Source organism: Lampris incognitus, chromosome 9 (genome assembly GCF_029633865.1).
Source record: "Lampris incognitus isolate fLamInc1 chromosome 9, fLamInc1.hap2, whole genome shotgun sequence".
Lineage (NCBI taxonomy): Eukaryota > Metazoa > Chordata > Actinopteri > Lampriformes > Lampridae > Lampris > Lampris incognitus.
The window spans coordinates 21636096-21780274 of NC_079219.1; the positions used below are offsets into that span (position 1 = coordinate 21636096).

At 42.2% G+C, this 144179-nt stretch overlaps 2 protein-coding genes across 2 annotated transcripts in view; both read left to right on the forward strand.

Annotated features, from left to right (window-relative positions):
• ttk (ttk protein kinase) overlaps positions 1-8305 on the forward strand; it is a 26499-nt gene extending 18194 nt beyond the window's left edge. The window contains exons 14-24 of the mRNA XM_056286947.1: positions 3498-3643; positions 4218-4338; positions 4535-4627; positions 4772-4929; positions 5143-5294; positions 5402-5526; positions 5612-5686; positions 5784-5960; positions 7767-7863; positions 7964-8049; positions 8162-8305. Coding sequence (XP_056142922.1) covers positions 3498-3643; positions 4218-4338; positions 4535-4627; positions 4772-4929; positions 5143-5294; positions 5402-5526; positions 5612-5686; positions 5784-5960; positions 7767-7863; positions 7964-8049; positions 8162-8248 — 1317 coding nt within the window. The 3' untranslated portion in view covers positions 8249-8305. The remainder of the gene's footprint in view (positions 1-3497; positions 3644-4217; positions 4339-4534; positions 4628-4771; positions 4930-5142; positions 5295-5401; positions 5527-5611; positions 5687-5783; positions 5961-7766; positions 7864-7963; positions 8050-8161) is intronic.
• A 16445-nt stretch (positions 8306-24750) lies between these two features.
• On the forward strand, positions 24751-110041 carry bckdhb (branched chain keto acid dehydrogenase E1 subunit beta). The gene is made up of 11 exons (XM_056285782.1): positions 24751-24964; positions 29166-29243; positions 29712-29780; positions 33543-33676; positions 35489-35644; positions 37397-37505; positions 46407-46504; positions 47865-47975; positions 92203-92289; positions 107603-107752; positions 109420-110041. The coding sequence occupies exons 1-10, from the start codon at positions 24769-24771 to the stop codon at positions 107741-107743; spliced, it is 1179 nt and encodes a 392-aa protein (XP_056141757.1). The 5' UTR covers positions 24751-24768; the 3' UTR covers positions 107744-107752; positions 109420-110041.
• Positions 110042-144179: the final 34138 nt, after the last annotated feature.

Consider the following 144179-nt stretch of genomic DNA (forward strand, 5'->3'; position numbering starts at 1 on the left):
GGAAGTCGGGTGCCATCACTTAAAGTTAATTTATTGAGGTAGCATTCACGATTTTTCGGATTAAGTAACTATAGATACGACCGTACTTCCGCCATTTTTTGCTGCCAAAATGCACGCACATACTTAATCACATGATCACTGTTTGCCAACTGTAAAAGGGTCTATATTCCGATCTGCTCTTGACCTTCACATCTGCTACAGAGATTGAGTTTACTGAGAGGGAACTGCTGACACGCTTTCTCCAGTCCCATAGCCCTCATATGGGTCTATCTCACTAAAAGGGCTGCAGTCCAGGCTGTGGGTAGAGCACAGGCTGTGGGTAGACTTATCCCCACCATCTGAGATTTGTTTAAAAAAATAGGTCTCATAGTTAAGTTATATGGAAAAAAATGAGAGGGAAAGACTGATTGACCATAGTTCTTGTAAATATGTAAATTGTTAATAAGGGCCCGAGCACCAGAGGGCAAGGGCCTTATTGTTTCTGTAAGAATTTTTTTTTTTTTTTCCAAGACTTGGCCAAGGATGATTGTTCTTATTTTTCTTCAAGACTTGGCCATTTTTGGGGTGGTTCCCATGGGCAAAAACTCATGAAATTTGGTACAAACATCAGTGCTTGTGACAGTTACTCAGGGACAGAGACTTGGCCCTAGGTGTGGCCCAGGGACTCCATAGCGCCCCCATATGTCATTGAGGCTTGTGCCCGGCATATAGTTTCACCTACACACACCAAATTTGATAGGCATGTGGGTCTCCCCAAGACAAACAAATTTGTGTGGTACATTGTGTTAGTTACACCAAATAGGAAGTGTTATTTTTGATTTTGTGTGTTTTGACACGTTACATTTTGAAATACTGTTCCTAGACAAAGAATGTTGAATCAGTTCATCTGGACACAAAGTTTATTGACAGATACGTTTCATCATTCATCTAAGTGACCTCTTCAGTCTAAACTGACTGCAGGTATCCCCGCCCTTATAAACGATACAGTTGCATAATGACCGAAACCAATGATCAGTTTCATAATTATGCAAATAGGGGTGACAATTAACTAGGGTTTCAATGGCCATGTGTACTATTCACAGAGAATTTGGGAATGTTTGCAATCACAGCATTGTAAGATGGTGACAGATGTACTCTTAACCCCCCCCCCCCCCCCCCTCAGTTCAGGGATGGTCATTTTCTCTTAACATAGCTGGCCTCTTTGACTCCCCGTTCAGACCGGTGTTCTTCTCTCAAGGATGTGCACATCCTCATCCTTGAAGGAGTGGCCACTGGCCTGTAGTTGGGTGTAGACCGTGGAGTTCTGGCCTGATGCGTTAGCTCTCCTGTGTTGTGCCATCTTCTTGCCCAGTGTCTATTTGGTTTCCCCCATATACATTACATTACAGTCATGTAGCCAACGCTTTTATCTCAAGCGACTTACAATACGTGCATTTAACGTAGGAAATCAGGAGAACTATTAGTCATCAGAGGTCATAAGTGCCTCTTCTCTCTAAACAACCATCTAAGAGCAAAACCAGTGCTAAAGTAAAAGCGCGAGAAAGAGATTTTTCTTTTTTTAATTGAGTGAATACAATAAGTGCTGCGAGCAAGTAACAGGGTAGTAGTTCTTGAAGAAGTGAGATTTCAACCTGCGCCAAAAGATGGGCAGGGACTCCGCTGTCCTGACATCAGTGGGGAGTTCATTCCACCACTGTGGGGCCAGGACAGAAAAGAGCCGTGACTGGGTCGATCGGCAGCAGGGGCCTCTGAGCGACGGGGCAAGTCACGGCAATCCTCCCGGCACTTAACAGCATACACTATATTGCTCTGTTTGTACTGGGGGACCCAATCCTTGGGGTGGACAAATTTCTGGCGCAGCATGTTTTGGGGTCTGAACGCAACTGAGATGCAGTGTTTGGAAAATATGTCTCTCAACTTTTCTGACACTCCCACCACATACGGAATCACCTCTGGTTTACGCTTAGACAGCTGTTGTCCTTCTCTCTTCCAGCTGATCAGAGTGAAAAGTCATGGCAATTTGCATATGAAACCGATTGTTGTTTTCGGTCATTATGCCACTGTATTGTTTATAAAGGTGGGGATACCTGCGGTCAGTTTGAGACTGAAGAGGTCACTTAGTTGAGTGATGAAATATTTCTCTCAATAAACATGTCCAGATGAACTGATTCAACTTTATATGACTGGCTGATCAGTTTCATACTTCATCTGGTTAATGCTGGACCACTCCTGATCACAGCTGTGTGACATTCAGGTAGAGTTATAGTGCCAGTTACATTAAAGAGGAGTAATGCACTTTAAACACCAATATTTCAGTTATTCCTTTGATGTGTTGGCCATGTAGAGGCTTCTCATAACAGTTTGTTTCAAAACAGATGGTGCTGTTGCCAAACAGGAAGTAAAGCTCTATCTCTGAACTATTTTGGTGTATTGGCATGGCACTTTGTTTGTAAACTGTTAACCCATTCACACAGTGTCTGATAATCCTGAAAATTCAGTCATGTCCACTGACGTCCAGTAGCGATACCATGGCTGCCACTCCCTCTGAGGCGCGCAAGGTGATAGGGCCCATTCAATACTGCTTGCAGCTTTAATTTATCATTGTGTCTTATATCTGTAAGCATATTGGCTATTTTGTCATCCACTCTTTATTTTTTTGCAGCTGAAGCTCTTTCTATCCCATTTAACATCAAACAAATATTAGAATTCTAGTTAGTTGATTGTGTCATCTAGTGAGATGTAGCAATTTTCGAGCCAGTCAGTTGCTACTCTCCTTACAGACAAGTTGGCAACATTGCTTGCAACTCTTCAGTGAAATATGCCATTTTAAGATTCATGCCTACTGAACACATAACATAAGGCTGTGGATCCAGTGGCGACCTTAAAAAAAAAAAACTACCTCTTAGTTAGAGGTTTTTTTTTATTGTTGATATTAAATACAGGTGCTGGGGGCATCGGTTCTATAAGCATGGTTATGCAATGAGATGAGTTCTACAACAAAAGAAAATTCCTCCTGCCTTCTCTTTATTCATATTATGATAATACACAAAATGTCAAATGGGTTTCTGTTGTCTATTTGATTCATTTTCATTTGTTTTTGATTCTCCCTTCTGCATTTAAAAAGAAGATCTAGCTCTCAACCCCTCTGGTCCCACCTCTTCTTCGTTCTTATTGGAAGGAAACGTAACATTGATGAGCTATGCGCTTCAGCAAAATTCTAGATTGTTTAAACTTTGTAAAGTGGTGATGCTCACAAGGCGCTAGGCACTAAAGATTGGTTGGGTCCATGCATTGGGTCGACAGCACCAAAACTGCAACCTTTCCATTCAACAAAAGTACAGGAGGCACTTTCTCACAGGTTTTCAGTGAACACACGGCCTACTTTGAGTCCTAATATGGACTCAATAATGGCAGTGCTTTGTATCTAGTAACTTATTTTATGCATTATCATGTCATAACCATTTTTTGCTGTCCACCAAAACAACTTTCATCTTTAGGAGAAGTACATGACACCCCCTGACCCTCGATCTGTGCCTCGTTTGCTGGACTGTATTCCTACCCCATCCCTTCCTCTCCCGTCCAGACCAAATCCATCTGTGGTCTGCCAGACACCCCAAAACTTCAAGACTCCCCAGGTTGACAGGTAACAGCTTGAATTGACTTCTTCTATGGTGTTACATGTCATTCAACAGGTACATTACAGCAGCAGCGCCACCACAGGCTAAGCCTATTTTCTACACATCACATCGCCCTCTTTCAAGCAGAACACCTAAATACGTAACCAAAGCAAATAAACCTCAATCATGTAATAATAAACTCAAATAACAATCTAAGCATTGTTAAAGCATTTATGTGCTTGATCTTAGAGATGTTTATCCTTAACGTAAAGCCATTAACTTTCTGTTCTTCTTTTTTTTTTCACTTGGCCTATTTTACTAATTAACAAAACATCTATGCAATGTTACTTTCAACTCAGTACAAACATTAAACAAGTATGTGACCTGTAATGTAACAACATGAATTCACCGTTGCATTCACTCTCTACTTTTTTTTTTTACTGTGTCAGTGATAATGGATATATGACTGTAGTAAATGCGCTTTAAAATTTGATATTAATTGGCGTTAAGAACGTGCAGCTTAAACAAATGGTCTTTTGTCAGAACTCAAACCTTACTCCTAAGTTATACAGCTCTGTATCTTTATCCTCCTCTACTCAGCTATGTCACTCCTGTTCTAAAGAGAGACCCTGAAGTTGCTGCTTCTGCAGTGCATAGAGCAGCCCAAGCCCAGAAACCCTGCACACATCCCAAACAGATGTCATATCCCCCAACCCCACAGGTATATCCATTTCATCTCTTTGAATCGTATTCAACTTTTTGACTGGGATGATACAATTTGTGTTGCTACCTTTTGCAGATGAGAGTTGCCCCTTTACAACATATAATCTTAAAGGTCACTGTTTAAGTGGTCTCGAATGTTTGTTTTTTGGTTTTTTTTTTAACTGTGATGAAACAATGAATTGGTTTTATCTTAGGATTCCCTCACCTCTTTGTCCCACGAATCCATCACTATCAATGGCAAACAATTCCTCATCCTAAAAATGATTGGACGAGGTGGATCGAGCAAGGTAATTTGTGTCCAGCGAATATATATAAATAAAAAAGGTCCAATTGTGCTAATACTCAAACTTTTTAATTATTGTACACATTTTGACCTTGTTTTTCTGAGGACCTGTAGTTTTCTTTTTTTTCTGTTTGGTTTTCTGTCTCAGGTTTATCAGGTCTTGGACCACAAAAAGCAGCTGTTTGCTGTTAAGTATGTAAACCTTGAGGAGGCTGATGCTCAGACTATAGAAAGTTACAAGAATGAGATTGAGCATCTGAATCACCTACAGCAATACAGTGACCAGATAATCAAGCTGTTTGACTAGTGAGTGCAAACTCATCAAACTATCATTGCAAAGATTTCACGTCTGCATATTAACCCACACTTTTTCCTCCATGTGCGCGCACACACACGCACGCACGCACACATACACACACATGCCAACTGGTTACTTAATTTTCACTGCTATAGATTTCCTTTTAATAGTGAATGCTGAAGTGTAGATTGTGCTAAGAATTGTGGCATGTTTAATTACAGTCAAATAACAAACAGTTACATCTACATGCTGATGGAGTGTGGTAACCTGGACCTTAACACCTGGTTGCGGAACCGCAAGGCTGTTAACCCGTTGGAGAGGAAATTTTACTGGAAGAATATGCTGGAGGCTGTCCATACCATCCACAAACATGGTTTTCTCTCTCTGTCTCAGTATCATTCAGTCCTTTCCACATAAAATTACTTCTGTTTATAACTATTGCATATTTTATTGTGTACGTGTGCTTTGTGTTTCATGCAGGAATTGTCCATAGCGACTTAAAGCCAGCCAATTTTGTCATTGTGAATGCTTCACTCAAGTTGATTGACTTTGGCATAGCTAACCGCATACAACCAGATGTAACAAGCATTATGAAGGACTCACAAGTAAGAGATTTTTCTGAATGAAGAACATCAATACATCTTGATGGTTATCATATGTAAGACACTGGTTTTTTTTTGCCAATCACAGGTAGGGACCCTTAACTATATGCCACCTGAAGCCATCAAAGACACATCATCCAAACCAGGAAAAGCGAGCTCGAAGGTACTTAAATTCAACAACCAACTGAACACTTGAATGCTGTCAAATTTATCAGTGTTTACAGTGGTAAAAAAAATATTTTTCTATTTTTGTATCTCAGATTAGTCCCAAGGGAGATGTGTGGTCCCTGGGATGCATCCTGTACTGCATGACCTATGGGAAGACTCCATTCCAAAGCATCGCCAATCAGATTACCAAATTGCATGCCATTGTCGATCCATCTCATAAAATTGAATTTCCCAACATTGCAGAGGGAGATCTGCTGGATGTGCTGAAGGTAAGAGATTTCATTGAATTCCAGTGTTAAGTATACAAGGATGGTAATGATTACCAAATGTGAAAAAAATACCTCTACATTTTTGAAAACAAGTTTTTTGGTATGTACAGTGGAAAGGCTGGAAACTATTTTACCCCCGTGTATCAAGGAATAAGCATCCTATGGCACTGCAAAACTCGATTTTGTTGTCCACTAAACATAATATATACTATTTCATTATATATACTATTTTGTATTTAGCAGAGCAAAGTAAAATGGATTTAACTATTCTTGCTCAATTGCAAAGTACATCAGACTGAATTTGACACTGTCATTAATGGCTTTAAATCTGTGGATTATGCTTTTTTTATATATATATTTTTTATTTTTCATTTTAGGGCCCATTTTAACAACCATACAGAACACAAAACACCAAAGAATCCCCAATTCCCTGTCCTTCATATAAATGGAAGACAGGGGGGAAAAAACATTGGCACAGAGAGTGAAATACATAGGCACTGCACTAACAGTCTTATATCCTTTAAAGAGACCTTCTGGCTAACCAGAAATGGTCACATTCCTATGGTGGCGTCAGTGATGTGCCTATGTACTCTAGATAAAACTGCCAAATTTTCGGAAAGGTGTTGTATCCTTTTAAGAGGAATACAACTGATAATTTCTTAAGACCATCTATCAATGAAGAGAGGGGAATCAGATTTCCATGTCACTGTTATGCATTTCCTGGCCACACATAAAGCGATTTCCATAAATTTGATTTGGGAATTGGTTGAGGATCTACTGACACTTGTGAAATTCCACAGTAAGCAAAGCTTAGGCTCTAATGAGAAGGTAACTCCTTTGATCTTGGTCAAGGTGTCACTGAAGTCGTACCAAAAGGGCCTCCTCACCTTTGTACAAAGCCAGGTACAGTGCAGGAAGGAGCCAACCTCGATACCACATCTGAAGCACATTTATGACAATTCAAATTTGGATTTATGTAGTTTCTGTGGGGTGAGGTACAGTTGTTGGAGGAAATTAGAGTGAACCAGTCTGTACTGGGCATTAATGGTAGCTGACAAACTGCATTGACATAAAACTTACCAAAGTTGTTCATCAGTTGCTATGTTCAGATCTGATTACCATCTCACTCTAGATTTGTGCAGACCTGGCTTTGGGTCCTCATTCAGCAGTAAGGAGTACATTTTAGAAATACATTTGTATACATTTCCCCCGTGAAGCAGTTTCTTCACATCAGTAAGTGCAAGTAAAATCATTCCAGGGCCCAGGTTGGTTCTAAGAAAAGATCTTAACTGAAGATAGCAGAAGAATATCTTGTTGGACAAGTCGTATTTCCTCTTCAGTCGTTCAAAGGACATGAGAAGTCCTTTTTCGTCACAGTCTTCCAAATGCTGGATCCCTTTATGATGCCAAGTCTCCAGAATCTTGTTGTTCAGAGTCAGGGGTATGAGTTCATTTTGTCTGGTGTTTTTGGTGACAGTCCCATTTTCAGTCCAAGACTTCAATGAGTCTCACACCATATTTTAATCAAATGCTTTAAAATAGGATTGTCTGTCCTGTTGGATATAATTCTGGAGTTCCACTTATAAATAAAATCACTGGATACCTTTTCTTTCGGGGAGTACAGTCCAATTTGTATCTAGGAGGGGACACGGTTGCCCTCAAAAAAGGATGAAATAATTCGCATTTGAGCTGCCAAATAATAATTTTTAAAACTGGGTAATCGAAGCCCCCCTTCAATTCGAAGGTTTCGAAGGATGAAAATTGGATTAAAAAAACAAACAAACATGTTTTTTATGTCTCTGGCAGAGATGTCTGGTAAGGAACCCCAAAGAGCGAATCTCTATCGCTGAGCTCCTGGAACATCCATACCTGCAGCTCCTGCCACAGACCCCTTCTGAACCAGGTACATGTGCACACATAATGACAATACTTTGCATGCTACACATTGACAAGTGTACTGATGATCATGAGACACTGAACTGTGATGGATTCACCTGTTTCAGAATATCCAAATAACAGTGATCTCAAGAGAATATTAACCGACCTTGCAGCCCTGCAGTCTCCCAACAGCATCATCAGAGCAGCTAATGTAAGTATAACCTGATAAAGCTTTCAGATGATTTGGAGTCGGTAAGAAAATATTACTTTTCCCCAGCCCCTTATTTTGGGATTTGCTGATTATTCTGCTTATCCCCCCACAGAACTTGGCAAGGATGTGTAACAGTGGCAGGAAGCTGGATGTTGCAGAATGTGCAAAGTTGTCAAGCAAACATTCTTGGAAAATGTGAATAGGAAGTAGTTTTGGTTTTTTTTGTCACCTTTGAACGTGTTATATTTTTTAACCACCGAGCTGTTGTAACAGTATTTTGTAATAAAAGTTGTATTATTGACAAAACTGTTGAACTGAAATCTTTATCGTTGTATTTCTGTCATACTTTTTCTTACCTGTCTCCAAACAACAAATGAAAGCAACCACCATAATCCAACTAATCTACATATCTTTTACGTGTACTTTGTTACTTGTATCAAGTAGATTTTTGAATAATTTCTAGAACTTTAATCTTTTTTTATGCAATTATTTTTTTGCTCTAAACATACTTAGGCCTCTACTCTGTTACATTAAAATATGCCAGTATTACATAATGTAAAGCAGATGTTCCTAGTTCTGGTCCTCTTTCTGACAAGCTGTTTCAGGTTTAAAAAGTATTGTTTTTGTTATTATTGAAAAAGCAATAAAAATATTGGTGCCTGATTGGAGGCTGGAATACCTGACAAAACAGTTGAACGTAATTAACTACCTGGTAGAGTAGAAAATCGGCTGCACTGGTTGTACCTTAGCACTGGAGTTGGAAAACTCTTTTCCTATTACACAAAGCTTTGCCTTGGTGGCTTGATCTCACGTTTTACGAAATATGACTGCAGGATGTTTGCGATTCCAAAATTAGAATGTAAAAAATGAGACAGAAATTTTTTGACTTGTTTGAGTTTTCTGATTGATTAGACAAAGGAACACACTGAGGACTGTTCTATAGCATTGGTTCTCAACTTGGGGGTCGCTGGATGGTCCCCCCCCCCCCTCCCGGTTCAGGGATGGTCATTCCCTCTTCACATAGGTGGCCTTTTTGACTTCAGTAATTCATGGGGGATGTTTGATTGTTGATGTTTACTGTAAACCAACACATACTGATCAGTACTTAGGGTTTGACTCTCATCATCCATTGGAGCACATACTAGGAGTCATCAGAACGCTGCATCACTGAACTGATAGCATCCCCACCAACACAGCGGCTGGGGGAAGGGGAGAAATCCCACATTAAACAGGCCCTGGTTAAGTGTAGTTATCCTAACTGGGCGTTTGTCAAAGCCAGGAAGACACTCAAACTACACCAGCCAATCGAAGAGATGAGAAGGAAAACAGCTGTCTCAGCATAAAGCCGTGGTGATTCCGTATGTGGCGGGAGTGGCGGGGCAGTTGAGACGCATATTTTGCAAACACCGCATCTCAGTTGCTTTCAAACCCCAAAATATCCTGCACCAGAAGTTGGTGCACCCAAAGGATCAGGTCTCCCGACACAAACAGCAATATAGTGTACACGGTTAAGTGCCAGTGTGCAAGAGCATACTGTGCACATTGACCACCTACTGTCATTGAGTGAGCTGCCAGACCGCGCCAGCACTGATAAGCACTTGCAGACCCACAAGCGTGAGCTCAAGTGAGGCTGCTGATGTTTTTGGGAGAAACCACAGCCGTGTGTGACACAATGCCAACTCCAACCAACCTGGAAGACAGACACACACACCTGTAAGGGCAACGCAGACAGTGCACAACTCACACAAACTCACTCAACTCAACTCACTCACCCATACACAAACACCTGCAACCATACAGCACAACACAAACCATACATACATTCTTAGGACACACACGAAAGCACCACAAAGACTGAATCTGCGAATGTGTTTTAATACAGTAGTTGGTACAGGGTGTAATGTTTTGAAAGGTATGCAAACCTTTAAAAAGGAGCAGTGAGTAATGTTACATTAAGAAAAGTTTTTTTTAAGTTAAAATGATGTTAGGAATGTGTTTGATTTATATATATATAAATTTGCTAGTAGCGAATTCGGGGGACAGCCCGGCTGGACCTTCACAGCCGGGACGCGAACTCGTATCTCCCGCACCGCGGATGACAACGTTAACCAGTCGACTGTGGTCCGACCCGTTAGCCAAGGGCTAAACGAGTGTATCCATCTGTGCACGCTACACTATCCCAGTCCTTCGGGAAACGCTTCCGATGGCCTCACGGTCCTTCACGATCTCACTTCTGACACCAATGTAGCGAATTCGGGGGGGCAGCCCGGCCGGACCGTCACAGCCGGGACGCGAACTGTCATCTCCCGCACCGCGGGCGTGCAACGTTAACCAGGCGACTAAAGGGTCTGGACCTGACTACTTATCTGTGCACGTTACACTACCCCCCCTCTTTCGGGGGGTAGCGACGTGCTTCAACATATCAGCTCCCTCACGCCTCTGGGCGCACGCGCTTCCGATGACCTCACTGTCCCACTATCTCACAACTACTGTAGCGAGCGAATTCGGGGGGCAACCGCAGGAACCGCCGCAGCCGGGACGCGAACCCGCATCTCCCGCACCGCGGGCGACATCGCTAACCGCTCGATTAAAGGTTCCGACCCGTTGGCCAAGGGCTAACATGTCTACTTATCCGTGCACGTTACAATTTTATAGCACTCGATATCAAAGAAACATGTTCCCTGATACTCAAGTGACCCGACAACAGCTCGGTCTTCAGTGTCCAAGGAGAATGATGTGATCAACTCAGCTCCCGCCCCATCCATCAGCTAGCAGGAAAACATGGCAGAGCGGTGATCTGACAATAAGAAAGGTGTTGAGATATGACACCAGTGTATTTGTATGACTATGTGTTACTGTGTACTATTATTTTGTTTACGACTTTGTCCACAAGTGGGCGGTGTTGCGCTTGCATGCGCGGATTGATTACGTCACTGAGACGCCGTTCATTTTCTTCTTCTCCCAAAACTACCGAATAAACGAAGGCTGCATTTTTTCCCTCCAGCAGAAGTTCGGTAGTCAGTACGATTCTTTATAACGGTTTAATAATCCACTTCATCTGCGCAGAGATACACATAAAGTATTAGTCTAGTCTTCTAACAGGTCATGGGCCCAGATAACGTTGGATTATTGAGTGGTTTGATAAAAGAAGTACACGAAGTGTGATAACCTCGGATGGCGGGATGCGCGCAGGTTAGCACGGAGTAGCAAATTAGCAAGTGTGAAGCTAGTTAGCATCGAGAGAGGCTATCGGGAAGCTAACGGAACGCTAAGCTAAGCTAACACTACCTAGGGAGATGGAGCGAAAGAAGAGCAGGTGGCCCACATTCAACGGACAGGCCGATGAGTATGAACTGTGGGAAGAGCGAATGCTCTGTTGCATGCATGGTGTGGGGCTGAAAACCACCATTCTTACCGAGCCCGTGGGACCTTTGACAGCGGAAGAGCAGGCCCTAGACGAGGAGCGGAACGCGGACGCCTACTGCGCATTGGCGCCTTTATTGGACAACACAAGCTTGGGACTGATCTTCAGAGAAACGAAGGACAACGGTAGAGAGAGTCTACGGGTGTGGCGGGAACATTACATTGGTAAGGGCAGACCCCGGATTGTCACTCTGTATGTAACATTGACTGGGCTAAAGAAAGCTGATAATGAGACGATAACCGAATACATTATCCGAGCTGAACAAATCATTACGGCTCTCAAAGGGGCGGGAGAAGCACCGAGTGAGGGACTAATGATGGCCATGGTGATGAGGGGGTTACCCGAGAGATATAAGCCATTCACTCTAATGGTGACACATGGCGACAGTGAGTTGACATTGGGACAATTTAAGGCCAAATTGAGAAACTTTGAGGCGGCTGAAGATGTAGCTAATGCTACAGCATCGGACGAGACGTCCGAGAGGGTGATGAAGGCCCACGCAGCGCCTAAGAAAAAGCCAGTGAAACGCTGTGAGGGAGATGATGAACAAACGGTGTGCTAGCGATGCGGTGACAAAGGCCATCGGAAAACGGACTGTTCACGCAGCGTGTGGTGCAGCTTCTGCCAGGTCAAGGGTCACATGGACAAAGTGTGCAAGAAGAAGGACCGCGCTGATGGAGCCAGGTGTGCACGCGAGCAAGGTGGCGGCGGCGGTGGTGGTCACGGAGCAGGTCAAGGTCAGGGACCGGGGAATACTGCAGAAGAAGAGAACTACATCTTCAGAGTGCAGGCTGGAGAGACCAGCTCAGCAGGACCAGGACGACGGCAACAGTTCAAACCAGGATTGATTGTGGACTGTGGGGCTTCTTCCCACATAGTCAATGATAAGAAGAAGTTCAAGAGCTTTGACAGCTCGTTCGAGCCAGAGAAACACTGCATGGAGCTGGCGGACGGTAAGCGCACCTTTGGTGTGGTGCAGGGCAGGGGAGATGCTACGGTATGTCTGCTCGTCAGTGAGGGGCGACGGTGTAGAGTGACACTGCGGAACGCACTATATATTCCATCGTACCCCCAAGAGCTCTTCTCTGTGACGGAGCCAGTGTGTTCTTCGAAGAGGGCAGAGATGCCCTGATGTCACCGGATGGTACCAGGTTTGACATTTTTGTACAGGGGAAAATGTACTATTTGCAAACTGAATGTGTTGTTGAAAAGTGCCATGTGAGCCATGATATAGAAACTTGGCATGAGATAATGGGCCACTGCAACTATGATGATATCATAAAGCTACAGGATATCACTGATGGTATGCATATAAAGGGTAAAGTGTGTAAACCTGACAAAGAGTGTGCAGTATGCATAGAAGGGAAGTTTACCCAAAACAGGAACAGGAAATCTACAGACAAAGCCAAGACACCACTGGAGTTGGTAAACACTGATTTAGCCGGTCCTGTGGCAAACGAGTCCATTAATGGTTTCAGGTACATGCAATCATTTACAGATGTGTGCACAGGGGCTGTGTGTGTTTATTCTTAAAAACAAAGAGTGACACAGTGCAAGCGACCGAGAAATTTCTGGCAGATGTAGCTCCCTATGGGACAGTGAAATGCATAAGGTCAGATAATGGAACTGAGTTTACAGGCAAGGAGTTTCAAACCCTGTTGAGACGGAACAAAATAAGACATGAGACGTCCTGCCCATACTCTCCCCATCAAAATGGCGTTGCAGAGAGAGAAGGACGCACACTATTCGAGATGGCAAGGTGTATGCTAATAGATAGTGGTCTACCAAAGAGCCTCTGGCATTATGCTGTACAGGAGGCAGCCCACACCAGAAACAGATGCTTCAACAAGCACACAGGCACTACGCCATACACGGCAATGACAGGAAAAAAGTGCAACATGGCTAGAATGCAAAAGTTCGGGACAGAATGCTATGCTTACCAGCAGGACAAGGGAAAGTTAGATTCTAGATGTGAGAGGGGGCGTTTTGTAGGACACGACAAGAACAGCCCGGCCTACCTAGTCTACTACCCTGACCAAGAGAAAGTACAGAAACACAGACTAGTTAAATTTGTACACAAGGCAACTAGTGAAAATGAGACTCAGACACCAGGTCTGCACCCAGAAGACTGGGTAAGAGAGAGAAAGTCTGTTGAGACAGCTGCAACTCAGCCTAGAGTACAGAAAAATGTACAGACTGACGGTACACAGTCAGCACCCGAGGATGATGACGAGGAGCACCCAAGGGTGACGTCACAAGCCTCAGCCAGTGGGAGGTACCCCCAAAGGGAACGCAACCCTCCGAGATACCTGATTGACTATAGTCAGGGAGACAGTGATGACAGCTCACTCACTACTATAGATTATGCATACAGGGCAGTGTGCGGTGTCCCTCTGACATTTAAAGAGGCCATGGAATCGCCAGAATCAGAAAAGTGGTCGAGGGCAATGGACGAGGAAATGGAGTCTCTAAGAGACAACAAAACATTCACCCTTACGAAATTGCCAGAGGGCAAGAAAACAGTGGGAGGAAGGTGGGTGTATGCGATAAAGACAGATATAGACGGACACGACAAGTACAAGGCTAGATTTGTAGCAAAGGGATATAGCCAGAGAGCTGGGGTGGATTATGGGGAGACATTTTCGCCGACAGCCAACCTAACAAGTGTTCGAGTGCTTCTACAGAAGGCGGCTCAATATGACTTGATTTTACACCAGATGGATGTAATGATGAAGCCCGCATCCAAGGTAAAACTGAAGACATTTGCTAAGGCAATGTTTGGTGCGTGAAATGTGAGTAGTATGGGTTATACCAAGTTTTTTTTGTTCTATGAATATGAAAAGGTGTACAGTAAGCTCATGATTCATAAGTGGGAGTGTTGAGATATGACCCCAGTGTATTTGTATGACTATGTGTTACTGTGTACTATTATTTTGTTTACGACTTTGTCCACAAGTGGGCGGTGTTGCGCTTGCATGCGCGGATTGATTACGTCACTGAGACGCCGTTCATTTTCTTCTTCTCCCAAAACTACCGAATAAACGAAGGCTGCATTTTTTTCCCTCCAGCAGAAGTTAGGTAGTCAGTACGATTCTTTATAACGGTTTAATAATCCACTTCATCTGCGCAGAGATAGACATAAAGTATTAGTCTAGTCTTCTAACAAAAGGCTAGACTTGGCTAAGTCTTCACTCTTCTTCTCTCATTTCGTCAAGTACAATAATTTAGAACTCCATATACGATGAGTAGATTATATTAAGCATTTAGAATGTCAGCTAGCGATTGTTTCTGATTTCTGAAGTACATCACAGAGGGAACAGGAGCCCAACACGGGACAGAAAAACTAAAATGGGAATGCTGGTTTGAACCCAGGCAACAATCAGCTATGGACTCTTCCAGATCCTGCCACGCAAGCTGAACACAACAGACCTTTAACACCTCCTCTAAGGCCTCTGTGGCAGAGGAACCCACCTGAAAAACTGAAGGACTATGTCCTTAAGCCAAATGTTTTGATTGTAGAAAATTTGAAGTAGAAGTAGATTATTAGTTTGGCTGTGTTTGTAATAGGAAATTTTATGCAGTTGAGAAAATTTGGTTATAAGAGAAGAGTTTATATCCAAGCAAAAGGGGGGTGTCGTGTACTGAATGGTGTACTGCACCTTTAAGAGGAACTTTGCGATAGAGATCGGTAACTAGGGGAAGACATATTTGCAGTTACATCAGTAGACGAGTTGGAGTTTAAACTAGGTATGTGATTTGATTCCGAAAAACATAATTTAAAGAATTAAGATAAAGGAATAAATTACAAAATATAACAATTGCTACAGACGCTTCGGACTACGCAGTCGGGGCGGTGCACGAGCAGTGGGTGAACGGCGCTTGGCAGCCGCTCGCTTTCTTCAGCCGACCGTTACGCCCCAGCGATCGGGAGCTCCTCGCTCTCTACCTCGCCGTCCGACACGTCCGTTCCCTGCTGGAGGTCCACCAGTTCACGGCGTTCGTGGACCACAAACCACTGACGTTCGCCATGGCCAAGGTGGCTGAGCCGTGGTCCGCCCGCCAGCAACGACAGCTCTCCTACATCTCGGAGTTCACCACGGACGTAAAGCATGTTGCTGGTTAAATCAACCTCGTCGTCGACTGCTTCTCCCGGGACATTGCGGGGGCCGTCCACTTGGGTCTTGACTATACCCGCATGGCAGCTGACCAGACCGCCGACCCGGACGTGCATGCTTTCGGGACGGCTGTCACAGGGCTGCAGTTAGAGGACGTGGCTTTCGACGACGCTGGCACCACGCTCCTGTGCGACGTCTCCACGGGTCGGCCCCAGTCCGTCATTCCCACTGGCTGGAGGCTGCGCGTTTTCGACGCTGTCCATGGCCTCTCCCACCCTGGCAAAAAGCCGCCTCAAAGACTAGTGGCGGCCAGTTTCGTCTGGCACGGGCTCAAAAAACACATGAGAGACTGGACTGACATCTTCGTGGAGTGTCAGCGCTCTAAAGTGCACCGCCACACCAGAGCCCCCCTAGCACAGTTCCCGGTGCCTGAAAGGACGGTCGACCACGTGGACCTAGTGAGCCCCCTGCCCCCCTAACTTAGCTCCTCACCATGGTGGTCAGGAACACTCGATGGCCAGAAGCCGTCCCACTGTCATCGACGACGTCCACCGACATAACCCGGGCGTTCATCGGGACCTGGGTCGCCCGGTTCGGCACCCCGTCTGATATCTCCTCGGATCGGGGCTCACAGTTTGCATCCGAGCTCTTAGTCTAGTCAGTTAAGGCAAAATGGCTGCAAAAAGTCATTCACATTTGAGCCTATGTTTTTCTGTTAATTTAGAGTCCAATAAAGAAAAAAATGCAAGGAGCCCAAAATTTTAGGTGGGGGAAGTCTCTGAAATGGCCACGCCCACTTTTTAGGCCTGGAAATCAGTATCTCGGCTCCTGAATGTCGCAGAGAGCTGATCATGGGCTCAAAAGAAGCAGAAGCACCACATTTATATAAGCATTATGAACAAACATATACCCCAAAACCTTTACTTTTTCAGATATTTTAAGAAAACTAATTTTTACTGGTCACGTTTCACGTATCAGCTCCTGAAGGTTGTAAAAAGCTATATTTGACATGAATCTCATTCGCTGCCTATGTTATAAAGCGTGAAGCACAATACACACACGAATCATGAGTTTAGAAAATATCTTAGTTGTCTTCAGCTCCATGTCATGAGAATAGCAGTATCATACACAAGATATCTTAACCCAGGCCAGGTTGCAGTGGGTGGATCCGATCAGCCCCTTTATGCCATCAAGAAGATGATACAGTGGGCCATGGGGGAAGAGTTTTCTCATTCATACTTCACGTTCATGGGTGGGCTGCACCTTGAGAAGGTTTCTCTTGTCTGTGTTGGGCAGTTGATAAAAGGAACTGGCCTTGATACCATCTTAACCTCAGCTAATCTGAATATCACAGGTCTGACAACTGCTGTCTGCGATGTGAATTCCATAAAGAAGGCTAGATACTGTATTCAACTCCTGGCTGTGGTGCTGGCCAAGAAGAGAGATGAAGCATTTCAGGCAAAACGTCTAGAGGACAACAGTTTGACTTGGAGTAACTGGGTGGCCAATGAAAACAGCCCCATGTTTCACTACTGGAACAATGTTGTTGACACAATCAAGAAGGTTCTTATCTTCATAAGATCCTTTCGAGAGGCAAACTTCATCATGATGATCAGTGCACTTGAGCAGCTCATTCCTCTTTTCTTTGCACTTGATCATACACACTATGCCAGATGGGCATCAGTGTTTCTTCAGGATCTCAAAGAGCTCAAATGGAGACACCCATACTTGTTCAAGGAATTTCTTTCAGGCTCTTTCACAGTAAACACCAGAGAGAACCCATTCTCAAAGATTGCATGTGATCAAAAGCAGGAACATAACATAAAGGTCATCAAGTCTGACACTGGATATGTCGATATCATCAATCGGGAAGATCAAGAGTTCTTCAGGAAACTCGAACTTGCGCTACCCGAAATCCAGCGCTACCTAGATGAGGTCGAAGGTCAAGATCCATCACACGGGCACAAAGAAATGCTGGATTCCTTCAAGGAAACATTTTCAAGCCACACACTCAAGGTGTACCAGGGTATCCTTACCAACCCGTTCGATGAAGCTCAGTTCATGAGGTTGAACTCATCCATTCCCTTCCCAGATGTCATAAGTAAAGACTCCAGTTTTGTCTTTACAGTCGGCAAAACTCAGCATGACCAGTTTGTGCAGGAGCGAATTGTATTAAGTAAGAAGGATGTCAATGCAACCATCTCACGAAATGCCCTGAAACTCCCAAGTTCATGTGCAAAAGTCCAACTCGCTAGCCCTGCAATCAAGCCACCCAAAGGAACCTTTGCAAAGCTGAAGGAGGCCTGCAGATCAAGAGAAGAAGAGACAAGGAAGTTATTTGGTGGTGAATTCACAGGTGAAACTAATTGATATAAAGTCAGTTATTCAAATATTTTAGATGTTACTTAAGTCTTACCAGATTTTTAATACAGTGATATTCATTGATTCAATTTCACATTCAAGTTAATTGATTTGACAGTAAGCCCAAGAGTTACACTTAGCTTAACTATTCATTTCAATTTCAGGTTTACCCGACGCCTTGTCAACAAAGGATGGAGATATTTATCATAGCCAAAAGTCTCAAATTCTTAAGGACATCAGTGTACAAGTTCAATCTACATCCTCAGAAGGACTTGTGATAGATTTGTCTGTGCAAGTACGAATCATGGCAAAGTCTCTCACCAAAGGCATGACATTCCAAGACTTTGTAATCAAAGTGTTGAACAGCATTGCCAGGATCGGTCATGAGAAGAAAGCCAATCGTATTGACATTGTGGCTGACCTCTACCAGAATATGAGTATCAAGACTGCGACTAGGAAGAACCGGGGATCAGCAGGTAGTTCACAGATGGCTTTCAGTGAGAATGACACCATGCCAGAATCTAAGCAATTCTTTGAAGCTTTTCTGTCTAATGTAGACAACAAAGTAGCCCTGAATCCAATGTTCGCCAGGATTGCTAAGGCACAAGCGTGGAACTGGGACAAGGAGTTCAGCATCACCTACGGCAGAAAGGTGCTTGCAAACTTCGGCGAAAGCTTCGAGATCCAGCTTTATGACAGCATAGATATGCTTGAGGAGGCTGACAACCGCATCGTTTGCCATGTGATGCACATGCTAAACAAGGGGATCAAGTCAGTTACAGTTAGAACAGTCGACTCCGATGTGGTAGTCATCCTACTAGGGTTCACTACACAGTTCCTATCAGTATGTAATGACTTGCAACTTATAGTTGACTTTGCAGTTCCTGGCAAACGCCAATTCTACTCAATCACAGAAGCACACAAGAAGCTTGGTGGAGATGTGGCCGATGCCATGCCTGTGTTCCATTCTTTTAGTGGCTGTGATTCTGTGAGCGCCTTCTTTGGCCACTCAAAGACTGCTCAATACAAAGCCTGGATAAACCACAGTAAGTCCACAGAACTCACTGCTGCTTTGAGAGGACTAAGTTGCTGCCCTAGTATCGAGACAGTTAAGGAAAGCATGGAAGTTATTGAGCCCTGGGTAATGAGCTGGTACAACAAGACTGGACTGTACAACTGTGTCAGTATAGATGAGCTCAGATTCCAGCTGTTCAAGCACTCAGTTAATGATGAGCTGAGAGACCTACCCCCAAGTCAGGATGCGCTTCTACAGCATCTGTTGAGAGCTACATTCCAGGCAGGATGGCTGTGGGGAAACAGCCTGCTACAACTCCCTTGTCCCCCTGTCATTGAATGGGGTTGGACTACCGAAGGAGAGGAACTCTTCGTCAAGTGGAGCACAGTTTCCACAAGAGATACATTGTCTCAAGTAACAGGGGTGTGTAGTTGCAGATCTAATAAGTGTACCTCATGTTCTTGTGCTGGCAGAGGGATGAAATGTCTCATTTATTGCAAGTGCCTCAGCAAGTGTTTGAATCCAGTCTGATGGGATGTGTGAGGTTAAAATAAAGATTTTTTTGGACCTCACATGGTTTGCTTTGTTTCTTTGGTGGTTACTGGGTTCCTCCTCTTATAACAAAGAGTCAACTTGAATACTAGCACTCCATGAGTAGATGTAACACTTTTACTCAAACAAACTGTATAGCCCTCTTGCACAGATTTGGCTAAAGTTGATTGCATGCTGCTGATCAATTCAATGGAAAAAAGAACATGTTCATGAATAGCTCAAAACGTGAAGGTTTTAGGGCATACAGTATATTTGTTCAGAGCACTAATATAAATAGTTATTTCCACATCTTTTGAGCCCAATATCAACTCGGGGCAACCTCCGAGAGCTGAGCCTGAGATATAGTCCCAGGGCTAAAAAGTGGGCGTGGCCATGTATGTGACCAGTGAAAATTAGTTTTTTGTAAATACCTGAAAAAGTAAAGGTTTTGGGGTATATGTTTGTTCATAATGCTTATATAAATGTGGTGCTTCTGCTTCTTTTGAGCCCATGATCAGCTCTCTGCGACATTCAGGAGCCGAGATACTGATTTCCAGGCCTAAAAAGTGGGCGTGGCCATTTCAGAGACTTCCCCCACCTAAAATTTTGGGCTCCTTGCATTTTTTTCTTTATTGGACCCTAAATTAACAGAAAAACATTGGCTCAAATGTGAATGACTTTTTGCAGCCTTGACCCCATATTTGCCCTTAACTGACCAGACTAACATGGGGGTGAAGCTCCGCGTACCACCCAATGGGTTGTGCGATGGTTTCATCCACAGATATAAAAGAGTAGACGCCGCATCGACCGCTACTGCCTATTGGCGCTGACGAGCCGTGGGGCCGCCATCTTGGACCGGTCACCCGCTCCACTCAGCATAATGTGTTTGGCAGGCGCAATGAACTGTCAGCGCAGTTAATCAATCACAACTCGCTGAATACCAAACTGATTTCCACGCCTTTTTTGTTGCTGAAAACGTCATACATGTAGCTATGATACAGGACACATGGTTTGACGTATTTTAATATTCATAGTTGGCTTAACAGTAATAGAATATTCTGATATATGATATATGTGATGTATGATAGGTAGCTACCGTATTGTTCTGAATATAAGACGGGGTTTTTACCCTGGAAATACGTATGAAAAAGTGGGGGTCGTCTTACATTCGAGGTCTAGACTTTTGAATGTCAATATACATTCTCACTAAGTCAGATTTGTTTCAAGACCGTTCTAAAATTAGACCACTTCGATGGTTAATGCAGTTATTGAAATGTTGAAATGGTTATTTTTTCACTATGAGATGGGTAGTCTCAATAGACTAGTTTATTTTCATTTGTATGCTATTTAAATACCATAAGTCATTCATTTACAAATGTATTTACATTTTTTTATTTAAATGTGACAATTTCATCTAAAATATATTGAAAACAATTTTATTTAAAAGCTGTTAAACAGACTACCTTGTTTTATTCAATGTGTTTTTATTATCATTATTTTCAAATATGTTTTTCTTTATAAAACCAATATTTGCTCTTCAAAAAGTATTTTTCCAAAAATGAGTCTTGAAAAAGGGGGGGGTCGTCTTATAATCAGGGTCGTCTTATATTCGGAACAATACGGTATTTAGCAAAACACTCACTATAAATATATATATATATACACACACACACACACACGCTAAAATATGATAGAGAGGCAGAAGCAGATAGTGGCAGTAAAGTCAGCTATTTTAATAAGTTGAAGAAACAATATATGATTAGGCTATATAAATATATAAAAATATATGAACACATTATATATCTACAGTATATATAACAACAATATATGTTATATATCAGAGAAAATTAAAATATATATAAATCCCCGCCCCAAACCATATTTACACATGTACAAAGTTGCTTACATAGGTGACCAGTACATTACACACAATGGACAAACGTAAACACTGACAACACAAAATATTTACATGTGAGGGTAGGAAGTATACAGTGTGTGTGTGTATAATAAAGTGGTATAATACTGTAATAATATCGTAATTATATCCAATAGTATGATGTAATAATACAAAATAAATACAGATCTACATATATTTTAAAGAGAGATAAATACATAAACAATGTAGCATAACAATGTAGGGGAAAAAATAAAAGTTGCTAATTAAAGTTTGACATGAAACCCCTAAAACCCTTGAAAGAGAACTGTTTTGCAGAGTTTCTTTCTCGTGCTCCCTTTCTGCAGGTCAAGAGAGGTGAGTTTTGCAATGTGGTGCAACCTTATCTTGAGAAACACAAACACAACCAAAGACAACAAGTTGTAGTGGTGGTTGTCGATGCCAAACTGTCTCCTCAATGTGTTCCCCAAGCAGAAAAACATCCTCCGTGCCAATCTCCTCTCGGACGATGTGGGTGACTGTAGACAGCTTTGGAGTTTGCTTTGTTGCAGCTTGGCGAATCACCCTCTCTGCAGCTCTCAGCACCTTATAATAATAATAATACATTATATTTATATAGCGCTTTACACAGTGCTCAAAGACACTTTACTGAACAGAGAAAATAAGAACAAAGAACAAAGCAACTTTAATATACAAAGATTAAAATATTTTTTAAAACAAGATAATGAAATCAAACCTTCACTGTGCCTTGTGATGGAATCACTAGGCCGCCCGCCGTTGTTTCAGGGCTAGAAGGTGGCAGGCAGCTCTTGTCACATGATGATGGCACAGCAGCATCTCTGACAAGGCTCGCACGGCACACATCACAGGACAGCTTTCGCACTATAACTTTTTTAAATAACTGCGTATCGCGCCAATTTTTTGGGAGAAGGGAGAGGTCTTATAAACACACATACACTGACTTAATTGCATCACGTCCTGTTTTGTTTCCTTGGAAAAAAGCTCTGTGCTAATTTCGCGGCGTGTTACTTTGGGCCCGGTTCTCCCCTATCTTACTGTTGTTAGGATGGATTACATGTGAATAATACAGTCTGTGCCACCTATGTAAAATTCGCTGGTCAATATAATACCAGTAACGTTAATATTGTTTTATTTGTACAATAGCATTCTTTTGTCAGTTGTAAAGTCAGTGTTATGGAATATGACTTATAAAGTCTCAGTTCATAGCCGGGTGAACACCGGCACTGAGCATAGCCTAGCTAGCTGGCTACGATTTCGCAGTTGGACATAAATACAGTACAGTAATATTATATTCACAAAATACAACCAATAGTGATGTTCAATCTTACTTGTGAAAAGTAATCCCCCGAGCCCTGTTTTCGACGGTCCGTCGATTGGAGCAGGAATATGCTGAACAGTGTTCTGGCATCTTTCTCAGTCGTGTATTCTGCTGCTAGGCAACTCGTAGGATGACCGGTCCAAGATGGCGGCCGTATTTCTCAGGCCCCAACAGCCAATGCGGCGTCTACTCGTTATATGTCTATGGTTTCATCGCTCTGTGAAGGCCGCTCTTCAGGCCAGCTTCAAGGATAGCAGCTGGGTCGACCGGCCATGCTGGGCCTCAGGACTGCCCCTAAGGAGGACCTCCAGTCCTCGTCCGCTGAACTGGTTTACGGACAGCTGCTGTGGGTCCCAGGGGATGTCATCCCCAACACCACAGCTGCCTGGTCTGCAGCCCATCAACGGACCACACTCCTGGATAACGCCAGAGCTTTCGCACCGGTCCTCACTTCGCAAAACAGCCTCCCGCAGTCTCATATCCCCACAAGTCTGCAGTTGGCAAAATACGTTTTCATCCGCCACGACGCCCACCGTGGACCCCTGCAGCCTCCCTACGACCGGCCGTTCCGCGTCCTGGACTGGAGACTGGGAACAAGCACTTTGTCGTGGAAGTCGGCAGCAAGCCGGAGCGCATTTCAGTGGATCGCCTCAAGCCGGCTCACCTGGACTTGGACCGACCTGTTGGACTTGCCCAGCTCCCACGGCGGGGGCGCCCTCCTACCCTGCCCCCTCCCCCCAACAAGGCCCCTAAGGTTCCTCCACCCCCCCCCCCGTCCTACCCCACTGCCGCCGCAGGGACCCTAAGGGCCCCTCCTGTAGGCACCCCGGCCTCCGCACCTATTCGGGGAAGCTGTTGCGGCCGGGCCGTCCGCCCCCCTCCACGTTGACTTTTTCTATTCTGGTGAATTCTGGGGGGACGTATGTAGCGGACTATATGGGCATAATTCACCATAATCGGTTGACGTTCCGTGTTAGGTAGACCCGGGCCCTTTAAGAATGTGTTTCTGGGTTGACAGGGTGGAGCTAGCTACGAGATTGTTGGAGCAGCGCCATGTTTCTCTCGTGATTTTGCACTGAAGAATAAATGACACGCCTTCGTGTAGTCAATGAGAGAAATTTCCGTCTCTACTTTCCTGCAATTTCCACACTTTACAGATAAGTATACGCACAGTGCAGCGTGTCAAATCTGCCAGTGTTCCTTATGATTATTGTTGAAACCGATGGTATTCATTTATGTGCCATCGAAGTCCGTGTTTGTGCAGGTTATCTTTCCTACACCTGCACAGACAGGGACCTCCACGCAAGGCCGGATTAACCCACCAGGGGGCCCTGGGCACGCACGTACATTGCCCCCCCCCCCACCCGCTCCGTCAGATAGGCTACGCAACGCAAACAATACTAAACATTGTTAAATTTAAATACCCAACACTAGCTTGGGCCCTGCATCGCGACGCAGGGTTGGAACAAACGTCCATTGTATGGTATGATTGGGGGATTCCTACTATACGCGAACACAATACCCCTGACCTTTTGGGGCCCCGGGGCACTTGCCCGGCATGTCCGGTCCGTCATCCAGCCTTGCCTCCACGGCACATACCCCTGCCTGAAACAACTTTATTAAGGCAGAGATGAATTGATAACAGGTACACCTACTTGATCAAATGATCCACTCCTGATTCTCCCTTTCTACACACTAACGCACAAACATGGATGGCACAGGCCACGTGAGATATATATATATAAAAAAGACAAGTCAACTTCCTTCTGGGATATCTGTTCTGTTCATTCATCGTGCATCATTTTGCCCGCATCTCGCCTCAATCACGAAACTACCATGAAAATTAGTTTTATTCTTTCAGTTTTTTCCCCTCTTTTATTCTATAGAAAAAAACATTCAAAATACAACACACTCTACAGAATCAAAGATGACAGGACGCCAATCTATGAAGGGAACGCCGCCCACCGTGCCGACCAATCACAGCAGGTTCACACTGACACGCCGGTCCTTGTTCTTCCTGGTCAGGGCACAACAACAGAAATGGCGGCCGCTACACGGTTTCTAATCCGAGGTGCAAACTCGAAAGTTGCAGTCGCCAGTGTAAGTAGTGGGGCCCGGAGCTCCTTCGGGGCCACTTTGTTGAAGTTATGGCCGAGCTGCAGCTCTCATTCACGGATACAGCGGAGACACGCAACTCACTTCACCTTCCATCCTGACCCCGTCCCGACCCAGTATGGTGAGTTGGCCCGGCTGGCCCGTTCAGCTAATGTTGGCTAACGTTAGCAAACTCCCTATACCGAACAGTGCCAGTCATCCAGGTTAGCCGAGATGTAAATCCCAGCAGATATCAACGCAGTTTCGTGTTAAATAATTTTTAGATCTTATCGAATTGTTAAAAGAGTTTTAACCATTGGTTCACGTTTAGGTGTCGAGCTTGGGGGGGGGGTAAAATTCACACCTTTTATCTAATTAGCTAATGTGCTTTGGGCTATATGGTCACAGTATACTAGCTACCATGTTGAAGTAGACAGCCTAGTAGAGAAACTGATAACTATATGTTGTTCTTCGTGATGACACATCTCACGTTTCGCATAATGACAAAACTGATTCATTGTCAGCTGGATCCAGTTGACAATGAATATTTTCTCTCATGTGAGACGTGGCTTGCTATAAATCGCCGCAATACGTTGGCCTGTTTTGTTTAATTGGCCAAATACGGAAAACTTTACCACAGATTAAATACACTGGTATTCAATTAAATTCAAAACGTTATTGCATACTCGGGGTCCATAACAGACAAAGACAAATAGGTAAACGACAAGCTCTAGACAATACACAGGGTAAACACAGTACAATAACATAAATAGAACAAATCAGTGTCTTATAAGAAGGCAGCTATTTTTCTGCGATTGGTAGCGCGTGGCATTGACTCTTATATTAGTTAAACCCTTGATGATTAAATTATCAGAGTCATTGAGCCAGCAAATAAGTTTATACATGAGATTTCTTAGAAGAGCCTGAAAGGTATTGACTACTACAGCCACAAACATTACGCTTGCAGTACACCATAAGCCACTTGAAGCCTCTGTAAGCTTGCTTTTTTTTGTAGTTTTATCACAGGTGTGCAGTATAAAGTGGTGTACAATATGCTCTGAACAGAGACATCTTCACACTAACTCAACACATACCAAACCTGCGTGAGAGCGTGTTTGCTTGTTCATACATCATGCGGCATTGCCTATAAACATCATCGTCTGTCATTTGTTCAGTAATATAATGTCCAAGATATTTCACCTTATTACATACCCCAAGATTATTACCAGACAATTTAAAATCATGAAATTTTAGATAATTGACCTCTTTGGTTCTGCATATAATGACAACACTCTTACTAGCATTGTATTTGATATCATGTGCCACACCATACACAGAGCATCTATTAAGGAGCTGCTGGAGCCCGCGCTACAGGGACTAAGGATGACAAGGTCATCTGCATACATAATATGGTTCACCAAGGTATTACCAATCATGCACCCAGTGTTACAGGCTTTCAGCTGCTTGGACAAATCATCAATATATAAATTGTAGAGAACTGGAGACAGAATTCCCCCTTGTCTGACACCATTGCTAACCCCAAATGGGGCAGAAACGCTATTACCCCAGTTTACTTGCATAGTCTGGTGGGCATACCAATAAGCCAGAATCCGCACAATGAATTTAGGCACCCCTCTTTGACTCAATTTAGCAACAACTTTCTATGATTAACACGATCAAAAGCTTTAGAAGCATCAATAAAACACACAAGAACCGATGAGTTTTGGCCTTTATATTTGTTAATAATTTACTTTAAGGCGTACGTACATAAGTCAGTGCCATGTATAGCTTTAAAACCAAACTGGTTATCCATGGAGTTGATAAATTCATGCGCTCTATCCAGCAGGATTCTTTCTAGGACTTTTGACAGTATGCTGGCTAGAGCTATAGGCCTGTAGTTACCTAGGCTGCATACTTTACCAGCTTTGTCCTTAATGACTGACACTAACAGTACAGACAACATTGAGTCTGGTAACAAACCATGGATCATAAAGCCAGTAAAACAAATAGCAGGGGGAGGAGCTATCCTCAGACTGGCATAATTAAGGTGTTCAGCAGTAATATGATCTAAACCACTTGTTTTGTTAACAGATAGCTTGTTTATAGCTTGGTACACTTCGTGTGACATGATCACCATTGAATCATCACTCTCAATATTGCCTACCTTATACAGTTCACTTTGGACACAGTTGAATAAGGTACTATAATTCTGTCGCCATAACTCAGCAATATTGTCTGTATTGGAGATACCATCAACAGTGCATGGTAGCGATGTTTTATGGTTGTTGAGAACTCTCACTTCTTTCCAAAAATTAGCAGGATTATGCCCTAGTAGCTTCTTAGCCATGGAACCTGCCCTCAGAGCTTGCTCATTTTTACAAATGAAGCGAATGGCTTACTTGTAACTTGCATTAGTGAGCTTCTTGTGTTCAAGCTCAGGCCCTTGTGTTGGTCTGCCTGCCATAGCCCATGATTTAAAGGCTTCATGGGCTTCTTCATGATACTCAGCTACATACTTGTTCCAACCAGGCCTGATGTTGTGTCTTATTTTTATACTTATAGTAGGGCTTACTACCTTCATACAGAGCACTAACAATATCATCATACATGCAGCAGAGATCTCTCCTATGCCCCGTATCCTTAGAATTAATGTTTCTGCATCTCTAAGTAGATGTATATTACCCAAGGTTTCATCTGTATGGGCATGATAGGCTAAGATGTCCTCCTTTGTAAGAGCTGACCAGTCCCAACTTTTCCTGCATTGTCACTATCTCCATTACTAGAAAGCACAGGCAGATGTTCAACATTATAGCCATAGCAAGAAGTATGTGATTAGTCATTGCTGCCCCATACATAATACTCATACTCCCCAACGAGGCGTGTACATCAGCAATGCAAATACAGCGGTCCAGCCATAATGTAGTGTGCCAGGCCTCGCTTATATATGTATTGTGGCGGACACTAGGGGCTATGCCTCTCACCCAGCAGGGCTGTGAGCTGGGGGCGTGGTTTACGTTCCGAGCTCTCTGGTGCAAGGTTGTTCCTGTTTCAGTTTGGTTTTGGAGCTGAGGAATAAAGTTCAAACTCGCCTTCATCTCCTGTGTTTTTCCTCATCCTGCCACAGTATCACTATTTGTAGTTAACAAGACTTTGCTTGACAATATAAGATTATTATCTTGACAGAAGTGAGCCATGTGATTGGCAAATAACTAATTCCTGTCTGAGGTATCCGCATTCAAATCCCCAATGACATACACACTGGAAGAAGTATTTTCTTGTATAAAGGAATTTATGAATGCAAGCCTATTTAAATATTCATCCTCATTCTGCTGGCATTCATAGGGTGTATACACACTTAGGATAAAGAATTCCCTGTCATTGTGAGTAAACTGTATTGCAATGCACCAGTCAACATCAAACCTAACCACATTTTATCAATGAGTTGAGCTTATTCCGTAGAATAGCCACACCCCCTGGTATCTTGCCTCTGACTATTCCCACACCAAGGTCAGTTGTAGACTCCCCAGCCCCATGAAAGTTCTCGTTGAAGTTTAGTTTTTCCAACTCTTGCTTTGTTAAAAATGTCTCTTGCATACATTGTATGTTGCAGTTCTCCAAAAGGTTTTCAACAACTGCGACGAGCTTTATCCTCTGTGCTCTGGCCCAGACACAGGCGACGACAGTTCTATGACAAAACCTGAATGATTTAGCAAGACTAGTGAGTGACCATATCGCCAGCAGGCATACTCATCCCCCCAGCAGGCATACTCATCCCCCCCGCAGCCAAAGCAATGTATGACCCGATAACGCCACCCCTGCGCGGCTCATAATAGCGCCGGACAAGCACCCCTTCAGGCCAGAGCTCCGGATTGTACATTTCATCGACCTTATTGCATTCGACAGATATTTTAAATGAGCCAAATCTACTGTGTACAGAGTCAATCTTTTGACAGATAACATCATGGCCAAGTTTATCTTTAAGATACCCAGATAGAGTGTCAGCGTCTAGGTCTGGTGTGAACTTGGTGGCAAAAACACTCCCCAGCTTCGTCTTTACAACCTTGATATTACTCCCAGCTCCGGTACCAATAACATTACTGGATTTCTTTTTCTGCCCGGGGTTAACAGTATGTGATCTTGAGTGAATAGCAACTTTCGCAGGGTGACGTTTCCTGACTTGATTCCACATCGTATTGTCGCTAAACACGTAAAAATGTTATGAAGTTGAAAAATCTGTGGTCATAAGCTACGCACTGTCAAACAGATTTCTTTGTACACATTTGCTTTTTGTTGTCACTGGTGTTACTACAATTACTTATCTTACGCACCCGATTGTATTTTAGGCTCAACTCAGAAGATGAACTTGTTCCAGTCCATAACCAGTGCCTTGGACAACACACTTGCCAATGACCCCACAGCAGGTAGTCATCTAGTAATGGATGAATGTTTGTCATTTATTGTTTAACAGATTTATGCTTCCAAAATGTCAACCCTGATCCGTGGTTGTAAATCATGTATTTTCCTGTAATTGTAAAATTAGTTTTGAATGGGTTTCAGAGATGTAAACAGATGTAACACACTACCAACTAAATGAACATTTTCATAATCTAATCATTCCATTTTCATCCCACAGCAGCTATGTTTACACAGGGCTATGAAGTATTGACTATTGTAGACTTGCATTTAGAGTGTTGTAGACTTTTGTAGACTTGCCTTTAGAGCATGCTGAGTGATATTTAGAGTGTTGTAGCATTTAGAGTGTTGTAGACTTTTGTAGACTTGCATTTAGAGCATGCTGAGTGATAGGGAATTGGAATTGCTGTCAAACCCATCATAAGCTGATATGCACTCATGTCACTGAAGGCCTATGTTGCTTTTCTGTCATGTAGTCATTTTCGGGGAGGATGTGGCCTTTGGAGGAGTATTCCGATGCACAGTGGGACTTAGAGACAAATATGGTAAGAGCTTGCTTTCCCTTGTCTCCTAAGACCAGTGGTTGGAAGTTGTGTGCCACCAAGGGGCATGTGTATACAAGTTTTAATTTCAGCCAAACCATAACAGTGGCTGACTTCACAGTTGCCACACCTTCAGCCCTGAAGGTTAGACTGAATTGTTGAGATCAGCTGTTGTAGTATTTGGTTGGAATGAAATGACTAGTTTTTTTGATACAATAGAACATATAATAGATTTTTTTTAGACTTTTTGGCAATCTACAAAGGGGCAATCTGTAGGGCTTTTTACACAGCTTTTTCAAGGCAAGAACATTGTGCTATAGACCCCTTATCGCGTGACATAAAATCTGCGTTGTAAACAAGATGCACGCGCAGAACGTGTGGCAAAACATGGCCGAGAAACAACGTGTGTACGTCTGAAACTCTCAGATGAAAGCGTATAAAACTTAAAATCAAATGGAGAAAAGTTAGAAATTTGAGAAAAAGGAAATCTCAGAATATGTTGAAGGTGTAAGCAAGGAAGACAGAAGGCATTATGAGTCGAAACTTACACTAAGCACTGGAGAAAAACTTCCTGATCCATTTATGCTTGCTGAAGCTCAGTGGACAGGTGATATCATGAAATTGGCAAACATCGGCTGGAGGGATGTGACTGAATACCTCATAGACACACCAAGTATATTCACAAAAGAATCAATGAAAGCACACAAGTCTTTAGAAGCATATGATTAACTTTGTTGGTGGACATGTCCAAGACTGCTTTTACCATCTGTTATCAAAGGAAAACAAGTTTTGCTTCATCAAATCAAAGATAACTCCTCGTAGTTTAATTGTTTGTACGGTTATGAGATCGAGGCTGCAGTCAAATTATGACCTCAAACATGACACAAGAAAGCTGATGGGATCGTTGTCAAACGATTCCATCAGCTAGGCTAGGCAATTGGTTCCATCAGCTAGGCTAGGTTAGTTGTTACAACTAAAACTTTGGTTTGGCATTTGCTCTTCGAGGACAGTATCACATTTAGAGCTGTTACTTAGGTATGTCCAATCACAATACTTAATTTGTGTAAGAAACAGATACATACCAGATATGAAATGTTCTCTGCAAATCTTCGCATTTGATATTTGCTCTTCTGACCACGCCTTCCAGCCCTCCCGATGGATCGCGTGAATCCACACCTGTCTTCTTCGTTTTGTGAACGGAGTTTTCCCTTTCAGCATGCGATAATAATGCAGTTGCTTGTTTTCACCATCTTTACGATTTGTAAAACTGACTGCGCAACAACTGAGAGGCATTTCCTCTGTGATGGTCTCTTCAAAATAAACGTAGTGGCATTTACAAACACAAGACTCGTGACCCCTTTTTGCCTCACAGTCTGCGCACGCACATTTGGCGCATGTAAGTAACGGAACATGTCTATTAATCTGCCTCACTGTTCTGTGTAAAACGTATGAACACAGAATGGGGGCATTGTTCTGGTTTAAGCCGGCAGCGGCGGTAGTCACAGAGCCAAATAGACGTCTGTGTAAAAGGAACAGCCGGCAGGACGGGACAACCAACGCTGTTGTGTTATAGGTCATAACGCCTCTGCTTCCGGAATGCCGGCAGGCTATGTAAAATCATACACTGGGACGCCTTTATGCTTCCTTTGTTTGGTTCAGTGTTAAAAAAAAACAAACAAATCCAGCGTAAAGACAGGTCTTCATTACGGCAGTATTACGCGATCCGTGTAAAACACCTTGTAAACCTGGATTGCAATTCACAAATGTGTCACCATCCACAAATGAAAACTTTTAATTTGTGTATCTGAAAGTAATTTACAATTGGTGGTCTATGCAGTTTGATAGCATTCTATATTACAAAAAGGATGACATTTATAAATGCAAATATTGTAAAAGTCACACACATGGAAATGTCGTTTAATTCACAAATGTGAAAACAGTCTTTGGTGTATGAAATGTTACATTTATTTGTATATTGGTAAATGTTTAAGGATCACAGTGCATATAAAGTCCCAAAAAATCTGGGAAGGGTCTTCCACAACGTTGTTTTCAAAATTTATATACCTGATTGTACCACTAGGTGGCAGTAGATCACTTTGACAAGCCTCACCCTTCTATCGCGCAAGCTTATATTAATGCTCACGGTTCACCGAAAGGTCCAAACGGAATCTTTGCGTTTACTTTGCCATTGTAGCTTGTGAAAATACATTTTAAAGAAAACATTGGAATTACTGGACATATTTGTTAAGTTTTGCATTCTTGTGTTTTCATTTACAAGAGAGGTGAATATCCATAAGTGGGCTCACATTCTATTATTTTAAAAGTTGAGTTCTGATTATTTGTTTTAAATGCATCTGAGCTGGACCTGTGTACCCCACTTGAGCACTGTGATTTTTGCCCTTTTTTCTTTTTTCTTTTTTTTTTTTAAATAAAGGCTTCACAAAGCCCCCTCGTTGGCTCTGCTTTTGTTTTCATTGACGTCAGAGGTGTTGACCTTCGGTGCCGGGTCATTATTTTCCATCTCATCCATGTAGATGGATGTGCGCACAAAGCTTGTTTTTATCCCTCTCACTACGGAAAGGACTGGTACACACCTCTGTACCCAACAGCCATTATTATACAACATGGAGGTTAATGCAGGTGGCCATCTTATGAATAAGTTTTTATGAGACTGATGCATTAACCTCAATGATATAGTTTTTCTGCTACATGCTAGTGGCTACTGCTGAGTGCTATTCTCCTGGAAATGAAAGTTCAGACTGACTTTAATCTCCCAACAATCTCTCACCCCCTCCCCATTGATGTTTAGCCTGTCTCACTGAAATGAACATCAGTGTGTGACAGCACCAAATAATAAAGGTCACCAAATGCAGTGTGTGTGAGTGTGAGAACCAGCAACTGTTTACCACTTGATTATCAGAAACTCATTGGAAATGTTTTTTTATAATTAACTTAGGCAAATGTTGTTATTTTAACATCACTTCTGGCTCCCTCACAGTCAGAGCCATGATTATGTGCAAGATGCAGCATACTCCTAGTTAGCCTACTGACATTCTGTGCATTTTTACAGCAGATTTAAGAAATGAGGTGATACATTTTGATTACCTGAGGGATTGTGGCAGTGGTGTTAATACAGCTTTGTGGTCACAGAATAGGGCACATAGATGTTTTCACTGACTTGGAGCAAAATTGGTTGCCATCTAAGCAAATAAAGAATGGCTTGGCAAATACACAAAGCAATAGAACAAAAATAACATCCCTAACCCAAATTTAGGATCCTGCCCCTGCTGCTCTTTGTCAGATTACAGGGTGGAGAATGGAAAAAAGTTTTTCTGCTGTTTTTTTCTTCTTCTTCTTCTTTCCACTCAGAGGGTTGAGTATGCATCACAGGCCTGGTTAGCTATAGCTGAAGACTCATAGGTCTGTCTACTTGTTTTGAGGACTATATGGCATTGTAAGCAAGGTTATCTTTTGTGCTCTCGTCAATATCAAATGTATATTGTAGGCAAGGGCGTCTGTGTGGAGGGGGCTGTTTTCCTTCTGTGTGATTGTTAATGAGCACAAATATTCTGAGGTGCCAATAAGCCTAGATAATACAATTCACCCCCCCCCCCGTGCAGGAAGTTTGCTATTCAAAAGCACTTTTCCGTTGGTCAACATTGTGAACGTTTGTCTCAGCCAGTGACACCCATTCACCTCTTTATTCTACTTGAGCCTCTGTTTTGTCTTTCCTAATATTGCACTTCGCATCCACTTGCCCATCAGGTAAAGACAGAGTCTTCAACACCCCTCTATGTGAGCAAGGTATTGTGGGATTTGGTATCGGTGCAGCTGTCGCTGGTGCCACAGCCATTGCCGAGATCCAGTTTGCTGACTATATCTACCCTGCATTTGACCAGGTAGGTTACCCTGTCTGCTGTTGCAGACCAGTGCACTGTTCTTTGTGGTTAACATAATATAAAAAGGCAACAAAGCAAAAGCAGTTGCCTGTTTTTTTTTTTATTGGCAAAGTTTTTAAAAAAGGGTTTAGTGTGCCCCCCTCAACTTTGTTTTCACGTTATAAAGTGACTTTGCGATATTAAAACTTTCTTTGTATGCCGTTTTAACTTTGAGCTTCCAACACAAGCTAATGTTTGTGCTGATTCCTGTATTGATGTATTGTTTGGCAAAGTAGCTTGTCTCCATGTGATCGGTGTAGAGCCGACACTGATGGACTGGCTGCAGCCACTGTATTGGACAGACTTTCTGTTCTCGGTCTCTGTACCAGTTCTGTTTAATTCTGCTCGTCTCAATAACACCTGCTTGATTTGCATCCATTTCACTCCTGTAATTGCTGGAAATGTAATCATCCCCCATGCAGGTTCAGTTGTCAGAAGTGAATAGGCCTCCACACAACGGATGCAAAATTAAACGTCATCAAAAACGCACAGCGGAGACGGAGGACAAAACACTGAAATGCGATTTAACTAGGTGCCAGCCAGGCAGCCACTATCGTTGGTAATCTTCTGAGTCATCGCATCTGTCTTTTGTTGCTTAGCTTGTGTAGCATGAAGATGTTTTGTTAAAGGGCCCTCAAACACCTACGGCGCCATATTCCACAAACTAGGGCTGGAAAAATCCGCCCAACAAAGAGAACCCCTTTTTCACATCCCCCTGTGCTGGTACTCACCCAAATATGATTAATGCGGCATCAATAGGCTGACCAGTAGAGTGGGCAGTGCGTGTGTTTCAACATGCATACACATTGGCACGGCTGTCACTCAGCCTGTCCTTGTCTTCAGCAAGATGAATGAGTTTCCCCTCTCTCGTCAAAGCAACTGAAAGTGCTAAATGTGATGAGGGGACAGGTTTCTCAGAAGGTCTCTGTGTTGCTACACAGCAACAATAGATTTTATCTTTTGTTAGGCTGTGTGTTAAGACTGTCTCCTCATGTGCTCCCACTCAAAATGACAGTGTAAAACTGTTGTCAGGGATATTGAAATAGCAGTGGATAAAAAGAATCCAAAGACGTAGTTTTGTCTGTTCAAAAAGAAAAGTGGATTTTGATAGATTTAAGATGAACCGTAGAAGCTATTGGTTGGTGCATAAAGCCTGGATTTTGTGTGTGTGTGTGTGTGTGTGTGTGTGTGTGTGTGTGTGTGTGTGTGTGTGTGTGTGTGTGTGTGTGTGTGCGTGCGTGCGTGCGTGCGTGCGTGCGTGCGTGCGTGCGTGCATGTGCGCTGCGCGTGCATTTCATATTTTGTAAAAATTGCAAGCGCTAATGTCTTTGTAATGCATTCTGCATTGACTTGATGGACACATTTTGTGTATTTAAAATAAAAATACCAGGATTTGGCTGCAGAGATCAAGTGAAAATACCACTTTTTAGTAATATAAGGACTGTTTTTAAAGGCTTTTCCTCCAACGCTGTAGTCAGAGGAGGAAAAACAAGCATGAAACCATCCAGACCCATGGTGTACCGGTGCTGCGTGTGTCCTACTAAATGTCGTTTGTTCATTCGTTCGTTCGAGAGTGAGCGAGTGAGTTGAGTGAGCGAGTGACCACAATTTGTGACCCATAGCCCATGGTGGCAGCTGCGTGCGCACTGTGGTAAAGACTGTATAAAGTTGTACTTTATTACTTATAGATCTTTTCACATGTAAGTTTCTGTGCTTTTAGTCCAATGTAGACCAGGCCATTAATAACTCCATTACTTTGATTTATTTTTTTAGATTGTAAATGAAGCAGCCAAGTACCGCTATCGCTCTGGCAACCTATTCGACTGCGGCAACCTCACCATTCGGGCACCGTGGGGGTGTGTTGGCCATGGATCACTTTATCACTCTCAGAGCCCTGAAGCCTTCTTTGCCCATTGTCCAGGCATCAAGGTCAGCCACACAGCTCATGTTGATGCTAACCTAACTTTCTCTCCATTTTCATTTGAGTGTTTTTACATTTCGGGTGGCGCAGTGGTTAGTGCGGTCACCTCACAGCAAGAAGGTCCTGGGTTCGAGCCCCGCGGTAGTCCAACTTTGGGGGTCGTCCCAGGTCATCCTCTGTGTGCAGTTTGCATGTTCTCCCCGTGTCTGCGTGGGTTTCCTCCGGGGGCTCTGGTTTCCTCCCACGGTCCAAAGACATGTAGGTCAGGTGAATCGGCCGTACTAAATTGTCCCTTGGTGTGTGTGTGTGTGTGTGTGTGTGTGTGTGTGTGTGTATGTGTGTGTGTGTGTGTGTGTGTGTGTGGAGGGGGGCTGTGATGGCCTGGCGGCCTGTCCAGGGTGTCTCCCTGCCTACCACCCAGTGACTGCTGGGATAGGCTCCAGCATACCCACGACCCTGAGAGCAGGACAAACGGTTTGGATAATGGATGGATGGATGGATGATGGATGTTTTTCATTTCTCACCCAGTTAAATCCACCCCTCAGCTTACTTCACACACTTTTGCAACTGCTTCTCACTGGCAGTAAAAGGTCGGGTTTATTTATTCTAAGTAATTGTTCCAATCGGATTGACAAACTGGGAAAGAGTTTTGAGAAAATTAATGGACGTCAAATATAAGTTTAGGAGAATATTCTAACATGGAGCCCCACCCAGTACAACAATAGTCGCAGCAACAACACAATACAGGAGCAATAACAACCACAACATGGGTGGTCTGGTGGTGGCACTGGTACGTGTGGCGAGGTTGAAGTCCATAATGGAAGGGTGTTCATGTGCTGCCAAGTATACAGATGAGCTGGTGAAGATAAAATGAGCAGGACATCTAGGAGTGGGGAAATTAGTTGGTAGGGTAGAAACAAAAACCAATGTGTTTTCACTCTTACTTGGAAAAATTGAATACCTTATTTTCCTCATACAGGAAAGCAGACAGATTCTAAGACACTCTGTCTCTATGAAAGAACCCTATCACCAGCAGTACTGCTAGAATGGGTTAGTTGGCTGATTTTTAGTCTGCTGCACTTAAGATCCTAGCTGAATATATATCAACTTGAGAATGGGTGCTTGGCTTTCGACTGAAATGTTTGAACCGTTGAACCACATTTTTAATGGGTGTAGAATGATGAAACGTTGAGATGACAAATTCTTGCTTTTGCTCTTGACCCGAGCATCCCTTCTGCATCCATCAAGTTCTTGCCATTTTGGAAGCATGTTGAACGTAGCCGTTTGCTTAAATGTTCAGGGAAAATGCAGCTCTGCGACTGCGAGATCAAGATGTGACTCTCGGGATGACCCTGGGTTCGATGGATGCTCTGCCCTGATTTGTGAGCGGGTCATTAAGACAGAGTATAATCGATATGCTCCAAGTAAGAAGGGAAGCATGTTAGAAATATAAAATGGAAACCAGAAACACCTCTGGTTCACAACTATAGTTAATTTGTCATGAGTATTCAAAGCTAATGCAGTAGACACCCCAGTTGTCAGGCTTGAAAGACAAATGTTATTTACCCACACTGTGTATTAGTTACCAGAACAGGGGTTCAGCTGTGGGCTGTGGTATTACAGATAGTACACTCAATGGAGATGATGCTGCATTGATACAGTTAATTATGATTGACGATTATTTAAACTGCATTGCCAATTTGATCTTACACCAACCTGTTGAATGTTTTGTATGGTGTGTGTTTTATTGTTTGTTTCAGATTGTAATACCCCGAGGACCAGTGCAGGCAAAGGGACTCCTCCTCTCTTGTATAGCTGATAGGAATCCCTGTATATTCTTTGAGCCCAAGATCCTTTACAGAGCAGCAGGTAAACCAGATTGTGGTTAGAAATATGGCGTCAATGTGTATTTTTGTATGCTTGTTTGTTTTATTTTTTCCCCCATGTTCAGCATCCCCAAGCATCCCCCTTTCTGGCCCCCTTATCTGTTTGCCTCCTTGTTTTATTGAAAACAAATGTCCGTCTTTTCAGAGATCTGAAACGAGATAAACAAATGGTGTGCCTGACAACTCTCATACTGCGAGTGAGATCAACAGAATCACAAGTGTTACTCAGCTAGTCCAAATGGGCTGTGAAATGTTGAGTCCTGGGCTGTGTCCCCCTCCTCTCCACCCTGGCTGGTGCTCTGCTGGAAAGCAGGAGGGGATTCAGAGTAGCATGGTTGAGCTTGAGGTCAGCAGCATGACTCTTGAGAGGCTCTGATGCCAAACGGTATCCTGTTTCATTCTTCATCCATTCTGAACATCTTTGGCCAAATGGATTGATGCATCTTTGGCCAAACCGGTGCCTAAATGGCTAGACATTAATTGAACACAGGAAAAAAAAAAAAGGAATTCATAAAATTGACCCTCTCTGTTGTCTGTGAATGTTCTCATTCATCCAGGTCATGGTTATCCAAAGGAGTTGAATCAAGTGCAACTTAGTATATATCCGGATATATACCAAGTCCAGTTGCACTTGATTCAACTCTTTTGGATGACCCTGTCTGTTGTTGGGGCTTTGCTTAGAAAGTTCTGGTTTTGCACCAACTTCTTAATAATTTTTTGTGTTGCTATATTTTTTTCAGATTGCCCATTCAAGGGAAAAAACATGACTTTCCAGCTATGGAGGTTGTTGATGTGCATCTCGGGTTTACATTAGTGTGATTAAAAAAAAAACCCCAACTTGTTTCAGATATTTTAAAAAGAATTTGTAAAGTCAAAACCGTCAAAAGGAAGCCGATCAGTGATGTTGTAGAAATCGGTAAAATGTATGATGTTAAATCGATGGCGTGTCATAATTTGACATGACTTGTATGTATATGTGATGCATATGTCTTAAATTTAGCTATAGATGATTGATTGTAAATCTGTTTGACCCACCTGACAGAGTTCCTCTCAGGTTGTGTTTGTCACAACACCACTCTCTAGTGTAGTGGTAGCAGGTAGTTTACAGCTCCCCATTGGCCAAGTCTGGCCAGTTAAGTTACAAGTGCAACTTAGATTAGACATAGTTGATGTGCGTCATTCATACCTGGATGTTGGGTCGCCTCAAAAGTTAGCTTACACCATATTCTGGATGCCAGACTTTTAAGACAGATACCTTTTTCCTATTCGAATTCATTTGTAGTCAACTTGTTATTCAAATTTCTTTTCTAAAAAGAATAAAATATACATTCACACTGAGATGGTGCCTGAATGTGGTGAAATCGATGGTGGATAAAATCTATTTATGCTAAAGAAACACCAGTAAAAGTGCCTCTTATTGAATTTTAGTGCGAATTAAGTGCGTCTTTCCAATCAACTTTTGTGTAAATTCATGGTCACAACCATCGCCGGTTTCAATCTAGCTGGTGACCTTTGTTGCATGTCTTACTGCCCTTTCTCTCTCCCCATTTCTTGTCTTCCTCCACTATCGCTATCTAACAACGGTATAAGTGCAAAAAAAAACAACTTTTGTGAGGATTAAAGTCACTGGAATCGGTCTTCAAGAAAAGGCAATGCACATCTGTAATTTTTACACATTCTGTTGTATTTCCTTCTTGATAAGTGCCACATGGAACTGCCAAATATTAAAGCAGACCGCTGAGCCTGTTATGCAGTAGATTATTGGTCATTGAGCGGAACATTTCTCATGTTACTGTGCTGTCTAATATTAAAACAACTCATTTGCTGAGAGAGTGAATCCATCCATTACATTCCCCTCATTTATTTCCTGAAACAAGCAATTCAACAAGATTCTTTCATCTTTCACACTATCAGTGAGGCAGCTGGTAATGTTGGCCTATACTATAGTATCTGTTTTGATTATGATGAGGTGAAAAGTTTTTTAAGCAGATACTTGATATACGGTCAGGTCCATAAATATTTGGACATTGACAAAGTTGTTGTTATTTTAGCTGTCTACCACAACATATTGGAGTTGAAATTAAATGATGAATATGAGCTCAAATTGCAGACATTCACTTTTAATTTGAGGGTATCTACATCCAAATCAGGTGAACAGTGTAGGAATTACAGCATTTTTTAGGTGCACCCCCCCCTTTTTTTTTTTAAGGGACTAAAAATAATTAGACAGTTGGCTGCTCGGCTGTTCCATGGCCAGGTGTGCATTATTCCCTCATTTCATTTACAAGTAAGCAGATAAAAGGTCTAGAGTCGGTTTCGAGTGTTGCAATTACATTTGGAATCTGTTGCTGTTAACTTTCAGTATGAAGTCCAAAGAGCTGTCACTGCCAGTGAAGCAAGCCATCATTAGGCTGAAAAATCCAAAACCCACCAGAGAGATAGCAAAAACATTAAATGTGGCCAAATCAACTATTTGGTAAATTCTTAAAAAGAAAGAACGCATTGGTTAGCTCAGGAATACCAAAATGCCCGGAAGACCGTGGAAAATAACTGTGGTGGATGACGGGGGAATTATTTCCCCCGGTGAAGAAAAACCCCAGTTGGCCAACAGTTGGCCAGATCAAGAACATCCTCTAGGTTTTATGCATATCCATGTCAAATAATAATAATAATAACTTCATTTATATAGCACTTTTTCCAAAACAACGTTACAAAGTGGTCAATGATCAAGAGAAGGCTTCAGAGTAACTACAGAGGGTTTACCACGAGATGTAAACCATTGGTAACCCTCAAAAATGAGGGTTTGCCAGAAACATCTAAAAAAGCCTGTACAGCTCTGGAACAACATCCTATGGACAGATGACATGAAGATCAACTTGTATCAGAATTATGGGAAAAGATGAGTATGGTGAAGGGAAGGAACTGCTCATGATCCAAAGCATACCACCTCATCTGTGAAGCATGGTGGAGGTAGTCTTGTGGGAGTGGGCATGTATTTCTGCCAATGGAACTAGTATTTAACAATGATGTGACTGCTGACAAATGCAGCAGTAGGAATTCTGAAGTGTATAGGGCTGTCTTATCTGCTCAAATTCCGCCAAATGCTTCAAAACCCATTGGATGGTGCTTCACAGTGCAGATGGACAGTGACCTGAAGCATACTGCGAAAGCAACCCAAGAATTTTTTAAGGCAAAGAAGTGGAATGTTTTCCAATGACCAAGTCAGTCACCTGATCTGAAGCCAATTGAGCATGGATTTGATTTGCTGAAGGCAAAACACCCCAAGAACAAACAGGAACTGAAGACGGCTGCTGTAAAGGCCTGGCAGGGCATAATCAGGGAAGAAACCCAGCGTCTGGTGATGTCTATGGGTTCCAGACTTCAGGCAGTCATTGACTGGAAAGGATTTGCAACCAAGTGCAATTTGACTTGTGATTATGTTAGTTTATCCAATTACTTTTGAACCCCTAAAATTGGTGTATGTGTGTGTGTGTATATATATATATATATATATATGTATGTATGTATGTATGTATGTACACTACCGTTCAAAAGTTTGGGATCACCCAAACAATTTCGTGTTTTCCATGAAAAGTCACACTTATTCACCACCATATGTTGTGAAATGAATAGAAAATAGAGTCAAGACATTGACAAGGTTAGAAATAATGATTTGTATTTGAAATAAGATTTTTTTTACATCAAACTTTGCTTTCGTCAAAGAATCCTCCATTTGCAGCAATTACAGCACTGCAGACCTTTGGCATTCTAGCTGTTAATTTGTTGAGGTAATCTGGAGAAATTGCACCCCACGCTTCCAGAAGCAGCTCCCACAAGTTGGATTGGTTGGATGGGCACTTCTTTGAGCAGATTGAGTTTCTGGAGCATCACATTTGTGGGGTCAATTAAACGCTCAAAATGGCCAGAAAAAGAGAACTTTCATCTGAAACTCGACAGTCTATTCTTGTTCTTAGAAATGAAGGCTATTCCATGCGAGAAATTGCTAAGAAATTGAAGATTTCCTACACCGGTGTGTACTACTCCCTTCAGAGGACAGCACAAACAGGCTCTAACAGGTACTATTTAATGAAGATGCCAGTTGGGGACCTGTGAGGCGTCTGTTTCTCAAACTAGAGACTCTAATGTACTTATCTTCTTGCTCAGTTGTGCAACGCGGCCTCCCACTTCTTTTTCTACTCTGGTTAGAGCCTGTTTGTGCTGTCCTCTGAAGGGAGTAGTACACACCGGTGTAGGAAATCTTCAATTTCTTAGCAATTTCTCGCATGGAATAGCCTTCATTTCTAAGAACAAGAATAGACTGTCGAGTTTCAGATGAAAGTTCTCTTTTTCTGGCCATTTTGAGCGTTTAATTGACCCCACAAATGTGATGCTCCAGAAACTCAATCTGCTCAAAGAAGTGCCCATCCAACCAATCCAACTTGTGGGAGCTGCTTCTGGAAGCGTGGGGTGCAATTTCTCCAGATTACCTCAACAAATTAACAGCTAGAATGCCAAAGGTCTGCAATGCTGTAATTGCTGCAAATGGAGGATTCTTTGACGAAAGCAAAGTTTGATGTAAAAAAAATCTTATTTCAAATACAAATCATTATTTCTAACCTTCTCAATGTCTTGACTCTATTTTCTATTCATTTCACAACATATGGTGGTGAATAAGTGTGACTTTTCATGGAAAACACAAAATTGTTTGGGTGATCCCAAACTTTTGAACGGTAGTGTATGTATGTATGTATGTATATATCAACACGGATAAAGGAAAAAAGATTTTAATACATTGCAGTTATTGCGTTATATATACGAACCGCTTATCCTGCTCTCGGGGTTGCAGGGATGCTGGAGCCTATCCCAGCAGTCACTGGGCGGCAGGCGGGGAGACACCCTGGAGCAGGATAAGCGGTTCGGATAATGGATGGATATATACACTCACCGGCCACTTTATTAGGCACACCTGTCCAACTGCTCGTTAATGCAAATTTCTAATCAGCCAATCACATGGCAGCAACTCAATGCATTTAGGCATGTAGACATGGTCAAGACGATCTGCTGCAGTTCAAACCGAGCATCAGAATGGGGAAGAAAGGTGATTTAAGTGACTTTGAACGTGGCATGGTTGTTGGTGCCAGACGGGCTGGTCTGAGTATTTCAGAAACTGCTGATCTACTGGGATTTTCACGCGCAACCATCTCTAGGGTTTACAGAGAATGGTCCGAAAAAGAGAAAATATCCAGTGAGCGGCAGTTCTGTGGGCGAAAATGCCTTGTTGATGCCAGAGATCAGAGGAGAATGGCCAGACTGGTTTGAGCTGATAGAAAGGCAACAGTAACTCAAATAACCACTCATTACAACCGAGGTATGCAGAAGAGCATCTCTGAACGCACAACACGTCGAACCTTGAGGCAGATGGGCTACAGCAGCAGAAGACCACACCGGGTGCCACTCCTGTCAGCTAAGAACAGGAAACTGAGGCTACAATTCGCACATGCTCACCAAAATTGGACAATAGAAGATTGGAAAAACGTTGCCTGGTCTGATGAGTCTCGATTTCTGCTGCGACATTCGGATGGTAGGGTCAGAATTTGGCGTCAACAACATGAAAGCATGGATCCATCCTGCCTTGTATCAACGGTTCAGGCTGGTGGTGGTGGTGTAACGGTGTGGGGGATATTTTCTTGGCACACTTTGGGTCCCTTAGTACCAATTGAGCATCGTGTCAACGCCACAGCCTACCTGAGTATTGTTGCTGACCATGTCCATCCCTTTATGACCACAGTGTTCCCATCTTCTGATGGCTACTTCCAGCAGGATAACGCGCCATGTCATAAAGCTCGAATCATCTCAGACTGGTTTCTTGAACATGACAATGAGTTCACTGTACTCAAATGGCCTCCACAGTCACCAGATCTCAATCCAATAGAGCCCCTTTGGGACGTGGTGGACCGGGAGATTCGCATCATGGATGTGCAGCCGACAAATCTGCAGCAACTGCGTGATGCTATCATGTCAATATGGACCAAACTCTCTGAGGAATGTTTCCAGTACCTTGTTGAATCTATGCCACGAAGGATTAAGGCAGTTCTGAAGGCAAAAGGGGGTCCAACCCAGTACTAGCAAGGTGTACCTAATAAAGTGGCCAGCGAGTGTATATATATATATATATATATATATATATATATATAATGTTGTAATTCCCTCCCCCCTTTTTTTTTGGCCTTCCCCCCTCTTTCTCCCCAATTGCACTTGGCCAATTACCCCACTCTTCTGAGCTGTCCTGGTTGCTGCTCCACCCCCTCCGCTGATTCGGGGAGGGCTGCAGACTATCACGTGCCGCCTCTGATACATGTGGAGTTGCCAGCCGCTTCTTTTCACCTGACAGTGAGGAGTTTTGCCAGGGGGAAGTAGCATGTGGGAGGCTCACACTATTCCCCCCAGCCCCCCCCCCCCGAACAGGTGCCCCAACCGACCAGAGGAGGCGCTAGTGCAGCAACCAGGACACATACCCACATTCGGCTTCCCACCCGCAGACACGGCCAATTGTGTCTGTAGGGATGCCTGACTAAGCCGGAGGTAACACGGGGATTCAAATCGGCGATCCCTGTGTTGGTAGGCAACAGAATAGACCGCTACGGTACTCGGACGCCCCAGTGTTGTAATTCCTACATGGTTCATACAATATTTTTGACAAAAGCCTTAAATGAAAGCTGAGTCTACACTTTAAGAACATCTTGATTGTTCCATTTCAAATCCATTATGGTGGTGTACAGAGCCAAAATAATGAAAATTGTGTTGCTCCAAATACTTATGTACCTGACTGTAGGTCCATTTTTACTATGATGAATGTTATCTTTAAATCTCATCCTATTGATTATTTGCACTTCCCTTAGATCATTAGCAAGCAATTGGGAAAGCATGTAATGTCACCTTCCGACTGATTGGTCCCTTTTATTGTAGCCACATGGTGAGAGAAAGTGTTGTATTTGTTCAGATTTGTATGAAGGCAAGATTAAAACGATAAATGTTTCTGGTTCAGTAAAATGTGGCAGTCATGAGCAGGTGAGTATTTCTGTTTTTTCTGCAGCTGAATTGATGTGGGTCTTGATAGGCTTGTTATTTTAGAATGATTAGACAATCAATCTGTAATGGGCTTAATAAGAAAAGTCTTGCTCTCTGTCCTTTTTGGCCACTTTTCAAAATACACTAACCCTAAATCAAACGAATCAATAAAGTCTTATGAGAAGATATGGCTGGATCAGGTTTACTGAATGTGAATAGTTGGAAACATTTTCCAAGAGGATCAATTCATTGTCATGGTTGTTATGTAAATTCAAATGAGAAATAAATTGACGATACCACCCACCTAGTGGCAATAGACAACTTTTTTTGCTTTAACTTATTGTTGTGAAGTAACTGTTGATTGCACAGTGCCACTTTAATGGGTACCCCCCTCTTTTTTTTATTGTTTGAAGGTTTTCCATTTTCTTTCAAATTTTCACTTGTGTTTCATACAGAGAACTCATAACTGGTAGTGTTTTTAATTAAAAGGCCAAGGTTACTGCCCCTCTTGATGGGTCCTAATGGCTCTGTTTTGGATTTTCAGGTCACATTTTTTTAATTGGAGTGATCTGTGCCTTCTCTTATGGGAGGGGAGGGGGGAAACGCACACGTTGGCTTAATTGAGGCCACGCTGTTGCGTGGGATGACAATTAACTTATTCCATAACCTAGTTTTCATGATTCAAATGTAACATTCTGCAAAAAGGATATTCTCTCAAGAGTGGCCTGGTTTCTGTCTGTCATGAAGCACAGGACTAGCAAAAGGTAGATCATCTGGATGTTTTAAACCAGTGAAAGAACACTGGTAGCCTCCGTTACTTTTTTTTAAGGGAAAGAAAGGGTGGAAGTCAACCAGGAAATGGAGCTCATCTTTTTCTTCATTGTAATTTCTGTGTCTAATTAACTATTAATAAGCTCCCACACTACACTCTGTACAAGATCCCACGCTACGTTCTGTACAGTTAAAGCTCCAAGGCTGAATGAGAGCCAAAGATCATTTTACAAATACAAGGTCTATATTACATTTTATGCCTTGTACTAGTGCACTTTTACTAATAGGATGCATGTTTGAAAATGACAGCAGTTTGACTTTTTGATGAGCTTTACTTTTTGCATTGTAATAGGTTCCATGACCATAGTAGACTGTTCCAAATGTTTAACTATTCAAACCATATACTTACATGCACTTTGTCTTGGACTTTGGTTCAAAGAGAGACTGGTTGTCTGCCCCCCCCCCCTATTTGGACTAGTGTCCTGTTTATGTGGGCCCTCTACTGAGTCATATCCCATCCCACCAATGTTTTATTGTCTGGACTGATCAGGATTATGGGCCTGTAGTTGGCTAAGGAAATCATTAGATCATACATTAGATTTTGCTGATAAAAGCACACTTGGGCTCTGGTTGGAGATGAGGTTCTGGAAAAAGCCCGAAAAGGCATCGGGATCGGGCCAGATAGTGTGTTGCTGACTGAGAGGCAATGTTTTTGACTGTGCCTGTCATTTCACCATTTGTCATCTACTCCATCATAGAGAGGTATAGCCATTTGGGTCATTGTTATTTTACATGGAGACTGCAGGCTGCAGTAGTGAAGTCATTAATGAATGTGTTCAGAATTGACCCCAACTTAATTTGTGCGTGAGCATGTATGTAATTTATCTGTGTGCAAGTGTATGTACTGCAGGCATACACACTGCCTGTGTACACCTGTGGTACACAGCATGTTATAAACCATTGCATTGCTGATGGAATATTACTTGTGGGTGTGTATGTGTGTGTGTGTTTGTTTGTTTGCTTTCTCTGCCTTGTGTTTTCTTAGTGGAGCAGGTTCCCGTGGAGCCCTACACCATCCCACTCTCGCAAGCAGATATCCTGCAGGAAGGAAGCGACGTCACTTTAGTGGCTTGGGGAACACAGGTAGGAAAGGCAATGTGGGTGACCTTACAGGTTAGTTGTTGTCTATCTCCAGCATGGCACCGGCAGATGAAGGGAGGGAGAGAGGTGTCACGTCTCATCACCATTTACTGACAAAGCCACAAAGGCAAACCGCGGATTAACTCCTAACAACCTTGCCAGTCCCTGTCTCTCATCCGGGCTTCCCAGCCAGCTGACTGTGACTGCATCTTTCCAGACGCTTTCAGAATATAAAGGCTGTTCTTGGTTTTGCAGTTTGTAAAAGGTACATGTCTTCAGTACAATCTCCATTCTCCTCTCTCTTCATCTTTGAGATGTTATTTTCAGAAGCTTAATATCCAGGTATCTATAGCTCTCCAGGAGTCATACCTCATTTACACTGTGCCCAACCTCTCAAACAGGCTTATCCTTGCCTGGAGGAGGAAATCTAATGTACCTGTAGCAGAAGGGGGTCCCAAAGGGTTTGGAGAAAAATGGCTCAGTATTGAAGGGTGGAGAGAAAAGAAAGATGACCCAGCAAAGTAGTGGAAACCATGGCTGTCCTCTTTGAAATGCCAGTCTTCTTCCCCACCCCATTTCTCCTCTCATCCAAAAGCATTGTGAGGATGGGAGTTAATGAAATAGACTGCAGTGGAGCAGAGATGTAGCAGTGTCCAACATAATCGGTGAAAGTTTCTAATGAGCCAAAAGGGGAGGTTTTTCCTCCCAACCACGGTAATCTTTTTATTACTGTATTCTCAAAAAGAGAGGCTTTATCATGGGGTATTAACATAATGATTGCATAATGAATGCCCACAATTGTTGAGTTAATTAGTCCAGGTTTGACCTGTATCTTTCAAACTAGTTCGGCTGCTGACAGTTCCTCCAGCTTTTAAGGTTTTGCATTAATCACAGCAATTGTTGTCTGGGAGCAGCCAATAGAATTTCGTAGTAACCGAGCACTCAATGAACCCAAGCACCTGGTTCATGCTGAACAGATGATTTGAAGCAATTAACATAAGCACCGTGTTTGGATGGTGAAATTGATGTTATTGGCTCTGCAGGTGTCTGTTCACTTAAGTGTCATTTTGATAAATGCTCCATCATTAATGATAAATATCAGCAGTCTGTGCCCTCAATATGTTATATGATGCCACTCGTGTTTATGACAGCATAAACACGGGTGGACACTTGGAATTCTAAGCTGTTCATAATGCTTGATGATCATCTTGTACTTATGGTACCATAATGCAGTGGTTTTCAATCCAGTCCTCAGGGACCCCCAGTACTTCTGGTTTTCTATTCGGTCAGGTAAAGTACGTTAAACTTTGTTTCAGGTGTTGCATCTTAACTGTAAACTGCATTGTGTCCTGGTGCTTTTCAGATCCATGTAATGCTGGAGGTTGCGAAGATGGTTCAGGAGAAACTAGGCGTGTCCTGTGAGGTTATCGATCTACAGACCATCCTGCCCTGGGATACTGAAACTGTTTGCAAGGTGACACCGAAGCTCCTATTTATTGAACCCTTCAAATTAAAGTATCCTGAGCAATATGGTTAAAAAAAATAACGATGGAAAACACAAGTAAGTTAATTATTTTAGTGCACAGAGCATTAAGAAAAACGGTCTCATTTTGGAAGTAGCTGTAAATTTCAAACAAGCAAGTTGTCTTTGCTTGTGTGCATATGTATTATCTCTCTTCTATCTCGTGTGTGTGTGTGCGTGTGCGTGTGTGTGTGATCTCATTAAGGGTAACAAACCAACTGAGAATAGAAGTACAAAAATGGTGACGAAAAGAAATGGGAAAATTAGGAAATTGGAAAGGAGCATGTTTTGGGGTTGTTGCTCAGCATTGGAATTGCTCACTTATTCTACTCACATTTAAGATGTATTGTGCTTTGTTGTGCTGCAGAAACACTGTTCTTCTTAATAGTGTGGTTCTCTATGGTGCAGTATTGTCAATCTTTCTACCCACGTGCAAAACCATCCATTTAAAACTGTGAGGAGTGTGGTTAGGAAAGCCAAAGCAGAGTTGAGCCAGCATGTCCCCTCATAAGCTGTAGGGTTGCATACATATAGCAACAAGGCCCTGGCAGACCTTTTTTCAAAATGTTTTTACGCTGTGGCTAGTTTGAATTATCAGTACTAATTATTGACTTTTAACTGTTCATAACTTATAAAATAACTTAAAATAAATATATAATATAAAATGACAGGCCACCAGACCTGTGATGGTCTGGCAGCCTTTCCAGGGTTTCTCCCCACCTGTTGTCCAATGACTGCTGGGATAGGCTCCAGCATCCCCGCAACCCTGAGTAAGGATAAGCGCTTTGGATAATGGATGAATGAACTTAATAAAATAGTCTGAATTCCAGTCTACATCCTTGTAACTTTGATTTGTCGTAACTCTTAAGTTATCAAATAAATCCTGACTTTTTATATTAATTCAGGACATCTATAATTGGGAATAGTGAAGGGGAATTTGAAATCTTTATGCCTACATGAATAATTATGACTTGTAAAAATGTTACTCTACTTATACGCATATAAGATATTCAGTCAAAATTAATGACTTGTCATACTGGACAACCTTGTCATTAAAGTGCATATTGCAGGTTAATTTTTTCACAAAATTTACCGTGAAAATGACCCGAAAATAGCAATTTGAAAAGTTAATGCAGGATTTAATGTTTTACAAGACATAAAGGCACAAATTTAGACAGAAAAAGCAGACATTTTGAGCAAAGCTCGTAAAAATGCCCTTTTTTTTCAACATCGTGTCATATTATGTAACGGGCGTCGGTGTCCTTGTAACTGCCTCAGTTCAATGTGTAGTAAGTAGTAGGGGGTTGTAAGTTTGAGTGGTCGTTATATAGTGAGTTGGTCTTTTTTTCCAGTAATTTAAATTGCATTTCACCATTTATTATAATTTATCATGGTAAATTATTTTTTGTGGAAACAGGAAAATGAATGGTGCTGCTAGCTTCTGTGTGTGTGTTTTGATGTAGAGTCAGATGCAAATTACAACATTTTATATAACTAAAATATCTAATTGAAGATTGAGACAGGTTTAGGTGGAAGTATGCACTCCGACTGCTTCCTAGTTTTAAGTTGGTCAATTGGTATATTTTTCTTTTGATCATAATTGTGCATTAGTTTCTCTATAATCAGTACTCCCAGCAGGTGTGGGCTCCTGGCCACTCCGAGGGTCGTAGAATCAAAAGTTAGAGGTCAAATTACTTCGACCCTGGTACCATTCAATTCAGCACAAAACGCTGAACATTTGTGATGTGCAGACATGCTCAAATTTGTTGGTACCCTTACAGCTCATTGAAGTATTGCTTCATTCCTCCTGAAAAGTGATGAAATTAAAAGCTATATTGTCATGTATACTTGCATGCCTTTGGTATGTCATACAATAAAGCAAAGAACCTATGAAAAGAGATGAATTATTGCTTGTTCTACAAAGATATTCTAAAATGGCCTGGATACATTTGTTGGTACCCCTTAGAAAAGATAATAAATGATTCGATTATAGTGATATTTCAAACTAATTACTTTCTTTAATTTGTATCACACATGTCTCCAACCTTGTAATCAGTTATTCAGCCTGTAGAAAATTAGTCACTGTGCTGTTTGCAGTGTCATTGTGTGCACCACACCAAACATGGACCAGAGAAAGCAAAGGAGAGAGTTGTCTGAGGAGATCAGAAAGAAAATAATAGACCAGCATGGTAAAGTAAAGGCTGCAAGACCATCTCCAAGCAGCTTGATGTTCCTGTGACAACAGTTGCAAATATTATTAAGACGTTTAAGGTCCATGGAATTGTAGCCAACCGTCCCGGGTGCGGCCGCAAAAGGAAAATCAACCCCAGATTGAACAGAAGGATAGTGCTAATGGTAGGAAAAGAACCAAGGATAACTGCCAAAGAGATACAAGCTGAACTCCCAAGTTGAAGGTATGTCAGTTTCTGATCACACCATCTGTCGCTTTTTGAGCCAAAGTGGGCTCCATGGACGAAGACCCAAGAGGACTCCACTTTTGAAAGAAAAACATAAAGTCAGACTGGAATTTGCTAAAATGCACATTGACAAGCCACAATCCTTCTGGGAGAATGTCCTTTGGGCAGATGAGTCAAAACTGGAGCTTTTTGACAATTTACATCAGCTCTATGCTCACAGACAAAAAAAATTTAAGCTTTCAGCGTAAAGAACACCATACCTGCAGTGAAACATGGAGGAGGTTCGGTTATGTTTTGGGGCTGCTTTGCTGCACCTGGCACAGGGTGCCTTGAATCTGTGCAGGGCACAGTGAAATCGCAAGACTATCAAGGCATTCTGGAGCGAAACATACTGACCGGTGTCTGAAAGCTCTGTCTCATTTGAAAGTCATGGGTCCTCCAACAGGATAATGACCCAAAACACAGCTAAAAGCACCCAAGAATGGATAAGAACAAAACATTGGACTATTCTGAAGTGGCCCTCTATGACTGCTGATCCGAATCCTATCAAACTTCTATGGAAAGAGCTGAAACTTGCAGTTTGTAGAAAGCACCCATCAAACTTGAGACCACTTCAGCAGTTTGCTCAGGAAGAGTGGGCCAAAATACCTGTTAACAGCTGCAGAAGTCTCACTGAGAGCTACAGAAAATATTTGGTTGCAGTGACTGACTCTAAAGGTTGTGCAACAAAATATTAGGTTAAGAGTCCCATCGTTTTTGTCCATGCCATTTTCATTTGTTTTATTGTTTACAATATTATCTACTACTACTACTACTTTCGGCTGCTCCCGTTAGGGGTCGCCACAGCAGATCATCCCTTTCCATTTCTTCCTGTCTTCTGTGTCTTCCTCTGTCACACCAGCCACCTGCATGTCTTCCCTCACTACATCCATAAACCTCCTCTTTGGCCTTCTTCTTCTCCTCTTCCCTGGCAGCTCCATATTCAGTATCCTTCTCCCAATATACTCAGCATCTCTCCTCCACACATGTCCAAGCCATCTCAATCTTGCCTCTCTTGCTTATTGTTTACAATATTATGTTGAATAAAAAAAAAAGCAAAAGCAAAATCTGATTTCTATGAAATGTGGAATAAACAATGGCGGATACCAATTACTTTTTTCAGTTTCAAGTTATTTCAGAGAAAATTGCGTATTCTTTGTTTTTTGTGGAGGGGTACCAACAAATTGGAGCATGTCTGTATACCATGTGTATGTGTGTATGTGTGCTTCAAATTGTGGGATGAACATAAAAACAAAGCCATTTAAAGCAAGTTTCCTCTTGAAAAGACTGTTTTTGACATGGCAGAGCCGCCCTTACGAAGTTTGTTATTGGAATAGAGGTGCAATTGCTTTGACTCTGACATTATTCAATTCAGCAGAAAACGCTGAACATTGTTGATGTACATGTCTGATTAAAAATGTGGGTACGAAGACATCCATATAATGCTTATAGAATAAGATATTTCCGTGGGGATCTGCTAGCAAATGGCTCTATATTTCTGTGTTTGATCCCACAATTTGAAACAAACACATTATATATCAAAAGTGTTCAGCGTTTTCTGCTGAATCAAGTGGTACCAGAATCAAAGCAATCTGACCTCTAACTTTTGATGCTACGACCCTCGGAACGGCCAGGGGCACACTTCCTATATCAGAGGGTAAGTACCTTGGCACGACACCTGTCTTGAACAATGTTGTGTGTTGTGTGTTAGATATAAAAAAACTAACCTGTTCAGAGCAGTGCCTCTTCTGACAGGTGTATGCACTTCTGCTGCTAGGCGAAAAAAAGTTATGCCACCCTCTATTTGCAACATACCATACCAGCAACAACACACAAAGGCCAACATGCCATAGACAGAAAGCAGAAACCAGCAACAACACACAAATGCCAATATGCCATACACATAATGCAAATAGTCTAGTGCAACGCTAGTATGCTCAAAGTTTCAACAATATAATATGCATGACGCCATATGCGGGCATTTTGTGGATCCATAGAGAAATTATACCACAAACAGGCCTGAATAATAACTCCAATAACCTGGTTCAGTCGTTTAGACATGCCACAGTATTTCGCTGTCCAATTCTTTACATTGCACATTTTTTTTTCTGGAAGAAAAACTAAATTGGTGTCAGTGGGAATAGTTGGCCCACATTTCACCGCCCTTGCCAAAGTGACTCCCTAGGCAATTGTCTAGTTCGCCTGTTATTCTCATATTATGTCACATATCACGTGACGGCAACGCATCCGCCATGTTGGAGGACAACGGCTCCAATCCATAGGATACTGTGTTGCTCTCACTGCGCGATGCTAAACGTTTTCTAAACAGTCAGAGTGGACAGAATTTGTTTCAAGGTTTGATTCATACAGAATGCTATCGTGGTTTGATATTTTACAATGGTTCATTTCTGTGCTGTTTTTCGTTGTTCCAATCGAGCTGACAGAGAGCAGAAAAAGTCCTACTTTCTCTTTCCAAACAAGGTTGTCAGAGGAAAGAAAAAGAAAATGGATATTGAGGATAAGTTGGGAAGATCTTACAGATGAAAAATTAGTATCATGCAGAAGTTAAGATACCTGCTTTTACGAAGGGGGAAAAGCCGCATAGTCCTTTAGAAATTGAAGCAACAACAAAAATTGCTTCTGTCCGCATCCATGTGGAGCGTGTCATTGGGCTAGTATGGAGAACATTTACAATTTTACAAGGAATTTTACCAACAGACTACCTCAGTAATAAGGATAGTGCTGGTATGACAACAGTGGATAAAATTGCCTTGATTTCTTGTGCATTGACAAATGTGTGTGACTCAGTAGTTCCTTCAGACTGATACAACTTTCAAGTTAGATATTGTAATGTGCACGGATAAATAGACTCGCTAGCCCTTGGCTAACGGGTCAGACCCTTTAGTCGACTGGTTAACGTAGTTGCCCGTGGTACGGGAGACATGGGTTTGCGTCCCGGCTGTGGCGGCTCCCAGGCTGTCCTCCCCAAATTCGCTACATTGGTGTCAGAATTGGGATGGTGAGGCCATCGGAGGTGCATGCGCCCAGAGGCGTGAGGGAGCTGATATGCTGAAGCGTGGGGACGCACTTCCCGAAGGAGGGGGGGCGGGGGTAGTGTAACATGCAAAGATAAATTAGACTCGCTAGCCCTTGGCTAACGGGTCGGACCCTTTAGTCGACTGGTTAGTGTAGTCGCCCATGGTGCGGGAGACCCAAGTTCGCGTTCCAGCTGCAGCAGTTCCCGGGCTGTCCCCGAATTCACTACAGTATTATTCATTGTATAAAACTGTTATAATATACTTTTTTAAGACACAAAGCATTTAAAAATAAAGACACTTCAATTTTATTAAACATTTTTCAATTGTGTGTCAATCATCAGCAGTTATAAGCTAAATCTTAAAATTGCATGGTTTGAATATAATTAGTACAAGAGGGAGAGAAACTGCTTTGTTTTGTAAATTTAACATATCTGTCTAACATATTGATAAGTGCCAATTTTTCCATATACAGCGGTGCTTGAAAGTTTGTGAACCCTTTAGAATTTTCTATATTTCTGCATAAATGACCGAAAACATCATCAGAGTTTCACACAAGTCCTAAAAGTAGATAAAGAGAACCCAATTAAACAAATGAGACACAAATATTTTACCCACATCAGGATTCTAGAATTGACACTATTTTGTTAATGGATTACATAAAATGAAGGGAACAAACTACTTGTTTCGCATGTTGCGTCATCAGATTCACTATTTTATTAATGGATTACATTAAAACGAAAGGAGCAATGTGAAACTCAGTTTGCTCCTTTCATTTTAATGTAATCCATTACTGTCAATCCTAATAGTCTGGCGTTCACTGGAATACAGGTAGTCCCCGGGTTACAAACAAGTTCCGTTTTTAAGTCTGTTATGTCGAATTTGTATGTAAGTTGGAACAGTTACGTACACTTCACATCTAGCGTCAAATGTTTCTCATGGTATATAGTATATATTTCACCTAAAATTACATCACAGTCACATCTCTTCTTTCAGTGCTCTCCAACTAGGAAAAGTTACACCAATGGTTATCCATGTTTGTCCTAGCCTTCGATCGCTTTCTTTTTTTCGACTGTAATCTTTCCTCTGAACGGCGAGTTTCTTTTTTCTCTAAAGAAAAAAAAACCTACTCGGTCGCTGCTTAAGCTTTGGCAAAGCAATTGCGTCTATAGTTTTTCCCTAACAACTTTAGATCCAACTTCCGTGTGATGAAGGCGTTCACATGCCTCTGATTGGCTAACCCTAACCCCACTCTTCTCCCAATCTTAACCAATCAGAGGCAGAGTTTTTTCTCAAAGATATTTTTATTGGATTTTAAACAACAAGCAATACTTTCAAAGATTTTAAAACAAGTGCATGATACGTCAGATTTACATGATATAAAAATGATATAGGAACATGCCAATCTTATCCCCAATCACCCCCCCCCCACCCCACTAGCCCCATCTACAAGCTGGGATGCGCTATGTAAGAAGGTATATCTCATCCCTGGAGTGAAAACAGGAAAGTGCTGAAAGTCGGGTTTAGGATTTAGAAAAGAAGAAAAATAGGTAAGTCAGAAAATGAAAGATGGGGGGGGGGGTTAAGAAACTGTTAGATCTTCACAGGTTATATTACTGACATGAATCAACAAAAACAAAAAGCAGAAGACAATGGGGCAAGGATTCTTTAGTTTGGCTGGAAAGTATTCCAGGAAAGTTCCCAAAACCTTTTGGAACTTGTCCTTGGAGTTACAGACTGAGTAGCAGATCTTTTCGAGGTTTAAACAGGACGTAATATCGTTCAGCCATTGAGCATGGGTGGGCGGGCAGCATCCTTTCATCACAGCAATATTGCACGCCTGGCCAATAGAGACGCGAAGGACAATATGCGGTGTTTGGATGGGGTCAGGTGTATGTCATCCTTGCCAGTGGTGCCAAACAGGGCGACCAGAGGGTTAGGCTTTAGTTTGAAATTGAGGGTTAGGGATAAGGTTCGGAAGATATCTTCCCAGTATTTTTCAAATCTAGGACATGCCCAGAACATGTGGATAAGAGAAGCCTCATACCCCTACATTTGTCACTGATAGGACTCACATCAGGGTACATATGGGATAGTTTGACTTTGGACACATGGGCTCTGTGCACCACCTTAAATTGTAACAGACAATGATGGGCACAAAGGGATGCTGAATTAACCAGCCTAAAGATTGAATTCCATATATAATCCGACCGTGAGAGGCTTAAGGCAGGCAGTTTTAATCTTGTCAAGAGGGGCATGTCTTATACCTGCGAGCTTGTCATATATTGCGGATATTAAACCTCTACATGATGGGTGTAGACTAAGGAATGCATCAGCGATGGTCGTGTCAGGTGCCTCAAGGAAATTTGGTATCTCAGAGCAGACAAAGTGTCTAATTTGTAGATATCTGAAAAAAATCTTTATTTGGTAAATTGGACTTTCCAGAGAGTTGTTCAGATGATGCAAAGATATTGTCTATAAAAAGATCTTTGAAGCTCTCAATACCCCTTCTGTGCCAGTCCTGAAATGCAGAATCAAGTAAGGACGGTTGAAAGAGGTGGTTGGATGAAATAGGACTAGAGAGATGAAAAACATGAAAACCAAAATGTTTTCTGAACTGAGCCCATACTCTCACGGTGTGTCTGGTGACTGGATTATCAATTAACTTATTTGGGGGAAGAGGGAGTGAGGACCCAAGCAGCGCTGGGATGGATAGGTTTTTGCCAAAATTCAACTCCATTGCTACCCACGATGGACAGTCAGCTCGGTTATGAAAGTGTGACCAAAACGCAAGACAGCGCATATTAGCTGCCCAGTAATAGGAATGGAAATTGGGCAGTGCCAAGCCTCAATTTCTTTGATTTTTGAAGATGGACTTTGTTTAGCTGAGGGTGCTTACCCTTCCATATATAGGATGATATAACTGAATCTAATGAGTCAAAAAAGGATTTAGGGATGAAGGTTGGTATAGACTGAAAAAGATATAAAAATTTAGGGAGAATATTAATTTTGACTGAGTTAATTCGGCCCACCAGGGATGTCGATAGGGGTGACCACTTCGTTAGGTACTGTTTCACATGTTTTAACAGGGTAAGGAAAATTTCTTTAAAAAGACACTTATGTTTTCTTGTGACTGTAATACCAAGGTAAGTAAACTGATTTTCCACAATCTTAACAGGGAGGTTGGTTTACTCTGATGTAGGTGTCTCCCCATTCACGGGAAAAAGTGAACTTTTGTGTAAATTTAGTTTGTATCCTGAGAACTGGCTAAATTGAGTGAGTAATGACAGCATGTGGGGTAGGGAGGTGTCTGGGCTTGATATGAAAACCAAAAGATTGTCTGCATAAAGGGACACTTTGTGTTCAACTCCCTTCCTCCAAATCCCTGAAATATCCTCGCAGCTACGCAGTGCAATCGCTAGAGGCTCTATGGCCAAATCGAAAAGTAGTGGACTTAAGGGGCACCCTTGGCGAGTTCCCCATTGGAGGTTAAAAGGTTGTGACTGCTGAGAGTTGGTGAGGATTGAAGCAGTGGGGCACAAATATAGTAATTTTGTCCACGTAACAAAACCGGGTCCAAAGTCGAATTTTTCTAAGATTGCAAATAGATACGTCCACTCCACGCGGTCAAATGCTTTTTCCGCATCTAAAGAAAGGACACATTCAGGAATCACTTCTGAGGGGAGATACAAAATATCAAATAGACGGCGTGTATTAAAATAAGCGTGGCGGTTTTTCACAAAGCCGGTTTGATCATCGGATATTATTGATGGTAGGATGTTCTCCAATCTACTGGCCAAAACTTTAGCTAAAATTTTGGCATCAACATTTAATAAGGAGATTGGCCTATAGGAGGAGCCCTCTGTTGGGTCTTTGCCCTTCTTTGGAATTAGGGTTATATATGCTTCATAGAATGATGTTGGAAGTTTACCTTGCTTAAACAAATCAGATAGCACTGAGCTTGATTGAGATGAAAGCAATTAAGAGAATGATTTTAAAAATTCCACGGGGAACCCACCGGGTCCCGGGAATTTTCCTGACTGCAAAGAAGAGATAGCTGCAGCGATTTCCTCCTCTAGTCTTCATTTGTTGCTGGGAGAAAGTGTAGGGATGTTTAAACGATTTACAAAATTTTCCACCAAAGTGTCATCATTTTGGAATTCAGAGGTGTAAAGTCGGGAATAGTAATTCCTGCATGTGTCATTTATCTTGGAGTAATCCGAGGTGATGTTGCCATCAGCCATTTGAATTTTTGTAATGAGCTGTTTTGCTTTAAGTTCTCTCAGCTGATTGGCTAATAACTTACCAGATTTGTCACCGTAGATATAAAATCAACTTTTGCTCTTCAAAAGTTGACATTCAGTTGGATGTGTCAAAAGGAGGTCACACTTAGTTTGGAGTTCCACTCGCTTTTTATAAAGTTCTGGGTTTTTAACTTGAGCGTATTGCTGGTCTGTTTCTTTAATTTGATCGACTAGTTCTAATCATTCTTTGTGGGCTCTCTTTTTCATATTCACAGAGAAAGAAATTATTTGCCCCCTTAGGTAAGCCTTCAGACTGTCAAACTCCAGGCCTCGAGGGCCGCAGTGTCTGCAGGTATTTGTTGCAACCATGCGCTACACCACCTGATTAAACTAGTTCCTTTCCCTCCTTGATCCAGGAGGTGAGCTAATTAGTTAAATCAGGTGGTGTAGCGCACGGTTGCAAAAAATACCTACAGACACTGTGGCCCTCGAGGTCTGGAGTTTGACACCCCTGCTTCAGAGCATCCCAAACAATCAGGCTGGAGGTTTCAGGTAAGGTATTAGTATGAAAAAAGAAAGTTATCTGCTCCTCCATAAATTTCATGAAATCCTTATTTGGCAGTAGGGTCGAATTAAAAATTGCCAGTGTCTTTTTATTTCAGGAAGACTAGGAAGAGTCACAGATAGTACAACAGGGGAGTGGTCTGATGTGACTATGTTCTGATAATCACAAGAATGGGCCAATGGGATCAGTTGGTTATCAATAAGAAAAAATCAATCCTAGAGACGGTATGGTGAACATGTGAGAAGGAGGAGTACTCTCTCCTGTTTGGATGGAGAAAGTGCCACACATCAGAGACACCGTAGTTGGATAAAAAGGATTGAATAAGTGAAGCAGACTTATGCATTATACCAAGGTTGGTGGAAGACCGATCCAGCACAGGATTCAACCGGCAGTTGAAATCCCCACCGGGTATGAGAGAGTATGAACTCAGATCCAGTAAAGAAGAAAGAAAAACATTCAAAAAACTCCACATCGTCTGTGTTGGGGGTATACACATTGGCCAACACTACCATTGTACTGTATAATTTCCCTGAGACAATGATATAATGACCGTTTGTGTACGACACTACATTGTGATGCTCAAAGGGAATATTCTGGTTAATAAGAATTGAGACCCCTCTGGCTTTGGCTTGGAAAGTGGAATGAAAGTGCTGCCCCACCTACCGTGACATGAGGCGAGAGTTATCAGAGCCATGAATGTGTGTTTCCTGTGAAAAGGCAATTGCTGTTTTAAATTGTTTAATGTTTGTAAACACTTTCCTTCTTTTAACAGGGTGATTTAAACCCTTGACGTTCCATCTCAAGAAATTTAGAACACGATCCATTTTCCTTAGCTGAGAGCATAGGTTTGTAAGGACAAATGATATTAACATTCCAGGTCTTAGAATGAGGATGTAAAGCAGATAATAGAACAGCGATAAACCATACATGACCAGGGCTATAGGCTCCTAAAACAACACCGGCATTGAAAGAGCCACCCCCCACCCTCCCATCCCACAACAACAAATACCCAGAGAACCCTTAACCCCATTGTCAGCATCTCCCCAAACGATAGGCTGCACCCACCCTCAGCCACTCTCCCATCAAAATCTCGAGCTGGTCTCTCCCCAATTGAGAGACTGCATCCCACCCCCAAAAATACTTGCACCGCAAAGTGAACAGATTATAAACCATAAGGAGAGAAAAATCACCTTCTTCTTAAACTTACTAGAAAAACCCTGCTGAAAAAGAACAAATCACTAAGAAATAACCTGTCTCTCCCCACTCTTGCCTGCTAAAACTGAAAAGGTACAAGTTAAATGTTCTAATCCCCCCAACCGGAATAAGAAAGGGAAACAAATGTGGTAATATTATGATAATATTAATAATAATGTTTTACTTCAAAAACAAAACTAAAAAAAGAAAAAAACTACAACTAAACAGGAATTATGCAAAGATGACAACAAAGTAGGATAGATTTGAAACTATTACGGTGTGACATAATTAAAACATACAGTTATGATACAAGAATGAACTGAAAGGCTACATAAACAAAAGTATGATAAGTAAATAACCAACAAAAAAGAAAAGTGAACTGTCCGACCTAGACGAAATTAGAAGAGGGGACAAAGCATGTGTACGTTAGTGGTACTGACTCACCAACCGCCCAGCGTCCGGGTGTGCAGCAGTGAAATAGTACAAATCAAACGCTCCCCTCCAAAAATGCCTTGGCATCTTTCAGGTTTATAAAAGACTTCTGCACGCCATTAAGCTTGAAAGATAGCACTGCAGTGAAGTTCATCTGGAAATGAATGCCTTTCTTGATAAGTTCAGCGCAGACTGGGTTGAAAGCTCTCCGTGCGGACTGGACCACCGGGGGGATGTCAGGAGTGATACTGAGGGGCTGGCCCTCATACTGGAGATTCCCTTTATGTCTGGCTGCGGACAATATCATGGCGACATCTCTGGAGCAATGGATCTTGATGATAACAGGGCTGGGGCGACCATCCGCAGGGGCACTGGGTCCTCTATGTGCGTAATCAATTGTGACGCTTGTGACTGGCAACTCAAGCACTTTAGGGGTAAACTCTTCAAAAAAAAATTAGGGGGCTCGCTTCCCTCAACTGACTCCTTGAGGTTTAAGATCCTAATATTGTCCTGCCTGGAGCATCCCTCCAAGTCTGTAACCTTTGCCGACAGCCGACAGAGGCAGTGTTTGCTGGCTGACATAAAAGCATCCCCACCGGTGCTCCAGTGCAGGAAAGTCACCCCAGACACCAGATATAAAACTCTGGTATACTGCAAAATACAGAGAGATTTACCCGGCGGTGATAGGCTTAATCAGCGTTGTGTAAACTCGTTTGGCAAGGGCTTGAAGATAATGGATGTTCATTTATATGTAAAAGTCCTGCACTCCAGCTTTATCTTTGTAATTTTTTAAATATTCAATTTTGAGAAAGCTAGAGTAAATAATTTTTTTTCTTTTTTACCAAAAAGAAGAAAATATATCAAAATGTTTATCAAGGTATGTGACTGACTGATATATATTTATGTATCCTTTCCACTGGTGAGATTGTTTTTTGTTTTTGTTTTTGTTTTTAAGAAAATTAAGAAAAAATCCCCCTGAATATCAAACATGAGTTTTTGTAGTTTTAGTTTTTACAAGCATCCCCTGGCTAAAGCACCAGATTAATTTTCATATTGCATGTTTATTGTCCAATTTAAAGTCTGTCTATGAGAAGACATGACACAGCTAGTGAGCACTGTTGGACTGTTCCTGCCAAGCAGATCTCATCACTGGCAATTGAGGCGCAGGATGAAATTGCGGTGAGGGCACATCATTTAACAGGGAGTCTGTTGGAAACAATAGCATAGACTGGAGCATTCTGTTGACACTAATAGACTTGTGCCGCAAAGTGAGAATTAGTCTGTTCAAAATTGTTTGCTTCAAGAAGTGTTTGCAAATTAATGCAGTTATCTTTCTTTTTTTGTGCCACAACATTTAAATGACTGCTATAAAATTTAATTGTGTGTTTATTTGATGCTTAGTGGTCCTATGGGCAGGCCTGCCACTTCAGCCTTGTCAACAACATATCCTTGTTCTCACCCTCCCCCCACCCAAATGCCCCTTTGGATAGCCATCTTCATAACACCTTTCACACCTACTTATCATTGCCCTGCCTCCTCTTAACACACACACACACACACACACACACACACACACACACACACACTTGCTTGCTGGTTGTCCATCGTATCCGATGATGACCATCTTCTCCTATTTGTGAGTCCTTTGGCGGCTGAATAGTCCGATCCTGGATGCACAGTTGTGGTTGCAGACTGGGCATATAAAAGTGGTGCTGGAGGAGGAGGGCAGGGGTAGCTTTGCGAGCATGCCTCTTCGCATGCTTTGCTAAATGGTATTGTGTGCGCTGGTTTTCCATATACTTCACTCCCTGTGAGATGTGAGTGCCAGACGCAGGCAGACACACACACACACACACACACACACACACACACACACACACACACACACACACACACAAAACCCCTCACAACTGGTATTCTGATGATGCCACATCCATTTACTTGGTTTATATCTGGCAGTTCGGGCGCTTTGGTTTTGTGTGAATGGACTGCCATCAACACGCTGAGTGTGACCCCTTGAGACCTTTTCTTGTGGAATGTCATGCTTGCTGAGCACAGAGAGGCTTTAATCAGCCTGTTAGTAATGAAGGGAATGAATCGATTCAAGGCTGAATCATGGCTTTTATCACGAGACTAATGCATAAACAGCTTTTATTTGATCTTGTAATCAATCTGAAGGACTCAGCCACACTTTCTGTCCAGATGTGATTTAGTCAGAATGAAAACAAGTGGCTTCTTTAGTTTTTCAGTTCAGATGTGATGAACAAAGGACATCAGGATCAAACATTAAGGCCTGTTCATTTTATGCATATAGGGTACTGTCAATCAGGATTAAATAGTCTTGGTATTCCAAAAACTGAAATAGCCATGTAAATCTTAGCGGTGGATATGAAGTTAATGCTGGTGCTACCAATTAACAAATGATGAAAAATAGTATACATCAATGTTTGTTTTGAAGTGGCTGTTGGGAGTTACTTGGATATTAATTAGTGTGTTCTCAGACTAGAACAACTAATTTTAATGTTTAGTTAGTTTTTGATGCCATAAAATACAAAACCTGATATTAAATTACTGAAAATTGATATCAACACTTCTGAAATATTAGATGCTAAATATAACATTTTGATATCAGAAGGCCCCTCCCTGCCTGCTGGGTGGCCTCATGCCAAGAGTTCAACCAAGTGGAGCTTTTGAACTGAGCGCTATCACATATGGTATGTCCAGTTGAGATGAAGGGAAGACGACCAAAAATAAGGCAAAATTAGGAATGCTTGCTATTTAGCGGCCTCCAAATATCCTGAAATATGTCATTTTATTGTATCGTCTACATTTATGCAAGTAGTAGGAAGATACCTTGACCTCCTTTGTAATTCAGTGTTACAGTTTTGTTATTTAAGAATTTAAGGCAGTATTATCTTTAATATAGTGTATTTTAGTTGAACAAAATTAAAAATAACATTCCCGTTTATTTAAAGGATGAGTGCCGAAAACGATGGAAGAATCTCGTGAACAGATGTATGAAGCAGAAAAAGATCATGAGAGAGAAAAAGACTGGCTCTGGTGCGAAGCACAAGAGTAGATGGAAATATTTCTCCACAGCTCAATTTGAGTCCTACTTGTTTTTTTCCTGGAAAACCCGGCCTGTTTGCAAGTTGTGAGTGTACGTTGTTCAGTGTGAAGGCCCTTTTAATCCCATTTCTTACGAGATGGGTTTTCATTGCAATACACGTTGTCTATATCATGCAGAGTTACATTGCTTGCTACTCCCAAATTTGGAGCCAAGCCCAGTCAGTCTGTCCAATCTGTTGTTTTCAGACACTAGTAAATTAGCATCCTAGACTTACGTTGGACTGCTTATATTACCATTTAAATGTCTTACAATTCACCAGGACAAACTAAAAAGTTATTTGAAAATTTGATTATTTACATTCTGCTTTCATAAAACTACTGTCAGGTGGGGGTGGGGGTCATTGTCCCGTATTTCCCTCAAGGCAATCCCCAATTAACAGCAATTGCAAATGTCTTTGCACACATTGAGAAGATATATGTTTATAAAGGATGACAGTGTGCCTTCATCTTTGCCCTGGTTTTGTAGTCTGAATGTAGCTGACAGATGTTATTAACAGGCGAATTGAAAGAATCCTGAAATTTAGGGAATGTAATAGAACTTATTGGAATGTAAAATTGGATATTGCATTTTTTACATTTAATATCAGATTTTGAAATCTGATCTCCATTTTTGATCTGACATCAAAGTGATTGAAAATCAAAACTGGATATGAAAAATTTAAAACAATGTATTTCACATATCAGTTTTGCAAAATGTGATATCAAACTTTTAGATTTGAATATCAGCACAGGTTTTGATATCCATCCAGATTTGATATCAAATCGAACCAAACCTGATACAAAACTAAAAATGTTAATCAAATTTTAAAAATCTGATAGCAGATTTCAGCGACTCCATATCAAATTTCCGAATTTACCATAGGGTAATACCAGACATGTTTATCAAAATTCAACAAATATCAAATTTTGAAGACATCATATTTCAAAACCATTTATTTTAATCAAATTTTATTAATTTTATTTAATTTAAATTTAAATGAATTTATTAATCTTATTTATCTATTTATTTTAAAGTGGAAGTAGACAACTTTTTTGCTTGAACTTATTATGAATTAATGTTAATTGCACAGTGTAATGACTATAAAATAATGACACCATTAGTGTTTAGATTGGTTCTCTATAAGCCTTGCTTTCACTTTGCAATTCTGTCTACCACCGGGCACGATTTTTCCTGGCAAATCTATTCATGGCACAGGAAGTGCGTCAACCACCCAGTAAGCGGGCTAGGCAATGGTGGACGGTGGAACAACTGAAGTAACTGTGGAAACTCTACCCAGCAAGAGAAAAGAACCCCGTTGACGGAGGGGGCAAAGAAGGTGAATAGGGAGTGATAAAAGACGAGATAAAACAAGAGTGAACCTTCGACGGGCATTCACTCGATGGAAAGATCTCCGGGACTTGAGAGGGTTTCAAACCAACATTCAATTGCATTCTTTCTACTGGATCAGTAAGTAACACAACCTGCCTACTTATTAATACTACCAGATGTTTTACTCTGCCTTTATCATAGCACTGAGATCGGGGTTTCCAGTTCAAATTGGGATTCTTATGGTTGTTTCTTGCTTTGGACAGTAGCCAGGCTGCTAATAAATGGAAAGTGGGGCGCCTGGGTAGCGTAGCAGTCTATTCCGTTGCCTACCAACACGGGTATCGCCCGTTCGAATTCCTGCGTTACCTCCAGCTTGGTTGGACATACCTACAGACACAGTTGGCCGTGTCTGCGGGTGGGAAGCCGGATGTGGGTATGTGTCCTGGTCACTGCACTCGCACCTCTGGTCGGTCAGGGCGCCTGTTCTGGGGGGAGGGGGAACTGGAGAGAATAGTGTGATCCTCCCACGTGCTACATCCCCCTGGCGAAACTCCTCACTGTCAGGTGAAAAGAAACAGCTGGCAACTCCACATGTATCGAGAGGAGGCATGTGGTAGTCTGAAGCCCTCCCCGGCTTGGCAGAGGGGGTGGAGCAGCGACCTGGACGATTCGGAAGAGAGGAGTAATTGGCCGAATACAATTGGGGAGAAAGGGGGGATAAATAAATAAATAAACGGAAATTTATCCGGTTGGCTTTGTGACAGTGGTGCAAACAATACCACCACTTGGAAACACTAGGGGGAGGAAAGGTGAAAAGTTGTCTACAGCCACTTTAATATCAGTTGTTTTTTTCCCCTCTTGTCAGATACCTTGGCTAAATGTTGAAACAGCTTGCAACATTAATCAGCGTAGTTCAGTTTTGAGTTTAGTGAGCTGTGTTTCTTTGCAATAATGGAACAGAGTTTCCTTAGCTTTACCCAAAGATATTACTGATGTCTTCAAATGATGTGAAGGACCTTTGTCGGTGTTGCAGCAGTGTGGTGGAGAAAAGTTAAGACTTATGTTCTTACCAGTGAAGAGTGCCTAGTAAAGAGAAAATAATGGGCCTAAACTTTTTTTTTTATTTTCACTGTTTATTGCTACCATCAAAGTGCAGTTTATTCTCCACGATTTGGGCCAGCATTGTACTCACATGGTGAATTAGACATCCAGGTAATGCAGTCAGTACTGGCTGATTAAATATTTCGCCGGCATTTTTTTTTTTTTTTTTTTTTTACCAGTGGAAGTCCTCTTGAGAGTTTTGTTTTTGCTTTAAAGGCCTTTAGTCCTAAACCTCTCCCTATCCCAATCAAAAATACTGAACATAGCAAGTAGGACCTGGCTATATTTTGCTGTTTCAAGATTTGAAAAATTTAAATATAATTCCAAAACAACCAGTGTTCTTCAACAATTGGGAGGAGGGTGCAAAGGATGACGGGAGAGGCCCGAAATGTCCTCAGCCACCCCTAAAACTGGTGCCCTAACTACTGGGTGCTCCCTAACTGATCCCTGCCTTGTGCTGGCCTGGCATCTACATGGTTCTGTGGCTGCAGCTTTGCTGATGCAAAGGGTTTAGGCCTATTTATTCACACATGAAACCCTTCATGCAGAACTGCTATGAGTGGAATGTCTACGTACGATGCTTTTTACATTTTATGGAAAGACTAAAGTTGTTTACATTTTATGGAAAGACAAGTTGTTTATATGTGTTGTATTTAGATCAGTGTGTATCTATTTTAGTTTTCACTTTTAAGGCCAATCAAATACCCGGCCATTGGTATGATCAATAGGTCCTGGCAGAAGCATATGCAATACCAAATCAAAACTTTTTTTTAAAGAAATGGGTTGTAGTGGTTGTTAATATAATGTTAAGACATTTCAAGCCTTTTGTAATGGCTTTTATTCTCTGATAAAGAGATCCCTAGAGTAAAGTTTGATCTTATTCTTAGGTGACTATTCCTCAGTGGACCAGTCACCACATAATCTTAATTCAAAAGTTTGTACACCTTATTTCCAACTGTTCCCATGTGCCTGCATCTTGCTCATGTTGGCCTTCTGGAGCTTTTATTAACTCACAGCTGATACAACAAGTGTACAGATGGTGAGTAGTGCTGCAGACACCCATCAAACTGCTAGCAGCCAATTGCTAGTTAAATTTGCCGCTTCTCCCTCTCGTAGCCCCCCGCTTCCCATCCACCCCTGTATGTTTGTGTTATGTTTATTTGTTGTCTTGTTTCATCGCTGATTATTATAAAGCAACTTTGAGTGTTAGAAAAGCGCTATATAAGACTGATTTATTATTATTATTATTATTAAATTGCATATGTGCTGTGAGTCACATTTAAGTCTTGCTTGTTTCATTTGAGGATGTGCACGTGTGTCTGTTGCACAGTTGATTTATATTTGGGCTTGTTGTTTTTTGAGCTCAGTCAATAAAATAAATGAAGAGTGATGTCTTTCGCCATGAGCGATCATTAAGGCAATGCTTTGGAGGAATATGCCATCTTTCCTTTTCCCAAGGGATCCATTCTGGCAGCAACTAGCTGTACTTGGATCTAAATATATTCAACTCTCTTGTTGACAAAGGAAATCATGGGCAGAAATTGCTGTAAAAGTGGAGAAAAAGTGAGTGTATTTTATTTTGTCCCCACTGTCTGGAGCGGTCCAGTAAATGTAATAGTCGTTCATTTAAGGGATAAACAAAATGGTTGGTTTGCCCCTGCCAGACCCATGGCTCAGATGAAATACTGTGGAAAGTCTTCCCGTCTCGCGGGGTCAAAGTATGTGTGGTGATTTAGCCCTGTTAGGATGCCCATGTTATCAAGCGCGCTGCTGGAGAGCTGTTTGGCTCCTCACTGAGCAATCCGCTTTATTCCCTTTTTTGTTTTAGTTAATTTTACTGTTTTTTTAGACGGCCGATCAGCCAAAATTTTACCTCATCCTCGAGTGGCTCCACATTTGTGTGACTTGGCTTCCACTGGGTCAGTCAGCAATAATAGAAAAAAAATTACTGGTCCAGTTATTGTATTAGTGTGTCATTAGTGATTCAACCTCATTTTCGGGTTTTCCAGACTCGAGATCCAGCCAATGTGAAACCACAGGGAGCAGGTCGCCAGACTGGTCCATAGTAGAGTTGTTGGTTCCCTCACCATTATTGGAAATGGCACTTCCCATAATGCTTCACGTCAGGGTCTCTTTCAAGCTGCAGCCCTGAGACAAGGAGTACTTCAGGACCCTCCACAATAACTTGTTTTCCCCCTCGATACCTTCCATTCTGCTATTTGACAGCTCCATCCTCTGTGAGACACAATTGCCCTTTCCAGACACGCGTGTCCAAGACAAACTTTCTGGCCCCAACTGGCTGATGTGATCAAGATGTGTGCTAAGCTCAGAAAAGCCACACAGATAGACCCTGAGATCCACATACACGGGTCCCAAGCAAAATGCCCTTTGGAAGTATTCACAGCAAATGATAAGCTTTCTGATTTTAATTTGATGGAAAACTCGGACCTGCCTCCCACCATATTTGTGTGCTGGAGTGCTGGAAGGAAACTGGCCTGTAAATCTGCAAGTCCGATCTTCTCCTATAAGATGCACACCGTCTCTATTTCCAGTCCTGGCAGCTCACATTCCATTCATCTTATGGTGTCCCTGAATGACCGGCAAGAACACACTTGTTTGAGAGCAGTTTGAATTTTTCATTTTTCTGCGACGTTGGCACTCATTTTGTTTTAACCCTGGTTGCATGTTATTTAAACAAATTGCACTGTTCATATTTACCTTGTCCCGTGCAAAAAAACAAAAACAAAAAACATCACTGTCCTGGCTTTTTTTTAACTTTTTTAAGTTGTAGGCCAGTAAGGCAAATTGAAGGAAGTAATGTTGTGCTTGGCTTCTTCAGAGCCGCTGTCAGGTACAGTAGAAGTGGACGTTGCTGCTGCCAGTCACTATGGGAACAGGCGTGTGTTGGCTGAAGGTGGAGAGAGGCAGCTGCTTGTAATGCCCCCTGATAATTCAGTTGAGTGATGATATTATGTTGTTTTACCTTTTGTTTTGTTTTGTTTTTTGGAAGTCTGACTGCAGTGTATCGTTTTACATAGGACATTAATGTAGGTCTAGCCTGGCTGACGGCTACCAGATTCATCTATTCACCTTATGTTCTACCGCTGCTATTAAGATGGAAAGGAAATAGTGTGTTGGTTGTTCAGTAGGCAAAGTAGAGAGTTTGGCTAGCCTGAACGCCCACAGCCTGACCGATAACTGTCTTCTGCAGCCCTATTGTCTTGTATTCTGTGTAAACGGCCTCCCCCAATAGATGTCTCATTGCTGTAGTCCCTCTAAAGTATTGCCAGCACAAGTGCTGCCTGTGTCCCAGCCTTCCCTATGATGCAACACATTTGGCTGAACCGGTTCAACTCCACAACGCATGCAAGAGGTATCATCTGAGGACACTACACGCACTCGTGTGTGTGCGCGTGTGTGCATGCAGTCACATAAGGCTTGCAGCATGTGAAGCCATTTATTGTCACAGCAGGGCAAGAGATGCACAGATTGATGAATAGGGGGGAGAAAGAGTTTGAGGGGCAGGTGCACCAGCAGCCATTCTGTGGCACTATGGTTGTGGGAAATGATGCACAGTGTAATGTCTGAGTCTACAGGGAGTTGTAGGGTCTGTTGACTTGCTATAGAGATAAGACCCTCTTATCAGCCTTTGCTTACCTCTCAGTCTCACTAAGTGGCTCTGAGCCTTAATGCATGTCCTGCTCAAAGACGGCAGGTAAATACTGAATATGGAAGCAGTCAGGAGTCAGGCAGGACAAAGTATGCTCAGATGTTTGTTTGCCATGCACTGAGGTGAAAAAAACACATGAAAAGCAAACGGCCCCTGGAGAACCAGTGCTATTCTGCTCAATGTCAAGTTTAACATACTGCTCTCATTTTGACGGCTGCGGTTGTTATTGTTTTCAATACTACCTACCATAATTATATGGAGGCAATAAGATTTCATTCGGGAGCGATGAATACGTTTCAGTTGTTTTGATGTCATCTATAAAGAGAGACTACAATTGGGCAGAGACTTTTGAAAAATCATGCAAGATAAATGAATAAATGGAAAATATCCCACAGACTCTACCACACTCTAATATGGAACCTGATCATGAAAAAGTTTTTTTTATGCAATGCCAGTCCTGAAGCCCCCAGATGGAAACTATTTTGCTACCAGTTGTAAACATGAAGTAGTATTAAAGAATAAAGGATGACATCAAGGCACATTTGTGAATGGTGTGGAAATGTTCCAGGTGTTTACATTAAGACTAGTTTACAGCAGTAGATCATGTTGACCATAAATAGAAAATTAATAATAACAGATGTTACCTCACAATAATAATAATAATAGTAATAACTTTATTTATGTAGCACTTTTCTAAAACAATGTTAAAAAGTGCTTTACAAAGAAATAAAACCAGACAAATAGACATGATTATTGCAGTTGTTTATACAGATATGATTATAGCAGTTGGACTACTGTTTGCTTTTCTCTTTGCCTCTTGATAGGGTAATGTTATGGTAATGATAAGGAACCAAAACAAAAAAAATACATAGATAGTTTTGCGCATTGGGCTAATTTTTTCTCTGAGGAGTACACCAAGGAAATTCTGCACCAGTCAGTATAACTGCTTTGCGGAACGAATTAAAAGCACACACTTCATTTTCCATTCAGCCTCGGTATGTTCCAGGCTGATATCATATGTGTGATGCACTGGAAACTATAAAATATATAAAAACACGGAAGTGTTTGGTGTATTGTTACATCTTGCTCCTGTGCCTGTGCCCTTTTAGGATCCTTTGACTTTTGCTGACAAGTGATATGTTTGCCCTATGATGTGATTATTCCAGCCATATTTTTGACACATGATTGATCTGCTGCAGTTGGCAGGGGCATTTTTGATAATGAAGTGCAATTATAATCATTAAGTGTTTTGTTCAGTTTAGAGGAGCCCCATGACGGTGTATCCAGCGACTTAAAACATTGACTTAATTTCTCTGAGTGGAGGATGATCATGTCACGTTGTGTAAACAGTGTGCAACTATTCCAAGTGAGACAGGTCTTCAAGCAGCCGCACGAAAAAGTGTTGAAGCAATTCTGTACCAAAGCATGCTTATTTTGATCCTTATTGCTTGTTGCATGGGAACATGCTTGCTGGAGACTAAGGCCCAGTGTGGCACAGCAGGTTTCAGTTAAGGTTAGTTTACAGCTTTCTCAATAATTTAACATCTTGACACTGATTCACCGAGTGCACTCCAACAGCAGAGAACCAGTCTCTCTTTAGTAAGGCTATGGAAAGGTCTTACATCACTTCAAAGGCAAACACATAATCTGGAACGTGCATTATGTTTGCTACATCACTTTTCAATTAAAGTAATTTATTATCAGCTTGCTTGAGCGGCACCCAGTACTGGGCTGTACAATCCCATGAGGGCCAACTGTATAATATCGAAGTTCTGGCCCAACATCTTTGCTTTATTTACAGTTTTAAGAAAAGGCTTTTCATGTCATCATGATCCAGCACAGCAAATCATGGCTACCACCAGGTGGCCTCCAGATGATGGTCCAGGGACTGCTTGTTTTCACAGTATATTACACTTGTGTAGTTCAAATAAACGCAAAGCTATAGGGAAAATGAACTCCTTTGTAATACCTGGACAGCACTGCAGCTGCTCATTAATTCAGTTGCATTGCCTATATATTTGTTTACTACTCTTAAAATAACTATATTAACCATTAACTTATTGGGTGACCACATAGAAATATGAACTTGCCCTTGCTTGTAGTTTTTTGCAGTAGAAACTATTGGGTTTATAGAGTCCTTGCCTGACTAGAGTTTACAGTTTACACCCAGAGCAGTGGCTTGCTGACTAGCCTGTATCTGTGTCTGTGGTCTGGAGTTGGGCCAGGGATGGTGCGGACAGCCTGTTAGTGATTAACTCACAGACAGATTGTCACTGTCTGTGGGATTTTTTTTAGGGAGTTGTTGCTTATCCGATGCGAAGGTCTAAGGACAGGATGCTGTATTGCTGTAAAGCCCCCTGAGCAAATTTGTAATTTGTGATATTGGGCTATGCAAATAAAATTGATTTGACTTGATTTACCATGCCTGTGTTTCCCCTCTCAGACCAAAGGTCTTGGCCTGTATCTGCTTACTGTCCCACCGCACCACTCCTCTCCTTCTACTTATATATTTGGTCCACTGTCACCAGTCACTGGAAACAAAGTAGAAGAAAATGGCACAGGAAGGAATTGGTCAGAGGTTTGGGCCTTACTCCCTGCATTCTTATTATTGTAGCCTATGTCTGTAATTACAATGTTAACACTGAGCGCTGTGGAGTGAACCAGGAGGACTCTGTGGACAGAGACAAAGAAAGCTGGATAAAGATTGGCAAGAGGAGTAAAGGGGGGGGGGGGTTCATGCTTCATGCTTTGGTCAATTTGTGTGTCGTAACTTTGTCATGTGTCGTACTGCACCAGTGTTTCGGCGGTTATATCAGTGGAAAATTACTCATGGTTGGGGGGAGGCAGGACAGGACCTGCATTAGTACTTTAGTCTACTGCATTTTCACTAATTTATATAGAAACCAATTTTAGCCTACTTTTTGTCTATCCTGCAATTCTCATGATATACATACAATCAGCGCCCAAGCACACACATTTTCTCTCTCTCGCTCTCTCTCTCTCTCTCTCTCTCTGTGTGTGACTTTTCCATTCATCCTCTAGGCAGCAGCTAGAGCTTACATTCCTCAGCTTGCCACTGGAGATTTCTAGAATTCCTCTGTGTGTCAGTACAGGAGCACAGTCTCAAGTCTGCAAGATATACACAGCGATGGTGAAAAAGCTTATAATCTTATGCAAGATAAGATGAGAGAAATCCTATTAATCCCTTTAGGGAACCGAAGTGTACAACGGCAAGCAGACATGAACCGTGCAAACTACAAGAAAGAGAGCATGGAAAAACCAACACAAATGCAGAAACTGCACAAGATTTATATAGTATAGAGTGAAGGCAATAATATTAATCTTTGTGTGTGTGTAGCGATAAGAAATAAATGAGGCTGAAAATGCGAAATAAGACTAAGTTAATTTAAGAGGAAAAAAGGAGCAATGTGATTTGCAGGGGTAACTATTGAGGTGTATCGTAGTAGTTGTAATATTGTACATATTTTAGAACATCACACATTAGGACGAATTTAAGAGTTAACCATTTAATATAGCAGAATCAAGTGTAATGACTCAGAAGTAATAGAAAAAGAGTCTGATGCCCACTGGTACAAACGACTTCTTAAAACACTGCTTGGCCCACCTTGGTTGTTGAAATCTGTAGCTGATCTAGCTGTGCTGCTGCACTACTATGCAATGACTTTTCACACAATGGCCAGTAGTTTGACTGTGATCCTTTTCTCCACTACTATCTACAGTTTCTCTCAGCGTAATCCAATGACTGAGTTAACCTTGCTTTTCATCTTTTAATTTTGCCCCATCTCTGGCAATTACCTGTGTTAAAGGACCACTTCATTTTCAACCTTATCTCTGTCTTTCCGCATTGGGGATATAGTGGGAAAAATGGCTGCAGTTGTTGCCCATGTTCTCTGTGTCTCTGGGATGTAGTTGTAAAAAATGTTCTTCTACCAATACCAGCGCCGTCATTTGATGTGTCAGTGACGTTGTTGTGACAAGGAAGAACTACAGGCAAGTTCAGTCTCCACCTGCACCTCAGCCAGGGGGTGTGCTCTAGATGCCACTCAAAAACAAAACTTCCTTGTTCTCTTCACCTTGTATTGCAAACTAACTCTTTCCAAGAGTGAAAATAGCGTCCCAAAATATGAGTGCAGAGGATCTTATGGACGAGGATACATTTTACAGTGTTTTGACTGATGACTGACTTGGAAATTCAACTGTATTTATTGGAGTCAGAGTATAGGACCAAAGAAATGCAGCAGAGAGAGGCCGAGGCTGCTGCTGCATTAGCCGAGCAAGAGGATATGGCTGGCAGGAACCATCCAGAACCTGAGCTGCCGAGTAGAGGTCTTCATGGGTCCACCTCAACCCTATGACCCAAGACCCGACCCGGGACCCATATGTGTTTGGATCCACTTTCTATATGGTCAGTCGGGTCAGGGTTGGGTCCTGTTCTATTACCGCGGGTCCCAGGTCTTGAGTGTGTAATACTCAAGTGGATCCGAGAAGACCCGGCCGTGATCAAATAGCACTGAGAGAGCAGAGGTCAGACTCCTCTCAGAGAGCACAGATAATGGTAAATTAGCAATTCTAATATTAGCAGCCGTGGAAACAAACGAGCAATTGTCATTATAGTTAAAAAGGGCAAACAGTTGAAGTTTATCTTTATTATGCTAGATGCAACAAAACTGCAAAGCTGATTCTAAACGAGTCGTGTTTGTCGTCCATCACGGTGACAGCAAGTGAACTTTAAAGCTGAAATAACAAGTGGATTAGCCATGCTGTTTCAATCAGTAAGAGAGGAATAACGGAAAACATGGATGTATTTTACCAACTTTCTTGGCAAGGAGGATGGATTATATGCATCACAGCTAGGCACGGGAGAAGGCTATTAACATTACATTAGGTAAAACACAAAGTTTTGTTTTAACAACTTGTAAATGAACCTTAACTTGTTAATAGCAATCAGCTTTGAAATTGGTGCTGATTGGGTCTTTGTCTCCTGGCCGGGTTCAGGTACGACATTTGCGGTTCTGCATGGGTCCGGGTCTCAGCTTTCAAATAACAGACAGGTTCAGCTCTGGGTAGTACATATCCGAGTCTTTTTGGGTTCGGGCGTGAATTTTTGGACCCATGAAGACCTGCTGCTGAGAGCAAATGCTGGCTGGTGCCTTTGCTCAAATTGCCCTCCGATGCCAACAGAAACTGTATCTTTCTGCTGCAATGAATTTCAGCGTGGGCAGTTTTTGTTGGATGCTGTCACTGACGCCAACCCCGATACTTTCTTCAGGATCCCAAAGATAAACTGGATAAGGCAACAAAGACCAACAGGGCTGAGAGGACAGATGACTATTGAGTGAGTATGCTATGTTTTGGCCAACAAAGTAATAGTTTGTGTAATAATGATAATGTAATAATAATGGGCTGGTGTGGTGATACACAGCAACATTGGACAAGTGGTTTTCTCAACACGTTTGTACTGATTGCATGGCAACCTCTTGTTACCCAGATAAATTCTATAGTATATTTTCCCACGTTTCACTAAATTTCCTGTTGGCAAGCACATAGCACTATCATATTGGCCAAAAAGTTGCCCAGTGTATCGTCACCCTTACGTTATTTGTTGTCTTCACGTAGTTAACTTGCAATTACAATGACCACTGTGTTTTGTGTTTACAATAGCTGCTAACATTACAGTATATGATCAGTACTTGTAGCTTCCTGATGGATAACAACCACCTTTCAATCAATCAATCAATCAATCAGATTTTATTTGTATAGCAGTTTTCATACAAACAAATGTAACACAAAGTTCTTCACACAATAAATCAATAACCCCCCCAAAAAATAAAAAAAATAAAAGAACAGGCAAATTTTATAGGAGTACAGAAAAGTTTCAAACTGAGTTAGTAAAATAAATAAAAGTGCCATAAACACTGATTAATTAAGAGTAACAACAATCAGAGCAGAATATATAAAAATAGCAAAATATATAAAATACACTCACACACACGCACGCACGCACACACACACACACACACACTATGAACTTAGCTGTAGGCTGTTTTAAAAAGTAAGGTTTTTAATCTGCTTTTAAATGTGTCAGGTGTGGGGGCCTCTCTCAGGTCCTCAGGCAGAGCGTTCTATTTACTTGGGGCATAAATAGAAAATGCAGCTTCCCCTGCTCTAGACCTAGCACGAGGGATGGTTAAAAGACCGCTGCCATTGGACCTGAGAGTTCTTGCTGGTTTGTAAGGTATTAACATGTCTTGTATATAGTGTGGTGCAAGGGCCATTTAGCACTTTGTATACAATTAACAGAATTTTAAAATCAATTCCAGTTTTGACGGGGTGCCAATGCAGAGATCTGAGAACCGGTGTAATGTGCTCATACTTTTTAGTTCTGGTGAGAACACATGCTGCCACATTTTGAATTGACTGTTGTTGACGCACAACTGACTTTGGGAGGCCAGTGAATAGTCCATTGCAGTAGTCTAGTCTACTTGTTATAAATGCATGGATTAATTTCTCACAGTCTAATTTTGATAGAAAGCCCCATAGTTTTGAAATGTTTTTAAAGATGTTAGAAGGCTGATCTTGTGAGATGATTGATGTGGCTCTTAAAATTTAGATCACTGTCTATCATTACACCAAGATTTCTAGCTTTGCTTTTGCACTCCAGAAACAGAGCGCTGAGATGAGCTGCAGTTCTCTATCTCTTAGTCTTTGCACCAAAAATAAGTATTTTTGTCTTATCTTTGTTCAGTTGTAAAAAATTATCTGACATCCATAGATTAATATCATTAATACACTGAATTAGGGAATGTATGGGATCTAGGCCATCAGGAGATACGGATATGTACAGCTGTGAACATCTGCAGAATTATGGTAATTTATTTTGTGTTTCTATATAACATTTGCAAGTGGAAGCATATAGAGATTGAATAGTAGTGGTCCAAGAATTGAACCTTGGGGTACCCCACACATTATACCCACTTTGTCCAAGGAAAAGCCTCCAATAGACACAAAGAACTGCCTGTCCTGATGGGATGTTCTAAACCAGTTGATAATCGGGCCAGAAAGGCCAACCCATTTTTCTGATCTCTCTAGCAAAATATCCAGATCAACAGTGTTGTAAGGCGGCACTGAGATCAGATCCAGGAGCACAAGAACAGACAATTTATTAGAATCTGTGTTCATATGCAGATCATTCACAACTTTGATAAGTGCTGTTTCTGTGCTCTGGTGAGATCAAAAACCTGATTGATAAATGCCTAGAAGGTTGTTAGATATTAAATAGTTATTAACTTGAGAATAAACTGTTTTTTTCAAGGATTTTGCTGAGGAATGGTAACTTGGAGATGGGCCTGTAGTTGGCAATAGCTGTCGCGTCAAGATCACTCTTCTTCAGAATTGGTTTAATAACAGCTGTCTTAAGTGTTGCGGGAAATATATCTGCCTGAAGACAGTAGTTAATAATTTCTAAAACATCATGTGCTAAGCAATTAAAAACATTTTTTAAAAATTTGGTAGGGAGAGGATCCAAGCAGCAGGTGGAGGACCTGAGCTGCCTAACAATATTGTCTAGACTTTTAAGGTCTCTAGAGGGTCAAAGTGAGACATGGCGCCAGTGATATTTTTTGGAGAACCCATCTCTGATGGGTTGGGAGATGGTGGATTAATAAGTGTCAATAGTAGAGAAAAGCACTTTACTATTGTTAATATTTTCATTAATGATTTTAGAGAAAAAAATACCTTCTGGCCTGTTTAATTTCTTTGCTGTACTTGTTCAGTCTATCCTTGTAAATTTCATGGTGAACCTGAAGTTTAGTCTTTCTCCACTGTTGTTCTGTCTGGTGACAGTCTCTCTTAAGCTGCCTAGCAATCACTCCCGTTTCTCCAGGGGGCTTTTTGTTTTTCTATGTTTTTAGTTTAAACAGGTGCAGTGTTGTTAAAGATATTTCATATTTTGAGTTGAAGTTGTTCACAAGATCCTCAGTTTGTGATGACATGAATGGCAACAACTCATTTACAGTTTTCTGAAAGGTTTCAATTGTATTATTATCAATGAAGCATTTTTTGATCATTCAAGTGCTCTTCTGTTGTACAGGAAAAGCAGCTACATCAAAAAATATGCAACAGTGATCTGAGATAGTGACATCCATGACACAGGGTACAGTAATATTAAGTCCTTTTGATATGAGTAAGTCTAGAGTATGCCCCTTATTGTTGGTGGGTCCAGAAACATGCTGAGTGAGAGCAAATGCCTCCAGTGAGCTAATTAGGTTTCTAATATCGGGGTCTGTTTGATTGTCAACATGAACATAAAATCACCCAAGATGATGCAACACTCATAATCAGTGGAAACCATAGACAGTAGCTCCAAAAATTCATCAAGAAAGCCATGTTTAGATTTTGGTGGCCGATAGATACAAGGGGGTTTCCTTGCAGCTATAGGAATCAGAGAAGACAGCAGCTATTCCACCGCATTCTTTGTCTTTTGGTCTCTACAGATAATATTGTCTGGCTGCTTATCTTTTCTTTTTTTTTTCCTTTTCCTTTTTTTTTTGTTTTGTTTGAGTGTTGCTACAAGGGGAGCAACTTGGCAAAGGGAACCGCATTGTCTTGTCTGCCTGTGTTGTACATTGCATCAGAGTCAAATATCCTTCCCCCAAAGGTCAGTACAGAGGAGACGCTGAAGTGGACAAAAACATTTATGCGTTTTGAGCATGTGATATGCAAGCCTTTGTGCAATAATGCTGCTAACAATGGACACTTATCTTGAAGTTTGTTGGTACTGATCTAGGTTCTGGCTTGTCAAATTATGACGCACAATATGCTACATTTGAAAATTTAATATCACGTTGTAACGTGTTTACATTAAGTTGTTATTTGGATTGTTTATTTCCACACTAATGACTGTATGTCAGATGCATGCAAAATCATGCTGGCTTATGCAGAGGTCATGTATATTTTACTTCAGAGGCAAGATGCATTGCATTTTCTTCTAAAACAGGACAAAATAGATTTTTTTGGGAGAGGGTGATATATGGTTAAAAATAAATCATTTGTGGCAGAATGGGAAAACTGTTGCCTTTGGGGTGAGTTTTCTAAGTGAGATGGAATAAGTGCTTTAAAAACCTATTTCACCCTGTTATGGAAACGACACAATTGAACAGACCCTGTTATGCACGTTTTTAAATCTAGGCATTTAGTAAAAAAATGTATAAAGACCCAAAAAAGATGCATTATCAATGCATAATACAAAATATTTATTATCATTTTGAAGAATTCCCTTAGATTGAAACAGATGTGATCAATTTGTAACCCCAGTGACGAGAATGATGGCAAATAAACCAAAAGGGGCAAAGAAGCTCTCCTCTACTCAAAATGGTTTTGGTTTTTATTTTTTTCATGCAGTGTTTGTTGGCTAAACTCCGCCAGCAGTGGGGGACGATGTTGATGATATAATGAGATCAAACCCTCTAAAAGCAAAGGCACTTTAGGTTTGATAGACTGCTATGCTTTGTTGGGTCATCAATTTTCCACTGAGGAAGAGGGTTTAGTTTAAGGAGCTTTGGCCAGAGGTCTGGACAGATTGAGATCATTGAGGTCAGTTTGGAGGCTGATAGCAGGCCTGAGTGGAAAAGGCAACATGTCTAAAAAGTCACAAGGATGATATCGATATCCAGGAGGTCCAAAGACAGACGCACACACTGAGACAAAGATTTTATGTAGCAACAAAGCTGCCACAAGGATCTGCTTGTCTTAGCCAGGAGCTGGACTCTGCCAGGTGAAGCGAGCGCAATGGTATGCCTAGGACTGAAGGTTGAATGGAGTCTCAACTTGGAGTCAAAACTTGGCAGCTTTTTCCAGTTACTATCACTGATAGGTTGATTGTCTTGACTATCAAGAGAAAAGATGATCACAGAAAGTTGAATCAGTTCATCTGGACACAATGTTTGAGAGAAAGTTTCATCACTCATCCAAGTGATTTCTTCAGCCTCAACTGACTGCAGGTATCCCCACCCTTATAAACAGCACAGTTGCGTAACAACTGAAATCAACGATTGGTTTCAGTGCAAATTGCTGTGACCATTAACTAGAGTTACAATGGCCCTGTGTACTATTCACTATTGTTTACACTTAGGCAGCTGTTGTCCTTCTCCTCTCTTCAATCAGCTGGTGCACTGTTTGGGTGTCTTCCTGGCTTTGACAAATGCCCAGTTAGGATAACCACACTTAACCAGAGCCTGTTTAATGTGGGATTTCTCCCCTTCCCCGATCGCTGTGCATTGTCAGCTCAGTGGTACAGCGTCCTGATGACTCCTAGTTTGTGCTCCAGTGGATGATGAGAGTCAAACCTTAAGTACCAATTGGTATGTGTTGGTTTTCGGTAAACATCAACAATCAAATGTCCCCCATCACCAATTGCAATTTCACAGTCTAAGAAGGCTAACCTGTCATTTTTCACATCCTCCCTGGTGAACTTGATGTGGTTGTCCACACAGAGTTAATGTCATCAGTGAAATGTGAGATTTGATTTTAACCCATGTATCGTCCACACATCTGAACCAATGGCTAGGTGGTGTCCTTGGATAGGACATCGAGCCCTCTTTTCTACTTCCTCCATATACAAGTTGGCCACTACAGGTGAGACTGGGGAACCAATAACACACCCATGCCTCTATCTACAGTACTGCCCCTGTATGTGAAGTACAAACCCCAATTCCAATGAAGTTGGGACGTTGTGTAAAACGTAAATAAAAACAGAATACAATGATTTGCAAATCCTTTTCGACCTATATTCAATTGAATACACTACAAAGACAAGATATTTAATGTTCAAACTGATAAACTTTATTGTTTTGTTTTTTTTTTGCAAATATTCAATCATTTTGAATTTCATGCCTGCAACACGTTCCAAAAAAGCTGGGACAGGGGCATGTTTACCACTGTGTTACATCACCTTTCCTTTTAACAACACTCAATAACTGTTTGGGAACTGAGGACACTAATTGTTGAAGCTTTGTAGGTGGAATTCTTTCCCATTCTTGCTTGATGTACGACTTCAGTTGCTCAACAGTCTGGGGTCTCCGTTGTCGTATTTTGCGTTTCATAATGCACCACACATTTTCAATGGGAGACAGGTCTGGACTGCTGGCAGGCCAGTCTAGTACCCACACTCTTTTACTACGAAGCCCCGCTGTTGTAACACGTGCAGAATGTGGCTTGGCATTGTCTTGCTGAAATAAGCAGGGACGTCCCTGAAAAAGACGTGGCTTGGGTGGCAGCATATGTTGCTCCAAAACCTGTATGTACCTTTCAGCATTAATGGTGCCTTCACAGATGTGCAAGTTACCCATGCCATGGGCACTAACACACCCCCATACCATCAGAGATGCTGGCTTTTGAACTTTGCGTTGACAACAATCTGGATGGTCCTTTTCCTCTGTAGCCCGGAGGACACGACATCCATGATTTCCAAAAACAATTTGAAATGTGGACTCGTCAGACCACAGCACACTTTTCCACTTTGCGTCAGTCCATCTCAGATGAGCTCGGGCCCAGAGAAGCCGGCGGCGTTTCTGGGTGTTGTTGATATATGGCTTTCGCGTTGCATGGTAGAGTTTTAACTTGCACTTGTAGATGTAGTGACGAACTGTGTTAACTGACAATAGTTTTCCCAAGTGTTCCTGAGCCCACGTGGTAATATCCTTTACAGAATGATGTCGGTTTTTAATGCAGTGCTGCCTGAGGGATCGAAGGTCACGGGCATTCAATGTTGGTTTTCGGCCTTGCTGCTTACGTGCAGAGATTTCTCCGGATTCTCTGAATCTTTTGATGATATTATGGACTGTAGATGATGAAATCCCTAAATTCCTTGCAATTGTACATTGAGAAACTTTGTTCTTAAACTGTTGGACTATTTGCTCACGCAGTTGTTCACAAAGTGGTGACCCTCGCCCCATCCTTGCTTGTGAACGACTGAGCCTTTCGGGGATGCTCCTTTCATACCCAATCATGACACTCACCTGTTTCCAATTAACCTGTTCACCTGTGGAATGTTCCAAACAGGTGTTTTTTGAGCATTCCTCAACTTTCCCAGTCTTTTGTTGCCTCTGTCCCAGCTTCTTTGGAACGTGTTGCAGGCATCAAATTCAAAATGAGTGAATATTTGCAAAAAACAATAAAGTTTATCAGTTTGAACATTAAATATCTTGCGTTGTAGTGTATTCAATTGAATATAGGTCGAAAAGGATTTGCAAATCATTGTATTCTGTTTTTATTCACGTTTTACACAACATCCCAACTTCATTGGAATTGGGATTTGTATGTGGACTGAAGACATAGCTTCAGGAGCAGACACACTTGGTCAGTGTTAAGTGTGGTCCTATTGCTAAGGTTGGGGTCGTTTTGCAATTTCATATGGACTACCTCCACTGCTTCATCAACAGGAATGCATGTGAAGAGAGACTTAACATCATAAGAGACCATTGTTTCATCTGCCTCCATAATGATGTCCCTCACCTTATCCACAAAATCCAGTGTTCTGAATGTGATGTTCATTACTGCCTACCAGCGGGTTAAGAATAGATGCCAGAAACTTAAAAAGAGATGTTATAGGTGACTGAGTTAATCATACAAACAATAGGCCATAATGGCACATCCTGTTTCAATCAATCAGTCAATAAAGTTGCATTTTATATAGTGCTTTTCTAGCTGCAACAGCCACTCAAAGCGCTTTACATTTCTGGTCAAATCAGAATTTCAGACACCTGTTACAATAGAACACAAGACATCTTCTGTACCGTTGCTACCTATTTTGTATGCATAAGGCCATCAAAATGTGATTTACAACGATAAATTTATTCACACGTGTATTGCAAAAAGATTTGACATAGGCCGTCTGAGACTATTGACATTAAGCAGACCAGTGACAGACCTTAGTCGGTATGCAGATAATGGATTGTCGACAGCAGTGGAATGGTCACCAGAAACTACAAAGTTATTTTCCTGCACCTAACATTGCCATATCCATTATTACCATGTGGGAAAGTGAATCAGAGCCTCTGAATAGCACACAGGCTTTGCATATCAACACGGATATGCAAAGTTTATGTATCTTAGGTAAATCATCCAGACTAGGTGTAGCGTCCCCTGGGTACAGCATTGGTACAACATTCTGTCAATAGCATTGTCCTGTTCTAACAGGTTCAGACAATCTATCACCTTTTTCTTGTAACCACTGCCTGGATCTCGTTTCAGGAGCTCATAAGTATTTATGTCACTAAGTAATGTCCTGACTTTCTCATGGTAAGTCTGTCTGGTTTAATAAGACAATGCATTTGCCTTTGTCCACCGAAAGGATGATGATGTTATTGGCCTTACTGAGAGTCGTGAGTGCGTTCCTCTTGTCTCTGCTGCTGTTGGACGATTTCCTTTGATTTCCTTACCTGGATTATTGAGCATGCATAAAGACAAGGGAAAAGATGGTGAATGAGTATGCCGTCCAGGACGGTGTTTTTCAGGAAAGATAACAAGTTGGGTGTTTTTCAGATTTCATTCGTAAGAAATGGTGAAGGATATTGTTGACAAAATACTTCAGTTTTTAGTTTATTTTGGCCCTGGTTTTGTCTGATTTGAAACATGTGATATGATACAAAGTTACTTGATCAAATCTTACATTATTGCTCCAGAGAGAGAGAGTGGGAGGGTGAAGCAGAAGTCCGTGCTAGCGTGCATTCACTAGGTCCAACTTAATAACAGGAGCGGTGGTGGAGAGAAAATGAAAGAGAATGAATTACAACCAAATGTATGGTACAGTAAATTTAATTCCACACCCAGTAGTGGTATAATAAGCTGTGATAAGGCGTGATTCCTGCTGTCTTTCTCATTTATTTTACAGTGTTTCATTTAGCTCCAACCTCGAGATAAACAGAAGGTGCAGCTCACGCTTGGGTCTAACCAGTGCGGGTTAGACAAGGTCGTAGAGAGTGTCTCACCGATGAGCGAACAAAAGGAGAGACACATTGATGTTTCAAAGTAAAACAATTTGGCAGTAACAGAATTTATAGTTTTCATTTGTGCTGGCAGACTTGCTTGTTTGTGATTAGGTTTCCCCATGTTATGACCCAGTTCAGGTGTTTGGATCGGTCCTTGTTGCTCCCTTTCTTTGGTAAGATGCACCATTTGATAATTTCATGTTATACACCTTGTTCTGCACTGAATAAAAATCTTTTTTAAAAGAGAATCTGTATGTTCACATTTATTTTCAAAAGTCATCCCATTGTGCCACATGGCAGCCTTCCTATGGCTATTTCCACTGTACATCCACAGCCCTGTGACGTTGCAGCCACAGAATCCCCCATTTGGTTATGTTGTTCACCTTTTTATAGGCAGTAAAGAGAAAAGTTGATTGTTTTTACTGCCTTTCTGTCTGTGCTCATACATGTGGCGGTCTGTTAGATGCTTGCCGAGCTGTCATCAGGTTGGCATACACACATAGTAGTAGGTGTGTGTGTGTGTGTGTGTGTGTGTGTGTGTGTGTGTGTGTGTGTGTGTGTGTGTGTGTGTGTGTGTGTGTGTGTGTGTGTGTGTGTGTGTGTGTATACTTGCATACTAGAGTACAGTTGGTTCTATGGTTTCAGAGAAAAAAGGTAGGGCATGTGTGTGTGCAATGTGTCGCGGTGTAATTAAGTTGAATTGGTTTTAATGGCTCTTTATGGCATATTTGGAGTTATTTCTGTCTGAGGTCTCCCCTGGCGTCCTGGCTCCTCCAGAAGATGGCTTGGCCATAGGCCCAGTGCTGAGACCATACTCTCCCCCACTCTTTTCCTCTCTCACTCCTTGGTTCTCTCACTGTCTCCATCTCTTATCCACATGCTCTCTCTCCCTCTCTCTCTCTCTCTCTCCCTCCCTAACTCTCTTTCTCCTTATATCGTGAGAGAAAGTGTGTGGGATTGAGAGAGTGAGCATTTGCGTTTCCTGCTTATTTGGCACTGTGATTTAACGGGCCTCCTGGTTTGCCGAGCACCCCTTTCACTAATCGCAGAGCGCCACTTGAAAGGGCCGAGCAAGGAGTAGAGCTGCGTCGCGACTCATCTGTCACGGAGATCACATGGTAGCGCATGAGTTAGGAACCTGCAGTGGCCACACAATTATAGGTTCGATGGCAGGACCGAAGCCAGCAGGCCCAGCGGCGAGGATGACTCCTCTCTGGCGGCATGGTTCTAAACTTTCTCTTCCTGTCGCATTTTGATGGACGGCCTGAGGGAAGAGGAGGCTTAGAAGGCTGGGAGCCACTTGCTCTCAGGGCCATGGCAGCTTAGTGTGTGTGTGTGTGTGTGTGTGTGTGTGTGTGTGTGTGTGTGTGTGTGTGTGTGTGTGTGTGTGTGCGCATATGCGCGTGCATGCACACGCTGTATAAGTGTGCCAGATTTTGTTTTTGTATCACTGCTATTTTTATATTATTCTTGAAAGACCAAACCAATTTAGTGGTGTAAAAATATAGATTGAAATAATGCATGAACTCTTTGGCAGCTTCCCGTGGAAAGTTTTGGTCGTTTTTGAAAACTTTGTCATTCAAACGCGTGTGATGTGTTTCTGTCCCAGGAAAACCACAGCCTTGTTTAGCAGCAGTATGAACTGGTTTTTATTGACTCGTCACCCCCTTAGTCTGCACACTGTCGCTGTGATAACTGCGGACTATATAAATATGGCTCTGGTTGCCTATATCTGTCAGTCTTAATCTTTGCTGTCTGTCCATCTGCCTGTCTGTGTGTTTGTCTGTCTTTCTGTGGCCCTCTCCTGTCTCTCTTGTTCCTGTCCCTCCGCTGGCACAGGCAACAATTTTAATATCTGGATTATCATGACTGCTTTGACAGCAGGCAGTAAGTACCTCACTATGAAACTGGCTCACTAGTCAGGTCATAAAACTTAATGAATCAGTAGTGACTTAATGGCTTAATGAAAAGCTGCGTGTCTCTATGTGCGTTTACTTGTTTGGGTGTATGTTTTTGTGCATTGTGTTGTGTGTGTGTGTTTGCATGTGAGCCAGCATTAAATTGTGCTATGTATGTGTGTATATATATATATATGCACATGCTTGTGTGGGTCACCCGATGAGAATGTACCATAAGGGAGTAACCACTGTGACCCTGGCCTCTGAGGCCATGCCAGGCTGCGCGGATGTAGAGAGCAGTCTGGTGGCTGTCCATTTCTTGGTGCTGAGGCCCAATGTGGGGAGGACTGGGAGCGTAAACCTAGAAGGCACTGGGACAAGGGATAGAGGAAGGAAGTGGAAGAAATGGTTAAAGAAGGAGACAAGGAATGATAGATGGTGAGAGGGAGAGGCTGATAGTTGATGGAGAGAGGGAGGACGGAGCCGGCCAGAGAGTTGGATGGAGATATAGGACGGACAGAAGTAGGAAAGACAGCAGTTGGGGAGAGAGGGAGGAAGAGGTCCATGCTGCTCATTAAGTTGGGTGTGTATGGGAATGGCAGTAAACATGACATTTCCCCTGCAGCCTGCGGAACGGCTCTGGCTTTAATGATAGCCCTGCAGCACAATGAGTGGTAAAGCTGCAGCCACCACTACTGTCGCCCAGCCCAGGTCAGCCCGTCCACCACCAGCCGTCGTTGTCGTCGTCCTCTCCTCCTCCTCTCAGAGCCAGAGCAGGGAGGCCGAAGTAGGATTTATGAGCAGTCTAGGACAGGAGTTCTCAAACTTACGTTTGTTACTCAAAGGTCCGCATCTGATTTTTATTCAAGATCAGAGGTCCGGAACAACTGGGGGATAACAATAAACTCATAACTTTTAAGCAACAAACATTCAAGTTCAAAACAGTCAAGATGGTCAAAATACATTCGGGCCTAGTGGGAGAAATGGGATTGTTTGCCTGCAATCAGTTGCTTGAACCTAGGCACAAAAGGTGTGATTGCCAGCCGAGACACTGACACTGTTCTGCAAAGACCTGCCCTACTTCGCCTCTGATTGGCTCTAACCCTAACGAACACTCACATACTGGGAGGCTACTCATTACTGTCATTTATGGTTGCGCTGGTTTCTATCCTCTGGTCTCTGTTTCAATAAGGGCGGGAATCCGACCCTACACATACACGTACATACACACACACACACACACACACACACACAGAGTGGAGCAGAGAGACGGTAAACCAGGTGAAGAGAAGATAGCGTTACTCGAGTTGATGACAACTACACTCGTTACATTACTGTAAGTGCAATAAAAGCGTCGCATCACCGCTAAAGCAAATTCTCTAGTGTAACATTAATGCGTGAACTCAGCAACAATGACAAACAAAATAGAAAATGTTACATAACATATTGTATTCATAATATGAGGCATGGGCTGGGTCCAGATTGACTTGCTGTTCAGTTCAGATGCATACCAAGGTCCTGACTTTGAGAAGCCCTGGCCTAGGGGATGGTTTTTGGATGGTTGCAGTCCAGGAGATGGCAATACACAGGTCAAAATTAAAGGCGGAAAAATACATGAAGGGCTTAAAAAAATTACTAAAAATTTAAAATGAATAAAGGGATGACCAGACAATGAGTCTGTGAGTGAGAGACCTACTTCATTTGAGACAAAGAGTCTCAAAAGAAGTAGGTCTCCTCACTCACAGGAGCAGTGAAGCTACATCAGATTTCTTCACCTAAATATATCCCGAGCACAGTGACTCAAGTGTTCACTGGTCTCCTACTACCAAACCTTCCACCAGTTCCTGTCCTCCTCTTGCTCTCCACTGCTCTTCTCACCATTCTTCATATGGTTGATTGAATTTTCAGGCTGATATGAGATGACATGTATCCGTTTTCTCACACATCAGAAGGGAGTCAGGGTTCAAGACGGAACCCGCTTTCTTGTCTCATTTGGTCTGCCCCCCCCCCTTAATCCTGTCTTTTTTTCCACTCAACCGTTCTGCCCTTTTTAACCATAATTCATCTACCTTTTTATTGCAAACAAACATCTCTCCCTGATTAGTTAAAATGTCAGTGGAAAGATGCTAACGCTGTTCAACTCGTTCAGTTTCATCAATGTTAGTCTGGTTTGAACTCCAAAACAGGCCATCATTTTGCCAAGAGCATCTAAGACACTCAAACCCACACTGTAATAGACACATCAAGTAGCTAAATAGTAAATCGTTAACACCGATTTCCCCCTGCCAACATGCCTTTTGTCTTTCTGAGGTTGTACGGAAAGATTCATTGCGTGTTTGTTTGTACTTTCTTCACTCGAGGCATATAATTTCCCCTCCTTGGATTTGTCCAAATGATCAGCTTGGTATGGTGGCCCTCTCGCTCCCTTTGACTCCGCCACTGTCTGTATAGTATGGGTTAGCCTCCACTTGAGCCCGAGTCCTAAGTTCACCAGCATGAAAGGCTGGTTCTAGTGGGCGAATAAGAAGACTGGATGGCTTTTGGAAGAAGGGTCAAACCGCACGATGGTGTGAGTGGATGGTTCGGTCATTTGGGAACCCGTTCTGCGCCGGAAGCAACAGGGCTAAAGGCCAATGCCACAATTACTGTGTACAAGTAACAGTGCTGTCAAAGTCCACTGTCAAATATGTGGGGAGGTTTTATGTGGATTCTGCTGTGTGTGTGTGTGTGTGTGTGTGTGTGTGTGTGTGTGTGTGTGTGTGTGTGTGTGTGTGTGTGTGTGTGTGTGTGTGTGTGTGTGTGTGTGTGTGTGTGTGTGTGTGTGTGTGTGCGCGCGCGCGCGCACACACATATCGCTTTGGGCCCCAGGCAGTAAATTGAGTCAAATGCATTGGGACAGCGCTAGTGTGAGATTGGTAGTGAATAGGTTGCAGCCAGGTGACAGAAATTCTACATTTACCTTTTTGTATAGACCGTGAATTCCACAAACTGGAACAGTGAGAGATGGCAGATTAATAAATCTGTGAGGTGAAAAACATAAAAAGTACCTGTTGGTCTTAAAAGTGTGCATTGTTCTTGATTCCAGCACCCCTCCCAGCATACACAAGTGATGCAGCAATACAATGCCTCATCCAAGGCAAAGGCAGCTTTGCCTTGGATGAGGCACATTATAGGCACAAAGATTGTTTCAGATTTCCCTAGTTGTATAGTTTGTTACAAATCATGCAGCTCATGATGAAATATAATGGCTTTGCATAGCAGGGTATGATTTATGTGTGAAGCAATAATATGAGGAGGATATGGAATCTTTTTTTATTTGACAGTGTACTTACTTTCATGTTTTATTTTTCTTCCTCTGACTAAATGACAAGGTCTTAAGCCAAGTAGTCAGAGTGTATTAGCCACTGTACCAATATACCAAGTGTCCATGTGTGTTCCCAGACATTACAACATTTTGCCACTTTCAAGTATATTTTTGTATCGGGGACTTCAGTAGTGTATTTCTCCAGAATAACCAGCCAAAGTTAACCATTATTGTACCTCTTTTGCTTTCGTTAATATACCATGTTATATTTGTTTTGTCCAAAATTGTCTTGTTCAAATAACTCGGCAAATAAAATTCCTGGTACATCAAAACATACTCAGCAAAAAATACAGATTCTGTTTTTGACTACTTGTGCCAGCTAGTGTAGGCTTTTGCAGCGACTGTCTTCTGTTAGAGTAGCAGGCATTAGGAGGGAGCAACCTAGCAGGGTCATTAGTTTCTCCTGCCCCCAGGGCCTGAAATTCTATCCCACGATATTGTAATAACAATCGCAGGCTCTTTTTGTGTCCGAAGCATCTGAAGAATGTGTTTCTGATGCAGCGTGTGCAGTATGCTGGGTCTCCCCTCATGGTTGGTAGCTTTAGATAGAGGCAGTGCTTGTTGGTAGCGGGGAGGATGTCTCCAACGTGTGTGTGCGCGGGTGCGTATACAGAAGAATTGTGTGCAAGTTGAGTAATGGGGTCAGCATCAGGGCGGGGCAGGGAGTTGGGCCGAAGTGCTGTTTATTCATGGGACCTGTATGAGTCATCTTGCTAAGGCGAACTTCACAGCAACATGTCATATCAAGACATGGTCCCAGCCTCAGCCCCTCGCTCCATTCCTTTTCGCTCTGCAGCCTGCCAGGTGTTTTTATTATCTTCTCGTGTTGTTATAAACTTCCACATTCCAGAAGACGGTGTCATATGATCAGTGATTCACGCACGCTGAACTCATTCGCCTCCACCGCTCGGTGATTCCCGGCCATCCAGGCCACATGTCAAAGGACACAGGCATTCAGTGTGGGTCTTTAAGGACATAGTGGTTTACTTTGGTTTATTAATGTTGAGTTCACAGCTTTAAAGAAACAATCCTGATGGTCTTTTTATTTTATTTTTTTATGCTATTGGTGATACCAGTAACTGTGTTGCTGTTTGACCGCCTTAAACCTTAAAGGCTCCTTCTTAATGAAACAGGTGCAATGGCAACCGCAGTGCTGATGGGGCAGCATCTTCCTCTGTTGCTGGTCAAAAAACACATGGTTGAACCTGAGTTACAACTGTTGATGTTATAATATCTGTTGGTAAAGGTCTTCTAGGGGCATTTGTTGCCATATCCGCTCAATGGCAACAAGTAGAATTCGCTGCTATGGAGAAGATGTAAAACACATGACAAAATGCAAGGCACTATACAAAATTTCCTGGGAGATTGTTGGCATTCTGCCATTAGAGCCATTGCTAGCATGGCACTGCCAACACCTGCTGTTGTTTTGTTTTGCGTAGCCCTGTAGCGTAGCCTTAAAATATTCCACCTGCCACCTAGTGGTCAGAGATGGAAACAGTATGAAGTGTTGTAGTGCTGCTGCCATGTCTCTTCGTGTAATCTTAAGAATCAATGCAATGTTTTTTGAAAATACAATATTGTGAAAGATAGTATCGTCATAATCAAGTGTATCAATATTTTTCTTGTACCCTTACCACCCAGGAGCCATTAAAATGAACAACTACAAAAGCTTTAAAAAAATTGGATATTGATGGATAAGCAATTGTATAAAATATTTCAATGATACAAAGTATATCAGAAAGGATGTTTGTCTGCATGTAAACTTTCAAGATTGTAGCTTTAAGAATCTTCCCATACCAGCTTCAATATTTCTTGGCATCCAGCAACACCCCATCTAGTGTGACTCTGCAGGAGAGGGCTCCTTGGCATCAAACCAAGTATTAGTGCCCCAGAGTCACACACTGCTGATTCTTCTAGAGCTTCATACTGGTGTGTGGTATAGTCAGCCACATTCGCAACATGCCTTGCAGCCAAGCCAGGACCTCAGCAATGTAAACATTTTCCTCTTTACCATCTGTGTGACACCCTAAAATGCTCCTCCGTTTGATTTAAAAAAAAATAATTATGTAGTTGTTTTTGTAAGAATGTGAGTCCTAATTTGCAGCACCCTACGGCTGTCTTGCATATTTTTCTGGGGGCTATTTAGATGCATTGGCTACATGTTGTTTGGTTTGTGGCTTTTAGGAAGGGAGGAGGCAGGTGATATTCCCCCAGTGTGTTTAAATAAAGGGAAGATTGCTTTGAGTCGTCCCGTTACTGCAGTGGAAACTCTACACTGGTTCCAGAATATTCAACCAGGAATTTTACTCAAATCCTCTTTCCAGAATACGACCAGGAATTTCACTCCGCTCACAAAGTTGAGCCAAGCTATATTTTTTTAGGAAGTCCTTGCTGTAGAAAAAGAAATCATTTTGTCAATAACAAGCAAATCAGTATCTGTTTTTATCAGATTTGAGTGCTTCCTGTTATTTTACTCAACACGTCATTGTGGGCAACAGAGGCTTGGAGGTAGAGCAGGTCATCTGGTAACTAACTGGAGGATTGCTGGTTCGATCCTCGGCTCCTCCTTGCAAAAATGTTGGTGTCCTTGAGCAAGACACCTAACCCCTAACTGCTCCCGATGAGCTGGTTGTTACCTTGCGTAGTTGAAATCATCGTTGGTGTATGAGTGTGTGTGTGCATGGGTGAATATGAGGCATTCATTGATTGTAAAGTGCTTGGAGTGGCTGTTGCAGCTAGAAAAGTGCTGTATATATGCAACCCATTTACCGTTTACCATTTAAAGGATTTATCACAGGATTAAGAAAAGAAACACAGGGAATGCACTGAGGAGAGGTTTGCTGAAACTGCAAAGCATGGAAAAACATAGCCATGGCAAATAGATAAGATTATAGTATTGGTTATGTGCTGTAAGGTAACGGGGTGGAGCAGAGCCATCCTCGTGCAGTAATGGCGGGGTGTAGTAAACCCATATGCTAATGCCTGTAAGGCTGGTACCTCAAAGGACCATGGTAGTAATGCTGGCCCAGCATTCCACTCTTACCAGGCTAAATCTGTTCATCTCTGTCTCTCTGTCTCTCTGTCTCTGTCTGTCTGTCTGTCTGTCTCTCTCTCTCTCACACACACACACACACACACACACACACACACACACACACACACACACACACACACACACACACACACACACACACACACACACACACACGTTCAAATGGCCTTAGTATAGTTGTTAGATATTTTATACCACAGCTGGAAGTACATGAAGTGTCTTTAGTTGGTGGCACCACTCTCTGTGTCCCTCCCCCACACCCCCTGCTCACCTTTACCAGCACACATAGCTAATGCTGTGAAATTTATTTACACTGTGGGAAACTCTTCCATTTCTCCCAAAGATGGTCATTGGTTCACCTGTAATTGATGTCTTTGCTGGGCTAGCGGTTTTTGAACTTAATGCTCCTGTACATTTTCATGTGTAACTTGCACACAAATTATGCAGGGATGTGTAATGTAAACAGTGCTGTAAAATGGAATTGAGAAATTCTTATCTGTGACATTAGATCAATTTGTCTGAATGTGGAACCGGTAGCCAGTACTCCTTTAATGATGACACATAGGGTAACCTCAGTCTACTGATGTTTCTTTGATGATCCTTGTGATGCATGCACCTAAATTCATTTAAATATGCCTTTCAGTACTGAAAGAATTTCTTACTTTGACTTTGCAGATAATACCAAGCCAATTGTGTTGTGTGTGTGTTTGTTTTTGTTTTTCAGTCCGTGGTGAAAACTGGGCGTTTGCTCGTCAGTCATGAGGCACCAGTCACAGGTGGATTTGCTGCTGAGATCAGCTCAACAGTGCAGGTGAGTGTTTGCAAGTGTTTTTGTTGTTTACTTGTAAATTACTAATTGTAAATGGCTGACAGTTTGTTTGTGTGCATTTTTGTGGTCAGTGTGGCTGGGGGAAAGAGGATAAGCAATATTGTGATTGATATGGTGTCTGTATTTTTGCTCATGTACCATGCCTTTTGTTCATGTCCACTGGAGAACCTATAAGGTTAAATTTTTTTATAAGAATCCACTAGAAGAACCCCGCTACAACGTAGCGGTTTGGTTATCCACCCGTCTAAATCTCCCTCCTCTTCATCCTGCCAGCTAACCGCCTGCCCCTAAACCCCCCCCTCCAACTCCCTCCCCCCAAATGCTCAGAATCATCTGAAATGCCGAGAAATGTGGTTTACCCCCCCACTCCAACTCCCTCCCCCCAAATGCTCAGAATCATCTGAAATGCCGAGAAAAGTGGTTTTTAGCCATTTTTAGAAAATGCATATTTTGCATAATTATGCATAATTATTTTAATTTTCTGCTATTTTTCTGGTCCTTTCTGGAACAATACCTACCACCTGCAAAAAAATTAGGATCATAAGTGCATTTTTGCAAAAATGCATATTTTGCATAATGCCGAAACATTTCTAGTCCCAGAATTTTTTTTTTATATAGGTGAAAAAATCAAAGATGCTCAGAATCATCTGAAATGCCGAGAAAAGTGGTTTTTAGCCATTTTTAGAAAAATGCATATTTATGCATAATTATGCATAATTTTAATTTTCTGGGATTTTTCCCTTACTCTCTGAGACAATACCTACCACCTCCTCCAAAAAGAATTAGGATCATAAGTGCTTTAGTTTTCAGTCCCGCTATCTACACTAACTAACACACACACACATCACGAAAATACATGAGTAGACTAGAAGAACCCCGCTACAATGTAGCGGTTTGGTTATCCCCCCCGTCTAAATCTCCCTCCTCTTCATCCTGCCAGCTAACCGCCTTCCCCCTGCCCCTAACCCCCCCCCCCCACTCCAACTCCCTCCCCCCAAATGCTCAGAATCATCTGAAATGCCGAGAAAAGTGGTTTTTAGCCATTTTTAGAAAATGCATATTTTGCATAATTATGCATAATTCTAATTATTTTAATTTTCTGCTATTTTTCTGGTCCTCTCTGGAACAATACCTGCCACCTCCAAAAAAAATTTGGATCATAAGTGCATTTTTGCAAAAATGCATATATTTTGCATAATGCCAAAACATTTCTTAAGTCCCAGAATTTTTTTTTATTTAGGTGAAAAAATCAAAGATGCTAAAAATCGTCTGAAATGCTGAGAAAAGTGGTTTTTTAGCCATTTTTAGAAAATGCATATTTTGCGTAATTATTATAATTCTTTTAATTTTCTGCTATTTTTCTGGTCCTCTCTGGAACAATACCTACTACCTCCAAAGAAAATTTGGATCATAAGTGCATTTTTGCAAAAATGCATATATTTTGCATAATGCCAAAACATTTAAGTCCCAGAAATTTTTTTTATTTAGGTGAAAAAATCAAAGATGCTCAGAATCATCCGAAATGCCGAGAAAAGTGGTTTTTAGCCATTTTTAGAAAAATGCATATTTTGCATATTTATGCATAATTATGCATAATTTTAATTTTCTGGGATTTTTCCCTTACTCTCTGAGACAATACCTACCACCTCCAAAAAGAATTAGGATCATAAATGCTTTAGTTTTCAGTCCCGCTATCTACACTAACTAACACACACACACACTAACACCACACACACACACATTCCGAAAATATATGAGTAGATAGTGAAGCTCCTCAGGGCGAGGAGATGGTTGAGACAGGCATTGGTTTCGATGTTTTGTGAGGACTTGGTCAATATAATCTCACTTTGTAATAAAACTGAAATCGGCCATTCCTTTCAGTCAACAGCCTAGAGCTTAAGAGCCATAAGCTATATTCTGAGAAGTGCTGACAGGTCTTGCCTGTCAGTGGCCACCCGTAGTTTACTACTCTATAGTGAGGGTTTACAGAGAACCACTGAGGCCAAATGACTTGTTTGATTAAATAGAGGAGCAGCCTATGTTGTTGTATGGTTTATTGCTCTGTCGGATTGCGTTCATTTGTAGTCAATAAGAGGGTCTTAACCATATATGGCCTCTGAAGCGCTGCTTGTTGCTAGCCATACATTAGTTCTGGATACTGTAACCTGTGCATTCACTTCCAGAGATGAGGGATGAGAAATTCCAAGGCACAAGTGAACTGTGACCCAAATGTAATGGAACTGTCGATGTTCTTTTTCCCTCATCCTAATGGAGTCCTTGTTTGGCTGGTGAGAAGATCTGAAGTATGCGTGCTTAGTTCTTCCTCTATGAAGCTGGCAGCGAGAGAGTACATCCCTCATCACAATGAGCAGCTATAGTGGCTGTGACACACAAGATCAACCACAGGAGTTTTCCCTCTCCTGCTCGACTCTTCAAAAGGAGTCAGGTTAATGGTATGTCTGTTATGCATTACCACAAATGGTTTCCTGGTAGGTCTGTCAGTTTGTGTAGGGGGGCTCCGAAATGATGCTGTGAAAATGGCAGACAACTTTCCTCATTTAGTATCAGTCAACTGTACTGTGCTCCCTCTCTCACTAAGGGCTTTAATGGCCAGTGAGTCATATTTTTCCTGTCCATGTTACTATGTATTCATTGTGTGTGGGTGACGTTGGTGCTTTCACTGATTGCCTTGATCTACAGTTTTTGTACGTCCTGTCTTTATGCGAGGAGGAAGGTTTTGTTAAAGAATCCATCATGATGGTTTATTAGCACGTTTAAGCACATAACTTCAGCCGAAGACTCAATAACCTTTCAGAAAACATTTGGTTTTGGGTCGTTATTTGAGGAAAAATAAAGGTTTGCCGTTAAAGAAACGTGTGTCTTATATTGCTATAGGGCTTTACCTGTCAAAGTAACAAACTACTTATTAATTCATAGTAGCTGTCCAGATGTACTCAGTGAGCTCTTGGTACATTTTCCACTACATCAGAGCAGAACACAAACACTTGCGTGGTTAGGTTACCCAGGAAGCACAACTCGGACTTAGTACCCTGTCCAGATGGCAGAAAGGTGGCCAGGTCGCAACCACGGTGACTCACCTGGAAATAATGATGATGAAGCGTAGGTTCTGCACTGATAACGGGATGGAACGGATAAGCATCTAAAAATAAGGCTTTTAGCAGGAAGGTGCTGGGCTGCAGACCTACAATAAAAATAACATATGAAAACGAATTCAAGTCTCAAGACCAAAGAGTCAGCTTGCACTCACCATTCCTCCTTCCATGGCCCAGGGCAACAGTAGCAGTGAGGGCAATAAAGGAAATGACCTGTAACACCCCTTCCTGCAGACTTGGGCAGTTCTTAAATTTCATGCATCACTCCAGGGTTGATTGAAGAAATGGGAGATTTGCTGACATTAAATCAGTGTAATCGAGCCACTATTGTCTGAGAACACCATTTAAATTTTTGTCTGTTATTTCTGGATTGGGAGGTTATAGTTTAGGTATTATCGGGCCTAATCTGACCAGCTCTGGCCTTAAGGGCCTTTAAGGAAAGGTCCATTTATGGGTTACATCTTCAAAACAGTTGGGTAGGGTTTGGCAAATATCTTTCATTGTACAGCATTTGACTGGAGCTCTCATGCTTTGATAATGTGTCATTGGCTGGCCTCTTACTGAGTGTCTGATTGCTGATTGGATAGGATAGAGCAGCACAGAAAGTGTGTGTGGGGGGGGGGTAGGACAATGCATTAATGGACCTCAGGGATGAACAGAGAGAGCTGGTGAATCTCTCTTCTTTCTCATACTCAACAAATTCTCTAGATGCTTCATACCCCCTTTTTTTAAATAAAGAAGGAAAAACAGATTTGGCCTGTCTGCTTTGTCAGGGAAACACCTTTAGCCTGCCAGTTTTTATTTATTTATGTTTTATTCATTGACAGTCAGTGACTGTTAACATACCATTTGTTGAGAAAAATCTGGACTGCATACATGGCAAAGAAAATCCAACGGATAACCACTGTTGGATACCATTATTAAAAAGCGTGGTTCAGTGGAGCTGTGCTCTCTTGAGAGGTCTTGTCTACAGTTCATGCCCCATTGTCCCATTGCAATCACACAGATTTTAGCACACTCCAGTCAGTCATATAGCCATTGCCGTAGACCTACCACAGTTTTCTGAAAGACACTTGGACGGGAATATCTGATTTTGGTTTCTCTCCTACTGCTTTCCTTTATTTGTGTGTAATCGGAATCGAGCACAATCCACCATCTAACTACAACCCAGTTCTTACCGCTGAGTTGTGGTACTGTTCTGGGCCGGCCTTCAAAGACTACTGCCTCTATTCTGGCCCAGTTGGTGTTGGTTGACGATGAAGGCCTGCATGGATTTTTTTTTTTCTGCCATAAATGCCTTTCGTATTGGAGCCAGAGTGCAGGTTGCCTGTCAGGGTTCTTTGAACAGGAAGAAAAGTAGAGGTGATGTTTCCTGGAGGCGTCTTGCCCCACAGTAAAATGAGGGCCATCTCTGCCCATCAGGGGATACACTAAGCTGCCTTCAAAGGACCTGTGTTTATGGGAGAGAAGGCTGCTGTAAAGTAATATGGAATTGAATACAGGTCCCACTACACTACAGTAAAAGTGTTAATCTGTTGTAGGTTATAGTCATGGTATGCTGATACAGCCTCAGGCATGGTTCTCTCATTAGTCACTGCCCTTTGTATAATTGTAGGTTGTCATTAAGTTATTCCTCTACTACAGGTTGAAATTACAGTTAATAATCCCAAATAACTTTACTATTAAAAGCAAATTCATTTTGACTGTCTTCCCCCCCTTCTGCCAGGCAATAGCCTGGAGGGGATCATCTATTTGGTCACGTGTCCGTGTCCGTGTGTGTGTGTCCATGTCCGTGTCCGTGTCCGTGGCTGATCTCACAAACTAAAGGACCTAACAACCTAAAATCTTTTGTGCACAGTTGTGACTATGATGAAGGATCTCTTGTGGTTGTGTGATTCAAAACTTTTGTAAAACATTTGTTCTCACCAGGGCCAGATTATACCCCCCCCCCGCATTCCTATGTTTGTCTTTCTTGCCTTCCTTCCTTTTCGCAAAATCATCCACTAGCTCGTCAAAATCGAGCTGTCTGACTCTATTCTGGGGGCCCTTGTGGTCAACTCATGCTTTAAGCACAGAGGGGCACAGGAACCCTCACACTGTAGGTATCAAGGGGCCCGAGTGGTCAGATCATGCTTTAAGCCCCAGGGGCCTGGGGGCCCTCACACTGTAAGCACTCAGGGGCCCTAATGGTCAGCTTATATTTTAAACCCCAGGGGGTCTGAGGGCCCTCACATTTTTAAGTGTTGAAGGGGTCTGGGGGGCAGTAGTGGTCAGCTCACATTTTAAACACCAAGGGGTCTGGGGGCCCGCACATTGTAAGCACTGAGGGGTCTGGGGGGCCCAAGAGGTTAGTTCATGCTACAAGCACCCAGGGGCCTAGTGGTAAGCTTGCACTGTACGCACTGAGGGCTGTGGCATTCAACTTCCTTCGGAAGTCTTGGGCCAGGCACCACATGTGGCCTGAGGCGTGGAGGCCCCCTGGCAGTCCAAGGCCCCAGGATACTGGCCCCACTAACCAGTCCCTAATCCAGCCTTGGTTGTCACTATCCCTGCTGCCGCTCTTCATTCACTCTCTGTCTCACTAGACCAATGCTGCTTTCTGTCGCTGCCCAATGTGAGTCAACCATTCACATGCACGACACATCTACAGCTGAGTTAGATCAGGCAGTGACAGTGTCAAAACCAAAACATTATGTACGTATTTGGGTATGAGTCTTGAAAGTAAACGAGAAGTTGATTGTATTTCATAAGCAAGCAAATCATTCACCACTGAGCTTAGCATAGGAGGACTGGAGGAAACTGGATGAACCAAAAATCATTTGCTTTATTCACCTCGCTGCCACGTGGAAGTGCCATAGTCTTCAATGTTAAAACGCTGCTCTAAAAATACAATTTCAAGAGTAGGATTAATCACAGTCACAGCTGGAAATCATCTCAGTAGCCACAATAAAACATTTCTCATGGCTGAGCTGTTGTCTTACTGTTTTATGAATGGCTGCTCTGCTGATTGACTTTCATTCACCTTCATTCATTTTATATCATGAAAACCGCGACAGTTAAACACATTTGAAATCTTTTAATAACAGCTTTGAAATTATGATAGGCTGTTCTCTTGCCGTTTCATGTCAGACTTGGTCGGTTTCGTGCGAGGGTCCACGTAGGAGGCTGCCCATCCACAGATTGACAGGCACGTTTTTCTTAGGTAGATTTTTTTTTTTTTGCTTGAGCGCTGCATATTAAATATTTTTTTGATATTTCTCTTTAAATCAACTTGAGCACTGTGCAAAAGTCTTATAATGGCAGGACAAACACTGTTTTTTTTTCTGTCCTTGCGTGCATATAGGCAAAAAAATGGAGAGATTCGTACGCCTGGCAGAGATCTGCATCCTACCGAGTTGCACTCCTCTTGTTTAAAATCTAAATTCACTGCACTGTTTAACTGACCCTTTAGGTAGATCAAAATCGAGCAAAGAAGAAAAAAAAACAGCCAAATCCTCAAACCAGATGATGGAATATAACTGTGTTCATTCTAAGGTAGACAGCTTGCTTTTTTACAGACTCTGGAATCCATCCCAAAAGGCATCAGCCAGTTAGCATCTGCCCATATCTTTTTATTTTATCTGTTAAATCTACCAAATCTGTACTCCCAGTGCCTGAACTCCCCATACCCCACCCCCAACCAACCCCTGTGGATTTTTCCATTGAAAAGATAGTTTTGAGAATTTAGAGATGTCCCCCTACAAACTTGGATATTTCCTCTTTTTTTCGTTTTTTTTTTTTTTTAGCAATACAAATAGATAATAAATGGAAAAATACCACTTCGGGATCTAGACAGCTTGCTTTTTTACAGATTCTGGAATCCATCCCAAAAGGCATCGACCAGTTAGCATCTGCCCATATCTTTTTATGTTATCTGTTAAATCGACCAAGTCTGTGCTCCCAGTACATGAGCTCCCCATACCCCACCACCAACTCCTTTGGCTTTTTCCATTGAAAAAATAGTTTTGAGAATTTAGAGATGTCCCCCTACAAACTTGGATCTTTCCTTTTTTCTTTTATTTTTTTTTAAGCAACAAAAATAGATAATAAATGGAAAAATACCACTTTGGGATCTATACCAAGCTAAGCGCTTCACAATGATTGTTTCCGAACCAATGTATATCCAGAATCATTGTATATATTTTGTTTGTTTCATATTGTTTCATATCAGGCGTAAGAAGGGAATGCGTACACTTTGTAAGCATTTACCAGGCATGATATTAGCATTCTACTGATTATGCTTCACAAACGTGAATTCACGCCACCATCTTACCACACCGGAAGTGGATTTTTTTTTTCCATGTTCCTCAAACCATTCCCGAACAATGTGTGCAAGTGTGGCACATTATCCTGCTGAAAGAGGCGTGTGCCATCAGGGAACACCTTTGCCACTACGGGGTGTACCTGGTCTGCAATGATGTTTAAGTAGGTGGCACATGTCAAATTGACATCCACATGAATGGCCGGACCCAGGGTTTCCCAGCAGAACATTGCCCAGAGTATCACACTCCCTCCACCGGCTTGTCCTCTTCCCACAGTGCATCCTGGTGCCATCACTTTGCCAGGTAAATGGTGCACACATATGCAACCATCCACATGAGCGAAAAGAAAACAGGACTAATTGGATCAGGGAACCTTCTTCCACTGCTTCAAGATCCGGTTCCAATGCTCAGGCGCCCATTATAGGCATTTTGGATGGTGGACAGGGGTCATCGTGTGCACTCTGACTGGTCTGCGGTTATGCAGCCCTATACACAGCAGGTTGCGATGCACTGTGTTGTGACAAATTCCTCCTGTAACCATCATTAAAACTTTCTGTGACTTGTGCCACAGTAGACCCTCTGTTGGTTTGGACCAAATGGGATAGCCTTTGTTGTCCTTGCGCATTGGTGAGCCTTGGGCACCCAACACCCTGTTGCTGGTTTATGGTTTGCCCCCCTTTGAACCACTCCCGGTAGGTAACTCACCACTGCTGACCGGGAGCACCCCGCAAGCCTTGCTGTTTCAGAGATGCACTGAACCAGTCGTCTGGACATAACAATTTGGCCCTTGTCAAAGTCGCTCAGGTCTTTACTCCTGTCTGTCTGTCTGTCACTATCTAGCTATCTAGCTATCGTCTATCTAGACTAATATCATTGCATCTATTCCTCTTAAATTTCCTCAAAACTGATTCATAGACATCAACTCCCCTTTTATTCGCTTCCTTTGGAATAACAAAAAGCCCAGAACCGCCCAGAAATGAATTATACTCAGATCGGGGGGGGGGGGGGTCTTGGAGTCCCAGATGTATTTTAGTATTATCTCTTATACAGTGCAAAGTATCCATTGACTTGGGCCTACAAACCCGACTCCTAGGTAGGCAGTGCTGGGAATGGCTGGAGAAGATCATCATATCTGGAAATCAGAACATATCCTTGGCATCATTGTGGTACTGTCCAAGACCACCACCTCTATTGGATAACACTGTTATCAGGTTTTCATGCTCTTTTGTGAAGCAGCTGCACAGGAGATTTGGCATCGAGGAGCTTTCTCTTCCATCCTGTCCCATCTGATGTAACCCCATTCTTTCAGCTGAATGATGCACATTAAGTAATAAAACTTGGCAGAGACTTGGCTTTACAACAGTTGGACAAATCTTTAGCGATAAAATCTTACCATTTCAACAACTTAAAAATCACTTTGGCCTTTTCGACTCTTCCTTTTTAACATATGCACAACTATCATCTGTTTTAAATAGGAAATGTAAAAAGGGAGCTGTGCCTGCCTCATGGCTTGGAGTGGGATCAGCTTTTTAAGAAGGCAACCTTCATAAGAGGTGTGGTCTCAAATATTTACAGCTTAATGTTTAGGGCTGACCCTAATGCATATTCTTCCTTCCAGCTGGCTTGGGGCATGATCTTAATATATCTTTGACTTTTTCTCAATGGAGTACAATCTGGAGGTCAGCTCTGAGCTCTTCTAAATGTGTGAAATTTAGGATTATACAATACAATATTCTTAATATAGTATATATTACCCCTGTGAGCTTATCCAAAATGGACGACAAACACCAAGATTCATGCTGACACAACTGGCAATCAAGGCTCATACTCCACCTACTTTGGGACTGTTCAGCTGTTAAAACACTCAGGTTAAAAGTAATATCCCTAATGTCAGAGTTCTTTAATATTAATTTCTCCTGTATGTCCCATAGCATACGTGCTGGGCCAAAAACCAGACAATAGTGTTGATCGGGTCTGGACATTGGGTTGCTTGTCTTACTAAAAGACTGTTTCTTTTAAACTGGAAGGCGTGTAAACCAGCCTGCTCCTCTAGGGATTTGTGGCTGTAGAATACCTGGACTTGCTGAACATGAAATGGGCAGTTTGCCTATTAAAAGACTTTGATAGGGGCCTGGAGGACCACTGGGACATGCTCCGCAAGATCCTTGTTTGAATATGTAATAAATAGTAACTGATTACATCTGCCCTAGCAATTAAGGGACTGTCTTCCCATCTTTTCATTCCTCTCATTTGTTCTCTTTTATTGCTTTTTGTGGCCTTTAGTAATACCCTTGTTTATTCCCTGACCACTTTTCATATTTCAGGTACTTGCTTCCACTTGGGAAGGCTTGTATAATGTATAAGGAAAAAAAAACCTGTCGAATGCTGTTTGCGGGTTCTGGGCACCCTTGAACCCCCTCCCCCACGTGTTATCTTTATTCATGTTTTGTTATTTTTTTATGTATTGTTATGTTTTCTTTTTATTTCCTTGTCAAATGTGTGTTTTGTATAATGCTAGAAACAAACAATAAAACTCTTAATAGAAAAAAGTAGCTCTTTTCTAAAATCCACAATTTAATATAATCTCAGTTTCTGGACCTTACCATCTCTAAACACCAGGACAGAAGCATTCAGACCTCGATCTACAGGAAGCCAATGGAATGTAATGCCCTCCTCCACTCAAAGAAGGTTGAATCAGTTCATCTGGATACAACGTTTATTGACAGAAACATTTCACCACTCATCTAAGTGACCCCTTCAATCTAAACTGACTGCAGGTATCCCCACCCTTATAATCAATACAGTTGAATAACGACCAAAACCAACAATCAGTTTCATAAGCAAATATGAGCGTGATCATTAAATAGAGTTACAATGGCCATGTGTACTATTCACAGAGCATTGCAAGACTGACACATAGGATTTGCACATCCTTGGTAGGGAGGAATGCTGGTTTGAACGGGGAGTCAAAGAGGCCATCTATGTTAAGCGGGAAAGACCATCCCTGAACCGAGGGGGGGGGGGCTAAGAGTACATCTGTCGCCATTTTACTATGCTGTGATTGCAAACATTCCCTAATCCTCTGTGAATAGTACACATGGTAATTAATGGTCATATCCATATTTTCATATGAAACTGATCGTTGGTTTTGGTCGTTATGCCACTGTATTGTTTATTAGGGAGGGGCTATCTGCAGTCAGTTGAGACTGAAGAGGTCACTTAGATGAGTGATGAAACGTATCTGTCAATAAACGTTGTATCCAGATGAAATGATTCAATTTTCTTTGATTTTCTTATCTGGATTATTGAGCATGCATAAAGACACCCTCCTCCACTATAACAGCAACCACTAAAACCACTTGGAACAAAACATGCCTAAGAGACAGTTCTTATGATTAAGGAGAAATTGCCCAGAACTGCATTAATTCAACTGCAAGGCAGATGAGATGAAATAAAGATTCTATGAAAGAAATTAACATCCTTAAGAGCTGAGTTGCTTTAGTCTAAAGTCATATCTGAAAACCTGAAAAGAATAACCTTCACAACGGAATTCCATTACTGTCCGTCTCCATCTGTGTCTGTCTCTTTATTTTTTGTCTGTCTGTCTCCCTACCTGTCTCTCTCTCATCGTCTTCTCTCTGGCTAACAGCTGTTTCAGAGAACTTCAGCAGAATTTATTTTATTGGAGGTTTTTACAGGCTCTGCTCTTCTTACTGTCACAGAGCTTTTTAATCAGTAAGGGCTATGTATTAGATGAAGACAATATAAAGTAAGTTATCTATCTACAGGTAAAGGTAGTAAGTAATATTTAACAATTCATTCTTTGATACGTGAGTCATTTGTTTGACAAGTAATTTTAACGTATGAGAATACATATTTTTTCTTGAAACCATTGTGTCTGATGTTTGTTCATATTTTGACTGGACAATGACGGGGTGGTGCGTGCATATACGTGTGTGTGTGTGTGTGTGTGTGTGTGTGTGTGTGTGTGTGTGTGTGTGTGTGAGAGAGTGAGTGAGTGAGTGAGTTGTCCTCAGCTGACACCAAACTCGTTTGTAGGTCCTGAGATTATGCAAGTCTTGGCTGGTCAAGCAAGTGATATTGGCATTATACTACCACCATCTGTGTGACTGTGCCACTCCATCTGTGGCTGTCTTTGACAAACTTATTTGTGTGTGACAGTACAGCCAATATCATGACTGCAAATGTTGAGCCCCTGCCGGGTTTTATTTTCTTAAACCTTGCCTCTTTGCAGGATGCAAGGATTTGGGTACTGCCGTGTTGACATATTTCACTTCTGACATTTAATTGACATTATATTGCATATAATGATGCACTTCCCAAAAGATAAACACTGATTTGCATGAAATCTGAGTTGTGTGGCCATTTTCTGTCCAGCTGTGGTGGCAGGCTACCAGACTACTGTACTTTTCTCCTGGTTCAAGCAAATGTATTTAGAGGAGATTACAGTTCTGATCCAGACAAAGAAGCAAACTCCCTGTTTCTGTCTGTCAGTCTGTCTCTAACGCCCCAGTGCTTTTGGTTTGTCTGGTTGTTGATTGTCCGCAAGAGCACAGTGAATTGCTCTTGTTTGCAATTGGTCAAAGATCATCTTTCCATCAGGAAGAGATTGAAAAAATAAGGGTTTCTCAATAATATTCTGTGTTTTTTCTCAATAATCTTCTGTGTTTCTCAAAAATGCAAAACAAGATTGAAGAATAGAGCAAACCCCTACTTTCGTAAATGATGTCAAACCCAAATAGCCTAAATGAGTCATAAATGTCTTTTAATTCATGCTTGCACGAACGAGAACTTATTCAGGTGCTCTCATTGTGTCAGTCACATACATAATAGAGCAATTTATGCTTGACCAGACAAATCCTTTTTAGCAGTGTGAAGCTGTGTTGGTTTATATCAGTCCTGTCGACTCCACCATCCACATGTAGCTTTGCTCCAGGCACAGTCAGTTCAAATACGCTCCTGTTCAACTTTCATATTCTAAGTTGCAACTTTTCAGCGACGGTGAGTTTATCGTCAACAAAAAAATGGCAATTAACTATGAAAACCACTTGAAGAGCTATTTCTTTAACATGCCAAACATGGCACATATTCATAATGTGCAGTATTGTTACTGACCTTTAAAGAGTAATCGCCAGGGTGTCCGGGTGGCGTGGCAGTCTATTCCATTGCTTACCAACATGGGGATTGCTGGTTCAAATCCCCGTGTTACGTCTGGCTTTGTCAGGGGACCCTACAGACACAATTGGCCGTATCTGCTGGTGGGAAGCCAGGTGTGGGTATGTGTCCTGGTCGCTGCACTAGCGCCTCCTCTGGTCGGTCGGGGTGCCTGTTCAGAGGGGAGGGGGAATAGCGTGATCCTCCCATGCGCTACGTCCCCCTGGCGAAACTCCTCACTTGTCAGGTGAAAAGAAGCGGCTGCTGACACCACGTGTGTCGGAGGAGGCATGTGGTAGTCTGCAGCCCTTCCCGGCTTGGCAGAGGGGGTGGAGCAGCGACCAGGACAGCTCAGAGAGTGGGGTTATTGACCAGGTACAGTTGGGGAGAAAAAGGGGGGGCAGAGTTAACCCCCAGTATCATTGTGTGTAAACCCTTTCTCATGTGCCACAAGCAGAGACAATAAAAGGATTGGTTGGAATCAGACTTTATCTTTAAATCAGTACGGTGTTAATGTTCCTACTTTTTATTTATGTTTTTGCATGTGTGATGTGTCTGTGCACAAAAATATTGGGGTACATAAGCATGCAATCAGCAGGTGCACAGTATTGGCAGATTTATTTCTGGAAGTAATATATTCACACAGAAATTATTTCATATTTCATCCTGGACTGATGAAATTAAGCCAAATATTTCAGTTTTCCACTCAAAAAATGTATTGAACTCCGCTATTAATCTTTAAAAGTGAAATTGCGCCATGGTTGTGGGCTTGGTTTGGCTTTACATTGCATCTCTGTCAGCCTACGCTGATTGTCATACCCACAAAAACTCACAAGATGTTGTGGATGCCATAGGCAAATTGAACAACTTTGGGAGTGATACAGTGCACAGCATAGCCCTTCTGTTTGATGAAAGCTCGCATCTCCGGAGCGAACTTTTCCTGAACTAAGAAGTGGTTCTTTGTTTGTCATATTCCCATGCAGTTTTCAAAACTATACAATAGGGGTTTTGTAAGCTTCGTGGCCCTTAATGTCATGGAGCTGTTTTAGCACATGACAGACCCCATAAACCTTTGATTAAAGACCAAAAAAGAAAACAAAATCAGAATTACACAGTTATGTCTAAAGGTGTCCCTCGCCCAGATCTGCCACAGACCATTGGAGGTGTAGGAGCTAGCTGGGCCCACCCTGCTACGGGGGAGGAAAAGGCCAATTGGGAAGGTGAGCTGGCAGCAGAAGCCTACATCCATTAAAGCTAATCACCGCTAATTAGCTGGGTGGAGCAGGCTGCCACTTGTAGAGGTAAATAATGGCAGGGGGAGCCCAGCTGCCAGGCAGACACCAACATGGACGCTGAGCACAAGCACAGAACCCGTATTGCCAGATCCAGGAACTCCCCCCAGGCTTCTCCACCTATTTTGCTTCTTATTCCCTGTTACAGAGATGTACGAGCATCCACCCCACCCCTAGCACTTAGCCCCTACAATCTCTAGCCCTGCACCCTGTAGAATCGCACCAACAAAGCCACCAACCAAGCTGATTTATAGGCTCAAAACTTTACTGATGTGGTACTATTTTTTGTATATGCACCAATTAAGCCAATTATGTGCACCAATTTCAATTAAGCGAAGCATGTCAGGACCTGCTGGCCATGGTGGAAGTCTCTCAATCTCTGGCTCTGGCTCTCCTGTCAGCTCCACAGGGATTCAGAGCAGCAAGCTTCTGCATGCTCTGTCGCTCTCTCTTTCTCTCTCTCTCTCTCTCTCTCTCTCTCTCTCTCTCTCTCTCTCTCTCTCTCTCTCTCTCTCTCTCTCTCTCTCTCTCTCATGCACTTTGTCTGCCCCTCTCTGTTCCATTGTTTTTACAGGCTGTGAAATTATCTGCGCAAAAAGTCTGACGCTCCCTCGAACTCAGCCAGATGTTTTATAAGAGATGAAAACCATACTATGAAACATACAAGCTCTGCTGTGCCAGACAGCACCATGGCAGTCAGTCGGCTGGTTTGTAATTTGGGATTACATGGCCTGTTGCATTTTCGATGGTGTCAGTGCAGAGAGGGAGTCAAATTCCTTCCTCTGTCAAACTGGCTAAGAAAGACAGCAATGCACAAACAGACCATCAAGGAAGAAGCTTTTGTTAGAGTAGAGCTGTCTGGTTTTGTTATGTTGCAGGAGCTGTTGTGCAGCACGTAGTATGATGTGAAAAAGGGTACTTAAGGTTCTCGTCTCCAAGTTTATGCACATGCGCCTGAGAGTGTTCATTTAACTCACAGGGAGTTTGGCCCCTGTGGGGTGTTTGGCCAGCTTTATCCTGCTTTGACTCCATGGAAAGGGGTCAAAAGCCAACGGGGAGATATGAATGATGGGTTGTTTTGCAGTACAGCCTGTATAAGCCACTTCAACTCATTTCAACTCGTATTGCACAAGTCTGAAATTGTAATGACTGTTTAGCGTTCATCGTACAATAACTGCAGTTAACTGGTGAGTGGTAAAATCATTGATGTTGCTGATTAAACAGTCTTCGCCAAGCCTATTTGTAACAAACAGTAGCTATATAAGAAGGTCAGACAAATGCGTAACATTCACAACTGTCAATGTGTTAATGCATTAGCAGAGACGGCGCTTCCCTTTCAATGATGTGAATGACGTTTGAGTGCTGACAGTGTTGGACTGACAGAATCTCACGCTCTGCCTCATTGACTTTTCAGGAGGAGTGCTTCCTCAACTTGGAGGCTCCCATCTCCAGGGTTTGTGGTTATGACACTCCATTCCCTCACATTTTCGAGCCCTTCTACATCCCAGACAAGTGGAAGTGCTTTGAAGCTGTCAGGAGGATGATCAGCTACTGAACTGGTCAGGTAAGGGACAGTTCATCGCCCTCTTGTAGTTAATCGTTTTCGGTGACATTGAATAAATTTCAAACACAATGTATTTGCAGTGTTTTGTGTTTTATTCAGGCTTTATAGTTAACGCCTTATTATTTTTTTTACCTTATTTTCTAATCCAGAAATAATCCTGGCTTTATACAAATTGGCCTGAATAACAGCATCATTTATTGGTATTTCAATATAATTGTGCGGCTACTTCGTTGTACATACACCCGAACTTGAATTCTCATACAAAAGGTTTGGGAGCCTAGATTTTTATTCGTTTTGGCATGAGTATGTTAATAAATGCTAATTGTGCGAATTGAGAAAAAATGTAGTTAGTACACAACCAACTACAATTAAATGGGGCCCATAAAATTCATGAAAAATAAAGGAAAGAGCAAATGGTCTGAATCCAACAGAAAAACTGAATTAAAAAAAAACCAACTTCAGTCAAATACTGACATCATATCAAACTTTGTACAAATGATGACGTTTAGCTTGTTGGGATGTACCACTTGTATTGGGTTTGATATACCAGAACAAACACTTATCTCCCTTTGCAGTGGGCCAGGGGTGAAGAAGCTGGGTACTGAAATTTGGATGTGCACTGAAATGACGAAGGATATTTGTGTTGGTTGTGTAAGATCAAATTTTTAAGTAGGAAATTTATTAGTAGTAGATGCTGTGGTATACAGAACAGACTCTGATCCATTCTGTGTCTATCACACAAAACTGGTCCATAAACCTTCTCTCTGTCCTAAGTGCACCATGCAATAAATCCTTCCCTCCTATTATAGCATGACATTTTGTTTGCTCAAGTTTATATCGATAATTTGGCTCTTGGTCCTTATAATACACTTATTCTCAAGAGGCAAATGCCAAAACCTTTATCAAGTACCTGGGCTTTGCATATATATATTTTTTCTAACTTGGATTGCAATTGAATAATTTACAAATAACCTTTTAAGTAAATACTCCAATTTGCCTAGAATTCCACATGCTAATTTTAGACCATCTATAAAAATCCCCAGATGAATAACCTGTTAAAGACCAAAGAGAGCAACTAAAAAAACGTGACCAGATTTGGATGGTTTGGCAAGAAACAAGAAATTTACCAAACTAATCTGACTCCCAAAAAACTTTAATGAATACCACATTTCTTGTGTAAGAATCTCTGTGAGCAATGTGCAAAAAAGTGTCTCTATCCTGCATGATAAATGAGGCCCAACGTCAGTGACACTAACATGCGTTTGTAGGTGTCATGGATATGCCCTATTTAGCTTTGTAGCATCATGCTGCTTTTTATTAGGATAGACAATTGTCTTTTATTAGTTGCCGAAGTGATGAGTAATATCCTTTGAGATAAGATATACTATCGGTCTGCTAAACTTTGCTTTAATCCCTTTTTAATTGCTAATGTCATTTGACCACTAGCCATTAAAACACCAGGCTAGAGAAGGCTGTGGGAGAAGGGGGTAGTTGATAAATACTTAATTGAATTTAACAATATTTGACTTCCACTCTCCCTGCTCACATCTCTCATCCTTCTCTCTTCTTTATCTCGTCCCCCTCCCCCCTCAACCCATCTGCCACGGATAGCTGTATTATTGAGTCTCGCTGGGTAAATTGTTCTCCTCCCTTTCCTCTTCTTCCAGGGCCAGCTACTGTTCCTCAACTTGGAGTCCTGAGCTCTCCCTTCCCCTCTACATTTATCCAGTCGATGGACAGCAGCCAGGAAAAGACACTTTGTCAACCATCTAATCAGGAATCAGAATCCAGATGTTTTTATGTCCCTCTACACTCACCAGCTATAGACTGTTACCTCTGGATTAGGGAACTTTTCCTTTTGATGGAAAAATAGATGACCTCTTGGTCTGTTCTAGCTATTGTCGAGCTAACGCATATCATTTCCACATAAACTAAAGCTGAAATCTCCATTTTCACTGTTATTACAGGGGCCCTGTCAGGATAGTTTTTTAGGGAGTGGTTCTTTATCTGGTGCGAGGGTCTAAGGACAGGATGTTGTGTTGCTGTAAAGCCCACTGAGGCAGATTTGTAATTTGTGATATTGGGCTATGAAAATAAAATTAGCTTGACTTGATAGTTGGTTGAATGTGTGTCTCCCTGCCTGTCATCGCTGTTACTCATGATGAGATGGGTCGTCACCTTTCTAATCTTTATTTCGTCTGATGTGAACTTAATCATGTTAAAATGTTCAAGACTTTATCAAAATAACTAGACTGTGGTTTTCAAGGAAAATAAAGCTATAATGTGAATCACTCAATTTGTGGTTTACTCTTGAAAATATTTATTGCTGTGAACAATATATTTAACATTTTTGATTGTCATTAACCCTTGAAAAAGGTTGAAGATCCCTAAAACACAGTTCTCTGTAACCAGTACAGAAGGGATCTAAAAGTCATCCACTGGGTCATTTTGTTTTGTCCTTTGTTTGTTTGTTTTCCAGTTTTGGCAGTCAACCTACCAAGAAAAATGCATTTTTATATTCCGGCCCTAGGTTTTAATGAACCTGTCCCCAGCAACTCATCTAGTCAGAAACATTTTCTTCGTAATGGGAATATCCGTCACATATTGAACACGTAGACGATTGATGTGCATTACAGAAAAAGTAAAACATTTAAAAAAATGTTTTAGGATTTGGCAACACGTACGATAAAAAAAACACATTAATGCTAGGCTCACAGCAAAAAAGTATTAACAATCGGCTTTTGAGAAGATGTAATTTCCTTGAGAGGAGCTGCTAATGATCCTGGAAGACATCCAGCAATTGAGCTAGTGTCTGTGAATGTTCTCATTCATCCAGGTCATGGTTATCCAAAGGAATTGAATCGAGTGCAACTGGACTTGGTTATATAGTATCCGTGAAGACGTTTCGCCTCTCATCCAGGAGGCTTCATCAGTTCATGCCTTTCTGACTAGACCAAGCTAGTCTGACTGACTGGTGATGAAACTCAGATATTTATCCTCTTTGGAGTCGTTATCAGAGCAATAGATGACCATGGCTCTTTGTGTTCCGATGTTTAGCAACGCCCGTCGTTATCAGAGGTATTGATATGCGTGGCTCTTTGTGATCCAATATTAAGCAGCGACGGTCATTGGGGGTGTTAGTTTCGGCTTCGTTAGTGCTCCATTCAGTGGTCATGAGTCGTCGGAGCCGTTAGTGACCGACTGTTGTTCTTGGAAGCTAAGCTTCTTGAGTCTCCTGGGTAGAGATGAAAGGACGGCATTGTAAGGTGGAGATAGGTGGTGTCGCAGACCTCCTCCTCTGTTGAGGGATGGTTTTTCCAGTTTCGCATAGATGGCTTCCTTCACCCCTCTTTCAAACCATCTATCTTCCCTGTCCAAAATGTGTACGTTGCTGTCCTCGAAGGAGTGTGTCTTCTCCTTTAGGTGTAGATAAACTGCTGAGTCTTGTCCTGAGGAGTTTGGCCTTCTGTGTTGGGCCATCTGTTTAGTGGTTGTTTGGTTTCTCCTATGTATAGGTCAGTGCAATCCTCATTGCATTGTACAATGCAATGAGGAAGATGAAGCCTCTTGGATGAGAGGCGAAACGTCTTCACGGATATATACCAAGTCCAGTTGCACTCAATTCAATTCCTTTGGATAACCATAACCTGGATGAATGAGAACATTCACAGACATGTTGCGGAGTACAATGCAATGAGGACATAGTGAAAACAGGGACACCTATACTAGGTATGGACCTGGTGACTGCTCTCCAGCTACAGATCAAAGAAGGACAGTTAATACCTGAGACTGCCAATGTCTGTGCGACACTCCACCAACCCGAAGCTCCGCCCACTACCAGCAAACAGAAAAGTGAGACTCCAGCTGCGTTTGGATGTGCAAAGGACTTTGTACACAAAGTGAAGGTATGACCAGAAGTGAAGCCGGTACAACAAAAGCTTCGACGCTTACCACTTTCAGTCCGTGATGCCATTTCCGATGAACTCAAGAATCTGGAGGAAAATGGGATTATTGAGAAAGTTGATGCATCTGAATGGTATCCCCAATTGTAGTCACTAAGAAGAAGACAGGTGGCATACGCATGTGCGTCGATTTGAGGGAACTTAACAAAGTAGTAGTCATTGACAGCCATCCCTTACCACTGATTGAGGACATACTGTCTGAGCTGCGTGGATCTGTCATGTTCTCTACGCTGGATCTCAAATCTGCATACCATCAACTGAAGCTGCATGAAAAGAGCAGAGGGCTCACCGTTTTCATTACGCATGAAGGCCTGTACCAATACTGCAGAGTTCCTTATGGACTGAGTTCTGCCCCTACATTTCAGAAGATGATGACAATGATCCTCAGTGGCCTCAAAAGGGTGCAATGTTACCTCGATGATGTAATCATCTACGGATCCTCAGAAGCTGAACATGAGGCCAATCTCCGTGCTGTGCTGCACAAAATCAATGAAGCGGGACTGAAACTCAATGTTGACAAATGTCAGCTCCGTCAAACTACTCTGAGCTTTCTTGGCCAAAAGATCAGTACAGAAGGTCTGCAGCCAGATGACTCTCATGTCACTGCTATCCTGAATGCCCCGCCTCCTGCTGATCCTGCAACCCTGCGCTCAATTCTTGGTCTGAGTGCATGGTACAGCAAGTTTGTGCCCAACTACGCAACTGTTGTTGAACCTATGAGAGCTCTGCATCGAAAGGACACTTCATTCCAGTGGAATGATGCAGCTCAAGCAGCATTTGACCGAGTCAAGAAGATGATCGTGAATAGCCCTGCTCTAGTGCTGTTTGACCCCAACAAGCCTATCATAGTCTCTGCAGACGCTCCAGACTATGGGCTAGGTGCCGTCTTGACCTAGCTGGACAGTACTAGTGAGGAACAGACTGTTGCTTTTGCATCTCGCAGTCTGTGAGACGCTGAGAGAAAATATTCCATTGTCGAGAAGGAAGCGCTGGCCTGCGTCTGGTCTGCTGAGAAATGGCGTACATGGCTCTGGGGAAGGAAATTCCTGTTACGCACCGATCATCAAGCACTTAAAACACTCCTGACTACCAAAGGCAATAACCGCGCTGGTCTCCAGATAGCCAGATGGTCTGCTCGCCTGATGGAGTTTGACTATGATATTGAATACAGAGCTGGATCTTTGAACTATTTTGCTGACTGTCTATCTAGACTTCCACTTCCCGAGAAAGACACTGCATGTGCAGAGAATGTAGAATCCGTTGCAACCATTCTCAATGATCTGAGTGCTGTGTCTGTGGATGACTTCCAGTCTGAGTGCTGTGCCTGCCCAGTGCTCACAAAGCTCTGTGCACAGATATGGAAGGGCTGGCCCTCACGAAAGAAAGCAACTGAGCCTGACTTACAGCCATTCTTCCTGATCTGCCATGAGCTTGCAGTCATGGATGACTGTATTGTCAGAGGTACTCATCGGTTGCTGGTGCCTGAGTCATTGCAGAAAAGACTAATTAATATCACTCATGAAACCCACCAAAGCATTGTGCGCACTAAACAACGCCTCAGAGAACTATATTGGTGGCTCAAAATGGACTCCCAGATAGAGACATTGATTACGAACTGTATAACCTGCAGACAGAATGATAAGTCGACTGTAACCCATGATGCTCCACTCCAAACCGTACCCCTACCAGCTGCTGCCTGGGAAAAGGTTTCCGTGGATCATAGGTCCATTTGAGATAGCACCTGCTGATTGCAGATATGCCATAATACTGGTAGACTACTATAGTAAATGGAGTAGCCTTTGCTCCCCGTGCTGACACAGCTACTGTCATCAAGTTCCTGACCACTGTTTTCTCTCGAGAAGGGAATCCAAAAGAACTGTGCAGTGATAATGGACCTCAATTCCTCTCCTTTGAATTCTCTGACTTTCTCAAAAAGAGGGAAATCAGACACCTGAGATCTTCAGTTTGTTATCCAAGAACCAATGGAGAAGTTGAAAGATTCAACAGAAGCCTTAAAGACTGCCTACAGACCGCATCAGTCCAAAGAGAACCCTGGAAATCAGTCCTGAGAATTTACCTGATGGATTACAGAGCAACGCCTCATTCTACGACTGGAGTATCCCCTTCAGAACTGCTCCATGGTCGACGAATGAGAACAAAGCTGCATGTGATGGAGATGCCTGTACCTCCAAAAGATGGACACGCTGTGCGTGAAAGAGTGAAGCAGAAACAAGTGAAGATGAAAGAATACACAGATGCTCACAGACACACTAAATCAACTGACTTCCAGTCCGGTGACAAAGTACGGATTAGGAAGCCATGGAAAGTAAAGAAAGGAGAACTGAAGTTCACAAAACCCAGGTCTGTTGTGACAAAGAAAGGACCAAACACTTACTTGCTGGATGATGGAAGGATCTGGAACGCCTCACACTTATCTGCACTACCAGAGTTGATCCCGGATACTGACTCTGACAGAGCAATGGACTGTACTAAACCAGAGACTGATAAACCACCTGACTCTAACTCTGATAACCAGCTCAGGTTTACCAGGATTAGAAATCCACCTAGCTGGACCAAAGACTTTGTCATGGGAAAGTGGGAAAAAAATACTGCTGACTAATGTGGGGAGGAAAAAGAAAATGTAAAAAGTGAATGATGTTATTGGGTTACATACATTATTCAGAGTGTAATGCTGTCAATTCTAATCTAAGGGGAAGATGTTTTGTCCATATACATAGATAGTGATGCATTGTGTTCTGTTAATGCTATTTACGTTGGAGACCGTTACGTGGCACTACTATGGTATATATTGCAGGTACTGCGAGTTACGTATGTGTAGAAGGAGTAGAAGAAGAAAACGTGTTGATGAAAAACTGTTAAGTAAAGTACATGCTCCCCTGTTTCTCTGCTTCGTGTGTTGATGTCTGATACTGAACCAACTACACAACAGACTGGAAATGTTTTTAAAGTTTAAGCTGAGGTAAGCAGTTTTATAGAAAAGGCGAGCAATACAGCCCTTCTGCAGCTCTCCCCCTCTGTCCTAAGCCCCTTCCACTAGACCAGCACTGGCTGCGAAAGCGAGACTCGTGAATTTGTATCGTAGTTGATAATCTATCCGCTTTTTTTTCATTCATTCATTCATCTTCAGCCGCTTGTCGGGGATAGGGTCTGGGTGGCAGCAAGCTAAGTAGGGCAATCTAGACGTCCCTCTCCATGTAAATCCCTTGTAACATATCCATGTAATTTTTTTCACTAAATCTCCTAGTTACAGTAATGTTGTTCATGTGAAGCAGCCGTTTCGAGATGGTCGTGGAACCCACTATCATATTACAATAGTTCATTTACATTTATGGGTGCTTATGCCTAATTCGGTACTGTCACTTTAAGAGACCGTGTCCTACGTCAGGCTTGCTGGGCGGTACTCTTCTGCATTACATTCTATGCGAGCTGGCATATCGTCAGTCGTTACCGTGATTGCAAGCCTGAACAGTTTTATTTCTTATATTAGGTAAGCATGTGTAAACCTATTAGTACAATGTGTAACATATTTTGTGTTGAATATCTTAAGTTCCCAGAAAAGTAAAAGTTTAAATGTCGTTCATAAATATATTTGCAACGTTGATGTGACCAGCCTACGGTTACTAGCCTTCACCACACTATGTGTAGCTAGCGTTAGCCACAACATGTGAATGTAATTCTTTGCTATACTATGGTTTTAATATCTTCTACAAATGGGCACATTGTTTTGTTTTGTTCTGTGAGTAGAAAATATGGTAGGTGGTAATTTTCTTAATGTACATTTCAATCATAGTATGTATTTTGCAATAGCAGTTAAACTCGTGTATTTTTTCTGCATTACATTCTATGCGAGCTGGCAGATCACCAGCCGTTACCGTGATTGCAAGCCTGAACATTTTTATTTCTTATATTAGCGAACTGGTATTTGGACATGGCCCACAACCTAGCCATTATGTTGCGTCTTCCCGCCATTCTACTTGGGGACCAGACGTGGTCACCAGATTCATCCTACCTAAATCGTCCATCATTGACTGCGTAGCGCCTCCTGTTTGCGAACTAGGTGAACTGTGAGCCAGGAAACACTTCGCGGATTTATTCAAGTAAGACTGTTCCACTAGCAATTCACTTCATGGATTTATTCAAGTAAAACTTCCAGTTAAGGGCCCCAACGAGATATCTCCTTTTGTTTATTATTTTGTTTATTTGGGTGTTGTGCACAACAGGGGTATTGCAGCGCTACAACATCTCAGTGTATATAATTCATACTTGTATTTTGCATATTTTTTTTTTTTATTTGCGAACCATCATATGAATGTTGGTACATACTGTTATCCCTATCTACATCTATCTAAAGTATAATTCCATGCAACTCTATTTACCTTGTGCCTCGTCCAGATTATTCACACACAGTCAGTTCATACTATACCTGACCCTGAGGTAAAATTCTATCCTTATTAAAGAAGGGTTACAGTCTTGCTGATTTTTTTTTTTTTTGGAAATAAAACATTCATGTAGGGCTGGTAGAGAGGGGAGAACTAGTCAATACAACCACAAGCGACGGTGGGACACGAATCGATCACGTATATGCTGTAGAGATCGGGGTGAGCAGAGGTGGTAAATCCAGGTCCAGAAAGTAAAAATCCTAACCATGTATTTGCTCCACCCTTGTGCTAAACCGATTGATTCTAATCAACCCCACTCTTCAGCTTGATAGGGTAATGAAATCAGCTGATTTAGCACACGGGTGGAGGAAATACATGGCGCAGAGTTGTACTTTCTGGACCTTGTTTTGCCGTGTCTGCCGCGGAGTGGAATGGAAGAACACCAGACAAAAATCTTCATGCCTTAGCTGTAGTTTTATCGAGGACAGACATTGTTGTGATGCAGGTCATGGTTCCAGCACCGAAAGGCGGATTATCACAAAAATTGGTGACGACGGTTCACACGAGCGCCTACCCAATATCACAATAAAACCTGAACTTGCCCCTCAATGGAAGTAATACGTCACAAAATGGACGGCTAGGCAGCGATCTTTACAATGCGCATCTTTTTCTCATTTTGCCTGTATAAAGTCAATGTTTGTGTATATCTGAAGATTGTTGTGTTGTAGTGTTGTTATTCTATGTTAATTACACTGGGAGAGCCATGAAACCGGAGTCTAATTCCATGTAGTGCAAACCTACATGGCCAATAAACATGATTCTGATTTGTAGAACAGCCAATAGGATCGCCCACTGTCTGAACTGACCCATGATTGGCTAAAGTCTCTTGTCATGGGCTAGATTTTCTAAAGGCCGAATAGAGCCAAGAGAAGGTGCAAAAGTCTAGTTTTCTCTCAGATCACTTGAATTATATGGAGGATCTGAAGGATGGGGGGAGGGGTTATTTGAGGGGTTATCTCATTTGAACGACTTACTCTGTCGTTTGAAGGACTTAGTATCTCGTTTGAACGACTTATTTTTAAATTACCAAAAAACTCAGATTACTATAAATGTCTGACAACATGGAAAAGATCCCTACAGCAAGACCTTCTTCTTTACATTTTGCTCCTTCCTGTCTCTATTGTAACGTCCCTTTTACTGCTGGTACTATTTGCGCACGGGGGCGTGGTTTCAGACATTTAAGTTGTTCAAACGAGAGAGTAAATCGATCAAAGGAAATAACCCCTCAAAAAAAAACTCAACTTTTTTTCCATGTCCTTCAGACCTCCATAGAATTACAATATGCTGAAAGGTTATGATGAAATTTTTGCCCAATGATGCAAAAACAAAAAACTGCCTACCCAGAGACATTTAATATATCCATGCAACATTGTACATTTTCTTCCCTTGTGCCTATTTTTTCATTTGCTTGTTTACAAATCCACTTTCTAAGCGGAACTGAATGTTTGCCTATTCAAAGCGAAAGTTGTTAAAAATATAGCGGTTTTGACGTGTCATTAGCCTTCAGCAATTATGTTGTCCCTTTCCCTGCTCTCACTTCGTGTATAGTATTGCTACCATGTGGTCATTTCCACTTTTCATGCAGCTTAAGCCTACAGGGAAGGAATAGCCAGTCCACTAATGAAACAGTCTCATTAAAAGTGCATGAGAAGGACCAGCTGGACCAAATGGCCCCATGCCTTGGGCTTTTTGCTTTAAATTTGCTTCCGAAGTGTAAAACTCAAACCATCAGCAGACCTTGAGAGAAAGGTGAGAACGACTTCAAAGGCCAGCTAACAAGTTCAGTGTAATGTCTTCCCTATGGCGCAGCCTGCCCTCTATGAGATCAAATGGAGGGGAAGTAGTAGAGAGTTGTGTCCTGTGAAGATGGTTCAAGTTCAGATCTGGACACCAGGCTAAGTCCCATGAGTTTAATCTCAAAGACAGCATTTGGACAATCTTCAAGAGAAGATCATAAGCATTACTCAGTATGCACTTTTGACCATTTCTGTGTGTCGTTTGGCAGCATTTTAGAGCATAGAGATCTGGATGTGTTGTGTACTTGACTGGCGTGCTGTTTGGAGCAACTGCGTCCAATATGTCACTTTTGCATACAGTTTGTCTAAGTGCTGTGAATGCCTTTCCATGGTGTAAAAAAATCTCACCACTGATAAAAGTTCACTCAAAATTATGTGTTAGTTTACTGCATAATGTTCTTGAGTCACGGCCATTCACAGTAAGTGGATTAAGAGGGATTTTGCTAGATTTCAAGTAATGTATTTCTGAGTAACACTTAACAGGCACTTGGGAAATCTATCACCATCTGAGCTTTCAAAGAGAAGAGTTTTTAAATCTCTTGGATGGACTCAAACCTAGAATATATATAAAGGATGCTTGCCTCTGCACCAGAAACTCTCATAATCGTCAAGTCGCGAAATATATTGGCTTCCTTCATTCCTCACCAGTTGAACACCTACTCTAAAGTTCTTGTGGTTCACAGCATCCGGGAGCAGCGGTTTGGACCTTTTGGGGGGGGCAGATAAACGGCCAACACCACTTGTGACAAAGCGATAAGCCACGGCGACAATGCCACTAATGAGCAACTCCCTGCTGAGCCCTCCTAAGATTCACATGCAGAATTCTCAGCGCTGGCCACCGCAAACCTTGGTCAAAATGTAAAGATAAAACCGTGTCTGTCATTTTGGTCAGGGTGAAAGAAAGGCCTTAAACCACGGCGGTGGGGCGGCTCCTCCTTTGGGCGGGGTGGCGGAGATGACCTCTGTTTGGTTGGGAGGCTATAATAGCATCCGTGCTCTGACAGTGTGTCATTAGACACTATATTTACATGAAACGCTAAAACCCAGGGGTGGTAGGTCCCAACTCGAGGCTGCACAGGGGGTAAGGATTCTCCGGTCCTCATTCAACCCTAACTAGAAATGCAGGGGATTAGAAAACTGCAGAGCTCTTGATGTGGTCCTCTGTCGCTGGGTTGTGATTTTTGAAACCATTGCACATTTATAGAATTGCTATGAAAACAATCATTCTGTTCTCACTAATAGTAATAATGGTTACAATTATTATTGTATTGTTTCCTTTCTAAGGGGCAACTAAAGGGCCAGCATATGGTGATGGATAGAATGCAAAAACATGTTGCAATGAAATGTGGCTTGAAAGTGTAGCTGCTGTTTGACTGACTTGTTATCACCAAGTCATGTTCACCCATTCTGACACATTAATTATACTATGTAAATTAATTCCTGTGAAACATGTTAATTTTCATTGATAAGAAAAAAAAGTCTGTTGGTTTTATTAAACAGAGAAAAAGAGGAATACGAGATATCAAACCCATAGCTACGGACTGTTCAAATTTACCGTACCTAATTTCTGTCAACCCATCGGCAGTATTGTCAACTGTACAATGGTCTCTGTCAGTCACTTCACCTTTAAAAGCCTGCTTGCATCAGCTTCATAAAGGAGACCTCAGTTAACTAAAGTATTCCCCAGGCGCATAGTGATCACATCAAGCCATCCTTGCCGTCCTAAAGATACCAATTTTCCTTTCTTGTGCTGTGTGCGCCAATAAACTCTGGATCCTGGTGCAGTGATGGGATTGACAGAAAGTGCATATTTCTGGCACACCGATATGATCCTCTCTTCCCAGAGAGACCCCTGGCCATCGTTGTCAAAGGTTTCCTGATCCTTTCCTACCGATGCCAGTTCACATCCAAGCAGGATTAATGAATTGTGAGTTTTATGGACCGGTGTGCAGAAATAACTGATTCAAAACAGGTTTGCCCATTTCATTGTTTCCTTGTGAAGGAATATGACCTTAAGTCTTTTGGTGGAAACTGAGGAAAGGCACTTGAACTCATGACCTTATCTGATCTGTGGTCACTTATTCGTGTCTTGATTCTTGGGGGTGGTTTTAACTTAAAAGTAACCGTTAATATTTTGGATGAATTCTGTTGAGACCACTGACCTTAAATGCAGAATCAACACTACAGATAAAGCGACATGCAACATCAGCAGAAACGGTATACAGCAAAGGCTGAATTCTATTAAGACTAGTATGTCTTTTAAATAACATTTTGATATTACTTGTGTAAACCCTAAGCAGCAGGGGGGGTAGTATCTGGCTTTAGATTTACTACTTCTCTGCAGTTTGTAGAATGAAACCACTGGGGACAGATGGAGAGCAACCACAGTTCCCTATTCCATTCATTTAAACCTTAATTATCCCATCAAACATTCACCTGCAAGTACACACACACACGGACATGCATTAAGACAGTAATGGTATAACAAAGAGCAAAGAGGGATCAAAAAGGCAACATATCACGTAAGGGTCTCCAAGCTACAGTCTACTAACTAATTCGACAGAAGATTCGCAGTGATGCAAAGCACATGTATATCTCTGTCTGAGTAGCAGTCCCCACCCCCCCACCCCATCTCTCTCACACACACACACACACACACACACACACACACACACACACACACACACACACATGCACAAATCATATTCTGTGAATTTCTCTCTCCTCTTCATCATCAGTGTGCCTTTTTCAAATCGGGCCAGGCTTAGTCACGATGCTGGCTGTTGGGCTAACAAATGGTTGCTAAGCTGGGGACACAAAAACACTCCTGGTCAACGGAGGTAATTTGGCCTGGCTGACGGCTTGACGGGGTGTTTGTGTACCAATGACATCCTGTTAGACATACAGAGGGCGTTCAGTCTCATCTGAGGTAAGTGGTGTTAATTTGTGCAGCAACGAAATAATTTCCACCCCTAATTGGGGGAGCTTTGCATGTGAGGCTCATACACGCTTAAACCCCATGGCAAACAGGGAGTCAATTACTCCAGGGCAGGGATGGTACATTGTGCATGTGTGTTTGTGTAAGTGCTCTGTCCTCAGTGAGGGCAATATTTCCATTCTCTAACTTGCTGTGAGCGGTGCATTGTCGTCTATGAAAGTTGAAACTACACAAATGTCTACCATGTGTCCAAAATTGACTCCAAGGGGAGTTTGATGTTTGTAAAGCTCTTGGTCGTCACTGTAAACCAGAAGTGCTCTTGGGGAATTACAACATTTTGGTTACCAGAAATGATGTCAAATCATAGTGATATTGGTTTTCAAGAAGAAAGGCTTCTACTTTATATTTGGACAGGGTTCCCTGTGCCAGTGAATTAAATAGAAAATGTACAGATGAGTGCCAATAAAGAAAAGAAGGCAGGGTCTCAGTCTACCTTGTTGGATTTTGCCTGCTTGCTTACAACCACTATTTTCATTGAAGCGTGCAAGGGGTAATTCCAACCATATCTTCTGGTCCCGTCGTCAATAGTCGTGTCTTTGGTCGGGACCATCCTGTAAGGAAACCTGCATGTAGGTAGGACCCAAAAAATAAGGGTCATTGAGTGCTAGCAAGAATTTTTGTTGCATTAGTGTGTGTGTGTGCGTGCATGCATGCATGTGTGCGTGTATTTGCTTGACGAGTTGTCAATTAAAGAGTACACTGCCCTTTCTGTGTGGTCTGTCGATGTTGACTTAGTGGGTCAGACCGGTTGGGTGAGAGGTTCAGCGTGTGCAAGACAGTGGTGGGTGTGCCTGACTAGCTGGGCCCATTACTTTTAATCTCCCTCCAAGACTTTGATCTTCATCCCTAACAATTTTCTATCATTCGTCGAGTGGATGTCCAGGCTTTGTTTTTGCTGATGAAAACAGCTGCATTTTTTTGTCTTGGAACATGCCAAAAGACAAATAGCTTCCTCAGGAAAACTGACTCATTTCAGGCTCTGTCCTCACTCACTTCAAACACTACTGGAAAAAAAGGGGGACGGGGAACGGAGCGGCAGAGCATAATTTAGATCAGATTTGAAGCTGTCACTTTCGATGTTCATCGCCCTTGCTCTTCTTTTTTTTTTGAGCAATTTACAACGGATTGACACGAGTGTTATCGGTATAAAAACATAATCACAAATTACTGCCTCTTATGACACAGTGGAAATCCCTCAGCTGGACTTCGAAGAGAGACTTTAACGGTACCCGTGCCGCATTACAGACCATGCATACAACTTGTTAACAGCAGCTGAAGTCCAACTCGTGTTGCTAAAGCCAGCTGAAACTTACACAGTACAGAGCCACTGTTATGGCACTTTTGTCAAGCCACTTCACACAGCGTAATATCAACAAACAGAGTCCTCCTTTCAATGACTCCTTGTTAAACTTCTCGGAGCGACATTTTTCGAGCCTCTAAAATGTTTGCATGCTTTTTATTTTTCCCTGTCACTACGTGTCAGTCAAGGTTTGCGGCCTAGCTTTTCTCTCACTGCTCGCCTATCAAGCCCACTTGTAGACACTGACCACTGGAAATCTTTGCTCGCAGGTCTGATGCGCCGGTCAGCGGCGCTGAAGGAGCTCAAGGAACTGAGTTTCGCAAGGAGAGAGGAGAAGTTATGTGAGGTCAGGAAGGGGAAATGTGTGAACAGTAAAACCTTTTTTGCTTTCCCGGGGACGTCGTCACAGCCATTTATATCAAGGCTCGCAGGGGGGGGGGACTGGCGATGGAGAGAGCGGTAGGATGACAATGATGGGAAGTGACTTAGGAGAGAAAAAGAGAGGGGGAAAGGGTAAGAGAGAGAGGGAGAGGGAAAGGGTGAGAGAGAGAATTACCTCCTACCAGTATCTGCTGATAGAAAGTACAGTATCAATAGAAGTGTCTTGCAGAAACCACTGGAGGCATACCATACATGAACTCTGAGATTATCACTGTATTTTGGGTTTAGCCAAGACAAATACAGCTGCTGTTTTGTTGATTTAACAAAACAAAACAAAAAAAACTAAAAAGTTCAAGTGTTTGCAGATATATTGACCCAGGTTTTAGATAGCAAACGAAGGAGTCCTAGGAGAGAGATTTTAAATAACACCTTAGTTCGCCTATTCAGATGTAGTCGGACAAAACAGAAGCTGTTTTTCGGTGCGCTGGTGCTGTTTCTGGTACAGTACCGGGATGTTTTAGTTGTATCCCTCAGGAGCACTTAAAATGACTTTGCGTCTGACTCTGATTTGAATGATGGCAACGGCGTGCTAAAGAAGTGCTCTCCTCTCCCATCATGGTTATATAACCTACATAACTGCCTTCGAGCAATGGTAAAAGTATCGACGGATAAACCTGATGTTGCCCATTTGTATCGACGTGTTTTTTTTTACACATGGACAGTCACTGTTTATTCACCCCGAGGTCACCACGCTGCTACTTCTGCTACCATGCCATCCTGTATACGTGTTAAAATCGCTAAACTGCCACCTGTCCGCATTCACAGTCTGCCTCACTCTCGGACAGTAGTAAATTCATTTTTTCCAGTTGTATTTGCATTTTTTTTTCCATGACTTTTATAATTTTGCATTTGGGAGCTTTTGTATTTGTTTGGGTATATTTAGCCATCCCTGGTCCTCGGCCCGGTGCCCAGCTGACAGACGGCCTCTAATTACCACAGTCCAACTACATGTTTAGAGCTGTGTGGCTTTGGACCCTCTCTTTATTTAAGTCACATGGGAGAACAATGGAGGAAACAATGGCTTCATCAGACGACACACACTCTCTCACACACACACACACACACACACGACACATGTACACACACAGATGCATGCACCCACACACACACACAGGCACGTGACACATGCACACACACACACACACGACACATGTACACACACAGATGCATGCACCCACACACACAGGCACGTGACACATGCACAAACGCACACACACACACAGCACAGGCCACTGCAGCCAGACTGTACATAAGAAGCCTTCACATCAGGTGCAGACAGACAGACAGACAGTCTGAGAAATTAAACAGTGGTGCTGTGAGACTAGCTGGCTTTGCTGTATTCATCAGGGGGCAGGATGTGTTGATTCAACATGGAAAACACAGGGTTCAAATGCAATATTCATAAGATTTACTTAAAGGAGTCGCTTTAGGCAAGTAATAATCCATAGTTTAAAGGCTGAATATTGTCTGCTATGTGTAATTAAAGCCGTTCTAACAAGTATATGTTCCCCTGTCTTAATTATGTGTGACAAGGGTGATTTACTGCATAATAAGAGAACCCGCTATAACAAAATGTTTTCATCTCCTCGTGGTGTATTTAATCTCTTTGATAAGAGGAAGCTGTGTCTTAATACTGATAGCTGTTTGGGGTTTTCTGTCTTTTTAAGACAGGAAGCATGGGCAAGCCAGCCAGACATTTCCCCCTGGCTCCCCGCGAGGCTCCTTCATACAAAAGTAAAACTCCATAAAAGTCCCCACAGATTAGTAAGCAGGGGATACTCCACTGTGCTGTAATTAAAGGAATTAATTTACATCAATTCTAATTTCCCACGATAAAATGAAGGGCTGTCGCGCACCAAACAAACACCCCTGGCAGGCTCTTAAATGTCTCCATTAAGTGAAAGTGATGTGGGGTTGTGTTGCATTGTGACCGGTGGAACGATTCTCATTAAGCGGAATCCGCGCCGTGCACCGAAGATTAGTGCCACATTGCACTAATCACTCAGGAGCCATACATATTTTTTTCCTGGCTGAACGAGTCAGTCACTGGTGACGTGCCAGTTCCTATTATAAAGCCCCATGTCAGCCATCACTCAGCACTCAGCATTTGTAGGTGTAAACACGCCGGTAATTAGAGCTGCACAAGTCTCTGATCTGGCCTCTGGTATTTACACAAGGCCAGATACTAAACAGGCACACCCTCTTTCTCCGCTGCACCTCACATTCCTGCCCAACGCCGGACCCTGACCAGCCCCGCTCTCAAGGTAAATATTTGGGGGAATGGCAATGAACCCCATGCAGCGTGCGCACACACACACACACACATGCATGCACACATCTGCACACACATGCACACCTCCACCATCCACTTCCGCTCTGTCTGTTGAGAATATTTCAATAAATTCAGAGACGAACTGGAATATTAAAAAAAAAAAAAAGAACTGGCAATGAAAGCTTGACAGGATGGCTATGAATGTTTTTTAGCTGACCTGGACCACACCACTGCTCTTATTCTGGTCTCCAAAGATGCGCGCCAGTTGGACAGATTGGTTTTAATACCAGTTCAACGAGGACAGGCTTTTTTTTTGGAGACTGTATGGAAGATGAGAGAAGTTAGTCAAACCGGCATTGATGGGATGCAGCTGTTAAAGCCTGTAGGTGTTGAAAAATGGAAGAAGAAAAAAAGGCCCCGGATATATTTTTGTGTAAAAGTAAAATTGATTCTTTCTCTCCCAGCTGATACATAAGACAGAGCTCCTTTAATGACCAACAGGGGAAAGTCCATGTGCTGCACTGTTCCTAGTGGATGGGGGGGAAAAGGCCATATTATTAGACGGGCCTATTTTACTGTTGCACTGTTGCATGCCTTATTTCCTTCTCATCCTTGTATTCTTTTTTTTATCGCTCTTTTGCGTGTGCTTTACTTTTCTTGTTTGATTTTAGCATGTAGCGCTTGGAGATTTTCCCGTTCATGAAAAGTGCATTATGAACCAAATGCATCGCTGTTGTTATCATAATGATGATACCGCAAAATTATGTGACAGGAGCCTGTGTCCACTCCACTAAAGAAACAATATTAGGTTGTTCTTAACAGTATAAGCTCACATCATAGATAACGGCTCGATTCATTGCCAACTTTTTTTGTCTGAACCCATGTAAGGTCATGGGAACAACATGATCATTTCATTTAAGGGTGGAGTTTCTCTGGTTTTCTGCACATGCATCGCCAACTCCATCTCTCCCTTTAGCTTCTTCCTTGCTGTCGTTCTCTTACCCCTCTGTGTTCCTGTCATCCTCTGGATGTATTCATCTGTTTGCCTTTGTATCCAAGTGTTTATTCACCCACTGGCCAATGTTGCTAGTTCAGAAAGGCTGTTTCTCATTCCCAGATACCCTGTTTGACACATCGCTAAATACAGCTGGGCCCCTCTGTGATGTCTGTTTTACCCCGCTCTTTGTCTGTCTCCCTTTCTTATTCCTGCATCTCTTTCTGCTTGATTCAAACCTCTCTTCCCATCATTTATCTTCTAGCTGGGAGGGGGGGGGTGGGGTGTAAGAGGGAGAGAAGGGAGAAAGAGGGGGTGGGAGGGGGGAAAGGGGGAGAGAGTAAAAGAGGGAATGGGAGAGAGAAAGAGGGGGAGATGGGTGTAAGAGGGAGACGAGAGAGCATAAGAGGGAGAGAGAGGGTGGGAGGAGGGAAAGGGGGAGAGAGCGAAAGGGATGATGTGGAGAGCTCATGGGCAACTCTCAGCGTTAAGGACTGATGTGTCTTTGTGTGTATGTGTGTGTGTGTGTGTGTGTGTGTGTGTGTGTGTGTGTGTGTGTGTGTGTGTGCGTGTTTTGTGTTTTTCAAACCTCTCTCTGACTCCTCTGCTTGACTGACCTGAAGTGCCATTTCCTCTTTCAAGTCCAGCACACACATCAACATCAGCACACTGCTATGGTCACACTGCTTCAGTGTGCAGCCTCTCTTGGTCTCAGTCTCACAGAGACCACACGCACTAAAGATTTATGAACATGCTTGGGGTTACTGATTGCTGGACGGCAGGGATTTTGTGGTCGCATCCGAAAGCTCCGATGTATCCTGAATAACAAAGTGCTTTAATGAAACCCGATCTGTCAAAGTACTTGGGTCCAAACGGCGGGGCAAGAAAAACACTGCCTGCTGGCATTTCCAAAACTGACTGCACCACAATGAGATAACAGTGAGAGTCACTATATGATTTAGTTTTATGGGGTAGTTTTATAGTTTTATTTTATTTTCTTCCCCCCACTTGTGACATTTCCTCATAAATCAGCATTCCTCGTTGGTATTGGAAGAGCGGTTAATTCTCCATCATTGGGTCTGTCTCCAAATAGCACTGAATCTGGATTCCCACAACATATTCGTGGAGATGAAGAGGTACAGTTCCTTCTGAACAGTGGTAGAGGTTACATAAATGGTAATGCTTATATAAACTCTGTAATCTTTACACTTAGTACTCAATAAAAGAGATGCGTAGAATAAATATCGCGGAACAGTCATAATCCCATGATCAGCCTTCATTCTTCTTCATGACTAGCTTCCAACAGTTTACAGATCAACTTTATCTCATTTCAGATGCTAAATGAATGGTGCACAGTGTCTCGCTTGACTTTATCGTTATTCAGAATTACCGTCTCAGCTTGGCTAAATGGGAGAAGGGAGAGTAGAGAGACTGCAGGGGGAGGCGAGCAAAAACTACAAGAGCTGGGAATTGGTAAAAGGAGGCGAGGCAGCGGGAAATAAAGAGGCAGGAGAGAGATGAGATGGCGCACATACTGTCAGAACTACACTAAACAAACTGCAAACTCAGACATATGGGTATTGATTAGTTTATTGATAACTGTGCGTTGGTATCGGAGTATGATGAACCAAAGAAGAGGAGAGAGACACGGAGACGAGGCAAATTTGGAAGGGGAGGAGTAAAGGGGAGAAGAGGGAGAAAGCAACAGATATGACGGAGAAGCGTTGATCTGCACACTTCAACACATCACATGCAGTTTCCATCAGGTTGCAGACCTGTGCAGAGCGCTGCTTCTGGAGTGTTTAGTATGTTTCATGGGGACCTTTTCTATGTTCAGGTTGAAGATTGATGCAGTTTGCCATTGAAAATGATACTGTACATAAATGTTGAAAACGGCTCAATGGGAGGTTGTGCGCAGATGGCTTCACGGCCTCTGGGCCAAGTAGCTAGTGTTTTAAGGCCTCTGCAAGCTGTGCTTTTCTCCAGGAACGGCAACGTGAGGCTGTGAGACATAATGGCCGAAAAAAAAATCGACAGCTCAGCGTGTGAGCAGTGAGATCACACGTTAGAAAGAGCTGCGAATTCACAGATGGTAAATTCATGAGTGATATATGGCCTAGCAGTAAAACCCCTGCTGGGATCTCACACTGCTTTGTCAACAGACCAATACACTAGCAGAGACCGTTCTGTATGTGTTTAGAGCAGCGGTTCTCAATCAGGTTCTCGGGTAGCACCAGCGCTACCGCTCTGCTGGGTCTCCGTTCTGAGAAGTGTAGTGAATTATGTCCACCTATTGTCAGCTACCTGGCAGAATAGAAAACCAGCAGTACTGGCGGGACCCGAGGATCTGATTGAGAACCACCAAACTAAGGTTATGAAAGATTTTTTTTTTGGATTACCCCCCCCCCCTTTTCTCCCCAATTGTACTTGGCCAATTACCCTATTTTCCGAGCCGTCCTGGTCGCTGCTCCACCCCCTCTGCCGAGCCGGGCAGGCTGCAGACTACCACATGCTTCCTCCAATACATGTGGAGTCGCCAGCCGCTTCTTTTCACCCGACAGTGAGAGGTTTCACCAGGGGCATGTAGCGTGTGGGAGGATCATGCTATTCCCCTCAGTCCCCCCCCCCCCCGAACAGGCGCCCTGACCAACCAGAGGAGGCGCTAATGAAGCGACCAGGTGACATACCCACATCCAGCTTCCCACCCGCAGACGGCCTACAGTCTGCAGACTATGGTGTCTGTAGGGACGCCCAACCAAGCCGGAGGTAACACAGGGATTCGAACCGGCGATCCCCCATGTTAGTAGGCAACGGAATAGACCACTACGCTACCCAGACGCCAGGTCATAAAAGATTAAGTGGCCTCCGATATCGAATTAATCTCAGTGACCCGTGAACCCGCGACTGGAGAATGAAATGGAGGCAGTAGTGTTTTAATTAAGATCTTCTTTTTAAGCCAGAAAGTAAGTTTGGGGTTAGACTTGGTAAATTTACTCATGATAACATGGTGACAAATTGCAGTCGCCATGGTTGTCCTGACGCATTCTTCAATTATTAATTTCTATTATACATCAGCCAGCGAGACGGAGCAGCTGTTTCTTCTTCCCCAGGTTTCTGAAAGGGTCCCGCGGTAGGTGTTTTGCCTCGAGATCAATCAAAGAAAGATATGAAGACTCTGTTTCCTGCTTTTGTTACCTTACTCATTTTCGTGCTTTGTCCTTTGGTTGGGTGGAAGTAGAGCAAAGCCCGTCCTACTTTGGTACAGGACTCCCTGTACTTGTCAGACATTTTTGTGAATTACGTGACTTGTAACCTTTTGTAGGATCACGGTGTAACGGGCTGACTCATTTATTGACTGAATGTCCTAATTTCACTTCGGTCTGTCCCCAAGGAAGACAGACCTTCCTCTGATGCCCTTTGGAGCTGCACCAGGTCATGTGGCTTTAAAGGCCATGCCACTGATGTAATTACAGATCTCTCATGGGTTTCATCTTCCTTCCATTCTTTCGATTCAAGTCCCACCTTTGCTATGCAGTGTATTTACCCAGGTCAGACATAATTACGATGTCATGAATGACAGAACCACTCTTCTGTTGGAGACAGCATGCTTGCATGGGAGGTGCAGCAGATGTGGCCGCTTAGGATCAGGATAGACATGTTGCCACATCCCTGGAGATTTGGCGAGGATGAATCTGTTTCTCTTCTTAGCTTAACGGCTCTTCAAGAGGAAGTGATGGTATGGTGAGTCGAAACTGCATGAATTTGTATTGTGAGGGTTGTATTTTTTTTTAGTGTTTTTGCCCATCCTGATTAAAATACACCCTGTCATATCATTTAACCCTGAGTTGTTGTTTTTTTTTCTCAAAAGAATTATGTGTTGTAATGGCATCCATCCATCCATCCATCCATCCATCCATCCATCCATTATCCGAACCGCTTATCCTGCTCTCAGGGCTGCTGGAGCCTATCCCAGCAGTCACTGGGCGGCAGGCGGGGAGACAGCCTGGACAGGCCATCACACAGGGCCGACACACACACACACACACACACACACACACACACACACACACACACACATTCATACCTAGGGACAATTTAGTATGGCCGATTCACCTGACCTACATGTCTTTGGACTGTGGGAGGAAACCGGAACACCCGGAGGAAACCCACGCAGACAACATGTAAACTCCACGCAGAGGACAAACCAGGATGACCCCCATGGTTGGACTACCCCGGGGCTCGAACCCAGGACCTTCTTGCTGTGAGGCGACTGCACTAACCACCGTACCACCGTGCCGCCCTGTAATGGCATGACCATGCATTATATCTTCTGTCTACTTGACTGGTTTTATCAGGCATGTAGGATAAAGTAAGAAAAATGGAATTACATTATTTTCTTTCAGCTTTTGCTCTGAACTGTACCCAGCTCTGTATTCATTCCATTCACAATATCCCCGGACAGTGTCTTCCTACAGGGGGCACAACACAGGAGGACCTCTATGAACCAGGGCCCACTCCAACCTGTGCATTCCTCATTGCAATGTCATCAAGTAATAAATAAGCCTAACAGGCACCCTTTCACTTCCACTCTGGTTTAAATTCCACATAATTTTTACATACACTGGATCCTAGAGCAGAAATGAAAACAAATCTTGCACACGGGACAAATTTGTCCCCGTAAATGTATTTTGAACTTCTTGAGTCAGAAAATCTCAGTGCTGAAGAGAGAGATTATGCTCGATGACACTGATTTAGATTTACTCATGAAATCTCTCCGGCACTGAGGAAAAAAAGAAAAACAGAGAACCCGGTCCTTTTTCCTGCAGAGATTGGAAGCTCACATCTGGATTACATGTTTCAGTGATCGGCTACGGCTGTCTGCACGTGTCCAAAGCTGAAGACCTCCGCTGATCCTTCATAAGTGTCAATTCATGAGGTTTGATTTGTGACTGCAGTTGTTTGGCCCAGAGGTGAGACATGTCCTCAGTTGTTCTTAACCTATGACACTGCATCTGACCTTTGCAGCAGCGGGCAGTGCCTGTATGTTGACTGATGTCGTCAGCATCTTGAATTTGTGCTGAGCGTCAGAGGGACGGAGGCATTTAACCTCAGCTGACATGCAAACGCTTGCACCTCACTCATATTTCATTGAGTGTTTTTAACGTCACATGGCTAATTTGGTATAATTAGAATCATATAATTAAATTACACCGTTTTATTAGACCATATTAGACCATATCCGGTATTAGTCCATACTGGTTCAGTTAAGGCTCCATACGGGATTGGCTGAGGCCCGGGTTAACGACAGTCGCTTTTGGTACTGTGCCCTCACAGGGTACCGATGTAAACTGTACAATCCACTGTGGCCACCCCTGAAAATCAAGGAACAAGCTGAAAGAGGAGGAAGAAGAATTTTAAAGTTAATTTAACATGTTTGCCTTGTAAAACAAAGTCTTTGAAATTCTCCCATGGTGGCCCATATGTATGTGTGTGTGTGTGTGTGTGTGTGTGTGTGTGTGTGTATATGTATGTATATGTGTATATATATGTGTGTGTGTGTATATATATATATACATGTATGTATATATATATGTGTGTGTGTGTGTGTGTATATGTATATGTGTATATATATGTGTGTGTGTGTGTGTGTGTGTGTGTGTGTGTGTGTATATATATATATCAACACGGATACAGGAAAATAGATTTTAATACATTGCAGTACAGGCCTGTTTCGTGCGCCTCGCACTCATCAGCAGCTAATGTGGGGCTAGGCTAACTAACTAGCTAGGCTGACGCGCACGAAACAGGCCTGTACTGCAATGTATTAAACTTTTTTCCTGTATCAGTATTGATATATATCTATATATACACACACACACACACACACATATATATATATATACACATATACATATACACACACACACACATATATATATACATACATGTATATATATACACACACACACATATATATACACATATACATACATATACACACACACACACACACACACACACACACACACACACACACACACACACACACTTTCCCGAACTTTTCTCGTTGTCCTTTCCTGAGTAGCTTTATTGACAGTTGATGATTGCATATGGCATGAAACATGCTTGTACTGTCTCATAAAGAATTTACTTGACTCACTGGATTATTTTGCTCCCTTTTTATTGAGCATTTTCCCTACCGTTGAGTGTTTCTTTTAACAAAGTTTCATATATATATACATATATGTATATATATGTATGTATATATATTTGTGTTGAATCTTAAAAGATGAACAACTTTAATTTGATTTTCTTGTAATGTTTTCCTCTTTGATCTTTTTACAAAGCCCTTGAGACGAATTTGTAATTTGTGATATTGGGCTATACAAATAAAATTGACTTGACTTGAATGTGTATATAATAATAATAATAATAATAATAATAATAATAATAATAATAATAATAATGATAATAATAATAATAATAATAATGAAAAGAGGTGCATGCTCTTCGACATGGCAATACCTTTCGGGGGGGAAAAAACACCTCAGTGAAAGTCACAGAGAAGCTGACCAAGTACAAAGACCTGGAGATTGAACTCAGCAGGATGTGGGTATGAAGACGGAAACCACACCAGTGGTCATCGGAGCTCTAGGACTCATGAAGAAGGGAATGGAAAGGCTCACCAACCGTATCCCAGGCAACATCAACATCCATGCAGTCCAGAAGATCGCCCTACTCGGAACAGCCCGCATATTACGACGAGTACTGTCAATCAAGTGACATCTGCCCTATAGTGCCTCAGGTCCATAGTTTGGATCAGGCTCTACAGGATGTAAAACAGGAAACACGAAAGAAATAATAATGATAATAATAATAATAATAATGATTTTAACAGCTTTATTTATATAGCACTTTTCTAAAACAATGTCAAAACAAAGTTACAAATAAATAAAACCAGACAAGGCAAAAAATAAGAGTAAGACTAAATAAGTAAGAGTTAAAAATAAAAACGGTATAAAAACAAATATCAAACATTTGTATCTTCATGCTTTTCTTTTTAGTGACCAGAGTTTTTAAAGGCATGACTTCAACATTCAGTTGAGGTTACTGCATATTAAGATTCAACTCTTACTACTGAGTACATCATTGTCTTCTCTTGCCTTCTGTCCTTTTATATGGTCTAACTTTCTACCAGATGGAGCTCATGCTGAGGGCTACATAAAACACGTCGCTTGTCGTTATGCCTGACTGTTATCATATCGACTCTATTCTGCACCATAAGTGACATTTGTCCAATGCAACCAGCTCTCCCTTTTCCTTTAATTTGATATGCTTGTTTTCGGGGCCTCGTCGGACTCTTTCATGTTTGTATTCGGTATCTGGCTAATGGCGATGCTCTCACAGTGTGATGTTATTGAATTGTGGTGGTTCAAACTCCGCACTCTAATTTTAGATGAAACACTGGGCTTTCAGACCGGATACTGCCTTAGTCAGCGTGGTATCTGGCTCATCTAGGCCAGATAAGGCCGACTTCATTGTGCCAGCCACCACTCCTCCTCACATTGCACAATAGACAACAGTTCGCTTCCATAACTACATAAAACTGCATGCTTGGTTCACACTGGATTTTCGATGATCAAGGACAACACTAACGTACATTACTGGTCTAATCTGAATCCCATTTAATGATCCACTTTGGGGAAAGGGAGCACTCAATCACAAATAACAAACGATCTAGATGGTGAAAGAAAACATATGACCAATTAGGACTGAAGAGCTACAACAGAGACAAAGCGTCCAGACGCTGGGACACACACGTGACCGAGCGTTCATCCAATAAAAATGACAATGTGTTGGCCCGGGTGGAGGCGGCAGTGGAAAACAGCTTGTTCTGTTTAAAGGCTTGACCGGTGTGTGTCCCTTATTGAAACCAGAACCCCGTAGAGTCGAGCACAGCAGGCTGACAATATGGCACAAACCAGCTTATCTCTCCTCTCTGTCTGATCTCCAAGTCGCTAATCGAAATCAGAGGACCAGCACAGAAGGTTAGAAAGGTACCAACAGTAAATGGATGGAGAACAATGGTAAGTAGGAACAAAATGCGAAGTGCGTACAGAAGAAAATCCTGGTGACAGAGCCAGCAGATTCATGTGTTGTCCATGCTTCACATATTTGCAGGCCCTTTTTTTTTATTACTGACAGCACATTAGTGAGACCAGGGGTGTACCGGGAAAGAAATTCAGCCCTGGACTTTTCCAATGGAATCTGCCCCGGGGGGTTATATCAAAGCTAGCTAGCTAGTTAGCCTAGTTTTCCTCATGACACTTAGGATATGACTAATAAGGACTAATGACTAATGACTAATGCCTGCTTTCCCTTTTCTCTGTTTTCTGACCTTCTACTTTTTAACATTTTTTTTTTGTCCATGGCTCTCCGTGGCCATCTCACTGCTGCGCGTTACTGTTGCATTAGTCTAGACCGGGATTTCACTCCTACCTAAAAAGACCATGGGCGGTCAAAATGACCGCCGGTTTTTAAAATCAATATTCTGTCAAGATAAATACCCAATTGAGATATGAATGCATTGCATGGTTTAGTTTGTCTGTTACGAAACGACTGACACCAAAATTTACATTTTAACAACTATAATACTCAATTTAAACTTCAGAGAGACATGGTCGAACTTGAAAAGTGAAACTATTACCTGAAAAACAAAACGAAAAACACATGTTGCTAATCTAACAAACGTAACAAGGACTATAAAACGTGAAATGTAAAACAGAACTGAAAATAACCAGTGAAACAGTCCCAAATAATGACCGGAACTTAAAAACTACCAGAACGACCATGGGCCGTCAAAATGACCGCCCACTGTTTTTAAACTCTATATTCTGTCAAGATAATAAACCCAGTTGAGATATTAATGCATTGCATATGTTAGTATGTCTGTTAGGAAACGGCTGAAACCAAAATTAACATTTTAACAATTTTAATACTATTTTTCAAACAATTTAAAATCGCCGCTGTCCAACGCCTGTAAATACTGCAACGCCTTTAGGTAGCTCTTATCATAACTTTCGTTTTTGTGCAATTGATCAAAAACTAATTTTAATGCAAATATATGCAATTTTAGACGCATTAAGGGAGCGGCAGGTCTGTTTTTTTTCTTCTCCACAGTTATTAAACTTTGAAAATCCAAAACGGTCAAATTGACCGCTTTCGTCGTTCTTTACAAACTTGGCTGTGATTGGCCAGTGAGCCGAGTCCCGGATACCGCATGCAGCACGCTCTCATGAGCACCCTGAATGACAGGCACACAGGGCCGATAAAAACTTTATGGATGTTTTGATGGTCCGGAGGCCCGCTTCAACACAGTTTTATTCCCATTTCAACATTAACACCTTTAAATTAGTAATTAAAACGGTGTAACCTTCTGTTATATATGAAGCTGAGATGTTTGCTATTAAAACACATAAAAAAGACTCATCCATAGACATTCAGTTACATTAATTAGAACAGTTGTCTCCAACTCATGTCCTTTAAGACACCCCCCCTCCGCCATTACTGCTGGTTTCCTATTCTACCAACTATTTAACTATGTTCACGTGTTGTACCAGGTATTGTAGCCATCTTATCAGATGGGGGTATCTGAATGCAATAACATTTTAAAAAAAATAAAAAATGCAACCTTCCGCCTCTCCTTTTTGTGTTTCACTGACCTCACTTGTCACAAATGTCAAAGAAAAGTTACAAGGAGAATTTAAACGTATCTTCAGCCGTGTTGCAGGAAAATGGATTGTCCTTTGCTGTGCAGCATCATGAAGTTGAGGTCGACTGATGTTGAAGTAGCTTTTAACAGGAAAACTACAAATTCAGAAAGAAATTACTTACACAAAGTGCGCTCGCAGGCTGTATAAATGCTCATTTTATTATTAGACAATATAAAGGTGATCAATATCCATTCTGTTGTGGCCTAATCAGGCTCTCTGACATGTTTGGCTGCTGCTGCAAAACAAAACAAAACAAAAGAAACAAAAAAAACAAACAAACAAAACACCATTGCATCAAGCCAGTTGTGGAGTAACCTCTTGTGTCAAATGCATCCAAATGCAGAGCTAGAGTAAGAAAGGGGAATTGTATTGACTACGTGGCAGAACAGAAAACCAGCAGTATGTTCCCTGAGGACCAGATTGAGAGCCACTGAAAAAGAGGACGGCGATGAAGCGTTCAGTCTCAGCTGCTTATAGCTGCTGACTGAATTGTTACGTTTTCATATTTGTATGGGGGTGGATCCGTTCTGCCTGAATTCGATGCAAGTGAGTTGGCCTCATATGCCTGACCACTGCTCCCAACCCCCAACCCACTGCATTAAAATGAATTTCTGTCTGCAGTATATGCATATGACAGATTGTAATACTCCTGTGGGGCCAAAGCTTAGGATGCCTGACTGACAGACAAATTGGACGATAAAGTTGTCAGACTATAATTCCCTTCTGGGGTGATGTGTTATGCATCTGATCCAGTGGTCTCGTGCATGTGGCACAAACAACAATGTGGAAGGAATCAAGAGACACACTTCTACCAGAGACAAACAGGGTCACCCGTTCATTGGTTTAAATGACGCAGGCCAACCCCTTATAATTCATTTCAGTAAACCTCTGAAGTGGAAAGACGCAAGGATGTGGTGAGAGAGAGAGACAGACTGACTTCTATTTGACAAATCAAACCCCACATCAATCACACTCTCCTCATGGTCTGAGATCGAACAGTTCTCCTATGTTGGCTAATGTTTTCTTGGCATAACACTCCTCTGTGCTCTGAACAAAAATGAAAACCAGCCTAGACAAGTTAAGACTGGGTAAGGGCTCACTGAAGGACGCTCAGCAGTGTGTAATGCTTTTGTGAACAGAACATCTGTAAAAAGTCTGTTTTGTCTATCGTAGCCGAACTAAAGAACCAAGTACATGATGTCTTGCAAATCAGCCTCAGAGATAAGGAAGTAGGCTCTGTCAGGCTGCTGTCAAACATCTTGCTCCAGGTCTTCTTGATTTATTTTGGTTAACATGTTTATATTAATGTATGCATAAGAGACAGTATATTAACCTATGTTGATCTGTGCTAACTGCACACGTTTGCATATACATATCCATGTACACTAACAGATGCACATATGTGCACTCATATAATCATGTGCACATAATCATGTGCACATGATTATGTGCACATGTTTTAGGTCCCAGGTCCCAGTTGCATATCATACATGATTCAATTCAGTTCAGTTCAATTCAGTTCAATTCAATTCAATTCAATTCAATTCAATTCAATTCAATTCAATTCATTGTCATTAAAAACAATTTGCAGGCACATGTTAAAAATGAAATAAGGGCTGCGGCTTTGCCAAACAGTGCAAGACAGACATAGACAAACACAGCAAACACAGTATAAGATATACACAGACTATGACGATCAAAAGCTAAAAATAAGTTGAAAACGAGCACGAGTACAAAATATTTAAAAATATCCAGACATTCAGTGGGTAGCCAGGTTCAGGTGGGCAACAGCTTGTGGAAAGAAGGTGTTTTTGAGCCTGGTAGTGCGGGCTCTGAGGCTCCTGTAGCGCCTCCCAGAGCACAGGGGGGAGAACAGGCCATGGTTGGGGTGGGTGGGATCTCTGCTGATGCTGAGACCCCTTCGAAGGCAGCGTTTGTGATAAATGTCTTTTATGGCTGGGAGCTGGGTACCGGTGATATGCTGGGCCGCCTTGATAACCCACTGCAGAGCTTTCTGGTCTACTGAGGTGCAGTTGCCGTACCACACTGAGATGCAGCTGGTCAGGATGCTCTCTATGGTGCAGTGGTAGAAGTTGGTGAGAATTTTGGGGGTAGACGGGTGCTTCTCAGCCTCCTTAGGAAATGCAGGCATTGTTGGGCCTTTCCACAAGGGCCTGGGTGTTTGATGTCCAGGAAAGTTCCTCGCTGATGTGAACTCCAAGGAATTTAAAGCTGGAGACACGCTCCACGCTCCATGAGTTGATACACTTACCTTTTTGTCACATATTCACTTTTGGTGTAAGTGTTGATGTATGGCAGCCTGTCTTTGTGTGTGTGTGTGTGTGTGTGTGTGTGTGTGTGTGTGTGTGTGCGCGCGCGCGCGTGTGCGTGCGTGCATGTGTGTGTCAGGTTGTGAAGTTCAGCACAGACAAAGCAGATATATACCTCCGACAGTCTGGTAGAGTCAGCTGTATCTGTATAATTACCATCTTCTTTCCACCACCCAGTCAGCATGCCAGGCATTCCTCCGTTGATTACCATGTCCTCAGTTCACCTGATTAAAAAGCTTTTGTGCCTCCACAAAACACATCTTCCTCACACACCGTTCTTCCCTCTCCCAACCCTCATGAGTTTCTCTCACTTAGCTCTCACTTACTCTCACCCCGCCACCCCCTGGTTGGTCTTATCGTATCTTATCTTATCTTATCTTATCTTATCTTATCTTATCTTATCTTATCTTATCTTATCTTATCTTATCTTATCTTATCTTATCTTATCTTATCTTATCTTATCTTATCTTATCTTATCTTATCTTATCTTATCTTGGACACCTTATAGATTTTAGAGCTACTGAGATGGCTGGCTTCTGTGATGTGGGAGCAACATCCACTGCAAAGGATTACCACGAGGGGATAGAACACTGACAGCTGAAAATACCCCGAAACAAACAACAAGACAATTTTGAGGACTTGTGGGCAATTTGTAACAGGGCTCATGTGACATGTTTACACACAGTGCCTCCCAAGCTGGTGCCAGAGCTGGGCCTGCAAGGCTGTGGTTGAAAAACACATGTATGCAGTTTCCCCCATATTCCTATGTGCCATAAAACCCCAATCAGGAATGTTTCAACCAAAGCTGAAACCACACATTTCCAAACATCACTATAGTGTGGTGGAGAATTCGCTCAAAGAAAGATGATGGGAGCTCATTGCCAGTCAAGCTAGCAGTGCATAAAATAACATTTGTGATGTAATTGAAGGAAGTGCAATAAGAATGCCACTATTTCTGATGTTACGTATTACTGAGGAAATATTGACATGAAAGCCATCATTTCAACAGTGCAAAAGACACGTCAGGCCATTGAAAAGAGCATAGATACTTGTACATAAAAACTAGCACGATTGCTGTTACTACAAAAAAAACGATATCTTTTGAAGCCCTGCATTCACTTTGCCAAATTGATTTATACACATGATTATAGATATTGAGTTTTGAAAAACTAATGTAAATCGGTGACCATATACATTATCTTGAGCATTTGGACATAGGGGACTGTGGTTTTAGTTTATAATTGGTCCATATATTGATTTTGCCACAAGTGGCTCCAGTGGAGGGTGAACTCAGACCCATGACAGCTTTTAGCCACACATTACTTTGGGAAAGGGAAATTTCAATCTCCGTTCATTCCCTGCAGACTCTTGTCAAATGCTGCCCAAACACACAGAGCAGCATATTGAATTTAATCGGTTCACTTTTCCCCTGCCCCTGTCAGTAGTCAGCTGCAGGTTTCCATTTGTAGCACTTTTTTTTTATTTTATTTTTTTTATCAAAGCTGTGGAACAAATAAGTCAAAATGATTACTAACTTCCACAACGACGTAAAGAAAACAGGAATCAGAAACACTTTATTTGTCATTTAATTTCATGTACTTGTGTACTTGAAATGAAACAAAATATCATTTCCCCAGCCCACAGCAGTGCAACACAAAGACAAAAACACATCCAAAAACTACAAGAGCTACAAAAACACATATCCAAACTAACACATTTAGCCAAACTAAAAAAATAAATAAAAAATCACTGTCCAAGGGAATGAACGCCAGCCAGGATGACTGTCAGAACTGCTGGTCTGCATGGGCTAGCAGTTAGCTTAGCCTGCCCCGCTTCCGCATCCTGTCAGACTGCCCTTGGTGTTTGCCGTGGTCCCTGGGCCCACAGGGCGCAGGGACCAAACTCTCCCAGCTGATCCAGTGCCAGCTCTCCCAGCCATCAAACAAAGACACAAACATAGATGCAGATGTGGACAAAGACCCTGCTTGAACGGTACTGGGTGAGGCCGCCGCAATCGTGAATTCTCGCCGCCGTCTTCCCACAGAAGTGGAAATCTACAACAGTGACAACAACACTGTAGTTAAAAGAGTAATAGCCCTCATAATCATTGTATCCATCCATCCATTATCCAAACCGCTTAACCTGCTCTAAGGGTCGCGGGGATGCTGGAGCCTATCCCAGCAGTCATTGGGCGGTTTCCTCCCACAGTCCAAAGACAGGCAGGTCAGGTGAATCGGATAGACTAAATTGTTGCTAGATGTGAGTGTGTGTGTGTGTGTGTGTGTGTGTGTGTGTGTGTGTGTGTGTGTGTGTGTGTGTGTGTGTGTGTGTGTGTGTGTGTGTGTGTGTGTGGGCCCTGTGATGGTCTGGCGGCCTGACCGGAGTAATTCCCTGTCTGCCGCCCAATGACTGCTGGAATAATCATGTTATAACAATTATAAAGCAAATGAGGTAAGACATGCAGGTGGCTAGTGTGACAGAGGAAGATGCAGAACACAGGAAGAAATGGAAACGGATGATCTGCTGTGGTGACCCCTAACGGGAGCAGCCGAAAGAAGTAGTAGTAGTAGTAGTACTAGATAATAGTAATAGTGAAGATATAATGCTGTTCTTCATAGTGTTAATGTTTTACATTATCACTACAAAGAAGAAAGGAAGAGACCAGGCAAAGAGGAGATAATGCAGTGTTGAGAGTTGGTCAGCTGTGATGTCCAAACCCAAATGACACAGAGCAGCAGACAGTCAACAAGATGTTTTGCAGCAAACATCAAGGAAGGGACACAAATCAGAGAATGCAAATGCTGTGCTTGGAGATGACACAACTGTAATTTAGGCTTATGGTGAATGGACGTTAAAACAATGAAAATAAGTACAGCGCAGAAAATGTATGGATCTGATCCCAAAGTACTGCCGTTAAAACAATTCACGTCGATTTCTAACTCCACCCACAGAGCTTATCATCAACCACGGTTAACATACATTTGTCTGACATATGAAAACACACACACACACACACACACACACACACACACACACACACACACACACACACACACACACATATGCAAACACACACACACACACACACACACACACACACACACACACACACACACACACACACACACATACACGCAAACACACACACACACACACACACACACACACACACACACACACACACACACACACACACACACACACACACGTGTGCCTACAGGTGTTTGGTCAACAATTTCCCCTTTTTGGCAGTCTGGTTTCCACTCTGCAAGCTGACCTTCCAGTTCTCCTCTCATAGGGAAACTCCTCTTTGGCTTTGACAGGCTGTGTAATTATGTTAGAGACGCTTTCAGCCCACTTCACGAGATGCCTCTAAAACCTTTACTATCGGTGAAGGTACACATTAGCGTCCAGTACCTTACAACGCACACACACGCACAAGGATGCACACATGCAAGCATGCACATGCTTATGCTTACACACGCCTAGGAGTAAAAGCTCTTTCCAGAGTCAGTTCTGTTAAGTCTGTGTCCCGTCAGCCTCTCCCTGCCACACAGCTTATACGACAGGCCAAAACAGACATGGAAACAGAGGCGTGCCACGGAGCATTCCCCAGATTCTACCTTTAAGGGAATGTTTGGTGAGCAGGTCCACATGGAGCAATTCGTTAACAAGCAACAAAATACAGAGGCAAGGCGATTTGTATAAAAGTTACTTGTCAATTTATCAGGAGTGTGTGTCTGTTTATGTGCATATAAGCATGTGTATGTGAGCATTTCTGTTTATGGTTGCGTAACTTAATGGGTATATGCCCACACAGCTGAAAGAATGGGCTCCATTAAACATATGGATATCCATTTATCAGCATGAGTGCCGATAACATAAACAGCGGACCGGGACATACACGTTCCCTGTACGGTAAGTACGGTCCCCCAAGATGGACCTCATAGCTGAGGGCAAGGCCTCCTCCTCTCTCTCCAAAAAAACTCTGTCCACAGCTGTGCTTCAAAGGCTGGGATGACATGCTGAGCTGAATCCAAACGAAGTTGAATATGCTTTCAGTTACAGCTACATTTTGACTATAGAGTACTGCTTGTGCATTCAAAATATCGCCACGAAAAGCTATCTCCCCTGACCCCCGCACACAATCTGCAAAACAGGCCGTTTTCAAAGAGCTTTAATGTTCTTTTCCCTTTGGTCATCTGGAACTGAGGAAAGATAGGATAATTATCAGCTGCTGGCATTTAAGACAATTTCTCAAAATGAGTTTTCCACCATTCTCTCCCTTCTCCTCTCTGCAGTGAAGGACTCTGCCTTTTGTCTGAGCGGGTTCAAATTCAGAGATGCTCACGGCAGATGTCCTCAGACTCCCTCTACACGTGAACACTTATTTGTCTCCACGGGCTCTCTCTCTGCTGCAGTGCCGAGCCTCGGCAGTGAACTGCGCAAGGATTTACAGGAAATGCTGCGACGACCGAGACCCCCATTGAGCATCATAAGATGACCGTGAGAGAATGACGGGTCAAACATTTTCAACTTCTCACGCTGTTTTTTCTTTTTCTTCTTCTTTTTCTTTTTCTTCTTCCTCTTCTTCTTCAATGTTTCCCCCTTTTCTTTCTGAGGGGTTTTTCAAGACCGGGACAAAGTGACATGACATGAAGTACATCTTGTGATTTCCTCCACCTGAGCGGTGTGGAATGTGTGTGTGTTTAGCATAGTCATGGAAGGACAACAGGAGAGAGGAGAGAAGGAGTCGTAGAAAGAGAGAAGGGGAGAAACAATGGCAGTTGAGAGTGTGTATTTGAGTTTACAGATAGTGCTGGTTCTCAAATGAGTCTTCTGAAATCAAAAATGAATCTGGCAGCAATAACCATTATTTCATTACAGCAACCAAAGTACCCAGGTCTTTTAAGCAAAGCAATGACAAGACAGGGGAAGGCAAAAGACAAAAAAGGCAGGATTCACTCTCTTCCTTGTATATTAAACAGTTCTGTAAAAGGCAGTCACAACCGGTAACAATGATCGGTTATCCTTTTTAGGTGTGAGTAAATGTGTGCAGCATGTTATGCTCTCTTTTTACAAACAGATTTAGGTCAAGAAAATCAGCCCTAAGGACTCTTAGGAGTTGGGAACCATACTACCTGATGATTAATGGGAACACATTTTACAACTGGTCCATTCTTCATCCATCTGTGCGAGACATGGCCTCCTACGGCGTAAGATTGTGTACAGAGCCCACTATTCCGGATTTATCCCAATGTAGCCGACTCACGAAATAGGTGCAAGCAATCTCCAGCCAGCCACACCCAAATGTTCTGGTCCTGCCCTAAGCTTTGCACATTTTGGTCTGAAATCTTCAGAACTCTTAACACCACGTATAACACTACAATTATCCCCAGCCGGCCCTCCCTTGGCCTTGCTCGGTGTCCCTCGGCAGTCTAATACCTCTAAAGTCATGCAGCATGTTCTGGCCTTTACCACTTTATTGGCCAGGCGATTCAGTCTCCTTAAATGGAAACATGTTCAACCTCCTGCTCACAATAGGTGGGCGAAGGAGTCATTACTGTCTATTGGACTTGAGAAGCTTAAATTTTCCCTTAGGGGCTCCCTAAATTCTTTTGTAAGGACTTGGAGACCTTTCCTGAACCATATTCCATCTCTGACATTTTGCCTGGTTGTGATGACTGAGCCTCTCCATTTTTTTCCTTCTTCTTCATCTTCTTCTTCTTCTTCTTCTTCTTCTTCTTCTTCTTCTTTCTTTTCTTTCCTCTTATGTTTGGTATTTATAGGTGTGTAATGATACACAAAAATCAGGGTTCGGTAGGTACCTTAGTTTTGAAGTGGCAGTTCAGTATGTTTCGATACAGCAGGGGGGAAAGAAACAAAACAAAATTGCTTCTTTTTTTTATTAAACAGTGGTTTACTGAAAAGCTATGGCTCTGTCTTTAGAACTAAAAAAAAAGTTCTGTCAATACTGCTGCAACACTGTACCCTACTAATAAAAAGTTAAATTTACTTAAAACTAAATCAAAATAAATATTATCTCAAATAATAAGAACTATAATAAAATAAACATAAATTAAGGGGAAGCATATAGAAAT

Coding starts and splice junctions, on each gene's coding strand:
- bckdhb (XM_056285782.1), top strand. CDS start 24,769: ATGGCGGCCGCTACACGGTTTCTAATCCGAGGTGCAAACTCGAAAGTT. Junction 29,244..29,711: donor TGCCAATGACCCCACAGCAG/GTAGTCATCTAG, acceptor TCTGTCATGTAG/TCATTTTCGGGGAGGATGTG. Junction 29,781..33,542: donor GGGACTTAGAGACAAATATG/GTAAGAGCTTGC, acceptor CTTGCCCATCAG/GTAAAGACAGAGTCTTCAAC.